This window comes from Tinamus guttatus, unplaced genomic scaffold (assembly GCF_059628265.1).
Source record: "Tinamus guttatus ecotype Peru unplaced genomic scaffold, ASM5962826v1 Tinamus_guttatus_pri_ptg000287l, whole genome shotgun sequence".
Taxonomy (NCBI): Eukaryota; Metazoa; Chordata; class Aves; order Tinamiformes; family Tinamidae; genus Tinamus; species Tinamus guttatus.
Window position 1 is genome coordinate 9225268 of NW_028288821.1, and position 142204 is coordinate 9367471.

The window sequence follows — 142204 nt, forward strand, 5'->3', positions numbered from 1 at the left end:
AACGAGCAGCAGTCACCACACTGAGATATCCCCATTAAAGCCTCCCTGTGCAATTTCGAGTAATGAGCAAATACGAAAAAAAACACAAAGTATGTTTGAACTCTGTTAATGAACAGAAAGTGGGCTAAATGTTTCAAATAAACTGTTTGCTGCAGATATGCAGAATACCTAAAATAGCTCTGGCTGCTCAAGCTCAGGTTTCTGAAAGTGCTTTAAGCCCTGGAAATCTCAGTGCTGGAATAACAGTAATAGCCCGGTCCTCTTGGCCCGGAGCTGCTGTTGGCAGCTATAATTTCTGGAGGTAGGTGACAGCTATGCAAAATTTGAGTGAATTTGTTGCATTTCCTCATGCATGAGCAGGACCATCCCTACAGTGGCGCGGGGGAATTCAGGAAATCCCTGCTGGAATGGCAGAGGGGAAAGGACCTTCCAACCCGGCATGTGTGGGCACCAGGTCATCCCCACCGTGCTCCTCCGCAGGGACCCGTGGTGGCCTTGGCTCCGCAGCACAGTCGGGTTTGACTGCTCTGCTGATTAGATTGCTAATTAAGCTAAATTATGATGATAGGGTTGGGGTGTATTTTAAATCTCTACCAGGGAGAGTGTCTTTTTATGTAGTGCTTCGCATCGCTCTGCCGCGTGGTCTACGCTGTAATTGCCGCTTCTCCCTTTGAACATAGTATTTGCCTTAACTTTAATGATTATTTATTGCTTGGCTGCAGGAGAACTCGCAGACCTGAATCGCAATCTGCAGGTCGATCATAGGGGCTGATGGTGGGAGCCCCAACGGCTGGGGCTGGAAGGGGATGCTCAGAAACACACGCTCCGCTGCAGCATGGGAGATGATCTTCCATGGATATTCCTGCATTCCCCATCCAGAAAAAACAGCGGAAAATGTGGAGCCTCATTCAGAAAAGCAGAAGGCAGTGTCTGGGAAATGAGGAGCTGGAGAAGCGTGCGGAGGCGGACAGCTCATATGATTCCCCATGAAACAGCATTTGCAGAGGGGAAAACCTATGGGAAACCACCAGAGAGCAGCCCCGTGAGCGATTGCCTTCACGTCTTATAAAACCGTTCTCCGTATTGCTGAGGCCGGGGCCGTGTCCCAGGAGATGTCCCGCTGCACGCGGAGCAGCGGCACCCGCAGTGCTGTGTGAGATGATACTGCTGGCGGCCTCGAGGAGGAGCATCGGAGGCACGGTGGCTTGGAGGGCGCTACCTGCAGTGTTTTCCCTACCTCTCCAAAAAACTCTGTTCCTGTCATATTCGTGCTCCTTGTTTCTGGTCATCGCTTGCCCCAGGGAAGGATTTGGCCCGCTGGCCGAGGAGGAAAGTTTGCAGCATTGGCAATAACACTGTGTGATTCAGGAGCGATCCTTTAAACAAGATTATTACTCATTTCACCAGGCACAGCTATCAATTATGGTTAATAAAGCGCTACATAAGTAATTCTCCGCCTGATCCAAACAATATATCTTGTGGCCCAGCTGGACTGGCTTTTACCCTCAGCTGCACATCGGACGTTGCGTTGGCATCAGCAGGCAGCGGGATGGCTGTAGCTCATCGCACGGATGGCCAAGATCACCCGCGTGTTTTGCAAGGGGACAAGCGACACGAGGAGCGGGATGGACTCGGGCACTGCTGCCACCTCCCCACTCGGACTCCTTTTCTGGGCCGCCTGCCTGGGGCTCTGCAAAGACTGAGTCTTCCCTCCTTTCTTCCCTACGGAGGAGCGAGCATCACTCAGCCCAAAGTGGCCCCTGCTCCTCCTGCGTGGTCCAGCCCATCCAGCCCCGCTCCGGCCCTGCTCCGGCCCCGCTCCAGCCCCATTCCTGCGCGGAATGGAGGAGCTCTGTCCATCTGGTGCCTTCCAGAGATGCTGTGTTCACTTTTTTTCCTGATGCCAAACTAAATCCAAGCAGACTATTAATCACGGGCTTGGAACACCATCCACCTCGGGTTCAGTTATCATGAGCTCTGCCAGCCCGTGCCCCCGCTCCGTGCCTGACATCATGTAGCCGTTTGAAGGGGCCATAATTACAGCAATTGCTAAGCATTTTTCTAGCCTTTTCTCTCTTCTCCTGTAGGTAATGTTATGTGACAAATCACTCTCCCGACATCCCCGTCTCTGTGCTCTGCCTCGACATGGACAATACCCGGGCTGTGCTGCTGCATGGGAGCATCAGGCTCGCTGAGACACCGCAGGAGGGGGCCATAACGTACGAATCTTGGTTTTGGGCCTGAAAATGATCCACACGGAGATACTGGGGGAGAGCCGGCTTTCTGACGTGCACGATTCGTGATTTTCATGCATCTGCAGTTGCAGGAGTAGCAGGAGCGCGAGGGGGAGAGGTAAATGTGCTGGGATTGGTGCCTGCTCCACTCACTGCTGATTCCAGCAACACGCAGGCAGTGTTTGAGACACCGAACCGCAGGGCGCTGCAAGGCAATAGCAGCGAGGGAGCCGAGCCAGATTCCCCCCAGCGGGGCACCGTGGCAGGATGGAGTCGGAGCCGCCGCGGTGACGGATGCTCGGCTGGTTTGACACGTCCCCTCTGGTTTCGGTGGAGCCGTGATAAATCGCTCCAGCTGAGGAGCGCTGCCCAAATCTCACTGCTGGCTCTGGGGGCAGCTGGAGGAGGATGCAGCTTCCCAGAACTGTTCTCCTGCCTCTTGGCATGCTAGGCCGGGCTTAAAAGTTTCAGGGCTGCCAGCTCTTTGGCAGTGCAAGGGGTCTGGTTTGTACCAGAAGAAGGTGGCACTGTGGGCCCTTTCCCCTCCAGCAGGGTCAATAGCAACTGCAAAGCATGCAGCAATAAGGAAGGGAGGGAGGAGGAAGGGGAAGAGCAAACAGGCGGGTTGTATCTGCAACCATTTGAAAAGCAGAGCTTGCTGCCCGCTGCCCGTGGAGATCCACCCCGGGCCGTTTCGCTGTGCAAAGGCTCATCCTCCCCAGGTTCCTCTGCCATCGGTGCGGCTGCAGCCCCTCTGCCCCTCCACCTTTGCAACCTTCTTCTGCAGACACGGAGAACGCAGCAGACATGCGGTTCGCAATGCGGGTAACCCGTGCTGCACGGTGGATCTCCTGCACCCAGGGGGTCACGTTCCTCTGGATTCATCCACGGCGCTGCTGTTCCGCCCTGGGGCCGCCTGTTCCTCGGCCCGTCCACCCTGCTTGCTCTCCCAGCCGCCCGCCTCGCTCCTCCTCGCTTTTAATCTTTGCTTAACTCGTTGTGCAGGCAATTGCATGGCATTTAGCGCGTGATGATGTGTGTTCGGGGCCTGGGCTGCAAATACAGCTCATTATGTGGAGTGGATAATATTAAGCACTTTTCTCTGTTGGCCATTTGATCACGGGGTTATCCCACTCGATGGTTTTATGCAGGGGAATTGATTGCATGGGAAATACTGAGACGGGGTTGCATTTACGCCTCTCCATACACAACAACGAGGACCGTCGCATACCCCTCAAATCCACGGAGCTGCTCATTGCTGAGCATGCTGCGCTGGCACCCACAAGGTGCAGGTGTCCCCTCCGAGCCCTGTAACTCAAATGCAGGGGCAAATTTGGCTCCCAGACAGGCTGCGTAAATTGGGAGCAATCCCAGTGTTTGTGGGCTGACGCAAGGGCAAGAACTGAGCATCGGCCCTGCACCTGCTGCTTCTTTGATACAGGCTTTAAATTTGATTATAACTGCCTGCCTGGCTCTGCATTACAGGCCTGGTGATTATTCAGCATTATGCAATCTTTGATAAAAGATGCTGCATCAGTGGAAATGAATTAAAGTATTGAGTGATAGGAGTTTATCGAATCCCGCAGCGCGACGCTGTCCTCTCTTTGGCGCTTTAACCTCTGTAGAGAGAGCGCGCCAGGCACGGCCTTGCTAACAGCCAGGAAACCCTGCTGACTTTGATGGAACTGCCGCAGCACAAATAAAGTTAGATTTCAGCTTAGAAAGACAGTTTTTTTTGTATAGTCTAAAGACTCGGTATTTTGCAGCTGTGGTCCCTTATCTGCATCGTGTGCAAGCGGTGCCTGGTGCAGCTGCAGGTCTGTGAAGTGCCCAGGGGTCTGGGAAAATGTTTTTGTGCCTAAATGCAAGCTGCATATTTTGTCAGATTGAAAATAAACAACAACAACAAAAAAACAAACCCCAAATATGAATGTTGTATTTTCCTCTTTTGTTTTTTTTTTTTAGGTCTTAACTTTTTTCCACACCCAGTTGATGCCTAGTGACATCAGCTGAATAATGCTAGGAGATTTTGCCCCCCAGTTTTACTCTCTCTCCATTTGTTTTCTTTTCCATGCTGCAGTTTCTCCGGTTTGATCTAATACTGGCAACATTGTGGAGGGAAAGGAAAGCACAAACCTCAGCTGCACCACTCAACACCCAGATGCTTTGAAAAGCTTTCAAGTTTTACAGAACCGGGTAAGCAAAAAAAGGGAAAAAAATAAAAAAGAAAAAAGTAAACCCACATTATTTATATTGCTCTGCTTAGGCACTAGAAGGAAAAGGTGCGAGGAAGGGGAAAAACAGCACTTCAGACAGGGGAGCCGCGGGCGAAGGAGCGGGAGCTGCGCCGAGCGCCCTGGAGAGCCGCAGCCGGGGCCGGAGGGAGGAGAGCGGGATGGCCGGGCCCTCTGCTCCCCGCTGCAGCCACGGCCCCGCCAGGATCCTCCGTATCCCTTCGTTGGGAAATCCCAGCCTCCGGTGCACCGACGCTAGAGCTTTAAATATACATGTTTGAGATCCTCAGATTTAGTTTTTGACAGGTACGAGAGAGACAGCTATAAACGACGGGCTGGGAAGGAAAGTGATTCCCAGCAGAGCTCAGACAAGAGGCTGCAGGCTGTACCACTTGCCTTTAATTAAAAGCTTTCATTATTTTACAGCGTGGGCAGAACCAGAACCAATAACTTTGTTATGCACTGCCTGCACCTGCTGAGCACCGGCCTGCGATGCTCCTCGTACCTGGGCTGGACGGAGGCAGAGCTGGGCTCCAGCTCTGCGCCCTGGGATGCAGGAGGATGCGGGAGGATGCAGGAGGATGCAGGAGGATGCCGGGAGGATGCCGGGAGGATGCGGGAGCCAGGTGAGCGCGGCACTGCAGCTCCCCCGGCTGCTCTCCTGCCAGCTGCAGCGCTGCGTTTCTCACATGTGCTGGGGCTTGTTGCTTTCCCATTTCGGATTTGCTGCCTTCGCAGTGCCGGCTCGCTGCGGGGCCGGTCCCTGCGAGGTTGCTAGGGAACGGGATGCGGAGCCGGAGCCACTTGGCATCAGCAGAGAGGCCGCGCCATGCCCAGCCTGTCCAGCTCTGGAGGCGGGAGCGCGTTGGGCGCATGGAGATGAGGGCGCCGGGCTGCGGACGGGCTAATTGTGTTGCAAGGAGCGGAGCGAAGCTCTCAGGTTTCGGAGCCGACGTGTGGCATCTTTATTAATGCGCCTACTTGAGCTCCCCGGGACGCGATGTTTTCTCCTCACCCCAGCCATCTATCTGGGCTGATAATAGCGCTATTAATCCATTTGCTTGACAGGACTCCCAGGCCGCCGGCGCGGCGGGAGCAGGGCAGGGGTGGGACGGGAATCGATCCTTGCTTTGCTCCGCCGCCGGGAGCCAGGCGCCGCCTCTGGCAAACTAAATACTGAGGGCGAAAGCAGCGCTATAGGTCAAGGTGACCAGGGCCGTGCAGCTGGCCAGATGTTGCTGCAATGCTTTGCTCACGGCAGCACTGGAGCGTCCCAGGGAGTTTTGCTGGAACAGGAACTGCTCTGCAAAGCAGAAACTGCAGGAGATCCTGGTCCAGGATGGGGCATGGGGCAGCGACTTGCCCAGGACTGGTGGGTCCGCTCCGAAACCTTGAGACAGACACTTAATGCACTCGTACCCTCTCCCTTCTGTAATGACATGGAGGTGGTGTCGCAGGGGTCCCTCTCTCAACTGTAAGGTCCCCAGCATGATGCGCTTCGCATGTCCATGACCTCCTCCATTGCAATAACAGAAACATCTACACGCAATAAACAAACGTTGCAGTCCTTCAACGTGTGATTTTGCAAGGAAATATTCCAGGTGAAAAAGAGCTGGTAAATTAGGTGGGTGCCTGTGTCGCTTCCACTCCTGCACTTCCCTCTCGCTGACTGATCCCAGGTGCCTTTCTGCTCTCACTGATCCCGTCTGGTTTTAAATATCTCCAGCCACAGAACTTTTTCCCTCCAGGGAACCACGCCACAGCTTCATAATTTTCACTGTCAGCAGAGGTTTTTTTTTCCCCAGTGACATTCAACCTAAATGTTCCATTTCTTCATTTCCTGTCATCCCTTCTGGTGATGCCCCTTGTACTGTATTAAATAATTCTTTCCCTCCTTCTCTATTTACACCAACCAGATCTGTAAGGCTCTTATTTTCTCTCCCCATGGATAGCTCTTAGCCAAGCAATATATGTATTTAAGCCTTTTAATCTTCCTTCAGAAATCGGTCTCTCCGAGTCTTTGATCACTTGTGCTGCTTCCCCCTGAACTGCCGCCAATTTGTCTATGCAAAGGGAGCCCGGCCGCACCTGAGCTGCCTGCGCTGCCTCCCGCAGCTCCAGCCGCTCTTCCCACCGAATCCCAAACTGTCCCTGTGTCCTTGCAGGGTCCCTTTGGCTCTGCAGGGGCTCTCGCCTTGCTCAGTGCTCTCACTTTCCTCCTTTGCTTCCCTCCCAGCCCTTGCATCCGCTACCCCAATGCAGGCCCTTGCTCTTGTCCAAGGCACGTTGCATTTTGCCATTTGGTGCCCATGTTTCTAATCTCACTAGGCCCCTCTGTGTTAATTTTCTATGCTTGCCAGAGCTCACAGCACCTCCCAATACAGCATCATCTGCCAAATTCATTAATGTGCAGTTTACTCCCTCTTTCCAGGTCATTAATGAGGATATTAAATGAGAGCAGACCTAACCCAGATCCCTGCAGCACCCCATAAACACCTCCCCGTTTCTAATTACCCTTTGTTTATGAGCCTTCCACCAGTTCCACAACCTGCACGGCACAGTTCAGGACATCAGAATTAATTTTCCCAGGGAAGACCTTGGGAGCAGAGGCAGCAGCTTACACACCCTCGCACTGTCCCCGCACTGTCCCCGCACTGTCCCCTCCTGTCCTGCTCCTGCGTCCAGTGACCCGCTGCGTGGCCTCCCAGGGCAGGGACGGAGCTTTCCCCTCCCGCTTGTGCTCTCCCACCCTTAAATATCCTGGTTTATTTGGCCCCAGGGGGGCCTTTGTGCAGTCTGGGAGGGCTGGAGCAGCCACTGGCTGGGATTTCCATGCTCTTGGGAAAGGGTGGTGTCCCGGCACGTGTCTGGGGATGGAGCTGTGTCCTAGGATGGGGCTGTGCTGGCACGGGGCGGTGTCGCAGCACGGAGGGCTGCCCTGGAAGGGCAGGAACGCGGGTGTCCAGGCACGGAGCGAGCCGGGCTGCCGCTCCCACGGCCGCGGTGCTGCGCCGCGCCGCGCCGCTAGATGGCGCCGTTGTGCCTGGGAAAGCGGCGGGGCCCGACGGCGCGGCCGGGGCCGGGGCCAGGACCGGGGCGAGACCGGAACCGGGGCCGGGGCCGGGGCGGGCGCGGGAGCCGCCTCCCCCGGCGCCGTCTCGCCGCCGTCGACCCGCGGCGCTGGCGGCAGCCCCGCTCCGCGGCCCGGCTGCCGGGGGCGGCTCCGCGCTCTCACCGCCGCAGCCCCCCGTGTCCCGCGCGCTCGGGCGGGAGCTGCCGCACGCGGGGGCAGCGCCGCGTGGGCAAGCAGGGCCCCTTGGTGCCCTCTTTAATTACACCTGAACGCAGCCGCGTGGGGCGAGCCAGGGAGGAGTAAAATGGAAGTTTTATTTTTAACAGACAGGCCGGTGCCGCGTTGCCTCTCCCAGCTGCAGAACTCTGCAGTTCCGAGCGGATTAACGCGTAATTAACGGTGAGCGCCAAACGCTGCCAATTCGCCGTTGCCAGGAGGATGTTTGCGTTTTGCGGCTCCTCCGCGGCGAGCCCTCGGCACCTCCCGCTGCTCGCCCGCGGTGCCCGGGGGATGGCAGGGCCCGGGGTACCGCAGCTCTGCCGAGCCCCGCAGCGCTGTCCCGCGCCCAGCCCGAGCCCCACGTTGGCTGCGGACACTCCGGGCTGCAGGGAAACACCCGGCGGGGCCGCCGCCGCGTCCCCTCGGCCCGCACCGGCCGCTGCTCCCGGTGCCGCTGGACGGGTCCCGCCCCCGCCGCCGACAGCACCGCCCATTGGCGGCGTCCCGTGGCGCAGGCCCCGCCCCCGCGCGCCCATTGGCCGTGTGGCGCCGCCGCCCGCCCCCGCGCCGCCCGGCGGCGCTCCGGACTGCGGGCAGTGGCGGGCCGGGCGCCGCAGCGGGCGCCGGCGGCAGCGCGGAGCGGCGCGGAGCGGCCACAGCACCCCGCACTCAGCCCGGCTCGGCTCGGCTCTGCGCGGCTCTGCGCGGCTCTGCGCTGCCGTGCTCGGCGGAGGCACCTCGCTCCGCGCTTCATGCTCGGCGCCCCCTCCGGAGCGGCTCGCAGCGCCTGAGCGGGCGGCGGCGAGAGGGGAGCCCCGCGGCGGGGCCGCCCGTGCCCGCCGCCCCCGGCAACTTCGGCGGGCGCTGCCCGGCATGAGCGCGGCGGCGCCCTGAGCCCGCGGCGGTCGCCCCCGTGGCGGCGGCGGCGGCGCGGCCGTCGGGGCGCGCGCGGCGCTTGGCGGGCGCGGCCATGGGGGCTCTCCCGGCGCTGCTGGGGGCCGCCCTGCTGTGGGCCGGCGCCGGGGCCCTCATCAACCTCAAGTACTCGGTGGAGGAGGAGCAGCGGGCCGGCACCGTGATCGCCAACGTCGCCAAGGACGCGCGGGACGCCGGCTTCGTGCTGGACTCGCGGCAGCCCACAGCCTTCCGGGTGGTCTCCAACTCGGCGCCCCACCTGGTGGACATCAGCCCCGGCTCGGGGCTGCTGGTGACCAAGCAGAAGATCGACCGGGACTTGCTGTGCCGGCAGAGCCCCAAGTGTGTCATCTCACTGGAGGTGATGTCCAGCTCCATGGAGATCTGCGTGATCAAGCTGGAGATCAAGGACCTCAATGACAACGCGCCCAGCTTCCCCACTGACCAGATCGAGCTGGAGATCTCGGAGACGGCCAGCCCCGGCACGCGAGTGCCTCTGGAGAGTGCCTATGACCCGGACTCGGGCAGCTTTGGTGTGCAGAGCTACGAGATCACGCCCAATGACCTCTTTGGGCTGGAGACCAAGACACGAGGGGATGGCTCCCGCTTTGCCGAGCTGGTGGTAGAGAAGAGTCTGGACCGCGAGACCCAGTCCCACTACAGCTACGTGATCACGGCGCTGGATGGTGGTGACCCACCCAACTTTGGTACGGTGGAGCTCAGCATCCGCGTCATCGATTCCAATGACAACAACCCGCTCTTTGAGGAGCCGGCCTACACTGTAAGCGTGCCTGAAAATTCCCCACTGGGAACGCCAGTTATCCGCCTCAATGCCACTGACCCGGATGAGGGCACCAATGGCCAGGTGCTCTACTCCTTCCACAGCTATGTCTCTGAGAGGGCCCGGGAACTTTTCCAGATTGACCCCCAGAGTGGCCTCATCACAGTCAGTGGTGCCATCGACTATGAGGAAGGTCACGTCTATGAGCTGGATGTGCAGGCCAAGGACTTGGGGCCTAACTCCATCCCTGCCCATTGCAAAGTGACCATCAGCGTCCAGGATGCCAATGACAACCCTCCGCTCATTAACCTCCTCTCTGTCAACAGCGAGCTGGTGGAGGTGAGTGAGAACGCCCCGCCAGGGTACGTCATTGCCCTGGTGCGGGTCTCCGACCGCGACTCTGGGGCGAATGGCCGGGTGCAGTGCAAGCTCCTGGGCAATGTGCCTTTCCGGCTCCAGGAATACGAGAGCTTCTCCACCATCCTGGTGGATGGGCGACTGGACCGGGAGCAGAGGGACCAGTACAACCTCACCATCCAGGCCAGGGACAATGGCATCCCCTCCCTTCAGGCCACCAAGTCCTTCACTGTGAAGATCACCGATGAGAATGACAACCATCCCCACTTCTCCAAGCCCTATTACCAGGTCATCGTGCAGGAGAACAACACCCCGGGGGCCTACCTCCTGTCTGTCTCAGCGAGGGACCCGGACCTGGGCCTCAACGGCAGTGTCTCCTATCAGATTGTGCCCTCCCAAGTCAGGGACATGCCCGTCTTCACCTACGTCTCCATCAACCCCAATTCTGGGGATATCTACGCTCTGAGGTCCTTCAATCATGAGCAGACAAAGGCCTTTGAGTTTAAGGTCTTGGCAAAGGATGGGGGTAACCCGTCGCTGCAGAGCAATGCCACCGTCAGGGTGATCGTCCTGGATGTGAATGACAACACCCCTGTGATCACGGCCCCTCCGCTGGTCAATGGCACTGCTGAAGTGTACATCCCCAGGAACGCCGGCGTTGGCTACTTAGTGACAGTGGTCAAAGCGGATGACTATGACGAGGGTGAAAATGGCAGACTTTCCTATGAAATGGTCGAAGGGGACAGAGGGTTTTTTGAGATAGACCAGGTCAATGGAGAGATAAGGACCACCAGAGCCTTTGGGGAGAATGCAAAGACAGCGTATGAGCTGATTGTGGTGGCTCATGACCATGGGAAAACATCTCTGTCAGCTTCTGCCTTGATTTTGATATACCTCTCTCCAGCCCTGGATGCCCAGGAGTCCATAGGATCTGTTAACTTGTCCCTGATTTTCATTATCGCCCTGGGCTCTATCGCGGCCATTCTTTTTGTAACCATGATCTTCGTGGCAGTAAAGTGCAAAAGGGATAACAAGGAAATCAGGACCTATAACTGCAGGTAAAAACACCCCTATTTGTCTGTACCCTGGCAGCGCGTGCTTTGATTTTTGCAACCCCAGATACTTTTCCATTTGCCGTCATGCACCTGGGGCTGGGGGAGGTGGTGGTGGTGAAGGGGGGCGTTAAATTTGCTTTAAGGAACAACAGCGAAGGTCACAGCCAGTTTCCTTAGGAGATTGAAAAATGGTTTTGGAGAAGAAAGGAAAAAGAATCCACCTTGAATAATAGTTCTGGGGGCTCTGTTCTGGGGCTCAGCAATCTGTTGCAGCATGCGTTATTTTTATGTGCTGGGCAGCAGGAGCCGCGCGAACGGTTCCTATTTATTTCTCTATGTGTGCCGGTGTTTATGTGTGCCGGTGTTTATGTGTGCCGGTGTTTATATTCGGTGGTTCCCTTTCCCCCTCACGGTTTCCGCGGGCGGCAGGTGAAGCCGCGGAGCGGGGCGCGCTCGCGCGTGGGCTCTGCCCCGGCGGGGGCGGCCGAGCCCCGCCGTGTCCCCCCCGCCTCGAAGCCCCTTGTGTCCCCTCTCAAAAGAGCCATTGTGCCCCGGCCACGCGGATGCGGCCCCGGCGACAAATGACTGGGGGCCCCGAAGAAAGAGGGGGGAAAACCCGCCCCCCCCCCCGCGCGTGCAGCGCTCCGCAAGCGGCGCTTTCCGCGGGTCTTGCTGCAGCGCGGCGGTGTCAGTATTTTATTATTTTCCTTTTTATTTTTTCCTTTTATAAATTCATTTTTTTCCTTTTTTATTTTATTTTTTTGCCCCCGGGAGCGCGCGGCCGGCGCGCGGGTCGGTGCGCGCTGCGGCGGAGGCCGGCGCGGCTCCTCCGGGCTCGTACGCGCCGCGGAGCCCTGAATATGTAACAGCGCGGCGATTATTGTCTCGCTTTTACTATTCTCTGTGTTACACAAGTTAGTAGACAAATGCTAACCACACATGAATATCAATCAGATGCCATAAAAGAGCAGCTGCAATGCCTCATAAATGGTTTAATCCTGTTACTGGTGAAATAGCCATGACTTCTCCGTTCCTCCAGCACTGAGGCATTTCGGAGGGGAGGGATGGAAATTAATTTCGCTTCTACCTTTGAAACGGCACCTCGCCTGTGGCCCCGCTCCAGTGCGGGAGGCTGCGCAGTCCCTAAAGTTTTATTTACATGGGAATAATAATGGGGAGCTCTGCTTTTCCACTCCCCCCCCTTTTTTTTTCAACATAAAGTGTGCTTATAAGCCCTTTTGCTTGATGGGGGAGAATCATCTGCAAATAAAGGCTGCTATGGGCGGTATTATGGGATGCCTAGCTTTAAGTGAGAGCTAATATGCTGGGTTTCTTGCCAGCTCGGCCCATTAAGCAAGACTCGGATCTGAATGTACAAAAAACCGAATCGTGGCGATGCCCCTAACAGCTTCGCGCATATGTATACGCTTTGGCTTTAGTGTGATGGCTTAGGGATTAATGGAGTGCAGTTTAATTAAATAATTGGTCAATAGAGAAAGGACAGCAAAATGAATGCCTGCAGGAAATAATTGGGATCTCGCATTGCCAAACTTAAACATTTAGGTAAACAAAACAATTAAAGCTTCATCAAGCATTGTTAGACCAGTCAGCAGCATAAAGATTGTTGGCACAACAGAAATCCCGGCGTTGCTCTGATTTATTTGCACACTCAGGGGAACCCACGCTCTGTTATCGGTGTGAATCTGATCAGCAGAAGTCAGCTGTGGAGCTAAAGAAGTAATAGATGGGCTGAGCGTTGGCTGGGGTCGCCAGGCAGCCCCGCCGCCGCCGTGTGTGTGTGCATTTAGACTTGCCATTTCGTTGTTTTAGAGGTTCTCAACAACATCTGCTGGAGAGTCTTCATAAAATGTGTTAATTTATGAGGCACATAAGGTTATATGAGAGAGCTGTTCGACTAGGTGGCATTTTCATGCTCAGGCAATTAGCTTTTTGGAACAAGAGTATTTGTCCAATATTTGTTTTTCTAGATAAACTGTATTATTTATTCATCCTATTATTTCTGTTGCAGTTATTGGATTTTTTCCTTTTTTTTTAATGCTGCTATCATAACAAGAAGAGGCACAGACGCACGACTTTCAAATGTGTATTTCTGACTGTGGTGCAATGTAATGTGTTGCCCTGGGAAGTACTGCGATGCCCAGCCCTGTGTATGCAGGTGTTCATCTGGGGGCCATTCCTCATGGTTGTGTTGGCCCCCACGGAAAAATGAGCCACAGTCACTTGGAGCAGAGCACAGAGGATTAATGCACGAGATGCAATCGTGTTTTCTATTATTTTCTGGGGTAGTGTTTTATGGTAACTTTCTTCCTCCGGTGTTTTGTAGAAGGCAAACAAGGCACTTAATCAGTTGATTCTTTTGGCAGGTGGGAACCAAAGAGGGAAAGAAAGGCAGAGAAAAATAAGCATGCAGTAAGAAAAAGGTCAAAAAGGATCATTTCTCTTTGCAAAACACAGTGGCTCTCTGGAAGGCGAAAGTGCTTCCCAGCAGAAGGGGGGGGATGTGGTGGGGGAGCAAAGAAGAGGAGATAGCTGGAGAAGAGGGTTGAAGTCATCAGGTATTATCAGGAGATAGTCAAAAGAGTAGCAATTGGGATAAAACATTAATAAACACGCAGCCTTTGGAGTGTGATGGAGCAGAGCTTGCCAGCTAGGACTGCTTCTGGGTTTGCTTTATTTACTGCTATAGAAAATGAACTGGGAAAAAATCCGCTGTTCATTTTGAATTTTCATTACGGAGACCAAATTAAATCACTTTTAAAATCCTTATTACGTATGGAAATGAATTCAGGTACCCTTTTCAGTTCATGGATTTTAACATCTCCATCTTTTTCTTCTGCAGGCTGGACTTTATTCCTAGTAGCTAAATATCAGCAATTAAAAACACTAGCAAAACACAGAGGCATTTTCCCTCGCCTCTCTTTTACGAGTTGGACCTGAGCACATTATACATGAAAATAAGCTAAAGGACCATATAGTGCTACAAGACCCAGTGCATGACGTAATGTGCATGACTAAGAAGCCTGCGTGGAGATGGGGCCAAACCCTCTGGGTCTCCCAATGTTTATCTAGCAAGGCAGAGTTTGGGATGCTCTTAGCTATTCCTTTTGCTTCTGTCCCCCAGAATCGCAGAGTACTCCTATGGGCATCAGAAGAAATCAAGCAAGAAGAAGAAAATCAGCAAGAACGATATCCGCCTGGTGCCGCGGGACGTGGAAGAGACGGATAAAATGAACGTTGTGAGCTGCTCCTCGCTCACGTCGTCCCTCAATTACTTTGACTATCACCAGCAGACCCTGCCGCTGGGCTGCCGTCGCTCGGAGAGCACCTTCCTCAACGTGGAGAGCCAGAACAGCAGGAACGCCGGCTCCAACCACATCTACCACCACACGTTCACGGGGCAGAGCGCGCAGCAGCCCGACCTCATCATCAACGGCATGCCGCTGCCGGAGGTGAGCGCGGCGCGCCGGGCCACGTGGCGCCCGCTCGCGCGGGGTGGCAGCAGCAGACGCCCTCGTGCTTGCGCTGCGTGCGTGCTTGGCGCTGCCTCCTTTCACCCGGGCTTTCAGCGTGCAGGAACAACTCGGTGCTGGTGCGAGCGGGGTGTTTGCGGCGCGGCCCGTGCTGCGAGGCTGGGCTGCCAGCCAGGCCGCAGGTGTGCCACGTCCAGCGCCGTGGGCTGAGGGAGGACACGGGCAGGGTGATGAGTCACTGCTCGCCCGTTCGGGGTGGCCCTGACACTTACTCGTGGGTGGCAGCTTTTCCTGCCAGATGCTACAGAGATCATCAGAAGTGGCCGGGCGAGCGCGGCCAGGCCGGGCTGTGTCCCTGCTCCTCGGAGACCGAGCTCTCTTGCTTGAGGAGTGGATTTGGAGCACGGTGGCTCTCCAGGGAAGAGCAACCTGGACCATCATTAAATTCACAGGAGTGTTTTTAAAGCGTTTCTAACTCTGGTGGCCACCGCTCTGGAGGCAGCAGGTCGCACTGCCACGCACCCAGCGCTCCCCTCGCCTTGCAGCGCCGGGTGCCGCTGACCAGCGCGGAGGGGATGAGCGGTGCCTGCAGGTGGCAAGGGAAGGCACAGAGCTGATCCCTGCTGTTCTCATCAACTTCTTCTAATTCATCATCTGTTTCCGTATATCACAGGCATCATTTAATGTTGCTTGTTTGTCTCTCTTTGAATTATTGTTTGGTATTAAGCAAAACAATCAAAGGTTTGTCATGTTTGCTGCTTTGAACAGAATAACAAAGCTGAAAAAGCACCTAAAATATTTATGGCGTGCTCTGTTTTGTGTTCAGTGTACTGGTGTAAATGCAAAACGATGCCATTGAAGACGGTGGGGCTGCTTCAGATTTATCCTTGTGCTGTGGAGAGCAGAGCCCGGCCTTCTGCGAATGTCTGCAGGGCTGTTGGAAGCAGCTGATGCTGGGCCTGATTCTGCAGTGTTTGTACAGGCAAAACGCTCGTTGAACTCTGATATTTTCAGCTCCACTGAGACTAGCAAGTCAGCTCCTGAGAGGTCACTTAATGGTGTCTGCACAGAGCTAGGAGCCTCCAGTTTTGTTTCTCCCAGGTAGAAAGTGTCGGTAGTTTAGAGAGGAGGTGCAGCGTTTAAATGCCAGATGATCAGGAGGTGGTTGCTGGATCTTCGTGACAGATCGTGGGTACTTTTCCTTCTTCTGCACAGGCTGCATCTCCAGGCTCTCCTGCCCTGACATTTCCAGGCTTGCTGTCTTACGGCTTTGTGTTTTCAAGGTTACTCACTTAGATGCCGTGTGGAGGTGACCTCTGCATCGGTGCACACGCACGGAGCCAACGCCAAGCGCAGCCGCCTCTGGCCCTGGGCGGGGAGGACCTGCATGCGTTTAGGAGGGCACCCCACGAGTAATGGAGCGCTGGCCCAGAGGATTAAAGCTCAATTTAACTTCTGGTGTTGGTAGAAAAGATGGGATAGAGTTTCTTAGCAGTAGCTGAGTGCAATGGACCTGAACGTAAGAATCTGCATATTCTAATTGAATGTATCCAGCCACAGGCCTTAGTAGGACCTCCCGGTCCCCATTAAGATGGAGAGAGGCAGGGACTCTGCGTCGGAGCCCGGACCTAGGCAGCTTGGATCAAGGTGTCTCACGTCAGCTATGGCAAGAGGCGTTTGGTCCTTGGCCCCAGGCGGCTGGAGAGGGAAACCCCATCCATCCTTCATTCCTGGGGGAATTCCCAGCAGGGCACTTTGCTGCGTGACCTCTGGGGCTTTGGCTGTCCTAGTGCTCAGCTCTCACTGCTCAAGGTTGTGTGCGAGTGAAAGCTTTGAGCTTGCTTGGGCTCTGGTCCAGGAATACTTTCTGCCGTTGCAGCCCAGGGAACCAAGCTGTTTGGAGAGGGCTCTCGGCAGCGGTGTTGGCTGCTGCCGTTTTGAGGACGCTGCCCTGCGTGGCGGGCTCCGCTCCATCCCCTCGCGCGGCACCGCGGAGCACCTCTGTCAGCCTGTGATTCAGTGCTACAGGCAAAACGCACTCGTAAAATCCATCACGCATTGGCATTAACTAGAAGCGTGTGCAGGCAGCTGGAGGTCTGCGGTTCTGGGGAAGAAGGAAAGATCATCGGAAACATCATAGCTCATCTGATAAAGTTAATAGGCAGTTGCAGGCAGAATGTGTTTCGGCGCGTGCTTCTCCCTGGCGCAGCGGTTGAGCCGGCGGGGTCTGGCTGGATGTCGTTCTCCAAATAAAACTCTGGTGCATCTTTTCATGCCGGGGGGCTGGGGCATGTGCCCCGTGCGTGTGGTTTGCCCCTTTCCCCACGGCCTGGTGGAGGGAACTTGCCTGTTGTAGCAAGTGCCGTGTTTTGCCTGCCCGGAGCATCAGCTCCAAACGCGCTCTCAGCAGCACGGCGAGCGCGCAGGAGGAGCAGCTAAAAGCTTCCCAGCTCTGCCGACAGGACCAGCAGCTCTCCAGATAGTGGGTGGTCTCACAGGGCCCCATCCAAAACCCATTAGATAACTGGGAGATTTTCCACTGACATCACTGGGTTTTGGAGCCGTTCCTGTGCGCACGGCAGGGCTCCAGCCCCGAGGATACCTCTCTGCCAGGGCCGTCTCTTTTGTTTGTTTGCTAATTTGTCCCCTCCAAGGAGATGCTTGCAGCTGCAGTGCTGGCAGTGCCACCGGCTCTGCACATTCAGGGATGAAGTTTGGAGCGAGGTGCGCGCAGCCAGCGGGGAGGCAGCGCCCGCTTCCAAACCCTCCCCGCCGTCCTTGCAGCAGCCGAGTCCCCTCCGTCCTGCGGCGGGGGCTGCAGGGACCCGTGCTGTGCCTTTGGCCTGGGGCAGGATGCGCCTCCAAGGCAGGGATGGAGCTCCAGGCGGGAGCTGCTGGCCGGGCGGTGGGATGCGAGGGCCTCGCCGTGCAGCGGGAGCATCCCGGCCTGCGGATATGGCCCCTGCGGCGCTGTGATGTTTGCTGTGCCATGTGGTGTACGTATGGTATGGTATACGTATGGTATGGAATGTGTATGGTATAGCAGTGTTGGTCTGCTTGGCCCTGAGGGGCTTTTTTGTGGAAAAGGGCAGTGTCAGGGCAAGGAAAAGAGAAATCCCAACTGGAAGTGGCTTGGGAACTTGTTTTAGGGAAGGGCTTTTTGTTGCTTTTTTGTTGTTGTTGTTTTGGCATTCCTTTTCGGAGCGTTAAAAGGGGAATTTTAAGGCTCAGGGTTCAGCCGTTTTCAGGAAAAACTTAAAAATCCAGGTGTCCTACACGGATGAGAGTGTCGTCCTGGTGCTCCAGGCAGCACTGGATGCCTTGGGATCCCTGTCCTGGCAAACGGGAGCACTGTCTGTGGGAAGCATGGAGGGGCCTTGCTCCTGTGCAGCCACCATCTCATGTCCTAGCTTGTGGCTCCGAGTCTCCGGCTGCTCCGGGCAGGCACCTGCTTGGGAACACGTGTCCTGCCCACGCTCTTGGGATCAGCCTGGGTCTTCTGGGCGCTTCTCATAAATCCCATTGCCCAAATCTTGGTGCTTCTGCAGGCTTCGTGGTAGTTTTGTTAGTTCACTGCAATTATCTGCTTATCGGGCAGGTTATCGATACACTTCCAGGTTAAGGTGATTTAATAGAAATAATTCCTACCCAACCACAGAGCCTTCTGAGTCTCCAGAAGGAGGGAAGAACGATTGCCTTCCCGCTCAGCCAGAAGTGCTCCCTGTGCTGCCTTCCCCAGGACTTCACCCGCGCCCTCTGGATGCATCTCAAGTGATGAGGCCTCCACCATTTCCCTTAGGAGACTTAAATCTAACCGATATCAGTGTCAGGGAGATAGTGCTAGCGCTGCTCCTCAAAGTGACTCTCCCTTATTGCCCTGATGGGAAGGCGAAGTCTCGGTGGATAAAATAGAGAGGTAAACACGCAGCTTTTGGTGTCACTTAACATATGATGCCTGTGCCCGCGAGTAAGCGATTGCCTCGGAAAACGAGCGCCGTCCTCGCAGGCGGGGACTTTGCATCCACTCCATCCCAGCCGGTCTTTAGTGTGAGTCTCGTTTGCTTCAGCAGCCAGGAGCCTTGAAATAAAGGTCCCCGAGGAGGAGTTGTTGTTTGTGGAGAGCGAGCGGCCGCAGGGCTCCGTGAACCCGCACGCGCACCCGCTCTCGGCGGCGTTCCCACTGCATTCGGAAGGCGCAAAGGCAAAAAGGGAAGCTGGAGGGACGATCCCAGGAAAGGTGTTTCTGGGCGGAGCAGGGCCATGAGGAGAGCATCTGGGGATGGTGAGCAGGGGTGATTTCGGACATTAAAAATCGGAACGAAGAGGAGCTCCTGAGCAGCCTTGCAGAAGGTGCCTGTGGCGTTGGGTGGGGTGGGAGGCCGCCTGTGCGGGAAGGCTGCGGGCCCGGGGGACACGGCCTGTGCGCTGACACGCCACCGCTGCCCGCCCGGCTCCTGAATCCGGGCTTTGACCAGGGGCCGACGTGTGCGCCGTGATGCTGAGGGATGTCCAGTGTTCAAACATGGAGCGAAAACTGCTCTTTGGGACAGGCTCTTGTTGCCTTGCTCCACATGGTCCGTGAGGGCAGAAGAAGGTAACAGACACGGCCGCGTTGCGGTTTGGTGGCAAATTGGGTGTTTTGGGGCTGCAGAGCAGGGGCGCCTTGCTTTGGTACTGGTTTAAGACGGGCTCCAGTGAGGGGGATGGATGCCGAGGGCTTCAGGACAGCATTTGGGACGAGGGCAGCAGTGTGGCCTCCCAAGGAGCTGGACACAGATCAGGGTGTCCCGAAAGCGCCCGCTTTTGGTGCCCCAAGATCACAGTGCAGGTGCACTTCGCTCGGGGTCTTGCCCCAAGCCAGGGGCCACTGGCAATGGGATTAGGAATTATGGTGTTTAGTGATAATCCAAGTCTAATCCTCCGTCCGTGATACACTCGCGAGTAATCCTTGCTCACACTGATTTCGTTGGGGCTTCTCATAGCGATGGGGATTACTGGTGTGAGCACAGTTGCCCCAGTGGCTCTCCATAGGCTTTTTCCCACCTGGGAAGCATCCTCCTTGCTGTGGCAGATGCCTTTCTCAGCACAGCAGAGCAATTTTCAGTTGGGTTGGCTCTCGCTGGGGCTATCTCGTGGGGTTAAACAGGCCCATTGCTGCAAGATGCTGCGATTTGGGGTTTGTGAGGAATCAAAGCAGCGTGGCTGCTCCTCTTCCTCTGTCATCCCTCCACTTGTCAAGCCTTTCTTTCCCTCCAGCTTATCCTCCTCTTCGTGGCTAGCCTTAGAAAGCCCCAAAGTGTCTGCTATAATCACATTTTGTGTGTTACAAGCAGAATGAATGTACTCGCTTTAATATGCTCGGTTTGAGGAAATCAGTTTCTGTCTGGTCGAACAGACAATTTGTTATAAACCGTGCCATTTATAAGCGAAGGGCCCCGCTTTAGCGTAGCGCTGCGGAAACGTCGTGATGTGTAATTGGAGGGGATTTGGCTTGCTCATGAGTAATACTGTGCACAGAACTAAAAAAGAAAAAAAAAAAAGAAAGAAAAAGATAATTCCCAGCCTGGAGAAAGTTTTGCAGCACGAAGCTGTGGCAGATTGTTGAAATAAGGCATATTTTAAGTGGAGATAATAATTAAAGCATTATCAGCAATGATGTGCAACTAGTCGGAAGACTGGCTTCACGGGAAGCGTTGCCAGTCTTGTTTTCTCCTTGGGAGGTCACTGTAACTCAGCATTTTTGGTGCGCTGCGCGCGGCGTGTGAGCGGGTCACGGCTCTAATTAGCGCGTTGCGTCGCGGCGCGCGCGAGGGCGCAGCCCGTCCCGCCGCTCCCGGCGGCCTTCCGGCTCCCGGAGCCCGAGCGGGCTTTTCCGGATTGGATAACGATGCTTTTTCCTTCCTCTCTTTCCTGTGGTTTTAAAAATAACAGCGGGATAACTGGATTTACTGGGAAATGAGGAAAGAAGCTCTGCCCTTTCCAAAAGCCTTGCAGCCGGCCGCTGGCGCGGGGCGATGGCCTGGGTGAGTTTTGGGAAGGGGACACCCTGCTCTCTGCTTGCTGGAACCAGCATGGAGACCCCAAAAGCGCTCAAGAACTCCTCATCTTCCCTCAAAACACCTGCCTATGCAACCCGGCACGTAATTGCAAGCCGTGGGGTCTGCCTTGGCTTGGCCGACCCCGAGCTGTTTTGTGTATTGCTGCTCTGGCTCCGACCTTTGCGAGCGGAGGAGGCCAATGTGATGGAAATAAGCAGCTTTTTATTCCGTACCGAGGTCAGCCCAGCTGAATTCTACACTCTACCGATGTAATTGCTCTGAGCTCTCCGTTGTGAAAAATTCATTTGAACACCTTGCGTCGGGGATAACGCCCTGCTCCCATTCGTGGTCAGTGATGTCTCCCCGAGCGCCGCGTTCCCCGCGCTGGATCCGGGCACGTTTTGGTTCCGTGCTGCCCAGCTGCTGTCGTGGTCATGCCAGGCTGCGATGCTGTCCTGGGGCATCTCTTCCCGGCACGAGGCTGCTCCAGGCAGGATCTCCTGTCCCAGGAAGGCTCAAAACAGAAATGATTATGGCACAATATATTATCCATCAGGTTATTTGCTTTCAAGTGTTTAGGTTATTTGTATAACATAGTATATGTCATATGTATATAGAATTATATAAATATATAATTCCTATATCACGTATAACCATATTTTAGTGTATCACTTCTCACTCTTGCAAGTTTTGTGTTTTAGGGTTCAGTTTTACTGAAAGCACATGGGCTTGCTTAGCTTTGCTTTGGGTAATTCTGAATTTCTGATGCTAAAGTGCCAACTCACTTAGTCTGTCATTTGCTACCCTAAGTGAATAAAGGGCAGATAAGAAGTTTCACTTAAATTAGGAAAGGTTTTGAATATATATATATATATTTAATATCATCCAAAGAATGGGTTTAAGCCCTTTGTATAGTAATTTCTGAGTTAGCTCTTGTTTTAGCTAGCAATCTGAACGCTGAGGTTTGTTTATGCGATTTCTTTTACATAACGTGCAAATTGCCCGCACAAGAATATTTAAGGCCAAGTGCACATCTCCTTTGGATAACCTTATGCACATCTGCTCGGGCTCTTGGAAGAGCAGCATTTTCTAGCTGCCATCTCCCACAGCCGTTCCTGAGGGCTTGAGTCAGAGAAAATCCTCAGCCAGGTGCCCTTCCAGGCTCCTCTCTCCTGGTTTGGGCCTGGCTTTGATGGGCTGAAAGGGTAATGCAAAGTGAGGCTCTTCTGCAAAGCTTTGCCCTCCCGGGCTTTTGTTTCCCTTTCTCTCCTGCTGCTGAGTCCGCTGAGGGCCGTAATGTGCGAAGTTGGCGGAGGGGGGATTTTGCACCCAAACGTGCATTTTTGGGCTTGTAGGAGCAGGGCTGCTGGCAGCTCCGGAGCTGGAACCTGTCCAAGGATGCTTCTCCTTCCCGGCCTCTCTTTGGGACCCCAGATCCGGCACTGCCGCCGCTCTGCTGCACCTCATGGGCTCCTGCCGTGAGCGGGGCAGCGCTGCGGCCTCCCTAAATTTCCCCCCTGCAAGGAGCAGCGCCGTCGCAGGACCTTCCTCCTCCCACCCACCTTCCTGCCTCCGCAGGGCTTTTCTTACCCTCCAGACTCAGCCTCCACGCATCTTCTGGAGACAATTTTAAGTCTCCCCAGCGATGAGGCCTCCACCTCTTCTAGGAAATTATTTCACAATTGCACAGTCAATGTTTTGCAGTGATTTTTGTCCTTCTGATATTTCTTGACGTTCAGCCTACATTTTTCCGGTTGGGAATTTGCTGCGCCACTCCTTAGATTGCCCTTTCAGGCTAACCTAGCTGAAACCTCCCAACTTCACTGGCAGGCAAACGATGAAGCCCCATTATTTTTATTGCTTCGTGATTCACTCTGCCCCTTACTCTGGTATAAAAGGTTGCAGCCCAGCTCATCCCTGAGCCCCCAAAGCTGCAGCTTGTTGGGGTCATTTGTGGGTTGAGGGCCTTGAATAAAAGAGGGCATGTGGGCTGCAGAAAGGCTTTTCCCTTCCCCTCTCCCTCCCTGTCCTCGGGTGTGAGCCCAGAGCCAGGTTGAAAACAGGGCCACATGTGGCCTCCGTTAAATAAATGATTAGATATTGTTCCCAGTAGAGGCTATAGTTGAGTTCCAACCATTTTTTTTGGTTAATTAAAATACAGGATGGTCTTATTTGTAGCATAAATAGTTGTAATCTGTGTACTTGTAAGTGTAATTATAATTTAAATTAGAGCATGCTCTGCATGGGTGATGAGTGGGGTGCGCTGCGGGAAGCTCTACCTCGGCAGGCCTGGCCGCGAGAGCAGCCTGTGAGCACAGCTTTGGCCTGGGGCACCTCGTAGCCCAAGCCCCGTTGCCCTCAGGAGTGACTTTCCAGACCCAGCAAGGAGCGATGGAGACTTCTGACAGCTCCAGAGGCATCTGGGGAGTAGTTTTGCTGCTCCTCTTTGGGTAAGGCCTCTCAGTGACTCTAGTTGGAAGATTTGCCAGAGGAAAAACTGCAGTATCGTTACTTGGGCATCTCCGTCCAGTTTCTAAAATTTGGAACAGTGGGACAAGTGATTATTGCTTAGCCTTGAAATAACTCCCTGTATAACACAGAATTATAGGTAGCTCTTGTCTCCTCGTTAGGTTAGCGAAGGCTGCGAGCGCAGCCACTGCTAATGCTGCAGTTGGAAAATGTGCATTGCACTTATTATCCTTCATATCCTTGATGGCTTTTCATATATCCTCTGATGGCAATGCTCAGTACGCTGCAAGTAGCCTCCCCTCCCAACAACTCTTCCTCATTAAATTCAATAAATACTGCATGGAAATGGTGGCTGGCTTCTGTATGCTGGAGTTGCACAGACGAGGTCTTTGTCTCCACGTCCTGATGGCCACAAGAGATCTGGACATGAATCTTCCGTCATTCTCACGGGGATCTTGAGCTTGTCGGATTATACCATCTTTTGTAATGGCAGGTGTATGCCACAGGGCAGGTTTTAAAATTCCTGTGTTGGTGGATTGCATTAACCCATACTAAGTCAGGTATGTAAAATTCCATTAAGCTAAAACCCTCTGGCGTTTTCTCACCAATGCTAGAGATCTGCAGGCTATGCTAATGCAGCCCGTTTGCTCATCTATTAGTAGGATGATGGTTTTAAAATAATAACATTTATCTTTGGTAGTGGATCTACAATAGTGCACGCTGAGTACAATTTTGTGAAAGGCTCTACAGATGTTGCCTCATTCAATCTGGGTCAAAAAGATTGCTTAGAATCATAAAGGTTAGAAAGAGATCAAATATTTCTGCGTTTTTATTGCTGAATAATGTACTCGGGGAAAATATCATTCACCATTATTAGACTAAATGAGTACAAAAACCACGGGACTCGCTAGTCATTTCTCAATATTGGCTGATTTTACTGTTTTTATAATGTAGCTAAATTCCCTGTTATTGATTCTGGCATTGATTATTGATCTGCAGATCTAAATGCATGTGCTGGTGTGAGCATACAGGAATTTAGCAATTACCCAGGGAGACTTTTGTATTTCCCTTCAGCACTTGCTGGCAGGCAGCCCACCAGTGGAGCGGGTTCAAGTTACCTTTGGGGATCTGACTCTGGTGGCACCAGGGTGCAGGAGGCCCCGTGCAGCCATACCTGGGTGGGACAGGCACCATGTGGACATCCTGATACGCTGGAAGATAACCATGTTGCTCTTTAAGAGTCCTATTTTCAACACCTACAGACACACATGAAAATCGCATTTCTGCCTGTCGTTTGACCCAGGCTGAGAGCAAATCCTGCACCCAGACCCGCTGGGATGTTCTAACCCTGATCTGGGTTTGATGCCTGTCCTCTGTAGCTCCAGTCACCTGCTACGTCCTGAACTTTTCATATTCAGATTCACATCTGGATGTTTTGGCATGGACCCAGCTTCAGTGACATTTAGTAATCAAATTTACATGACTGTTCATTTAAAAACAAAATCCAAGCCTGCCTGCTTAGGAAAATAACGTTCCAAAAAATTGCAATCGGTTCCTGGCTGTTCCTGTTTCTTCCTTACCCCCAACACTGTGGCTGTGTCCCATTCTTGTGGGGAACACTGTATTTAGGCAAGATCCTTCCCTATATATAGGCTTGTAGCAGGACGGAGGCTGAGGTTAATCAGAAAAACCAAGGCAAGTGGCAAAGGTTCCTTCCCTGCAACTCATCCACCAGGCTTCGTGGCGGAGGTCCTTGGGGTTAGGGGCTGCTCCAGGCCCCATGGAGACAGCCAGAGGCACCAAGCCCTGCACATTGCTCCTTGGACGCGGGAGCTACAGGCTCCTGCTTGTCTGGTGCTTGCTAAGCTGGAAGATGAATTCCTTTGTTAAAAAATAGACGAATTTTGGAGACTGTTCATCTCTTGTTCACCAGACTTAGTTGTTGTCAGCATTAATATGCCATTAACACATGCTCATTAGGAGAAGAGTGATTATACCCTTTAGAGTATATGGGGGAAACCTTCATTAGGCACTAACATATTGAACCAAGCTGCAAACTTCACATGGGAAAACTCCGGAAAGGTTCTGCTCGGCATTAGATTTCTGTAATTTCTCCTTGCTGGGCTGAGAAAAGCATTGGGCTGCTCTTGGCGGGGGCTGTGACTGATGAGCATCATGAGCCTGGGCCGCTCCTGGGGATGGCTCGCTCCGGGAGGAAGCTTTCTCCAATTTCAAACCGAAATCCTTTTTGGGATCCAAACCCAGGTCTGATTTGTTTCCCCAGAGCAAACACAGTCTGATCAACGCTTAGATTTGGCATGGTAAGAAGGCTTGAGCCCATCCTCTCCAGCTGCACTGGCTGGTTGGGGTGGATGCGACACAACCTGCGTTTGTCTGTACAGTCGGGAGACGTCTCCCAGAGCAGATGTGCTGAGAGAGGAGGCCTCGTTTCTGCATATTTGCACCGTAACGACGTTTTAAGCGCTCATCTGGCCTTGCTGCCTCCAGTCGGAAGCCGTAACCCGCCATGTGTGCCACGGCAGTTGCTCTCTGCGGCGGTGATTAGAGCCGTGCGAGCGCTGCTCCCCGCTTTGCTCGCCGGTGCAGCAGCTCGAGGCGGGAGCGCGGCGCTCCCAGAAAGTCAATCAATAAGAGTAATTACAAGTTCGGGTGTGGGGGGTGAGGGAGCAGAGTGCTGCGGCAGGCAAATATGGAAAGATTGAGATTCTGTTGACGTGCAGATGTCTCTCATGATAGGTAGCGAGGGATGGACGATAAAGCCCGTGAGTGGTGTTTAAGCAGAAGTTACTCTAAATGTGGCAGTTCCAGGGATTTCCATGAAGGTGACGGCTGTCCTCAGTGGTTTTGAAGGGGGCCTTGCAAACCGATTGCCTCCCTGGGCCCTGGGGAGAGAAACGGTGCTGGTGCGAACGGAGGGAATGTAGCGGTGTTCACCTACACACCTCAGCAAAGCAAAAAATGGCATTTGACAGGCCCGGGTTTGATGTTGGGAAGGTGAATGAAAGCAGAACCACATAAAACGGTTGGGAAAGCACGCAGGGAGGTGGCTTTTCTTCCGGAGCCGATACCCGCCTCAGAAGTGGGAATCCGGGATGAGCGAGGCTCTTCCCGGCCAGCACATCTCTGTGGAGCGGCTGGCCATGCGAGCGGCACCGCGCTCTCTTATCGTCCTCTCCTCCGGGTGTCTTTGTGGTCCCTTTCAGAGCCCTTTCCTACTTTTGTGTTCGGATGTTGCAAATTAACGAGGCTTTTGAAGTGTGTGTTCAGTTGGTGTCAGCTCGGAACATTCCCATGGTAACTCGTCGCTTTGTGGGTCTCCGTGGGCCACATCCAGCCTCTTCCGAGGCAGGCAGCGAGCAGCCCATGTGAGAGCTGCTCCGTGAGGAGGCAGCCACAGCTCGGGGACTTTCTGCTTTCCCAGGTGGCTTCCCTGGCTCCGGGACCCCGTGTCCCCCACTGGAAAGGGCACCCGGCTTTATGCAGGTTGGCAGTGGGGTGGCTGGATGGGTAGGAGCAGGCCTGAGCACCTGCTTTCAGCCACCACTGCTCAAAATCCCATGCCTCGAGGTATAAAATGGGGGTAATGACAGTTCTAGGTCCCCGACCTGCCTGTGGTGGCAGCTTGGCAGGGAGCTGGCGTGGGCCCTGGGCACGCACGGGACCCCAGTGCTGTGGGGTGGCTGCATCCTGCCGTGGGAGGTCAGAGCTAATGGAAGCCCCTGGCGTGGGTGGCCTTGATGGCTGTGGGAGATGTTAGGCCTGGCCACCCTTTTACGTTAATCCTGAAGCCTAATAATGGGGTATTCTCCAAAATTAGAGATGAACTGTTGTTATGTCTGTCACTGGCAGTGAGCGAAGCGTAAAAGAGTGGTGCGGTATCAACATATGGCTGATCAGTCCTGGAAATTTCTCTGCGTCTACCACTGTCTTCGTTGGAAATAGAATATAATCTTGGGGCTTACGTGTCTGTGGTAGGTTCCTAACATTGTTCCAACAACAGTGGCGTGTCCCACATGCTGGGAATTAGTCCTGGGAGCTGGGAAGTCACCCGCTCTCCTTGGGGCTGCTGTCCCTGGTGCCGGCAGCGGGTGCGATGCCAGCGGGAAGGCTGGACGGGGCCGCGGGGCGGCCGCCCTCGCTGGCAGGAGCAGACGGGGTGTGCGAGGGGCTAGCGGCCAGCGCCGCCTAACCTCACTGCGGGGCGAGGGACTTGTGTGTCGTGGGAGAGGATTGTACAGCCTTTTCCAGAGGATGCTTTATAGGCAGGTGCCCTGCGACACCGGATGCAGTTTCAGCTGAGCAGTGAAATATGGCTTGGAATTGCTTTGTGATCAGGCCGGCAGTTTCGCTTTTTTAACCATCTGCAACACTGCAAACCAGTGGCTTGCTCTCCTCTGTCTCTGGTTCCCTCTCGTGCTGGACAGGATCCCTTTTTAAGTCATGCCATGTAATTAAATGGTTTAGAGCTGTGGTCACTTGTCGTTCACCCAACTTTTAATTGGTCCACTTTATTTCTCATCCAATATTAATGCCTGCTTCCCTCGAACCCTGCTGCTCTCGGTGCCGGCGCAGGAACCATCGCTCCCTCTGGCTGGCTCCGATCTGCCCGCGTTAAAGGCGCGATCGTCTATGTTTGCTAGACGCTGGGTGACTCATATAATCACCATGCAAAACGCATCATTCATAAATTGTTTAGCGCGACCTTTTGTACAGTAGCACTAATTATTATTATCACAGAAGCCCAGTAAACTAGACTAGTAATTATCAGGGATTTATTTGAATGGACAGCTAAGCTATTCTTGGCAAGTTAGTCAAAGCAGTTGTCATGACAGCCACACAAATGTGTCTTATGAATTGGGTTAATTAGGGTAATTAATAACTGTTGTTTTGCCCTTTTTAACAAGGTATTGCCTAGACAGTATCAAAAAATAGAAATTGTACCTAGCAGATACGTTCTTTTTCTGACAGTAACCTTCAAATCACAAAATCAAAGCAGTAAATACCTGTTGGGTTGTCACTTCACAAATAAAACTGTCATACTTTGCCTCACACAAAAAACAGCGAGGAAAAGGGTATATTCTAATCTTGCCGCTGAGCTTTCACCGTGGTGCACTGCTACAGAGATTTGTCAGTGTCATTATTAATATTATTAATATTTATTTTAATGCTGTGCTGCTGGGAGCCTTAGCTGCAGAGCAGGTGTCCGTTGCGCCAGGCTCCGGTGGAGAAGGCAGTGCCAAGGTCCTCTGAGCTCGGTGGAAATCAGATGAGGCTTTGCCCAAATCAGAACTTAAAGCCAAATTTGAAGTCAGGACCATAAATTATTGTTGTTTTGCTTGTGCATCGTTTAAGCCTCATCAGGATGACTTGTGTGGTGCCAAATCTCCAAGTTCTTGCTCAGGCAAGAGCATCTGCTTCTTTCAAAGGAAGTGTTTTGCTGAATAAATGATTTTGGTTTTGTTGTCGTTGTTGCTAATATTGAGTAATGGCAGCAACTGACTCTGCTAATAATGAAGTGGCACCAAAGAGCCTCAAAAGCAAAGAAGGAAAAAGCTGTTTCCCACCTCAGTGCACGTCCAGTGAGTGAACTGGCCTCCTGACACCACCAGCTGCCTCCCGCAAGTTTTTCCAGCCTTTTTGACTCTAGGAGCGTGAGGCATTTTGGAAAAACCCTGCAATATTTGATGTCCCACCACTGGCTGCCAGCAGGGCTTGGGGGCAGAGGTATTGCAAAGGCACGAAGCGTTTAGCATTTAAGAAAGTGCTTTCTTGCCGTTGCACCAAGTCACACGGCTGTTCCTGCAGGGAAACCACGCTGCCCATCCGTACAGCCGAGAAAGTAGCTGCTGGGAACACCCGGACAAGGGGGTGACTTGACTGTCACCCGTGGCTCTTGTCTCCCACGTCCTCCCGTCCAACAGAGCTGGTCTCAACACCTCCTGCAGCGGTTGCACCAAGGGCTGGAGGGTCTGCTGGCAATTATTAGGAAAAGCCCAAGATTAGAGATGTGATTCAGGAATCTTACGTAAGTCTGGTGGAAAAATGACCTGAATACATGAGTGAAGCCTCCGACTGGCTCATCAGCTGCAAAAAGCCTTGTCTATTTATATCACTTCTGGGCTTTCGAAGCCCTCTTTTAACTAAAGCTTATTTGATAACACCCGTCTTTTAAAAAGAAAAGAATCAGAAAAATTAGAGGAGGGAAGAAAGAAGGGGAAAATACTCAATACCTCTGTGGAGAAGGTAGGGTTTTAATGAAGAAATATTTTACACCGTTCTCCTACAGCCTTAGGGCTAATAGCCTGGAACTGGTACTTTGGCTCCTTAAAAAGCCCAACAAGACAAGCCAATTATGGACTCTGAAACATTTTTATTTTTAGTTCCTTGTAATAGCAATTCATCCTCCGCTATGCTACATTAACTGGGAGCAACAAGGAGTAGTGAGGTTTGGGCATCTTTGCAGTGACCAACGGGCTGTATTTACTGGATTGCTGAGAGCGCCGGGTGCGTTTCCCCCCTCTCTTTTTGGGGGAAAAATAAAGGGGGGAAAGTAGGAGTAATAAATGTGGAAAACTGGTTTTGATAAATAAAATCCCCTTGGGTCCCGCCGAGGTGGTGGCTTCATCTCATGCCTTCATTATCTTCAACTCGGCTGCAATGAATTTTGGCTTTTCCTTTCTTTACCCTTCTTTTTTTCCTTTTCCTTTTCCTTTTCCTTTTCCTTTTCCTTTTCCTTTTCCTTTTCCCCTTTTCCTTTTCCTTTAACTTTTCCTTTTCTCTTTTCCTTTTTTTTTTCTTTTTCTTTTTCCTTTTTTTTTTCTTTGCAGCGACAAATCTGTGATTTCTTCTGTTCCCTACAAAACGTGTCGTTCTGACCTGCCACTCCAGCAAGTGAGTGACAAGGAGTTTTATTTAGCCCTAGCGATGGGAACATTTGAAAAAAAAAAAAACAGAAAAAAATAAAAAAGGTTTCTGTTATATTTGTTTCCATTCCTTATGGAAGGCAAGGAAAGAGGCAGGGAAAGGACAGTTCTGAAAGGTTTTTTAGCAAACCCATGTGTCGTGCCCCATTACCCTAGGCCTGCTGATTAGCTCCGGGGTGTTTCTTGCACTACTTAGAGAGTGGGACCGTCTCCACGTCCAGTGCTGCACTCATATATCCAATGCACATCTGAAAGTCCCAGGCACAGTGATGGCAAAACAGTGTTATTAGGTTTATTGGCTATTACACTCCTGCAGGGAATATTTTCCTTAGTGGTCACGTGCTCTCCCCTGCAGAAAATGCCCCCTTCCAGGGTCCATATTTTGGCTTTCCACTCTTGTTGGTGGCAGCTGGGGCTGCTGGCCGCCCTGGCAGCAGCTGCTGAAGGGATCCCACTGCGTCGCGGCCCGAAAAGAGCTTTTGGCTTAGAGGTGCCATAGGAACCTAAGCTAGTTTTCTTATTACTGCATTTTCTGCGCTTTGTAATGATACTGCCGATCTGTCGACAAATTCGACCGGGCGATTTTATTTGCGGCTTTGGGGAGTGCAATTATGGCTTCATTGTGTGTTGCCACTCTCAGAATTGAACCTGGGTTCCTAATCCCATACCCTTGCTCAAAATCACATCACAGCAGCTCCTTTCCTCCTGCCTCCGATCCATTTTCAGACAAAAGCATGAGGAAGCCCGTGTTTATTTGGGGAGGGGATGGGAGTTCGGAGCGGATTAGTGGCATGTCTGTGCCGTAATAGAATCGGTTTTGATGCCTTTCCTCATCCCGATGAGCGGTGCGATGTGAAAGGATGAACTCTCCCAGGGATTTTTCTGCAACGCTTTTTATTTTATCAAGAGAAAATGGAGGCTGGAGGCAGTTCCTTCAGTGCTTAATAGTGTCCATCAGAAGCAAATGCCCTTTATTTAAGCTGCAGTAATAATTAGAGGGTTGCTGGTGTTAAGCAGCCATGGAGTCTGGCTCTGAGGAATGTTCATTGTGCCTCATTAAATTTGGAATTAGTACTTAAAAGGTCAGAAATAAATATTCTGTTTATATTTCGGGGGTAGTAAATCTAAATGGATGCTGTGTTTGCACATCCTCGTCTCGGCTCGTTCCTGCTCAACGGGGTTAGGCAGCAATCAGAGCGGCTGCAAAAAAGCCCAGCCCCAAAACCAACCATGGTTTCATTGATCAAGGGCAGGAAAATGAGCTGCTGTATTACATCTAATTATAAAACATCGATATCGGACGCTAAATGCACTTACTGTTTCAGAGACACTGTATCGCTAGTTTACAGTTTGCAATCTCATGTATTACAGGGCTTTAGCAATAAGCTCGGATATGGGAGAACGGCCTCAATGGGAGACGCCAGAGGTCGGATCCTGTTAACCTTTATTGAACTTCTCCAGGTGGCTGGCTCTTAAACGCTCCTCAGCAATAACCGCGTTGCCTCGCGCTCCTCCTCAGCCGGGGTTGCTGGCACAACGCAAGTGCATGGCCCTTCCCTCTCTTTTCCCCGGGAAGGCAGCGGGTCTGCAGCCCAGGTGTTTCCCATGAGCGTCTGAGGGCAAAGTGGGGCAGGTACCCAGGTGAAAGCACTGAGAGTCATTTGGGCTGGGGTTTCACTGGGCCTTTAATCCTGCTGTGAGGCAGGTGCCTCTGTGGGTCTGTGTGAGGTTGGGGTATGGGGTGATGTGGCTCCTGCTGCACCTCCCTGGTGTGAGGCAGGCAGTGCCTCAGGAAGCTCAAGGCAGGGGTTGGAGTGTTGCAGCTCCTGAGCGTGCCCGGGAGGAGCAGCGGCTTCTGGGAAGTGGGTCAGCCCGTTGTTCATTCACATCCGAGCTCCGGCCTCTGGTCGTGGCCTTTGCCGGCTGCTCGGAGGCAAAGCCGTTCTCGTGAGGAGTACCCCGGCCAATTACGCGATGTCAGACTCCAAGGGGGAAAATCTCTCCTGACGTCCTTTGTGATCAGTTTACAGCCTGGGGCACAGCATTTGATTATCCCTATCGTGGTATGTAGAGAAACCAGTCGCGGTGCTGGTCGCAGACTCGGCCCCGGCTGTCCTCGCTGTTGCCCCGCGCATCCATCGGGGCCCCCTCTTGTTGCTGGTGGAGAGCCCGTCTCATACAGGGGGTGTTGGGGTCACCTGCTCAGCTCAGGCCGCCATCTCCTGTGGGCTCCAGCAGGCCGGCTGCGCTGGGAGTTGCCATCCCGCCTTATGGAGCGTTGCCATCTCGGTGTTGGAGGAAGGCTCCTTGCTTTGAAGATGCCTGTACTTGCTGGTGGTGCCTCTTGTTGAGATGTCGGGAGCTCTGTGATGGGCCCTGTCCTCAGCACAGGGAGCAGTTCTCCCTGGGGCCTGTGCTGGGCAGTGTGTTTGGGAGGCGGTTCTCCTCCAGGAACTTACCGGAGTCTGTCCCGGGGAAGCAGCGCCGCAGGGATCCAGCGCGACCCTTTGAAAGTTGGCCCAGGGTTTGCGAGCCAGATGGCGGCGGGAGCACTCCTGCCTCCTCTGGGCTCTGCCTGTTGTTATCTTCTGCCAAAAGCGTGTTTGGAGCGGAGAAAAGGCATGTCAGCCCTGTGCCCCGGCTGGGGCGGCTTGCTTGGAAAGAGCTCTCTTTCCTTCTCCCTTTTTCTCTTCAATTTTATTTCTCTCTTTTCCTGGGGGCATCGCAAGGACAGGCACAGGCACCTGGGCAGGGGGAGCAGGGTCCCGTCCATCCGTCTGTCTGTGCTCGTGTGGTGGCTGATGCTGTGACTGTGTCACCATGGCCTGTATGGAGCCCCCTCCTGTGGGGAGGGACTCTCAGGCCCCTGACCCATGCAGCTTGCTAAGTGATCGTGACTTGCAGTCAGGGTTGATGCAGACTTCATTTGACCCAGTCCCTGTTTTGAAATTATCCATGTTTCACAAGGGCAACTTGAGTATTTTTATTTAATTTACATTATTCTGTAGCCTGCATCATGTAGTTCAAACCATAAGATTAAAGCGTTGGCAAATTTTCCTAACGGGAAGCAACAGATTTATTTCAGATTCTGGAGTTTTTGATTGATTGCCCCATGAGAACAAGACCGAGGAGTAAATGAGAGTGGGAGAAGCAGTTTTACAAGCCCTGCTTTTCCCACTGGGGAGGCCGCGTGTGTTTTTGTGAATGATTTGACATTTCCATGGTCCCTGAACACGCCTGCAGCGCTGCTATAAGGTCAGGAGACCTGTTCTCCCGGTGAATACGTGCATCCTAATGCAGGGATGGAGGCGCTGGGCTGGAGGAGTCCTTGCATAATTTGGGAGGATTTTATTAAACCCAGAACAAGGGATGCACGTTGCAGCCTTGGAGAAAGGTCCACTTTGTTTTCTGGTAATAAAGGGTGACATGCAAGCTTTATTAACAAGGCATGTAGGGAAAAAAAGGCTCAAGGGATAACTCTGAAAAAGTGGTGCTAAATGTGTCATTTTTATGAAGCTGCTTTTGTGAAGGGTTCCTACATGCTTTGGCAGGAGGTTGCAGCAGGTTTACAATAATTTGTAGGAAGATAGAAGTGTTTTCACCCTGAAGTGAGAAGAAGAGCACAAAAAGCCCATGTTTGTGCTTGTGGATGTGCTTGGGATTTGCATTCGAGCCAGGGGTTTTCGAAGGGGAGGTTCCTGCCCCTTTGGGTGGTGGGGAGCCGGCTCCGGCTTTGAGCAGTGCTGGACCTTGCTGTGGGATTAGAAGGCAAGGGTAGGACCTTGGTGTTCCTACAGAGCCTGGGTCCAGGTCCAGATTTAATATTAGAAGATGGATTTTTAACCTCCACAAAGTCCAGTTTGGGGGATAAAAAAAAACCACCAAACACTAAAATTAGCCATAAGGAGGGAAAGTGAGAAAAGCCGTGCCGTGCTGGGGCTGTGGGGTGAGGATGCTGGGAGCCCATGCGGTCCCCTGTGCTCTGTGCACTCCCAGGTGTTTTCCATCATGCTCTTTTATCATTTCTGCACCACAAATAAACCCCAGCCCTGAATTAGAGGTGAAGTGTTAGCACAGCTTAACAGCTTCCTAATAAAGCAGCTCCCAGGGCTTAACCATTGCCTGGTGGGAGCTGTAGGCTCCTTGGGGCAGGGAATTTGCTCCTTTTCTGCCTCTGGAGCCTGCGACCTTTACACTGGCCCTGGTTTGCTTGCATTAAGCTTGCACGTTAAACAGCCTTTAGATCCTTTGCCTTTATTTCTGTTATTTTAAAGCTGAGCGTAAGCAGCACTGCGTTAGTATCTCATTTCTAATAGGTCATTGGGCAATAGGAAAGTCACCCTCCCCATGCCCCACTCAGGAAGAGTTTTATTGATGTTTATGCATTTTTTTCTTTTTTTTTTTTTAATTTAATAGAAATGATAGTTCTTGACATAAAGCAACCCCTGGAGAGAGAAAAAAAAAAAAAAAAAAAGGGAAAAGCTGTTTAAAATTTCCCTGCTGATTGCTTGCTTCTGAGTGTGTCCGTTATATTTATATTAGTGTTGCTAAGGCAGCAGTTAAAAGCACTTTTCAGATTAGATATTGGTAAGCGGTGTGCAGAGCCGGGCTCGCTCCGGGATGGAAGTGATGCCTGGGTGGGCAATGCAGTCCCAAAGTTGGGAGGAAGGAGGTCCAAAGCATTGGCAGACAGCACAGGAATTCAGGTGGGATGTTACTCGGTGCTTCCCAGTCTCCTCACGGATGCGTTTTATGGAGGAGCGCGCCGCGTTGCCAGCAGGAACGAGCTTTACCTTTTCCCTGTCTTGTGCTCTGCCTTTGTTCTGCGGGCACGTTAGGACGGGAAGCGTCTCCTTTCCCAGGCAGCGGGTTGCCTTGTTGGAGACATTCTCCTTCTCCATCGCTGTGTTTGCACAGGATCGCAGTGTGCAGGCTGAGCCAGAACTTAGATGAACTTAGATTGAATAATGCAAACTATGAAGCAGCCTTTCTCCATGAAAAAATCTCATTCCTCCTTATTTTCCTGTTTTGATCCTGGAGTCTCTATGGAGATGACCTTGACAGATAATCCGGCTGAGGAGCAGCCTCATGATGTGCTGGGCTGCCTTGCGAAGCACCTGGAGCCCTCCCGGGCTGGGAAGCGCTGGCAGCCCCTGCCGTGGGGAAGCAGATTCCCCCCTGCCGCGTGTTGTTGCTTGCCTTGCCGGAACGCTGGGAGTGATTTGCATCCGTGATGCTTTTCCCGGTGGCACGCTGTGGTTGGAGCCCAGGCAAGGATGCGGGGGGACCAGAGCAGGCAGCGAGTGCTCCTGCCAGAAGGGGCGTTATTCCAGTCAACTGGACTGAAACCTGGGGAATGGGCTCGTCGGCGATGATTCTTGTTGGTCCATGTTCCCTGCAGGAACATCCTGGGAAGGCCTGGATCTGCCTGAGCTGCTTCCACTTGTGCCCTGCTCAGGTGACTGAGGGGCTCCCCTCTGGCCAGTGGCTGCATTGAAAATATCTCTGATTCTCCCCATTGCCCAGCTGCCGTTGCAGCCTCTTTGCAAAGCGCTTCCCTCCTTCTGCCCGTGTCCGCTGCCCTGATCCGAGCCAGTGCGCTGGGAATCGCTCTGGGCACGGCGTTATCCCTGTCCTGGCGACGCTGGTCGTGGCTTGTGGGTAAGCGCCCGATTGGAAACTTTCTGCAGCCTTTAAATCTCTGGTGTTGTGTATTTTAGAGAATACCCGTGCGTTTCCTACGGAGACGCGGAGCGCTTGAGCAATCAAAGCAGGGCTGCAGGAACAAGGATGCAGGAGCTGCAGGGACTAGTAGTTTATGCAGTAAGTCTCCTGCGCGACTCCGCAGCAGTAATTACCATGTGCGAGTAATAACGGAGCGGTGCCGAGCGCCGGGCCGGCTCCCCCAGCTCGCGGAGCCGCGCGCGGCTCTCGGGGAGGCTCCTGTTTGGTAAATTAGATATCGGCTGTGCTGCAGAAAAGGTCACGCTTAACCAGCGCTGCCTCCGCTTTATTATCCTGGCGCGGTCGCGTAGCCTCCGCTGGGCTGCGAGGGGGTTTTGCATTCGGCTCGGCGGCAGCTGCCCCGCTCGGCATCCTGCCGCTGTGATTATGTTAGCAGCAGACTCTGCTCTCCTTTATTTATTGAGGCATTAAAGATGCATGCATTTATTTTTACCATGCTCATAATTGCCATAAAAACAGGCCCTAGCCTTCCAGAGCGGCTCCGGGGCAGAGGAGGAGCCGCAGCGAAGGCTCCTCCGCTGGGCTGCCCGTCGTGCGCTGGGACGGTGCTGAGGTCACATTGGTGTCTGAAAGGAGGGCATTTGGGCCCACGTCCCCTCCAAATGGGCTAGGAGCTCTTTAGACACCAAAGTGAAGTTGCTCGTGCTCTGCCCTGGCTGCTTCTTGGTGCTGCTGCCCATGGCATCCCATCCATGTGGTTCCCATTCCAGTCGTTTCCGCTGCATCCCAGGGCAGTCACTCCATGCTGGCAGTAGCCCTGTGCTCTCTTCCCCCATTTTCCAGCTGCTTCTCTGCCCCATGCTCCGTTCATCCCGTTCCTGCTGCTGGGATGAGCCAGGCTCGGTGATGGGAGGCTGCAGGAGGGTGTTGGGAACATGGACTTTGTTGGTGACTTCCCTTGCGAGTAACAAATTCGTTGTGTGTCCCCCATCTGTCCCACTCCATCTCTTAACCGTTGTCACCCGTTGCGTGCTCTGGTTTTAGTAACAGAGCCCAATGCCTCTGCAAATGGCATGATTTAAAACAAAGCGAGGTGCCCCCGTTGGGTTCTCCGGCAGGGATTACCTTGCTGGCATTTACATATCTATGCAATAAATATTTTAACATGTTAATTATACACTAATAAGAAAAATACCTTTTGAACTTTCAGTCAAATTGACGCACACAGAGCCGGGTCCATCAGGGAATTAAAAGCAATTAGTTCTGTAACGGAGCGTAGTCACATTGTTTCTTCTCTGCAAATTGGTCTGGGTCACCCCGAGCCGCCTTCTCGCCGAGTGCTTTTCCAAAGGCTGCTGGGGAGCCTTAGCCATAAGGTGCTCGCTCTGCAGCGGGGCCTTTCTGCCCCTTGGGCTCCAAAACCCCTTTGGTGAACGTGCACCGGGATGGGATGGGGTGCTGCCTGGTCCGGATTGCCCTGGGAAGAAGAGGAATGCTGGCCCAGGTGTGGGCTTTACTGGTTGCTTTGCCTTGCGTGTGCTGAACCCTGCACACACAGCTGTTTCTGTTCACAGATGAATCAGATTTGTAACTATCTCCCTTTTCTTTTTCTCCTTTCAGACCGAAAACTACTCCTTTGATTCCAACTATGTGAACAGCAGAGCTCATTTAATAAAAAGGTACGTAGGTTTGCTTGAAAGTGCTGTGGTTCTGCCTAGGCAAATGCTGATTATTTAATGTTCTTTCTTACTGCGTTATGTACTACTTGCCTTTTTTTAACATACAAAACGTTTCAGGAATAATCACCTGCTTTTAAAAACAGTATTTACTTCCTATTAAGTCCAATTGCTCTTGGTTCTCAGTAAAGGCTCTTTCTGTCTGGTTCTCTGGCGCTGGGAAGTTGCGGTGAGTTAGGGGGAGTGCTGCTACCCTGACAGTTTTAAAATTCATAGAGTTTATTCCGTCTGAAAGGATGAGAATGAAGTGATGGATTTGAGATCTCCATGCCACGTGAGGAGGAGGCAAAAACACCTTGTTTGGAGGCACAGGTGGAGACCTGCTCCCTGTTTCAGTTTGAATACCAAGGCAAAATAATGTTTTGCTTTTTCCCTCATTGGTGAAGTGCAAGTCATCAGTTCAGTTATGACCCAGCAATTACCCTTGGGCAAGTTTAACCCTCTGGGTAAAACTGGTCTCTTCTCTGTGTCCCCTGAATTGTCCAGGTGCAAAGAAGTGACTTTGGTAAGTTAAGGTCTTGGTTACTCCAGCTTAACCCCATTGACTCCACCTTGACTGCGTTAAAATAAATGAGTGCTGAATGTGGCCCTGCAGGGGAAGGTCTCGGATCCTTCCTCTCCCTCCCTTTCTATTTCCAAAGCTGTAAAAGACACGGCCACAGCAGGGTCGATACTAATCAGGCGGCCGCAGCGTACGGCTGCAGGCCTGTCTCCCCGCGGGCCTCGCTGAGCCCCTTGGCAGGATGAGGTTAGGCAGCCCACAGGAGGTGGCCAGCAGCTATTTCCACTGCCTCCCTTTGCCATTCCTCCTGCTCCATCGCACGCTGGGCAAAAAAAGAAAACATTGCAGAGCGAGAGCCGGCGGGCAATATCTTGTGCAGCGTTTTGTGTGGGAAAGGTCGACGTGGTGGCAGGGAGAGCAGAAGTGGACCCCGAACTGCTGAGATCTGATTTGAGCAGTAAAGAAAATCAATTATCTTGCTGGCTGAGGTCCCATGTGTTTGCATCCTAAAAACACAGGGACGAGGGTGCCGCGAGCGCAGGGGCTGCGCGGCTTCGCAGGAGCAGCCGAGTTCGCCGGTCTTGCGCGTGGTGCTTAACGGTGCTGCATCCCTCCTCCGGAGCGCAGGCCATCCTGGGGGAAAAAATAATAAAAAAGCCCCTCTCTTAAGCATCAGCCGTGGAAAGGGGTCACCTGCGTGTTGCAAGCCGTGCAGGACAGCATCCCCCCTCACCTTCCCCCGCTGTCTCAGATCTTGAGTGTGACAGATGCCAGGGACGCTGTGCAGACGCCTGAGAACAAAAATATTTGCTGTAGCACATGGGCATCGTTCTCATCCCTTGCCTGGATGGAGATGTTGTAGCGCTTCTATCTTTGGTGAGTGGATCTCCTCGAATGCAGCACTTTAATTAATCTATTTGTACTTTTCCTGTGTTGTCTGCCTGCCTCTCTGGCTTATGTGCGTGCACACAAATGAGTTGCAGAGTTATAGTGCTTTCTTAACTTCAAATTCTTTGATGTTGCCTGGAATCAAAGGCGGTGGCTTCAACAGGGACATCTTTATTTAAAAGGTAATGTTTGAAGGTTTACCAATTTATGTGTATTTCAGAGTTCCCCCCTCGTGTGCCTTTGCAAAGCATCAGATGGTAGGTGGTCTGCTTGGTTTCCGTGGAGACGTAAAAGGGCTCTGCAAAGTAAGGAAAATCTGCAGCTCTTTGGTGCTTTGAAGCACAGGCCAGTTCTTATCCTGAGCAATTTCCAGCGAATCAGCCAGTAAGGAAGTTTGGTGCAGTTGCTGCGTTGGGGCAGCCCGATGCCCAGCACGGGGCAGCCGAAGGGTTTGGATGAGCCCGTTCCACACAGGCATTTGCTCTCTGAGGCCTCCTTTCCCAAGGAGCTTCCTCCTCTCTGCAGGATGGCAAACACTTTCTGCTTTGCTCCTTGCAGTCCCAGCAGGAACCAGCTCCTTCCTATCGCCGTGGCCCTCGGGGTTGTCCTCGGAGCCTGGCACGCGCAGTGAGCACATCCCAAGATGTTCTTGTCTCGCTGTAGTCCCGTGCCTTCGGGCTTCCCCTCTGACAGCAGCTCCCAGGAGTGCCGAGGCGGCTGGGCTCGGAGCTGGCGGAGTGGGAATGCGGCCGCCCTGGGGCCAGGAAGGAGCACCTTTTGCCACGGCTGCTGCCAGGAGACTCAGTGAGATGGGTGCCTGTTTCCTCCAGGGGTAGGCTGAGATTCTGGAGAACACATGGACACCAGAAATTGTCCCTTGCTATCCCAGCTCTCGTTTTGACACTGCTCTCTGCCCACAGGAAAGCGCTTCTGGGTAGAGCTGGCTTCCCCTGGTGGCTCTTGGGAATCTGTGGCCGCCTGCAGACGTCAGGGTAGAAACAGTCTCATGGGCTTCCTGTTGGCTGGTTGCTGGTCCACAGCCTGAGCTGATGTTGCTCCCGACCCAGGATGCAGTTTTCCCTTCACGTTGCAGACAGGGAGCTCATGGGAAGGTGCTGCTGGGTTCCCCTTCCCACTGCATCCCAGGATGTGGGAGCCGATCCCGGCACCCCCTGCGCCCTTCCGCTGTTTTGGAGGATGTCCGGGGAGCTGGAGCGCACACCAGATCTCCATGAAAGTATGCAAACTTGGAGCCGGAATCACTGGGGTGTTTGTAAAATAGAGAGCAACGTCATTGTCATGAAAAGAAACTCTTGGAGGCGTTTTAGTCCTCAAACTTGAAGCCATCAGAGTTTGGTTTATAATCAGATAAATTAGGGTTTAGCTCCTTTTTAAGTTGCACATTAGGTACTATAGCTTGCGGGCACTTGGTTATATAAACAGCTCATTTAATTCCTTTTTTAATTTTGTTCTTACTCTGCTTTGCTCCTGGGTTCTAGCGTACCTGGCAGCAGCACGATCCTGCCTTCGTGCAGGGCAGCAGGTCTTGCTGTGGTACCTGCCAGGGCCAAGGGAAACGCTGTCTGCTCCGCGCTGCTAAATCACTGCTCTTTAACCCAGCAGCTCCACATTCAAGGACTTGGAGGGCAACAGCCTCAAGGACAGCGGCCATGAGGAGAGCGACCAGACAGACAGCGAGCACGACGTGCAGCGGGGCCTCTACTGTGACACGGCCGTCAACGATGTGCTCAACACCAGCGTCCCCTCCATGGGCTCCCAGGTGGCCGAGCCAGGTGAGCGGCGCTGTCCCGCGTAGTCGCCGCGTGCGCGTGGCTCGTGCTCCCCACCTAGGTGTGTGATAAGGGGCTTAGCGCTGCCTGGGGATAACGCTGTACATCTGCAGAGTGCCCTATAGATAGCAATTAATCTTCCCGCCATGCCTGTCAGGTAAGTAAGCGGTTAGGATTATCCTCTTCCGCAGGCGGCAAACCCGCGCCCGCCACGTCTCTGTGACAGCAAGTTGGTGGCGGAGTTGGGATTAGAGCAGGAATTACCAGCTTCGAGGCTGGGGCTCGTTGCTTCAGCCTTGGCAGTTCTCGTTGCTGGTTGCACCTCCTCCTCCTGGCGCGCTCTTCGCTTGCCTTGGCTTTGCCTCGCTCCCACTTGGAGCGCATTAGGGGCTCGCAGGACGGCGTTGGGCAAGCAGCTTCTCCAGCAGGTCGGCCGAGCTCCTACGTGGTTAGTCAGACTTCCCACTGGGGATGAGCTTGCTCTGGTGGGTGAAATATTGGTGTCTCCCGCCCTGCACGTGCCACACAGCTTCATCTCTTACACATCCCCACGTGCACAGTTGAATGAAGTCTTCAGGCCAAGATGAAGCCTTGGTTTAAAACCCGACTTGTCCTAGCTAGAGGAAAAGAGTCAGAGCTGTTCGGCTGAGCCCAAGCTGTCATTTGTACTTGGGCATGAATGTTGCTTCTAATGTCTTAGTGATGCAAACATCCTATGCAAACATCCTGTCTTTTTCAATTAAGAAGTATGAATGTGGCTTGGTGCTCCAGCATAGGGAAGCCTCAGGGCGCTTGGCTATATCTTGAGATAAGCTGTAGCTGAGGCTCAAATGGAAGCCCCACTGCTAAAAGACTTAAGGATATGAAAACAAAATGCTGTGATTATGAACTGGTCTTCAGCTGTTTAATTCAATTCATGGTAAACATCATTAAAAGCCTTTGTTTTGCTGTCATAAAAGAGTCAAATGGGGGAGAGAGTTCTTGCCATCTGCGCCACTGAATTTTTTTCTTCCTTCCAAAGAGAAGCTGATCACTGTATTAATTCTCGATAGAGCCTGGTAAATGGCCATAGTTAACCCTGTGAGACCCTGCACGTAGGGGACCGCGGAGGTCACCTACCCGTTGCTGCTGCCAGCTGCACTAATTGGAGAGGAATGGCATCCGCCGTGATAATGCATTTCCAGACAACCCTACTGTGGCCGAAGATGAAAAAATTAAACATTTATATAAGTGTACAGAGGCGGCTCAAGTCTCTGAGGACCAGCGCGGTGTCAGAGAACGCGGGCTGATAGCTATCATTTATTATTCTTCTATTACAAAGAACTGCTTTTTCATTTTGATCAGGAGAGGGTTTCCTAAGATGCTTCTTGCAGTAAGGGATGGGTGTGTATGAGCAAAAATATTCCTAATTGATTCCCATCCTGTTGAATGGTCTGAATAATGTTTGCTATTTTTTGTTACATTTCTTTAGCAGAAAAACAATCTCAATGGACTGCAGATAGGGTTTTACAGAGATTACATGTCTGTTAAGTCTGCACGCTGTCTCTGTTGGGCAGAAGATAACAGTGCAAATAAGTTGAGGGGAAGAAGTTGGAGATGGAGCTCCTGGGAGGAGTCATCCCAGAAACAGATGTGGTCCAGTGTGTCGTAGCCAGAACTCCTCAGTGCATGTAAAATACCTAAGGAAAAGCAGAAGTGGCTCTGAAGGGAACTTCCAAAGACAAGCTGTGTGTCTGGCTCCCAGGTTCTGAGATGCTTGCTGGGTTTAGTGCTCTCGTTTCTGGTATATTTTTTGAAGGAAATCACTAAACGGGGATCCACTGCTCATTGCTGCTGGTCACCCGTGCCACCCCGCTGCCTGTGCGGTGTGTTGTGCCCAGGCCCCAGTGCAGCTGGGCTGTAGTTCCTGGAGCGTGGTGGAAACGTGTCCCCCTGAGCTGAGCCGCTGCCTGCGGGGGCTCCTGGCCGGGCTGTCTGCAGCCCCGGAGCTTCGGCTCCGCATTGCCATCTAGCTGGATTTGGCTGAACACTTGCATGGCCTGGGATTTTTAGAGGTGAAGTATGAAAACCTGTTTTTTGGACTTGAAATTAGAGCGGAGGCAAACGTAGCTGTGCAGCCTAAACCGCGTGCATTTACATGGGAAAAGCTTGTGTCAAGTATTTGTCCCTAATGCTACGTGACAGAAGTTTCCTTATGCAACCTGCTCCTCCCAGGCTGCTCCCTGTGGGTGTCTGGGAGCTGCTTCCATGGATATTTTCAGTGGAGGTCCCTGCACGTGTGTGTAGACAGTGAACGTGGCAGGACACGTCCGGAGGAGCGGAGGTGCCTGCAGGGTGTCACCAGGAGCTGCTCGCACTGGCTCTGATCAGGATCCCTGGTCTCTGTCCGTGTGCTTGGCGAGGCTGCTTCCCACAAGCTGCTGCATTTGGGATCGTGCCGAGGATGTCGTCCGCTGGATGTACATGGACTTTGGGGCTCCTGGTCCCTCTCCTGCACACGTGGGACCTTGCACAGTGGTGGGGACCTTGCTGCAGCTCCCCAAAATCAGCAGAGGGGCCCCTTCCCCTCTGAACCTGCAGACAGATCTGGGCTGGAGCCCTAGGCAAAAAGCCAAGCCTTTTCCTCAAATTAGACCTGACCTGTTTCCCTCTTACAGGTTGCCACTCTGTGCAAGTAGTAGCCTTTAATCAGGTGGTAAAGAGGGCTCTAATGACCTGTTTGAGCTGTAAAGGAGAAATCAGATAGAGGGTGATTAGATATGGTGGGTGAGGCAACTCTGAGAGTCTCTGGCACTGGAGTCCCTGGTTGCCCCATGGAGGGGGAGGCTGCAAAGGCAGGATGCTGGATTGAAAGTCAGGTTTTCCTTGGAGGAATGGGGAGGAACTGACCTGCAAGGCCACGGGTGTGTTTATGGCATAATGAGGAGGAGGGCACGGGCTCAGAAGTTAGCAGTTATTGTCACAGCAGCTGAAAAAAAAGAGTTAGAGAGGCATATAATCCCAGCTGATTTGTCAAGCAGGTACAGTAGAAAGTAATCAGGAAAATCAAGATAGTTGAGTGCAGTGATACCAATAGTTCCCCCGTGATTAAACCTATGCTTTTGGCATTGCAATTCTTATCCAATTCCAGGTCAGATTTGCAGGGGGGAACAGAACAACACTGGGGGCGGAGGCGCTTCCCCGTCGAGCCAGCAGCCTTCCTGAGCGCGCGGCGTGACGCTGGCTTGGTGCTCCGTGTGGGGTTGGGGAGCCAATGTCCCTGCTCCTTCCTTTAGATCACCAGCCCTGTCCAAAGTGCATCTCCCCTAGCCCGGGCGAGATGCGTCATGATGGAGCCTCTGTGGAGCTGGCAGTCGTGGTTATGGTGTTCCCTGCAAGTGCCCCCGCCGCCCGGCTCCAGCCACCGGCTCTGCTCAGCCTGCACCTCCCCTTATAGCATTATAAAGTGATTCATGAATACCGAAATTTCAGATTTTTATCCAGATAATTTCAGAGTCTTTTTATCTGCTCTGTGGATAATCCTGGCTCTGCCGAGGCCAAGGCAGCACTTGGCACAAATCCGTGCAGCTCCATGATGTCTTGATCCAAAGCGTGTTAGTTGGGCACGGGCGATGGGATGATTCCCCCTCACTGGCTGGGGGATTAGCGTGGACCTGTCTGGCTGGCACTTAGCAAGGTGCTGCGTTTCCTGAGGTACAGATAGGCATGAGCGCATCCAGCCTTCCCGAAATAAACCTAGGCCTGTGGTTTTGCAGCCTGGGCTCCTTGGAGGGCCGCTGGCTGCTGCTCCAGCAGGGCAGGAGCCCTTCTTTCTTTGGGAATTACCTTGAGGAACTGGCCGTGTGAAGGGCGTCGCGGCAGCGGGCAGCGGCAGGTCACCAGCAGCGCTGCCTGGAGCGCAGCCACTTGGCCTATTTCGGGAGCAGGCCTCCTGCCCAGTCCCTCCTTACCTCGGGACCTTAATTATTGATTATAAATTCATCAGTGGAAAAGATGGCTTTAATTGTGCTAATATGTACCCAATTTGGAGTTCATTATCGCGCGGAATTGTTTTCCTTCCCCTGCTAATTGGTGCCGAATGGAAGGAGCAGGAATGTGGCTTCGCCTTCCGCGCCTGCCTTGCCATGCTGTAATTGCTTGTTTACCTCCAAAGGTGTTAAGCGCTGCTGCTCCCATCCTGCCTCGTCCTCAGCTGAACTTCCCAGCACACTGGTTGTTGGAGGTGACGTTTTGCGGCATCTCCACAACGCTGAGGGTTGGAGGACTGTGGAAAACGCTGGGATCCCCATCCCTACCTCGACCCAGGTTCCCATGTGCCCTGGAATTGCAGGGCTGCTCTGAAGGCAAGGTGGGAGGATGTGGGTGTCCTGGGGGGATTTGGAGAGCAGGGGGTATCGGAGCCGCAGGATGCGGAGTGGGAGACTCGGGATCAGCTTTGGAGCCACTGCTGCGTCTTCCTCCCAGCGAAGCCGGGAATTGGCAGCGTGAGGCTCTTCCCCAGCGCCGCGGAGCCCGCGCTGCTGCTCTCCGCCGTAAACGGTAGCACGGACCAGATGTTTTGCCGAGTAATTGAAAATTCCATTTTATCAGAAAGCATTTGCTGTCAAAAAGTTTTATCTTTACTTCAACAAAGAGGTTGATTAGATCCCTCAGGACCCGAATTAGCATCTTTGAGGCTAGATATTCTGTTTAGTGATTCAGGTAGTTATTCCTCCCTTGGTTTTCCTCATATTGTGACTATTCCTTTCCCTTAAAAATTTCTTTTTATACTTGCCTTCTTCCAAACATATAATCTGTGCAAGTTTGGCTTGTTTCCTTTGTGTGCAGGTATACAGACATGGAGACCTGTTTAAATCTTTTCTATTACCTTTTTCACCTTGCCTTGAGCCAGAACCACACTTGTACTCCATAAGTCATTGGAGCTCTTGCCTGTGTAGAAACCAGAAAAGCAACTATTCCAAATATATGTTTCTGATGCTATAAACAACAGATTTCAAACTTACCTCAATTCCCAACGGTGGCCAGTATTTTTAGCATCAGTTGTAGAAGGAAAATCGTTGGCCCAAAAGAAGCAGTGATTCATTGTTTAAGATAAAAATAGAATCAAAAGGCAAGTATGAAAATAATAAACACACACTCATCATAAAGAAGCTAGTGTTAGAAATAACCGCCACAGCCATAAAATAGTGCAAAGCTTTAAAATCCAAGTTTGCAGGGTTTTAAGCGGCGCTGTGCATCAGTAACGTGCCTCTTCAGAGAATTGCTTCTAAAAGCATCACTTTCATTTCTCTGGTGCCAGATCAGCAGTAAAGGTTGGTGGCAAATGTCATTTGTGAAGACCTGATCTTGCATACATTTACACATTTGAGGAATTTGGCTCTCATCGGTGGTTGATTTGTGTCTGAGACTCATAAACTCCACCAAGATGAAGGGTCTTGAATAGAAATAGGTTATGTCTAAATGTTCATTGTAAGTCTCCTTTATTAGTGTATCACAGTGCATAAATAGACTTGAATGTGAAGGAGGACTGGGCACATTATATTTACTGAAACTTTTTGTGTTAGTTGCATCCCAAATTGTTCAGATAAATCATCATTTACTGGCTGAGGACTTACGTAGCATATTCCCACTGGTTCTCGTGCCATGATCCTCGCCATTGAGTCTGGATATATTTAAGTCCTGAATTGAGAACATGACTAATCGTATTAACTGGAGGCAAACACAGCTATTATAAATTGTTGATTTTGAACTTAATTTCCAGCAGTCATTTTTTGCAGCTTCTTTTGTTTCTGTAGAAATGTAGAGTTGAATGCATATGGAGACCTAAGTGGTATGTTCTAGGGCTTTGAAAGTTAGGAATACACCTGCATTTCTCTGGAAGTCTATAAAAAATTAAGATACCTACTTTCTTACCTTCCTATATGCAGTATAGGACATAAAGTGTAACACTCGTAAGTGAGTGACAGCACATCCCTTAAGATGGATCAAAGTTGTAAGCTTTCTTTACAGGGCAATGTCAATTATAACAGCTCTTCTGATTTCTGCATTATTGGATAGATCTTGCAGTAAAGCAGCCTAAGGAAGCTCAGTGGTGCTCCTACAGTGGCCAGCATGGAGGGAGCATCAGCTTTCAGGATACTTTGATATCCCAGAGAAGGATTTGTATGACAAGCGGGTAAGCTGAGCTTTGGGATAAGGAGGGAGCATTAATTGTCTTCTTATTCCTGCACTTCTAAATAATTACCTATTGAGCATCTGAATTTGTCTGGGCAAAAGCCAGGCGAGGAGCAGGGACACCTCGTGCTGGGCTGATGGGATGGCTGCAGATCCCTCTGTGCGGCCTCCGTGTCCCCCCAAGCACCGTCTCTCTCTCACGTTGCCCCGGCAGGGCTCGCAGGCGGGTGTCCCATCTTCTCCTAGACGTGAAGAGAAGCTGAGCAGCTCCCTGCACTGCAGGGCTCTCATCGGGCCTGCCCTTGGGGTGCCAGGTGGGCGCTCGGATCCGTCTTTGCTGGGGAACACAGCACTGCGTTTCCATGTACCCCTTGCCACTAGAGCTGTTAGACCCTAGAGCATCTCGGAGACGGTTGGCCAACGCCAACGCGGATGGGCCCATCACGCTGCGTCTGCCTTGGGGTCGCGGGCTCTGCAGCACTTGAGTTTGTGCTTGGGCTTAGGAGAGGAATGGGTGGTGGGGCAGAGGCGATGCTGAAGTCATGGCTATGGAAATGAGTGAAAGCCAATCCCCTTTGTAATGCAGCGGAGCTAAATAACAAACAGATGTGCGGCCTCCCTTGTTTGCATGACAAACGGTATCGCGTATCCCACGTTCCTGGGATGTTCTCCTCCCTTTCAGGTTCATTCCCACGCGGATAATTCTTGCAGTGTCTCTGTCCCTGCAGGTACTCAGTGCCAGGGTCACTGCAGTTACAACCTCAGGTCCCACTCAGGTCTCTTTGTAAGTACAGAAAATACTCACCAGATGTGAGCATTTTGGCAGCACAGAGAGGAAAATTAAAATTTGGATCCAGGCCGTATTGTGTAGGCTTGTAATGGATGAATGATCAACCTCCAAAGTTGAAGAGGTTTTCTTGCTAGCCTTTTTTTAATTATTATTGTTTTTTATTTTTTAATTGTTTTAATTTTTAGTCATTTGTCAAATGCCAATGTTGCCTTGCCACTGTCTTGCTGTGTGACTGAAGAATGTATGGGAGAGACGAAGGAAGTGATGCTCCTAATCAGAGGGTTCAGGCTTTGTGCTGGGTTTTGCTAACAGCTCTTTAACTGGAGTCGCAGGCAGACAGTTTAAAGAGAAGTTTGTTAAAGTTCAGCTGAAGGACGAGGCAGTTTGACCATCTTCCCTGGCTCTCCCAAGGCATCCTTTTCCAAAAACACCACACAATACTTTGATTTTCAAATATTTCTAAGATAAATAAACAATTCTGTGAGGCTTGCAGCTTCCTTTTTCCTTATAAACAAGCCAAAAAAGGCACAAAGTTTATTTTTGCCAGCAACCTGGTAAGGAAGCCATTAACTCTTTCTATTTCACAGTGATTACGACTAGTAATGATCAAGGTAATAGCCCTCATATTTAGCTATAGGGAAGGTATATGAATAAAAACCAACCTTCTGCTAACACAGCAAGTGAGTGTTTCCTGATCTCCTGCTGTAATTAATCTACTTCATTAATGACTCTGAAAACAAGACTGAACTGCTGGGGCTGGCACCGGGAAACTTGCATTACAAACTAACTGTCTCTTATTAACCTTTTGGTGTTTCCTTCACAACACTTAATTAGAGCCAAATAAAACTACTGTTTGTGGAAACTCTTAAGTTAAAACACAATTTTCTGTGGAAATTTGGTAAACTCCAAAGCTGTGTTTGCTTGGCCTTTCTTTTTAATTATGATGGGGGATGGCTGTTACTTGTTTAACAGAGGCTTAGATGATTAATGCTGTAATGTTACTGTAATTAAAAGAGTGAAAAAAGATGTGATTGGAGCCTGTATAATTTACAGGCATCTTCACATGCTGCTGGTGAAGCAGCTCTAAGTGTTGCATAGAGGAATCGTAAAAATTTATTCTAATTAAAATTGCCAGATTGACTAAACAACAGGTGACTTACATAACTTGAGCGCCGTGCTCTCTGGGTGAGAAATCATCTGAAATCAGTGAATTATACAAAGCTGCCTATTATTCCGCTAAATAGGAACGTGTGTGCTTACCATGGCAACCTGCATCAGGTTTTCTGCCGCTGTAAAATCCAGGGCCCTTTATTAAAGGTGTAATCACAGCAAACAGCGACTGACCCTTGGCCTCCGCAGGGGTTTGGTACATGGCATCGCGTTAGCGTGAATAGTTAGAGAGCAGAGTGCTGGTCACAAGCAGTTGCCATCAAATTAAGTTGCTTTCTGGGTTATCATAACATGCAACCAAAGCAGTTTAGGGACCAAGGTGCTGGATGGGTGCCGGAGGGTGAGGGAGTTGGCGTGTGGCACCGGGGGAAAGCGAGGGCCTGGCGCAAGGCCTGGCCACAGAGACCCTCTGGGGAGGGTGGGATCCGTTCTGCTCAGCTTGTCTTTTCCAGGAGCAAACATGATAAAGAGGAATTACAGCCCAGGCCTCATCTGGGTGGCTCCAAATTACCTTTTTGTGGTGAAAAGGGGTTTGGGGAAGGCCTGTGTATCCCGCCTGGGTGGGGAGGAGGGAGCGCACGGCCTCCTGAAAGAAGGTAGCTGGGGGGAGCGCCTAAAACGCGGCCCGTTGCAGCAGATTCCTGCGGAAGGGAGACGTGTACCACAGGGGTGCTGTGGAGGTTGTTTTACTAAGTGATCTATGTAATAATATATAAGTCAAAACTCGGTAATAATTGACACCAAACAGCAAAGAGAACTTGCCGCTTTTATCCGTCTTAAGGGATGTGCTGCCACTCAAAACTGAGTGCTATATTTTATTTCTCATACAGCATATATGAATGTAAGAGAGTAGATATTTTTAAATAGGTCACAGAATTATTAAAAAGTTTTGCAGCTTTTCTCTGCTGTAGTCATGCAGGTTTGCGGCTGAGTGCTGGGCTGGGAACCTGGAGACACAGGGCCTTTCCTGACTCAAACTGATTATTTTTTTGTTGTTGCCTTTGTTCAGTAATTTCTCTTTTCTGTATCTCTGCATTTATCACTTTTTGTTTAGCATGCAAGGTCTTAATAGCGTATATATCATAGAAGTACGTACATCATAAGGTATGTAATTGTGGTGAGTATAATGTGGCCCCATTTTTGCAGAATACCTGTGCTAGTAATGATGATTTTTGCCCACTCTCAGCATGAGTTCTGTTGGTGTTTTTATTTTTAGGCACAAATCCTTTTTGTTTCGTTTTCCGTACCATATTTTTCTGAGCACGCAGAATGACTTTCTTTGTAACTAGCTTCATTAGCTACTTGCATGTTGTGTTTCATTACTGATATCCGCAGAAGGCTCCAAGTGACAGCGGGTGACTGCAGTCACCGCTGTGTCACTTCACGTTCGGGCAGTGACAGTTGTACTCGGGGCATGGAAACAGAGCGAGGTTGAGACAAATTGGGCCCTAGGTCTGGCTGCAGTATATAGAGCAAAATGTGAATATGTGCAGTGACTAGTTTTTGTGGAAGTGAGGCTTTACCCTGAAGAAATCCTAGGCTAAAGTGAGCTCCTGATGGGAAATGAGAAAATTGACCAAAAAAGACATTAAAAAAAAACCCCTCTCTTTGAATTGAAGCAATAGGAAATGAAAATTGCTGAGATACTGTCATGTGGGTAGTGGTGCTACCAACCTCGTGCTGCAGTAATTACCTCTGTGCATGCAATTTGTGCTCAGCTACGAGTGATTTCCCACATCATCCTGCGCCCAGGCTGTATCCAGTCAGTCCCAGCTGGAGAAAACTGATCCTGGGTAAATTTTGCGAGACTTTTCCCCAGATGCTGCTGTGCATCTCGGCCCTCGAGAAGCACGAGCTGCGCAGCTTCCCTGCCACCCGAGGTGAGCTGCACAGATAGTCATAGGAGACGTCCCTTCGGTAGCGCTCGAGCCTGCTGGAGAGAGAGGCCCGAAGCCTCAGGGCTGGGCTGCAGAGCACTGGGGAGGAGAGACGTGTAATCCTGCCAGGTGCTGAGTGTTTTCGGCTGGCAGGTGATGGGCAATAAGGTCAAGCTGCTTCTTGCCAGATCAGAGCTTTCCTAGGTGGAAGAGAGTTTTCTTTGCTGGCTAGAGGAGTTTCTGCAGTTGATTTTGCACTTCCTGATGTGCCAAACAAAAGGCATTGGAGAACATTGGTTGGAATTTTTCAGCGAAGCCTGAGGAAGGTGGATGTCCAAATCACTTGAAAGCTAACGTGGGTTGGGCACTTGATTTCCTCTGACTGCTTTGGAAATGTCAGCCTAATTAATGCCCAGACTTCTGAAAAGGTTTGTGAATCCTACTGCAAATGGTACCTGTTGACTGCAGTGCAGGGAAGGACTGTACTGCATATATTAAGGTGTCTACCAACTGATGCCTTAAAACTGCAGCCTTCTCCTCTAGTTTTAATGATCTGCTTGGGCTTGGCTGTGTTTAATTTGATACGAGGAAGGGCTGTGGATAGTGCAGGTACAGCAAAGGGTGCCTCCTCCTCTGCTTGGCCACTTTCTCCAATTAGCTGTTTTAATAAGCAGAGCAGTCCTGAGCCAGGCAAGGAGCCTTCTGATCTCCAGGGGAAGAGAAATGGCTTTTTCAAGTCAAATAATCTGATTCTGGATCATTTGCCACTGCTCAGCAAGCTATAAAAGGAGCATATCTTGTTTGGGAAGAGAAATTTGGCTAGAAATCTGAAGCCAAAGTCTTAAACAGTAGTAAATCAGAGAAGGTCAGGGAGCCAGAAGCCTCACTGAAAGCAGTGGGTAAATGATGGGAGTGTAAATAGCTTTTGGGACATGCGGTACATCCAGGTGGGCCTGCAGCATAAGGCACTGTATGAATTGGGCCTTCATTTGTTTTCTGTTCCTCCCAGTGTGAGTTTGCCTGCTGAGCTATTTGTGTCACTGACAGTCCCGCTCCCCAGCACCTTTCAACCGACTCAGCCTGCATCATCTTGACGCTTCCATCTGCCCATCCTTGATGGATTTCTAAAACCAAGTTCCTTGGGAGTCATCCCTAGGAAAGGCAGGACCGCAGTCTGCCTTGCAACGCTCCCCAGCTTGATTTTCATGTCGTGCATTTGATCTGACATGCGCTGCTTTGCAGGCTCTCTCTGATTAGTTTTGGTCCCTCAGTTGCATTGATTTACAGACCTTTAGTTTGCAATACAGCTTTTCTTGATGACAGTCCATGAAGCACATGATAACTCAGCAGCCTAAATTATTCAGGGGAATTGAATGTGTTTGGCTTGTTCCAAACTTTTGTTTCCTTTCAGTGCTGTCAGTAGAACAGGTAACTGTGATGCTTGTATCAAACTCATTCAAGTGCCAGGGAAACACAAACAGCTCAAGTATTACCCGTGTTTTACCTCATTCATCACTTATTTCCACCCTGAGCTGGTCTTTTTCTGGACACTTTCATGCCTTGTAAAAATGTTTATCTTGCATCTACAGTTGCTCTCCTCTGGTACGCTGCTGGGCTCTGGGAAATTGCTTCATTACGTGCTGGAAATGTCCTTGTAAAATCGGACAAAATTCTGCATCTCATTCACCTTCCAACCATGTTTCCTTCTGCGAAAATGTATTCACTCACGCAAATGTTTAGACCCAGTAGTCACCACTGCAGGATCTAGGAATCTCATACTAATGAAGACATATAATTAAAATGAACAATTCCACCTACAATTCCCTAATCAACTGACCTGTGCTTCTGCAGTCCTCCTCCTTTGTTATTTGATAGATACTTCCACTTATTTGTAGAAAATTCACATGAACTGGGTGTATTTGTGCCCTGGCTGGATGTACTTGCAGAGACAGCCAAGCTGTGGCTGTCAGTGGGAAGGGAGAGGCTGTCTGTGAGGGACCCTGCACAAAAATGTCCTGTTGCTTTTTAGAGACTGCTCAGGGTACAGGGCTGGCCACAGAACTTCTGGGTATAGTTCAAGGTGTTGCCTTTCACTATGCAAAGGGGAATTTGGTTCCGGCTTTGCCTGGAGTTTGAGGACCTGGCTTGAAGCCCTTTAAAGCCAGCAGGACGGATACTGCTGGCCTTGAATTCATGGCTCAAATATTATTACTGCCTCTGTCCTCTCCTTCATAGTCTCCCTGGTGATGCTCTCCTGGTTGTTCTGGCTCTCAGTCCTAGGTCTGAGGGGAGTCCAAGAGAGATGTCATCCTGGGAGGAGAGATGTCATCCTGGGAGGAGACGCTCTAGAACTTGCTGGGAACACTGGTCATCTCAGCCCCTGCTTGTGAGTGTGCCCGGGGAGAAGGTGTTTGCTGCTAAACAGCCCTCAAATTTAGGCGTAACTGCTGCTAGAGGATGGAGATTTGCCTCGGAAAATTTGAGCTGCAAATGAGACACATGATTTTAGGAATTAGAATAATTACCCTCTGGAACAGGTTCCCAAGGGATGTGATGTATTCTGTATCACTTAGAGTCTTTAAATTGCGTCTGCGAGTCTTCCCCGAGAGCAAGCCCCGGCGCTGCAGTGAAGGGCTGCAGCTGAGGGCGCCGGGAGGCTGAGCCCTGCGTCCTGCGCCCGTCCCGCGGGGATCGAGTTCTGTGGGTCCGCCACGGCGCGGGGTTTGGCACGGGGCAGAAGGGACCAGCTCCCTTCTTGGCCGGCCCCGCGTGCCGCGCGGGAATGTGGAGTTGAGCAAGTCCCGGCGCGGGGGATGATTCAGGAGTGACCTCCCAGCTGGGATCCGCTTGGCCTCTCCGAGCCCACGCAGTCGCCTTCCCGCTGCAGCGAGTGTTCCTGCGGCTGAGCAATCCCGCCTGCATCAGTGTTTCCAGGACCTTCCCTCCCAGCACGCCCTACGTGATGAGTGTGTTTGTAAAGACCTCATTTCCTGGACCGTCCCTTTTATCTCTCCCAACAGCAAGTAAATGAGCAGCCCTTTGGATTTTAGTTTCTGCCTCTGCACTCGGTGAGATCTCGCAGGCTGTTGACAACAGCTTTTCTCTTTGCCGTGCTGCTGCCTGCAGGATTTGGGGATATAATTCACTTGGAGCCGGTGCTTTGTCAACTTGCAGCAGGTCTAATTGCCTAACGATCAGTGCCGGTGCCTGTTAAACTCGGTCCTGCTGAACAGCCAGACTGCGGTTGTCTCGCCGGGTTGTACCCGCTGTGTCAACTGGGGTCGCCTTTGATTCTCCTGCTCCATCTCCGGCTTTGGCTGCTCCTTGTGATGCCGGGAAGGAGCGAATGGAGCAGCAGCCTGCACAGCCTTAGGGAGCTGGTCCTTAAAATACAAAAGAGGTTGGAAAGTACCCCCCGGGGGCAGGTGCTTTCCCAGGGTGAAGTTCTGGGAAGCTCCTTGCCTCTGGGTGGATGTCTGGGCGGTGAGAGGATGGTGAGAGGTTCAGCCCTGAGCCCGGTGGGGAAGGTGGCTGAGCTCCCTGGGGGAGGCTCCTCCACAGCTGTGACCTTGTCACCGTCCCGCAGGGGCTGTCGTGCCCCTGCCAGTCACTGTTCAATGAACTGAGGGCCTTTCTCTCCCTGCCGTCTTTCCCGTGCTTTTGTGTCCTTGCTGTTGTTCTTGCAGTTTAATTGGCTGCATTTCTTGGTAGCACCTTCTTACTTATGCATCTGAGGTGCCCAACTGGCTGGTGCCGTCTCCCGAAGCTCCCATCATCCATCCATGCCTCTTCCAAGGCTGTTTCTTACTTAATGGCACACAGTGAACATTAGTGCATTACCATCCCTTTTCCAAGAACAGTCTCCATCCACTCTTCTCTCATCCCCCCAGTGCCTCATCCAATTTAATTAATTATACTTAGGATATTACGCATCCTGTCAAAGTTTTTTCCTTTCCGAGGTTTAATGGTTTTTTAATTCTAATGCATGCTGCATGTGTAAGTGTTTTAGAAATGAGGAGACTACGCAGTGGCGAGGAGGCAGCGTTCCATCCGCGCGCCGCAGACAGTGAGGAAGTGCGAGGGTGGATCCCTATGGAGCATCTTGAGCGGAGCAGAACGGCTGCAGGGCTGGGCCTGCCTGCCGGGAGCAGCGTTCCCGGCCTTCCCGGTAAATCCAGGCTGGTTTCCAGCGCGGAGGAGCACACACAAATGGAAGGCAGCGGCTCGGCAGCACCGCGCTCCCCGGCGCGCTCTGCTCCCCGGCGTTTCTCACGGCCGCTCGAGCCCTGCCGTGACCTCGAACTTGACTCGCCGCCTCCCGCTTGCGCTGCCTGAAAGCACCGAGCTGTGCCAGTGACCTCAGCGCCGCGCGGAGCGTGCAGTGCTGAGCAGGCTGATCAGGTGGCCATGGCCACGGCCTGCGTCTGCCCCGCACCGCACCCTGGGGGCAGAGGGTTTGGGCAGGAGTGATTCAGTAGGAAGAACTTTGTGGGGTCTTGGTATTGCCTTTTTGGGTTTTTTTTTTTTGGCCTGTCAGTGCTGCAGACTGCTTGGGTTTTGAAAATCCATCTGGTCTGTCACGCCATCGCCGGGAATAACGATGCTGTAGTGGAATGTAGCTGACAGCCCTGTGAACCAGGGCCAAGAGCAAACCGAATCTGTCCTGGCCTCGTGGCAGCGTCACGGAAATGTGTCAGAGGAGGAAGAGCTCAAGAGACTGGAAACAGTTTGTGGCTGCATGGAGAGATTGAGCCAGAGGTTCACGGCGCTACCTGACATGGCTCTTGGTGTGGTCAGGAGCCCTCCTTGCAGCAAGGAGAGGTTTCCGTGCCGCGGGGTGCCATGCAGGGAGCGCAGCTCGGAGTCTCCTCTGCTGGATGGTGCCGCATGGCCCTGATATCCGGGGATGCCACTAGGTGAGTGCCAGGCAAGAGCCCTTGGGGAAACCGTCACCATCTGCATGGTGGGCAGCTACAGAACCCACCGTGGAGCCCTCTGTTTGCCTTGGAGTACTTGCACAAATTACAAAAATGTGATAACTTGCTGTTGCCTTTGTTCAGCCATTTCCCCATGGCTCCTCAGGTTACAGCACGAGACACATTAGCAGGACGGTTCAGCCCGCGCGGGCATGCGACCCATCAGCAGCTCCACCTGCAATATTGGAAGTTGAGCTTGTTCCATAACTCACAGGTAACATAATTGCCCTAGACATGTAATAAGGTTTTGGGTTTGACTGTTGCCCTTAGAGTAATTTTGTAGGTGTATTTATACACTATGATAGTGCTCTCTTGATTTATGAGGATAAGCTTAATTGCTGGAGCTAATTTCTGCTGAATTAAATGGGCTGGATTCCCAGGCTCTGGCAGTGCCTCGATCTCTTCCGGAGGCACCAGGCGGACCGAGGGCCAGTGCACGCGGCCAGCGTCGCCCAAGCCACGTGTTATCCCTCGCGCCTGTGGAGCTGGAGCTCCCTTGTTTGAGCCTCTGGTGGATCCGTGACCAGGGCAGAGAGGAACGGGAGCATCTTGTGTTGTAGTGATTCCGAGTGCTGGATCAGACCTCGGACACCTTCGGATCCTGAATAATTTAGAGCAACTTTTGCCGAACTGTCCCTGTGGCTATGTTATTCCTGTTCCCTTTTCTTGCCTTTGAGATTCTGTGATGTGCCTGTGGTTCCAGGCCAGCATCTTTTTATGGAGTGTCTGTGTGCTTCAGAAGAGGGATCCACCAGCATTAAAAAAAAAACAAAAAAACAAACAAACAAACAAACAAAAAACTATGTTAGGAGAAAAATCAAAGAGTTAAAGTCAAATAGCAGGGAGGGAATGAAACGGAGCGTGGGTGTGGAAGAGCGAGAGGTCAGTGTCATGATGAGAAATGGCCGGGGAACAACAATTTTGGTGAAGAATTCCCTAACTATCACTCAACTCTGGGGAACGCCCCACCGTGCTGGGAAGCTTTCCAACTCCCTCCACTCTTCAGAGCTCTGTACTTTTAGAAAGTACAAAGAGCTTCTCATAATGTTTTGCCTTGTGGGTACGTATATGATTAATTCCATGCAAGCATTACTGGTGCAGTAACAATACTGGAGGTCCTAAAGCTGTGAAAGGAAACACATTTGGCTCATACTTCATACACAATCACTTACACTCAAGCTATTGATAGTTGATTGGGATCTGTGGACTGCTGGGCTGGTGCCACTGGGTTTCTAAGCACTTTCCATGGCTGGAACAGACAGCAAGGCTGTAGGTTTTGGCAGGCTGTAGGTCTCATTAGTCAGGCTGACTGTATCTGACACGAGAGATTCCCATCCACCAAGATGAAGCTCACTTCCCTAGGCTTTGGCTGATGTCCCAACAATATTTACATGAAGGACAAGAGAGGATCAGCGTTAAGATTAAGGCTGTGAGTTTTCAGTAGGCAGACAGTTAAATATTCTATTGAATATTCTTGATTATTTAGATAATGGTGAAGTTTGTTCATGTCCTTGAGAAATCTGGGGAATGGCAGTTGTTTTATGCTAAGCATGCAAAGATGTGTTTAATCTTGATAATAGGAGTAAATTATGTATCAGCGCTTATAACCTCAGCTTCTTTATTTTTCACTCGTCTGTAGAAGCACCAGAAATTTCCAAAGAAAAGCAGAGGCTCTTGGAGCTGGCCGACCGGAGGAGGGGAAGGCCTGGCGCTCCCTTCGTGTCCCGAGGAGCTCCCAAAGCGAGACCCGTGGTTCCCCTCGGTGCCGCCTTTGTGCCAGTCTGCTGGTCTTCAGCATCCCTGCAGCTCTTAGATCCACGTGGTAAATCTGGTGCTTTCTTCCCAGAGCCTGGGAGCTCACAGGCCCTGGGGGCGCGCGGGGCTCTGCACGGCCGTGTTGGACGTGCCTAGCCCAGAACCTGAGCACTGCTGCGGGCAGCAACAGCCCCTTCGCTGTGGCCCCTGCACCTGGCCGCAGGGATTTGGGTTCATCAGCTCAGCCGGCGCTTCCTTAAGTTAGTGGCAGCTGCCTCGTCTTGGCCTCTTCCCTGCAAGGAGAACAGTAGGATGGGTTAGGTTGTTGCCTTCCGGGGCAGGCGGTAGATGCCAGATCAGGCTGGGATAAAATATCCCGTGTTAGCATCCCGACGGGTGCACGTCAGCACGGCCGCGCTGGAGTCACCGAGGCTGCTTCCATCGGCCCGGGAGCTGGCCCGCTCTGCTGTGTGGAATCGGCTTGGAATTGCTTCTTATCTCCTCCCAGCTGTAATTTCTATTCTGTTGGATTTTCTATTGGAATCGTTAAGCGGCTATTTTCTGAACGACACCTGATTTTGCATGGGACACGGTAATAATTTGATTCATTGTTGCCTTTCAAATTTGGATGCGTGGTTCATATTGCATTACCCCAAGACAGAATATTTGAATGTGACTGTTTCAGGTTTGACAATGCGAGTGAAAAGTAACCTTTGGATTAATTTGCTTTAGCAACTGAAGTCCCATTAAATGGAAGGCAGCTGGTGTCAAAGGCATAAATGGAGACAAAGTTTTGCTCCCAATTGTGGGAAATGTGTTTAAACAGACTAGAAATGTTTCCATCTCTGCAGGGTATAATATACTCAAATGGTTACATTAACATGAAAAAAATATAAGAAAGAATGTATTTAGGACAATCCCTCTGTATCCAGTGTTAATGAAATTGAATTCCAGTAATGAAGTCAAAGGGTTGTATTCTTCGCCCGGTGAATGCAGCGCAGTAACTTCCATTAGCATTAATGGGAGCGGTGCGTAGGAATTACAGAGCCGTAATGGCTGGAGATGGACGAGGTCTCTCAGATCCTGGCGTGCTTTCCTCTCCGAGGACCGAGCCCTGCGCTCGGTTCCTGCGAGCAGCCCCTGGGCTCAGGCAGGATGTTAATGAGCCCTGTGTCTAATGCCCGAGGGGTAACGTAAATGGCCGAGTTTCAGAGGTGAAACCCCTGCCACGCAGGGCCAGCACGAGCTCTATGGGCCGCTTTAGTCCCCAGAAGAGGATTAATTGACGTTTAGACGGTGAATTCTCTGGGCCCCCTGAACGGGAATTAATTTCAGCATGTGAACAGCAGGCAGGAATTGCCCTGGAGGAAGGGGCCAACCTTGCCCGTCAGCGAGGCCGCCGCTCGCAGGACCTCCCCCCGAGCCGCTGCTCCCGCTGTGCCTGAGCGCCCTCCTTCCTGCTTACCTAGGGTGCTGCGGAGTGCCCAAAAGCTGCTTATCCCGGGACAGTCCCTATCATCCAGTCTCTTCTCGGCTACCTGGCGCTCGGGTAGACGGATACCTGAGCTGCGTAGGCGTCAGTCTGCCTCCATGGTAGAGCTGCAGCTCTAAAGGGCGTCGTTAACGGTGACGCGGAGCAGGGGCAGCCCTGGAGCTCGTGTAGCTCCACGTGGCTCCCGTGACCTTCCTGGGGCCACTCGCTCCATCCAGGAGCGAGCCGCTCCGCTCACCACTGTGGAGATGCCTCCCTGGGCCGCGCTCAGCACTTGGCAATAAATGAATCCTGTTCATACTCCTTAGTCATTAAAATGATTCCTCACGGGCTTTTGAGTTGTCCGAGCACTGCTGACCTCTTGTATCAGGGCAGACAATCCGGGATTAAAGATGTAACTTTTCTGTCTTATTTTAGCTTGTATAAACCACAAACAAGGGGGAAGGATGGAAAAATAAAGGCCCCTTGTTGCAGTATGGAGCATTGTCCCTGGTTCGGGGTGTCCCCGGAGCAGAGCCTGGGGAAGCCACAGCAGGATTACATTTCTGCACACACTGGAGGGTTCCCGGCGGGAAAGGTTTGGAAGGCTCCATGAAAGCCTGTGGGTCAAACACACAATGCAGTATCCCCACCTCTCTTCCCCGGATTATGCTATCGAGGAAGATAAGGGAGAGGTGCAGAGCCTTAATTTACGAGCAGAAGCTGAGCCGTGGCTGGGGACTCCGTGTGCGGCTCCAGCTTAGTGTTTTAGCGGGAGCCCGGGGCAGCGGCTGGGATCGCCGTGGGCTCCCGGGAAGAGCAGCTCCCTCCTCCGGAGCCGCCCGGGCTGCGGGAACGGGAGCTGCGTGTGCGGAGCCGGCGTCTTCCAATGGAAATGGAGGTGCGGGATGGAAAAGCAACCCCAAAGTAGTTGTAAGGAAAGCGATAAATAATGCAGCATCGTCCGCGAGAGGTGGCTAACCATGAGCAAACATCAACGGCGATGTTTGATCCCCTCATGTTTACTATTTATTCACATTTATTATTCATAAATTCCATCACAAGTGTTAGGCCTGCACCTAGGCGAGACATTTGCATTTTATTTTAAGTTTGATTTTTTTTTTTCTTCCACCCCCCTCTCTAGTTTTGTGAACAGAGATTTAATGCTTTGCCTTTCCACATAGTTCCCTTGCTCGTTCTCCCTGGCTCCTCACTTCTTGTTTCAGGAAAAGATTTCTAACATGGAAAAGTGATATTTGAATAGATTCCCCTAAGGCAATCAATTTACTTTTAATTTGTCTGGAACTAAGCTTTTCTTTGTTGCAATGTGAAAGGATTGAAACTGCTGTAAAATTTATTAGCTTCCAGGAAGATTTTGAAATGAATTTTTTAATGATCGTGCTGTTTGCTGTACCCAGAAGCAGTGTCATCGTGATTACAGTATAATCATACGGTTGCTGAAGAAACACCAAAATATGGAGATAATGGCAGACTTTTCCTACGAGTGTGCTTGTAGCCAGGGCGGGAGATCCAGGTGTGCTGAGAAACGCTGCCCCTGCAGAGTCTCCTGGGCAGATCTCCTCAAAAACCCCAAGAATGGGGTTGGGGGGACATCAGCACCCCTCATCTTCCTGCAGGTTTCCAGTGCTGCAGCCCCTGCTTGTTTCTAGCTGCTGCTGCCGCCATTGAGAGCTGCTCTCGGCCCAAACCCACGTGTGTTCTGCTCTGCACGGGAGCCCGCGTGGTCGAGGAGGGACGAAAACCACTCGGCCGAGTCCGGTGCTTCATCAGGTGCCTCCTGCCTCGCGGAAGGCAAAGTGCAAGCACAGAGACTCTGCTGAGCGTCGCTTCCCCCTTCTTTCCTTCCTTCCTTATTTTTCATTTTCGAGCCACTTCTCTGCTCCTTTCCCTTGCTCCCCATGTAGCAGCACAAATGAGCTCTTCTTACTCGCCCCAGCAAACCTGCCCTGACGTGGATTGGATTGAGCTGAGTGTCTGTTTGAAAATGGGAACTCTGGGGACTATTGTCATTGCCCAAATTGCACCTTAGGCTGCGTAATGGCACTTGTCACCTGGCCATTCGTCAGGAATATTACATTCCCGGGCACTCGCACCTTGCTACGATTTAACTTTGTCTCTTTGGCCGGTGCTGAGGTTCCTCAGAAGATAATTCAATCTCCAGGTGGGCTCAACGGGCTGTTTTGCCAGCCGGGTTTGTGTTGCTGTCGCCTGAATTCAGGGGCAGAGGCTTTAACTAAGAGAGTAAAAGCATTTGTGCAACCCGCATGTTGCTTAACCCTTGTTTGTAACCGAAGATCCAGAGGGATCCGGTGGCTCCATTCCTGGTCTTGGTCGTTCTCTGGGGACCCCAAGCTCGGGTGCCATTTGCTTCTCCTTCCCCTTGCTGGTGACTCGTGCGTGGTGGTGGCTGAGTGATTTTACGGCAGGTTTCGTGGGCAAGGAGGGGCTCAGCGGGGTGGCCCTGGCTGCTGCGGTGCTGCGGGTGCCGCTCGTGCCCCGGCACCGCTTGTTCCCCGCACCGGTGCTGTGCCAGGCTCATCCCTTGGAGCTGGGTGACTAAAGAAGGTTGCAAGGGTGAAGCTCAGCATGGGTTTGCTCCACTTGTTGAGGAACACACTTATTCCAGAGATGACTTTTTGTTTCTTTCTTTATTTTTTAATTCTTATTTTCTGGTCTGAAGCCAGAATAGCTGCTCACCTGCCTGTGGCGAGGCTTCTGCTCCGGGCTCCTGGTGCGGCTCCTGCCAGGACATCGTTCCCAGGGATCCTGCTCCTTTCTGCCGTGCCGTAGGGAAGGCCGAGAGCTCTGCCCGTCGCGGCAGCGCTGCCGTACGCGGTGCCAGGATGCGGCAGTCGTCCCCGTCCCCGTTCCTCGAGCCTCGGCGCGTGTCCTGCTCACCGCCCGCTAGCCCGGTGCGCTGGAAGGGAACTCGGGCCTTGCAGAGGCTGCGGCTCAGGGTGTTTGCTGCATGCCGGGCACCTCACGTGCAGGAGGTGCCCTGAGCCCTTCCTGCTGCCCCTGCTCCTTCCTCCCTTTACCGTCCTGCTGCCTGGTAAGGACTTTGTGCCGCGCTGCGCAGCCCTGTGCCCCCCGAGGGTCCCGTGCGGGTGCGGGAAGCCGCCCGTTTTGGCTGCCTGCCACCCTCATGTCCTGCACGATGTGGCTGTTATTACCTGCGCTTTGCTCCTTGTGAACTGAGAACAGTTTTTTTTTTTTTTAGTGCAGATAGTAACAGTCGTATTGGCTAGGTCTGGAGCTGTAAAAGAATTTCCTGTCGCCTCATTTCCGATTGTTAAAAAAAGCATCCAAAGAGCGGTGCAATAAGGAACCCGTGAATGTGAACGGCTGCCCTGGGTGCCGTTCCGGTCGGCGAGTCGGACGCTGCAAAGGGCAGCGAGCGGCAGGGCCCGGGGAGAGCGGGGCCGCGTCCCGGGGAGCGGGACGCGTGAGGGGACAGCGTGCGGCTCCGCACGGCTGCGTCCCCTTTCGAAGGAAGCGGCTGCGTCGGTCGGAGGTAACGTCACACTCCATCTCCTCACCTGCATTTCCCCTGTGCTTTGTGGACCAGCATCGTGGTGCCCAAAGAGGTTCATCTCCTCAACGCCTGCCCCAGAGTGCTTCAAAGCAAGGATCCCTGTGGCTTTGAGGAAGGTCCCCGAGAACTGCAGTCATCACCGAAGTCCTTGGTCACTTTTTCTCGAGGAAACGTGCCCGGTGGAGGCACCGCAGCCGCGAGGCCCTGCCCAAGCGCCGCTGCCGTGGGCGCTCACAGCGGGGCCCGTGCACGGGGTATGTGGAGCTGGGCAGCGCTCACGGCATCGCCCGGGTCGGCGGGAGCAGCCGTCCCCCCGCGCGCTGCCCTGTTGCGCTGGGCCGTGCCGACATCCAGGGTTTTATGTTGGACACCAGGCTGAAGGGATGTGTGTGGCCACGAGGAGCCCAAGGTCGCCCGCGCAATAAATCAGTATCTCATCGGGGGTTAGAGCCCAGGGTGTTTCTGTACCCCCTCTGGCCATTACCAAGTCACAGTGAGACTGAGCAGCTTCTCATGCTTCGGGTGGCACCCTGTTGAAGATAAGCTGGGCATAAAGAGGCAGCCAGCAACACTTTCTGTGCATTTTTTATTTATTTATTTTATATTTTATTTTGTCCAGATGTTTGAAAGCAGCAGAACTGAAGTACGAGAGCAGTGGCCCTTGGATGTTGGCGCGGGTCGTCGTGCGCGTCAGGTTCAGTGCGTCGCTCTCCGGAGCTGAAACCCCGGCCTCCCGCGGGGCCCCCAGCCTCGCGCCGCACTCGGCCGCGTTGCTGCTCTGACGTAGAGAAATAGCTTACGTTTCACCCAGAGGTTTTCAATTAATTGGCAGCTTTTCCTTTAAAAAAATCTTTTTCTCTTTCTTTTTTTTTTCTTTTTCTGAGGTCTGCCTTTTACTCGTTTATTCTCTGTAACTGTTAAGCTGCTCATATTTTGGTGCATTGTGTTATGTGCCGAGAATTTTTATCAGCCGCCCTAGTGCTAGAATGTGGTGGAAATACCAATGTAGCTGCAGCACTCGGGTTATACACGCCGGGTACAAAGCATCAAAATGCACCGTTTTCAAATGGACAGGAAGCCGACCAAGGCTGAGTCTGCACCTTTGCGAGGTTCAATCTGTCAAACCGACAAGGACCAAATGCATTCCTTTATTGTTATTAGCATTAATTCTTAACACTGCTTTGCTACTTTGCGGGTGTATAAATTACCGTAGGAATGAGCTACATCTTTGCGTATGAAAAGCTTGTGCTTTATGAGGGTTTCCCGGCCTATCTGCAAATTACAAATTCTTATCGAATGGAGGAGAAGCTTGAAGGCGTAAGCGGGGATTGAGCAGGAGCCGGGGGGGCGGCTGGGTGGGAAGCCACGGGCTGGTGCTCCGCAGAGGCTGGGAAAGCGGAGCCGCCGGGATTTGCTTCCCAGCCTGGCTCTTGGTCGAGCATCCCTGCACCCCAGCGAGGCCGACCGTGCTGGGGGGTGATATTTCTGCCCAGGGCCGTATCTGGGACATCCCCGGGGATAGGGATGCACAGGGATGAGTGTGGGGGCCTGGAGCTGCTGGCAAAGGGCAGAGTGGAGCTGCGGCCCCTGTCCCCAAGAGCGGCGGCGGAGCAGGGATCTCCCGTGTGGATAGAGATCTGGAGCGGGGAGCAACACGTTCAGTCCTCAGGGGAACGGGACGTCGGGGAGTTGATAAAGCCGCTCTCGTGTGGAGGGCTGTGAGGGTGAAGCAGAAAGTAAAAACAGTGACGGGAGAGCGACGCCGCTGCCTTCCTGCCCTGCGAACACCCGGCCGAAATGTCGCGTCGGAGCGCGTTTACAGCAGGCTGCCTCTCGGCGCCACTTCCTTGGAATGGGCAGCACCGACTCCGAGCAGCCTGGCGCGCGGCGCAGACCTGCTCTGATTTATTTGTGATCATAACTTGCTTCCCCCAGCTTTCGGGTCTGTCAGCAGCAGCGAGAGCAGATGACACACAACCTGCTGGAGCCTGAGCTCCCGCTCCGGAGGAGCAGAGCAGGGGCAGCAGAGCCCCCTCTTCCCGGTGGTGCTTTGGACACGAGTGCTGTCGTGCTGCCAAACTGTGTTTTTTGGGCAGGGAGAGGGGCCGCTGCCCGGCTCCGCGCACGTGCCCATCTGGGGGGCGTCGGGGCCGCTCCGGCCGGGACCCGCCGTTTCACAAGCCCTTGTGTTCTCTTCCCGCAGATCAGAGCGAAGGATTTCACTGCCGGGAAGAGTGCCGCATCCTGGGCCACTCGGACCGCTGCTGGATGCCCCGCGCCTGCGTGCCCAGCCGCGCCAAGTCCCCCGAGCGCGGCGGCCGCAACGTCATCGCGCTCTCCATAGAGGCCACCACTGTGGACACAGAGCCTTACGAAGACTGTAGCACAAAGAGGACTTTTGCGACGTTCGGCAAGGAAGGCGGCGAGCCCCCGGCCGACGAGCGGGCCGGCAACGCCAAAGGCAAAAGAACAGTGGAGGCGCCCGCCGCGTGCAGCCCCAAGGCGAACGGCGCCGTGCGCGAGGCCGGCAACGGCTGCGAGGCCTCCAGCCCCGTCACGTCGCCCTTGCACCTCAAGAGCCCCCTGTCCAGCAAGGCGGCCTACGGCGGCGCCCACTGCGCCGCGGGCCGCGACCTGGAGCCCTTTGCGAACACTGGCCCGTCCCGGCCCACGGAGGCAGAGCCGCGGGGGGCGGACAGCGAGAGCGTCGTGCACGAGATCAACCCCCTTCTGCAGGAATGTAGGGAAAAGGACTCGCCGGCGGTGAAGAGACTAAAGGACATCATCCTCTGAGCAGCGCGCGGGCCGCCCGCGCGCCTCCTTTTTACGGCTTCCCACTGGGCTCACCGATCGCTGTATTTAAAAGCTTTCCCTAAATGTCTTGTTTATAAATGAAGCTCTCGTTAATGTGACAATCCCACTCGTTCGGACAGGCAGCAGGGGTGTTCAGCCGGAGCAAAGTAGCTTGTTTTTTTGCGTTCACCTGGACGGGAGGCAGGGGCGGCGGGGAGACCTGTTGGGTCATTGGAAGTGTTAGGTATGGCGGGTTTTGAATTTATATATTTTTATAGCGCAAAAGGGATATAAATTTCCATTCTTGTAAAGGAACGAATTGCAAATTCCTCATTCGGGCATCTTTAGTAAGCACCCTGGCCTTTTTGTAGTCTAGGCAAAATACTGGCCACTTCTTGTGTATGATGTTTAAAATTACAGGTCGGTGAGTTTTAATATTTGCCCAACACAAGGTTGTTTGTATTTTAAGATGTTGCTATTTTGCTATGGACATCCCTGCATTTATGAATCCTTTTGCTGTCACATGCTTATCTGTACTATTATTGTATTTGATATTGCAAATTACTGTATGTCTAGTGATGGCAAAAGGCTCTCAAGATTGTTATTATTTTTTTTAAAGTGAAAGAGCAAACAAAAAAAAAATCTAATTTAAACCTTGTGGAATCTGCAGTCTCCAGGTCCAGTGGAGCAAGTGCTTTTTCCAGCCCCTGCAGCCTTCACGTGCTCTTGCAGGGCAGTGCTAGGGCATTACAGGAAGTCATTTTGGGGGAAATTCTGTCGGAATTGTCATGTGCGCTGTGCTGAACTCTTCCAAGACCTGTTTCTATTGCCTAATTTTGAGGCCATGCATGAAAGTTGTTTTTTTTCCCCAGAAGTTTTTTTTTTTTAGCATCCCGATTTAGATATACCCCGTCTCTAGTCATTTCAAAGTCAAAGTGATGAAATTATTTAAGAGATCTAAATTACCTTCTCAATTAGACACACACTTCCAAGTCAGCATTTCTCAATCATGATTATGCTAAGTATGTGCGTGTATGTATGTTATCATGGCATGGATTTTAGTGATCTGATTTCTTTTTCTCCCTGCACCATAAATAAATATGGAACGAGCAATAGTGATGTTAATTTAGGGGCAGACAGGTGATATGTAACAACACTACTAATTCAATTAATGTGCCTTCTCAGTGGAGAAAAAATTAAAGCAATTCATTATGTTTTTTTTCTCTTAATTAAGGACTTTTTTGTGTGGGTACAAATTTACTCATATAAAATTGATTTTTAAAAAATGAGCTACTTTAATAGCCATTTGTAGAAGGAAGAGAGAAAGAAGGGGTCTGCGAGCTCTCTTCTCTCTTGTAGTGATAATCCCTCAGTGAGGTAAGAGTAAGGTAGGAGGATTTCAGCTAGTCTATTATTATTATCATCATTAACCCTTCACTTGACAGATTTTGTAGAATTTAAAACTCTGGAAGGGAAAATATATAGCTCTTGCCAATGTTTGCTGTACCAGCAAGTTGAAATTAGTGGTTTCTAGAGAAATAGTCTTCCTAAGTCTACATATCATGATGAAATATTTTTTATTTTGATTTATTTAAATTAAAAATGCCAACAAGATAACAAGCTCCAGTCATTGTTATCCTCCAAATCAAATAGTAAAGAATAAGTTCAAATAATTCGTTTTCCTAGGGCAGATTGACACTGTCTGAACTTGGAGCTGCTCTGAGACAGGTCCTCAGTCAGGGCATTACCAGGAGTTCGAAAAGACCCCGCAGGGAAAACTCTTCTCCTGACATTAGTGGTACTTCCCTCTCCGGTGTTGATTCCTACCTCGTTTGGATTGAATCCCATAAATTAACGTGGCATCATGCATCCCTCCCAGGAGCAAACCAGGGATTCTCCCTATCCTTGTGCATTTGTTGGGCATTTTTCATCCTTCCTGTCCTCGGGGTGTTTCCTGCCAGGGTGCTCCCTGGCTGCCAGACTTGCTTTTTCCCACCCTTTTTTTCCTCAAACAGATGCATTATCATAACGGGGATGGAAGAAAGAGGCTGCCTTGGTGTTCTCAAACGGACTGGATTTTCTGCAGCTGCTCATGCCGTTACTGCCTGTTTTTGTCTGCTGCGGGTGGCTTTATTCAGGAAAACTTCACAGATGCCTTTGCTGGCGGGAGGCGCTCGCTGGGCGCCCCGGCAGCTCCTCCCTGGGGACCCGGGGTGCCCTGACGCGAGGCCCAATGGGACGGGCGATGGGCACAGCCCCCTTGGCCCGAGCGCTGTCCTCTGCCGATGGCGCTGCCGCCACCAGCCATGGTGTTTGGGATGAAAAATAGATGCTAACTGAAAAGGAAAGGGAGAAAATAAATAAATAAATAAACATTTCTCTAATTTACCCAGAGGAAACGTGGCTTGCCACTCTGAATAAAAGCACAGCCGAGAACGAATGCGAAATAATCCCGTATTAAAAGGGGGCATCAGCGAGGTCAGTAAACCCTTATGCCTCCAAGAAAATCGTTTAAACAACAGCCTTGCCGGGCCTGACCCGCGCGGCACCGGCGAGGCCGCACGGACGGGGCCTCGTCCCCGAGCGCAGCCGGCCAGGGCCGCGGCTCCCGGCCCCGCTGCAGATCCTGCCGTTTCTGTCACTGTCCCTCGCTGTCATCTGAGATGAGTTCGGGGCTCCCGGGCAAATCGCGGTCTCTCTTTTTTTCTTTTTTTTTCTTTTTTTCTTTCCTCTTGATAGTTGCATCAAAACTGGCCATGCCAAAACGTAAAGGCTGCAGGACAGGCGCTTTTTTGTGGTTTAAGATATAATTAATGTAATCATTAATAATTCAGACCTGGCCGCGCATTCGGTTTAGGAAAATCACTTGTCTCCGTTGGTTTCCTTCAGGTGCGCTGGCTCCGCTGCCCCCCGTCGCACCGTGTGGGGCAAGTGCCGCTTTTTGGGAGCTCCCCAAGATGCTGCCCCGAGCGCCCATTCCTGCCCTGCTTCCTTGTGTTGGCGGCGATCCGCGTCCTTTCCCATCTGGGCTCTCCCTTTCCCGCCTGTCCAAACCCGTGTCCGCGGGGCCGGCGCAGGGAGGCAGTTGATCCCCTGGGGTTTGTGCTGATGAGATTGTTGCCGTTCCCTGTTGTTTCGTGAAGCTGGAGGTGGCCTGTGGATCACACGTTGTGCAGAAGTGACTTCCTTTTTGTTTTGTTTTGTTTTTTAAGGAAAGAAGATAGGAAACAAGTTGCGTTTGTAAAGAACACACTGTCTGATTGATATGTTGAAATTATTCTTGGGTGGGGGGAAAATAAAAATACTAATTATGAATGGAAACACATTTGTCTGTCATTGGGGAAAATGGATGACCTTGTTGCTCCGGCTGCTTTCGCAGCTGGAGATAATCCTTCCCGCGACCGCGAGTTGCGGTTCCCTCGCGGGGTAGAGCCCACCCACGTCCCCTGCGAGCGCCGCGGGACGGATTCGCTGCTGGCACCGGCTGATGTTCAGCTGGTCGAATCCGGGCTATCCCCCCCGCGCTCCACGAGCCGACCTGGTGCAACCGCTTTGCAGCAACAAGCGCCTCGGTGCGAAAGGTGTCGCTTGCGGCCGGGCGCCCGGGGTGGGACGAGTTGCCCGGTGGCCCCGTTGCTGGTGGCCTGTCCCAGCAGGGCCGGCGTTGGGCAGCACTGCGGTGCGGTACGTTTCATCATGGTGTCTCCGTTGCTGGTTATATGAAGAATAAATTGTTGTATATGCTGATATGTATGTTCTGTACATTTTCACAGTGATTGAATCATTGTAAACAACGAAATGGAAAAAAAAGAAAAAAAAAAGAATCACCATTCTGTCTATTTTATGAAGATGATAAAGCAGCTTTATTAAATTATTATGATTCTGTTTCAAAATGGTGTACCGGCCACGTCGGTTTTTTCTTTTTTTATTTTTTTTCATCTGATGAGAACTTTGTTTTCCACCTCAATGTGATTTTTCTTTTCTCTGCTTTGAGCATCTAATGCATTTTAGTATTAAAGGCAATTATTGAATAAAATGGAAAGTCAGTGTTTGGTTAAATACGGCTAAGTGGGTTTTGCTTGGAGGGGCTCGCGGTGCCGGCGCTGCCGAGCGCGGAGCCACCTGCGCTCATCCTGCGGCCGCTTCCCGCGAGCCCACGGGGCGGTCCTGGAGCCCCGGCCCCGAGCAGGGAATCCGCAGGGCTCCCGGGCACCCGCCAGCGAGGGCTTTCCAGCCACCGGAGCGGCTCCGGGAAGCCGGAGAGACGGAATACATTAATGCGCAAAGCAGCCGCCCGGCCAAGGTTCAGAGCCGGTTCAGAGACGCAGATCTCATTTCTGTTTCTTCTGGACATTACATTATATTTGATGTTAAACTGGAATATCTAAATACAGCCAAATTGGATTAACAAGCCATGAATTATCATATACTTTGACGACTAAGTCCACAAAGAGAGGAACAAATAAATTGGAGAGATCAAAGGCCTGAAAGCATAGTGAAAAAAAAATCCTATATATGTACATATCCCTTTGAAATATGGGTTTGCAAATGCAGAGTATTCCCAGAAGGGAAAGGAGGGGACAAGGGCCCCGATCCTGCGTTTCTGGTATCCCAGGTGCTGCTGGCTCTTGTGCCAGTGCTCCAGGGGGCTTCGCTAGCAAGGGACCAGGGCTGGCCCTGACCTCGTTACTGTTATGGGGGGATATTTTGGTTTTGGGGAGCTCTTTCCCTGTGACGGTGCAGCAGTGCGCGCTGCAGGACAGAGGCAGTGAGAGGTCCAAGGGCGCCAGGACGTCTCCCGGCTCCAGCCGCCCGCTGGACAGGAAGGCGGCATCGCGGCAGGCGCGGGATGGGGGATGCAGCCCCGGCTGCTCCTCCCTGCGTTGTCGCTCGCCCTGGGCTCACATGAGAGTCAAACTTTGCCAGCAGCCCCGGCGGGACTTCCACACGTTTAACTTGCATCTGGTTTTTGCTTTGTTTTTGTTGTCTGCCTTCTGCAAGTGATGCAACCCGGAGTCCCCAAGGAGTCATCAGGGAAGCAAACACAGCAAGTGCACAACTCCCTGGGGCCACCACAGCTCCCTGCCCTGCGCCCGCTGCCTCCCGCCGCGCTGGCCAGGATGGCCGAAGGAGCAAGGGGCCTCTTCAGGACGGATACTGGCTTTCAGGGACATCTCACGATGTTTGGTGGGGATCTGGAACGGCTTCACCAGGGCATTTGGTAGCTACTCTGCTGCAGCACAATCACTTGGTTCACCCTATTGATTTAATAAAAAAAAAACAATAACGTCCCATTGTCAAAAATCCTGCCATGGTACTTCCCATTAGTGCAACTAAAATACTGAGGCACTTGGCAAACAATATTAACCCCATCACGGATTAGGCTTAGAAGCTTGTCCCTGGGAAGAACATCTCAAGAGGACAGGTGAGAAGCGGCCACATGAGCCTCGTGATCAAAACAGCAGCTTCAGTGGGGTTGGTCGAAGGTGATGAATCATCTTCCAAGGCCAAATTAGAAGGAATTACCATAATGAAGCCCCTGAGAAAGCAGCGTGGCACTGGGGCTCCCAACTTCCAGGGCAGGAGAGATGGGGGTTGCCTGGCAACACCGCCGGCATCACCGGAGCCCGGTGCCACTGGCCACTGGCTGCGGGAAGCACGCAGGAAACACACGGGAATGTGCAGGAAACGTGCGGAAAACGTGCAGGAAGCGCATGGCCATCCCGCGGAGCAGCCTCCTGCCCCGCCGGAGCTGCCTGCCGCCACAACCATGGCGGCCACCACGGGAGGTGGCCCGGGAGCCTTCCCAGCTTCTCCCGGTCCTGCGCCGCTGGCTGCCCCGGGGCAGCGGCTCTGAGGAACCTTCGTCGGCTCTGCTCCCTTGGTGCCCGGGAGAGACCAGACAGAGGCGGAGTTGTTTTGACTGGAAAAGGGGAAAAATGAGCTAACTGCATTCTCCAGGTTCCTTTCTTGCCTTTTTTCTTTCTAGATAAGGGAAGAACCTTTTCCCCCTCCGCCTCTTTCGTGCACAGACTCAAAGGCTGCTCTTTATCTATTTGATTCTCTGTAAAATTGATCTTATTCTCTTTAGAGGAGTTAAGCTTAAATCATAGGATGAAATTCCGGCCCCGGTGAATCAATACCAAATCTCCTATCAACATCAGCCTGGGGTGGAGATTTTGACCATGGAGATTTGGTTCCCTGGTTCTTGAGGAAATGTCATCTGTTGATGGAGGACTTCTGCACTGCTGGCAAGGCTCCTTGGCGGTTCCCAAGGTCTCTGTTAAAGCACTTGGCATCTGCTGTCCTCCTGCACCAGTCCCACCTGTGTCTGTGTTAGTAAATAATACACGATCCCAAGTCTCCTGCTCTAAATTTCAGCTGAAAGACTCCAGTCCATCGTGAATTGCCTCCCCAAATCCAATCCCTGCCGCGAGCTGGCTCTGCTGTGCAGGCACTGCTCACAAACACGAGGATGCAGCACTCAGGTGTGCAGTGACCAGGACTAGTCCTGCTCGGTGCGAAGATGAGAGGACAACAGCGTCTACATCTGCGGCTTCTGTCTTCCATCTTTGGTCCTGTCCTTGAAGACCTGGCACCACTCCATTCTCTTGCTTCTCCAATCCACCCTACCTGGCCCCCGTGCTCTGAGATGTGCCTGTGCTTGCCGGGATCATTCCCCAAGGGAGGCGCATGCAGAGGCTGAGAGCCAGCGCTGCGGTGCCTGGCTAGAGCTGGCTAGTGCTCCCGCCTCCATCACGGTGCCACAAGGGTCCCACTTCACCTCAGGGCACCTTCTCCCCTGGTGCTGAGGACCCTCAGCTGGTGCCTCCCGTGGGGCTATGCTGCCTGGGCAGGATGTCCATGTGCAGCTCCGCTTCCCTCTGCGCTCACCTGCCGAACAAGGAAAAAGGGAAAGCAAGGGCCGGGCCGGAGAGGCGGCTGCTGCGCGGGTGCTTTCTCCTCACCAAGGAAATCAGCTCCTTGAACACACGGATGCAGCTGGACGGTTTCTAATCCGGGATCTCTGTCAGCTCCTACGCAGCCTCCTGTTCCCTGTGCTCCACCTCAGTGCCACTGAGGGAATTTCCTCTTCCCTTCAGCCTTCCCAGCTATAATAATGGCAATTAATAACACACAGTTGCTGACACCTGCTCTGGGGCTCTCTGCTTGAGCGGGCTCGGACAGCCTCTCGCGTCCGCAGTGTCACAGGGACCCGCCGCAGTTCAGCCCGTGCAAGGGAGGCTCCGGAGCCGCGCTCCCTGGAGCAGCCACGTCGGCTGGTTTTTTGGTTTCCCATCGCCATGGCAACCGCATGTGACCTCCTCCGTGGGCAGCGGGAAGCGGTGGATGGGGGCTCGGGGCTGGGGCCTTTCCCTGCCTGGCCATGGAGCGGCCTGGCCTGTGCCTGGGCCCTGCTCTGCCACCACCAAGGCCCTTGGAGCACCCTCTGCTTGGGGACACCCTGCTGGGCAGGGGGCCTTGTGGACATAGGGCACGTCCTCTCCCTCTTGCCAGTCACCTGCCTTGGCAAGACCATCTCTGGGACTGCTCCCATGGCAGGAGTGTGTCATGAAGGTTTCCCTAAGGCTGCATTGAGTATAAGGACTGCTGCAGAAGAATCACCTCTTCATCCTTGCAGCCATGTTGATGCTTCCTCCTGCCCCCAGGAGACTTCCACACCTTGTGCCTCCTGCTTCCTGCCCGGAGGGGCTGCGTGGAGTTCCCCCAGGGCAGAAGACACATCATAAGCTCTCTCTTTATTGAAGGATACCAGTAGCATTCAGCTGCTTTTGAGGTCTCCAAAGAGAGTTGAGATATTTCTTGATCTGCTCTTAAATAAGTCATTGCAACTACTGTTAACTTACATTAACCACTGAAAGACGTTTTGATGTGCAGGGAAACGGGTGCACAGATCTCGGCACATCAGCATGGGAACGTCTCCATGCAGGGGCACGTTACGGCAAGCAGGGAATTCTGCTTCTGGGTGTAGCCTCAGAAAGAGACTTTGGGGTATTAAATATTTGATGTGCAAAGTTTATTTTAGTCTGAGCCAGACGGGTATTGCTGTGCCTCCAGAATATAATTGGTTAGAAGAACAACTGAGGCTGTTTTTGCGAGGCAAAGCCATTGCTGTGCTAACCGAGCAACATTATAACCGTAGATCAAGGCGACAGGGGAAGCCACCAAAGGCAGTTTAAGATGCAGGCCAATCCGCATTTGCATAAAGGTAGCACAGGCCCAAACCTCTCTTCAAATATAACGGGCATCCTGCTAGGCAGCCCGACGGAACAAGCAGCTTGGGTTTTGCAGCAGCGATGTGTCACACACGCGGTGAAGTGACAACGCCGGAGCCTGAGCGTGGAGCGAGGGAAGGGCCGTTGCTTCCCACGCAGCGCGGCTCCTGCTGGCATCGCCCCCGCCGTGCCCGGGACAGGCGGGCAGAGGGAAGGGGCTGCCTTTTCACCTCCACCCGCTGCAGCCCCCTGGCTCTTCTGCTCCCACCCTGCAATGTTTGCCCTGCAGAGAGCCTGCAAGGACAGCGCTGGAGGGGAGGGGACGTGTGCGCTGTGCGTGGGTGTGCGGGTGCGTGGTGGGGTGTCTCCGCCCCGGCAAAGCTATTAAAAACGGCACTTCTTGCTATTTTGAGTTGAAAGCACAAACGTTTGCACCTGGGTACCTCCTCTTCCTTCCTTACAATGCAGAGAGGGAGAGAGGGGAGCAGAGTGAGAATGGGGGACATTTTGCTGAAGACTGAAACAGTACGTGGCATCCATGAGGTCTTCTATGTTCACAAAAGTTCTATGTTAACAGAGGTCAGACTGTTTTTTAAATGCTACCTTTTTTCTGCTTTTGCTTGTTCCCCTTGGACTGTCTTCCCACCAGCATCACCTGTAGCATTTATCTCATTCAAGTTCTCTACGCAAATCTTATCTTTACATTTATTGCATCTTTGGGAATAGTAATTTTCAAGCCAGCTTTCACATTACTCCATATTTGTTACTACTCTTCCGCCAGGGGAAAACCTGGCTTGTTATTAGTTCTTTGCCTGATACAAAACATTTAATTTGAACAGAAACCACCAAGAGAGAGATACATATTGCTTTTCATAACCAAAGTGTCAACATCTTGACCAGACTGTAGCTGAAGTAATCTTTACCATATGGCGGATTTTTATACTTTAACGTCACATCTGCATTCCTGCTGCCTCTCTTTTCACTCAGTCGATGCCGTGCTGGTGATAAAAGGCACTGTCTGCATGTCCTTCCTCAATAGAAGCACAAAAGGACCCCTCTGCAGATAAGGACCTAAACCAGAGATACAATAGCTATGGCTTCACACTGACTTTCTACTCAATAGTTTTCTGCTCTGCAGTAAAATAATAATAATAAAAAGAAGAATAGCAACGAGGGAGCTGGTGTTGGAAAAAATAAGCCCCTGTAAATTCCAGGGAGGGCAGGACTGCAGAACATGCTGGGGATGGGGATTCAAACAGAGCTGAAACAAGGAGAAAAACTGCTTTTTCAGCTTCCTGGTAAATGTGATGCTGAGAAGAGGTTGGTAGAAGTTTAGGAAACTTCAAAGCATCCAGACTTGTGTTCTAGCAGAATTTGAGTTAATTCAGTGTTGGTTTTTGTTGTCAAAAATGTATTCATCTTGGGTAAGCTCAGATGGACCGGGCTGTGCACAGTTTCTCATTTAAACGCTTGCTTGATCCCAGTTGGGAAGGGCTTGTACTTGCCATCTTGCAGCAGGCAAACACTTTACAGTGGCTGCCATGAGCTGCGGCACTGGCGGCACCCGAGACCGCTCAGAACAAGGTCTCTGTTTCCCGCTTACTTGGGCCGGATCGAGCTCCCTGCGGAGGCACTTCCTTGGGTGCTGGTCCCAAACCTGTTGTCCATTTATTTGCAACATTGGTTGATCTCCTGAGGTTCTCAGAAGCTTTGATCCCATGAGCATGCTTTGAGCTTCAGTTAATCCTCTTGGGAGCTGAATTTCTAGAAGTGCCCTCAAATCGCCTAGAAATGGCCATTTCCACTTTATTTGGATCGTGCTTCCACTCCCAGCTCTTTCCAGATACCGCCCTGCCCGGAGCGCACAAAGGCGGGCGGGAGAGGCCTCCTCTGCCTCTCAATGTTCCCGTTACAGGAACGCAAGACCCTGACATCAGCCAAGGAGCCAGCTGTGCTCGCCTTTGTGTCTAGGTGCTACAAAGGGACCGTCCATCTGCAATGAAGTTAACAGACAGGAGGGCCCAGCCCTACGACAAACAAAGGCGGATTATCCTCCTCTTTTCTGATGGAAAGTGCACGGGATAACTGGGGAGTGGCTTGGCCGGGATTGCAAACACAGCGGCGAGACCTGACGGAGACCTGACGCCTCCTTGACCGATGGTTTAACCTCCCTCCCTCCTAACCCCCCACAGCGCAGACGCTGCCTTGCATCGTGCTCTCCATCACCGCGGCCTGTCCATCACCAAGGGACACAGACACCCCAGGTACAGACACATCCCAGCCTTGGAGGTGCTGCCTGAGCCTCCCCGGCAGCCTCGCAAGGAAGAGCAGGGTCCGGCTCGGCGTTTGGCACGTGCCCTAAACTCCTGCCTCAGCATTTTGCATGCCTCATAGGATTTTATTATATTGCTTTAATGGGAAGTCATGCAGCTCTGAACCCCAAATACACAGCTTTGTAAAAGTAGTGGCTGGAAGAATCCGCAGATAATTCAGTCCTGCCTCTCTTAAGTGAAATAGGATGTTAATACAATACAGTGGAGAATCGCTAATACAATCCTATTTTTATACCAGCACTTTCATGTCATATTAGAAGAAGATTCGACTTTTAGATCTTTTTTAGCAATTTAGCGCAGTAAGGATTTCATTATACTGACAGAACTATTGACAAAAAGAAACACATTAGAATTGGGAGGATAATGGTCCTTGGTAAGAGGAAATTTTGCAGGGCTTTTCATTTAAAACTGGACTGGACAAAGTAACAGGCACTATGCTGTTGGGAATAATCCTGCATTAGCAAAGGGGTGGACTAGATGACCTTTTAAGTCTTGTCACAGACTAATAAAAGTTGGAGATGGAAGAGCCTTTTAGGTCACATCAAACGCTTCTTCCAATCCAGTGTAAGATTATTTCTTGATATATTTGATGGTGTTTTTTCCACATCTAAAAGTTCCAAGTCACGAAGCTTCCTCTCCAACGGAGACCATTTCACACAATTTCACCCAGTAAGTGTGTGCTTAACTTTGCGCGCTATCATTAATTCCCTGGAATTTAAGTCTCTGTGGGATTTAACAACTTTAATTGGATTACTCACAGCCTGCAAAGTTAAGCACCTGCATAAGGCTTTGCAAGGGGGAGGTTTAACAGATCTTAGCATTAAGTTGTTCTCACTTTTCCACCTTTATCTTTATTTTGCTTCACTTTACTGTCACCTTTCCCTCGCCTGGTTTCAACCTGGTCTCAATCAGTCCCCTCTCCCCCTTCCTTCTCCCGCCTCGTAGACAGTTATCACTTTTTTGCTGTCTGGCGTCTGTGGTGGAGACCACGCAAACCTCCTTGCAGCAGACGAGCCGCGATTCCACCGGCAGACAAGGAGCGATGGCAAACGGCACCGCCGCCAGCAGCGCGTCTTCTGGCACCGCATCTGAATTTGGGCTGCTCTTGCTGGTTAGAGCAATTAAGGCACTTTCCCCCCTGCCCTGCTCGCTTTGGAGTAAGCCGACAAGAAAGCGCAGGGATCCGAAGGGGGCTGACTGCACCCCCCAGCCGGCAATCTGGTAAGGTGGTGAACCCTGGGCTCCGCAGCTCCGCAACAAGGGAAGGAGAAACTTTCCCCCTCCATCTGCTACCAGCCTTCTCGATTAGGTACCCAGTTTCCACACTGAGAGCAGATGTTCCTGCTGGAAATAGGCTTCCCTTCTGAAGTCAGAGCCATCACTTTGCATTAGAGCCTGCAAGCCTGTTTTCTGCCTTATAGTGCTTTCCCCACTGACAGGGTGTGAAGCACAAAACATTTTAAATGAAGATCTTTACAATTGTGAACATACTGCAATAAATATTAATGCTAACTTGTTAAATGAAGAATCAGCAATTTATATAATGGCTGGGGATGCCTCTCCTTAAGTGACACACGGTTGCTGGCTGTTGCAGCGGCGCAGCTGCCTTGCAGGAGGGGATGTTGCAGATACTCCTGCAGCGCTGGTGTTGGAGGGGAAAGGGGACTTGGTCCCTGTCACCGCCACCACCTGCCTTCGCTGGGACCCCCATCTCGCCCCATGTCTCTGGTCTCTGTGTCTGAGCGCCCTTCTGCAAAGCCCATTTCTGCTGTGAGGCTCCTGGCGGACTCTGGATAATCTCTAGTGCAGTTTGTGGCTCATATTCCCTCTTCCACCATTTAATCATCTAGAAAGGAAGATGAGAGACCCTTACTTACCTCTTGTCTCATGGGGAGGTCTGTGAATGAGTTTTGGTAGAGTTGTCTTGGGATCATTGCATAAAAGGCACCTCAGAAGTGCAAAATATTACTATTAATTAACACATTACATTAATATGATGGAGTTTTGGATAGGCTGATCAAAGCAAACGCTCACTTTTTATTGTTTCCCACGAGACTCGGGGGTTGTAAACAGCGCTTGACCATACTGCAACTCATCCCTCCGGCTGCCTCTTGCCTCCCCATCAACGGTGTATTGCCCAGGCAGGAGGTGGGTTTCAGCAGAGACAAAGAAAGACAAGTTCCCTTTTTTTTCATATTTTAAGTTTGAGTTCATCCAGGGGAGACAATTTGCTTCTCTTTGTTGTTTCCAGCATCATTCATCCTTTCTGTTGTGCTCTATGGAGGCTGAGCCTTGGATATCATCTGAAAGAAGGTTCTCTTTCAGGATCTTTGATGTCAGGTTTGTTATATGTATATCTGAAAAGTGCTTCTGCACTGACAAAGCTTGATAACTACTTCCTGCTGGGCTGATGTGTGTGTGAACGGCCCCAGTGAGTGGCAGTGATTAATCCAGCAGCACCACGTGCTTTTCCTGCTCAACAACTTGCCATGTGGACAAAGGAGCAGCATGTTAGATTTAAATTTGTGGGAGGGGAAAAAAAGGGTTTTAACAGTTTTCCTTGCCCTCAGGTGTGGAAGAGTTTCCATGTGGGGCACTGGATCTCCTTGCAGTCTGGGTCAGGCTTTACTAGGTGGAGCGCAGAGGAGCCAGACCACTGGGGACAGGGTCTTGCCCTGCTTTACTGGGAGGGATGGAGTGCCAGGTTTCAGCCCTTGCTCCCCAGCAATTCCAGTCCAGCCAAGGCACACGGAGCCCAATGCCGTGAAGTTCATCCCTAAGGTCTGCCTCGGAGCCTCAAACAAGCACGGATGCTCTCTAGCCTGTGGGCTGAGACATGAAGATGGGCTAACTTGTTGCATATGATATTGATTTCAAAAAGAAAAAGCTCCAAGTCCTCTGAGGACAGCCACCCCCAACCAGGAGAGCTTGACCAATGCCTGGATCTAAAGCCCCGCTCACTCGGCTGTCTGCTGCCAGCTTGCTGCGATGCGCCTGCTCGAGTGCAGTTTGCTCTTGGGTTATTCCTAATGATCCCTGGCCGCAGTAAGGAGAGCTCGAGGAGTCGGGATCTCCACCCTGTCCCCAGCACTGGGCAGCAGCAGATGCTAAGGAAGAGCTTCACCGACACGGGATGCGCAGCATGAGCTTTCCCACGGCCGAGGCGCCCGGCTTCCAGCAGGGAGAGGCACCGGGGCTCCCTGAGCCGCAGGCCGCTGAGCTCCATGGCCGGGGATGGCTCTGCTGCCTTGTCCGTATTTCCAGCCTCTTTGGAAGCAGCTCGTGCTCTTGGCTACCACAACATCTGCTGCTAATAAACTGCACCATGTAATTGTATTCTGTGTGGGAGAAAGGTTCTCTTTCTGCAGCTGAAGTTTACGGCCTGATAATTTCACATGCCCAAGAAGCCCCAGTGGGCATGGCCGTGGCGCTGGTGGCAGCAGGGCGCTCTCAGCCCCTTCGCTGCCGCCGCGCGCGGGGCTGCGAAAGACCCGACACCTCCACAGGGATCAAACACCCGGAGCAGCCACGAGAGGAGCCCGGCGCATGGCCCTGCCAGCCTGTGCGCCCGCCCGAGATGCTGCCGAAATCTGCGCTTGTTTGCGAGATGTTACATAAATAAAATCCAGATCTGTCACATTCACTGCTAATTGGCTTGCAAGGGCTGTTTGTTTGAATCGTGGAGCTCTCGCAGAAGCGGGTGACCTTTGACAGTGCTAATGTTTCCCGTGAAATCCCCAAAGCTCCATACGTTCCCTTGCTTCTGCTGAGAAAACCTCGTGAGAGGAGTCGCTCCCCTTGTCTCCCATGCCTTCCCACCCTCCGCACACATCGCGTTTTCCATGACATGTCTCAGAAAAAGCTTCTCTATCAGAACGGGTTGATTAATGAGCAGCAGAAGTCCTGCACTCACAAATGGAAGTGTGAAGAAGGGGCAAGTGAAGCAAAGCTTCACGCCAGCTCACTCGGTAGCGCCTGTCCTGTGTTTCGGAGGCGGCGAGCAGTGCCTGGTCACATCCGTCCTTCTCCAGCCTTTCTGGAGGGATGGCCTCATCGGGAAGTCACTCCCTCCTCACCCTGGCACGGGAGGGTTGTCCCTCCTTTCCCTTTGCCACCAGCGCTTTTCCTGACGGTGGCACGTGGCTGTGTGCTCCACCATGTGAAGCCCATGCAAAAGGACCCGTGTTGGAGGAGCAGGTTGCAGGGAGCAAGGAGTGCTCAGGCTGCAGCAGCTGCAAGGGCTAGGTCCTCCCCTCAGCCCCCTGGTGCGTCCCCCTTGCTGGGGGCACCTCCACAGGTCTAAGGGGCATTTTTCCAGCTACTGACTTGGGCTGTGTTAAGGCCCCACACACTGACCATGCTTTGCCTTATTTCCAGTGACCAAGGGTCTGCTTCCTCACAGCCACGCTGACCCGTCCGGGAGCACATTCCTGGGAAAGGCTTCCCCCTTGTCTGTGTGCTGGCCCTCCTTGGGTGCTGGACCACGCTAGGAGCAATGTGTTTTGCAGGGTCAGTTTTGTTTGGCTCTGATTTTGCTCTGCCTCGCTCATCCTCCCGCAGTGCCGGCCGGGAGTTGGGGTGACGCACACTCAGCCCGTGCTATTTGTGCTCTCCCTTCCCCGGCTAACCATGGTGATTTACATGGCAACCTGATGAAGCCTGGCATTTCAGTGCCTCTATGCATTAAGCTGCATCAGCTCCCATGTAATTTAATTGTCTGTGTTTTAAACATAAATCAGGAAAGTGAGGCTGGAGCAGAGGCAAACGCCGACTCAGCCCTGGCTGCTCTGCCAGCAGGATGTGTGGGGTGGATGCACTGCAGAGGTAACTGGGGCAGGTGCTTCGTCCAGACCATCCTCCCCGTCAGGGTTCAGGATTTGGGTTGTTCCGGACAGGTTGGAGCTAGGATACCTGGGAGCAAGGAGTCTACTTCACATGGTGCCTCCAGGGCAGCTTTTCCACAGCTTTCCCTGGCATCCTGGGAATGCTCCTCCTCTGCCCATCCGCATGTCTTCACAAAAGCCCTAGGAATGTGGCACCTCAAGGACTCCCCTTGCGCAAATTTGGTCTGAAATTGGCTATAGGGTTCAAATTCGTTAGGCAGTGCGACTAGCGGTTGTGACTCGAGGCCCCTCATTTCCTGAGGAAACTGAGCTAAACCCCATGCGTGTCCTCTGCGGCACCGGCCCTTCCAGCTGGGCCTCCCGCACAGCTCGTGCTGAGAGCAGCCCCTCAGCCCTTGGAAATGCTTTGATGCCGAGCGCCCGGGCGGGTGGTGAAAGGGGTTTGGAGTTTTCCTCCCGCTTCTTTGTGCAGCAGCAACTTGGCTTGAATAGGGTTACAGGGCTAGCAAAGCCGAGCTGCTTAACGAGGCCCAGGATGTGGTGCAAAGGATAATATGGGAACAGTGTGGGAACAGGAAAAACAAGTACGTGCTAATCAGCCGGGGGGTTGGCCCAGAGAGAGGCCCTGTGGCTTCGGAGCCCTTAGCTCGGCCTCCCCCTCTTCATGTAGCCCTGCTGACACTGGGGAATTGCTGCAGTCAAATTCCCACCGCCACAGCTGTGTCCCTGCGAGCGGCGGTGGGAAACGCGGGCCAGAAGCCTTGAGGGCAGCTGGACTTGGTGTCCTTCCCACCGCAGCAGCTCGGTCCCGCTCCAGCTCTTCTCCCGGCTAAGACCACGGACAATCCACACCCCCGAGGGCCTGTAGGCCGCATGGGGCAGGCGGCAAGGCTTGTGGCGCTGGTGCTGGGCAAACAGGAGCCGCTGTCCCCATGGCTGAGGGATATATGCACTTTGGGGACCCAAACCCATCTTTACTCGGCTTTCTGCAAAGCAACTGCAAGGCTCTTTAGAGTGTACAAACCTCCCACTCTGGGTGAAGTGAGGAATAACTTAGGCCTGGAACTGGTAAATATGACACTTCTGTCAGGCTGGCACTGCAGCAATAATAGCTGTTTTTGACCAGCCTTTTGTATGCAAACACTTCCTAAGCAAGCAGCTTCCTAGCAATAGTTATGTCGCTCCCCCTCTAGCGACCTCCCAGTGCGGAGGGGCTGGAAGAGCCGTGCTGCAAAGGCGGCCGCAGAGCAGCGAGGAGAAGCGGCCGTGGCGCTTCCCGCTGCAGCCCGCGGCCCCGGCGCGGAGCCCGTCCCTGCAGCCGCAGGGCCCCACTGCCCGGGCTGCACTGGAGCTGATTAACATGGCTAATTCAGCTCCGTGGTTTACGCCTGAGGGGGCTGGCGTTCCTGGATGCATCAGGTGAGGCACAAGGCAGGAGCTCTGACCCGCAGGCATTCGCATAAACGAGTTACTGGGCTGGGGCCGCCAGGGCTCACGGTAGCTGGGAGCGATTTATTCCCTTAACTATATTCACACACTGTGGACTTGAAGGGATAGTTATTTATTTTAGGGGGTTGTTTTTATGTCCATGGAGAAACTTGTCTGATGTCCAAAGTGCAGGAATATCTGGCTTGTGCTGAGAGGAAGTGTTGGGTGACCCTGAATCCACTCAGGATTTGGGGCTTGTCCCTTGCGTGCCACCAGCCTCAGCTTCCCCATGGTGGAGCGAGACCAATTCCCTCCCCGCATAGGGAGAGGAGAGGAGGAGGAGGAGGCCAGGAGCCATATGGCATGTGCAGAGCTGCTGCTCATGGGCCCACGAGGGTGCTGCTGGGGCACATGGACACAGGACACTCTCTGCAGCTGAAGGGTTATCCCTGCTGGCAGTGGGGCTGGACGCTCCGGAGCCCTGTGGAGCCTCTTCCCAGCAGAAAGAGCTAGCACTGAATTTTGCACGGACCCAAACGGCTGCAAAAGATGCAAAAGTAACACCAGACACATGCTATTAATCACACGCTTGTACACGAGAGGCTGCTGCTGAGGGCTCCTGTGAATTTACTCCGAGACCTGAGATGAAACGTGGTGTCTCAGCACCCTTGCAGGTGAGAGGCATCTCCCAGCTGCTGCCCCGATCGCGCTCAGCTGGTGGCCTCCGGCTCCTGGAAGGTGTGTTGGGAAGCCAGCTCGCTTCCTGCATCCCGCTGCCTCCCTGCGCCCGGGATTCGCGGCCCCTCGCAGCAGTGCCGTGAGTAGCAGTGGTGGGGGAAGATGCACCAGCCAGGCGCGCTGCCGCTCTAATCAAGGAGCTCCTGTATAATTTACCGGGGAGCCTCTGCTGTCGGGCCTTTCCGTAACACGCAGCCAACTCGTTTCCCTGCTTCCTTCTGCTGTTTTTGCCTTATTTCACTTTGTTTTATCAAGAGACGTAGACTGTTTGTCTTCCCTCGAGTTTGCCAGAAACGTGACCTGCAGGAGGCCTTTTCCCTCCTGCCCCTGAGCTGCTGTGCTCCTCTTTTCTGGGCAGCCCAAATTCTTCCCTCTTTATTGACACATTTCTAAGGTATGAGCAGGGCTCCAGGCTGCCTGGGCAGCACGGGACAAGAAGAACAACAAAGGAAACCAAAGAATTCCTCTTCAAAAGGCCGGAGAGGAAGGCAGGGAGGAAGGCAGGTGGCCAGTGAGCGTTTGGGCTGAATACAAAGAGCTGGAGAACAATAAGAGCCCCTCAGAGCACAAATACTCTCCTCCCTCATTATCCACCCATAAGCCCCGATGAATCATAAGCAGGAATTGAACTGTGGATCTCCGGAGTCAAAACAGGGGTCCTAATTACAGGCACTAAATAACTCAGTCTCTTTGGCACTCAGAGCACACAACCTCAGAGTGACTATCAGCTGGGACCAGGGGACAAAGTTCCTCTTGGCCACAGCGTTGACACGTTGACATTAGCTGCGGCCCAGCTTTTGGTGGCCAGCAAGCCCCAAGGGTGCAGAGCCACCTCGAATGGCAGTTGAAGAAAGCTATGGGCTCTAGGGAAAGAGCTAACTCAGCTCTTGTCCGGGAGCTCAACAGTGAAGCCAAGGGCTAGGACGAGTGCTCTGCTGGCAGATGTTCACCAGAGGAGAGGTTCTGTCCCGGGAGGGCTCACATCTGCTGTTTGTGGAGCATGCAGGTTGGGTAGGCAGGTTGCCTCATGAGAGAAGTCAAGGGGCGCTTCAGGAGTGTTACTTGGAAATCTTTCTGAGCGTCTCACATCCTCAGCGGGACCATGCTGAGCTTCTCCTAGGACAGAGGAATGTGTGCATTTAAAAGATGGCACCATCAGGAATAAAGCAGAGGAAAATAAACCTCTTAGCCAGATGAATTCAGCAGGTCAGGCATTGGCAGCCAGCAAATACAGAGCTAATGACTAGATTCTTGTCATGTACTAGGCATAACTATTTCCAAGGACCTGCTGTTAAGTGGATGGAGGGCAGGGGCAAATTTTATCCTAGCACACTCATTCAAAGGTGCTGCTCTCTGATTATGTCATATTCTCCAGCTTTTTCCATTCATCTGCCCCTCTGTGATGAGCATCTGTTTGTGTCAGAACAAGGGGTTGTTGACTGCTCTCAAGCTGAGCAGCCCTGACCTGCACTCCACAATGCACAAAGGCTTCTCTTGACGATGATTAGCTCTGTGGTGCTATATTAAGGTTCTTTCCTCCTCCTTATGTGTCTTTCACTGGGTTTGCTGGGTGGCGAGTGGCAAAGGGACTGCTGGAGGGTCCTGCCTCTGCCTCACATCTGCTGCCGCCCCTGCTCCTCCCAGGGCAGGAAGCTATCCAATATTTGTAACTCCATAAAAGATGAGCAGTGGGAGAAGAGGCACAGGGGAGGATTATTGCATGAACCTAGATGCCACATAATGCGCGATGCTGCTCTTGATGAGATGAGACATTTATATGGGCAGCCCTGATTTAGAGAAGCGAGTAAGCAAGAGTTCAGGAGGAGACGTGAAGGTGCTGTCTGGAGGCAAGGAGGATGCCAGGACTTTCCTTTCTCCTAGTTCCACTCCTGGCAGCTGCTCTCCTTGCTGCAAATCAGCAGCGATCAGCCCATCTCAGAGCCGAAGTGCTGAATTAGCAGGTCTGAGTTAGCTGGGGAAGAAACCCAGAAGCGTCCAGATTTGAAGGTAAACACTTCGCTGGTTGAAGGCCTTATAGAGCTATTTCATGGACTCTCCCATAGATGGAGATAGTATTTTTCCTACATGTAAAAAAACAAAACAACAAAAAAACCCAACTGACTTCACTTTGTTTTAGGCTTTGTTTGTGTCCAGCTTTCCAGAAATGTCCAGGAAGTGTCTTATACAGTCTCAAACATCTCTGGGCTTTCTCTTTCCCAGCTTAGCTCCAAAGGCCACGGGGACCATAGCGCAGCAGCTGGCCGAGGACCGAGGTCCCATGGGGCCAAATAACTTACTTAAACTGGCTGTCTCACTTCACCAGAGCTCTCGGACATGTGGAGCACATGAAGCAGATTTGCAGGCACAGTGACCTCTCGGGGACCACTCTTCCTCCACTTAGACATACTCAGAGAATGAATCTTTTTTTGCTGCAGATTCTTTTCGGTGGGATCTGAGAAAAAGTGCTTTCCGCCCTCCCTTTTCTTTGGTAATTAAATAAATAAATAGAACCCCTGAGCAAATGAAATGTCATTTCACATTCAGGCAAATACATTTGGGTTAGAAATCTAGGTCAGAATGTAAATTATCTCTCTGCTTTCTTGAAGGTGAAGTCCCTGAAATGCTCTTGATTTAACTGAAATTGGGGGCTTCCTGGTTTTTGCAAGCACTTTATTTTCCTTCTAATGAATACGGGGAAAAAAAGTTTCCTGAAACTGCCAGGGGATACAATCTATCTTGAATGGCTGTAATGTTGTATAATAAAATAAATCTTAACAATAAATGCCTTGTGCTCCGTAAGCCTGTATTTTCAACAGGACATGTAGGCTGTTAAATTTGGTGGAAAATCTGACCGTAAGTGTCTCAAGGAAAGCTACGGGGTGAACATCCCTTTTGAAAACCAATTGCAATTTGTCATGCTTCCTGCCCGCCTTCGCTTTGGTGCCGCGGAGCAGAGGGAGGCGCGAGGCGAGGGCTGAGGGCACCCCCTGCACCTGCGCCGCGCGCCTGCAAAGGTGGAACGAGACCCACCTTTCCCCCTCGGGCCGCTTCAGTGGCCGGCCGGGGAGGTCCGTGCTGGTCTTCCCTTGCTCTGTGCACGTGGTTGCCGCCTGGCCGGCTCAGCTGGACAGGAGCCACCCGTGGAAATTGCAGCAGAGCCAGTGACGCCCTGCACAGGAGAGAAGACATGAATTCAGCCTTGTATTCGATAGGAAACGGAATTTTTCCAATATTACACTGGGGCTACAACCATTTGTACAGCAAAAACTACATTAGCACTGTAAATTATTGTAGGAAACTACAAGCAGGAACACTAGCTGAGCAGTTCTCTTGATGCAATGGAAGGAACTCTCTGCTTTCTCTACCCTCTCCCTTCTTTTATTTAGAGAATTAAATCCTTGAGTGTTTCTATTTACCACACAGTCAGTGTTTGTTTGTCTCAGCATTAACATTTCTTTTCTTTTTTGTCTTTAATCAGCAGCAATTATTCAGTTATATTCATGGGTAGCACTAAAACAAAAATAGGTGCATTATGAATATTAAATTCCTGCAAACAAAGCCCTGAATTAGATGATTTGTGCGCTCTGTGTACATAGATTTTTCTGCTTGGAGTATACAGTGAGCAATATATATTTTCCCCTTTTCTTCTCTTTCATTTTCTATGTGCTCAGAATAAAAGCAGGAGAAACAACGTGAGTCCTAGAGGGAATGGCCAAGGAGAAGGGAGAGGGCAGAACGCAGGGTGCAGTCTCTGAGTTACTGTGAAGTCTCACTAATGGCAGAGTCTGCGAGGGGGAGTCTGCAGAGAAGGTGAACTTTAAATTGCAACACGTCGGGATTGCAGTCGAAAGGAAAGCGCAGGTGGTGGGGAAGCACTTCTGCCACGCTTTTGGCTGTTCTTAGAGGAAATAATGTTTCCGTTTGCATCTGCTCCCAGCTGGTGCTGAAGCTGTGGTCTCTTAGCCCCACTGAAACCTGGGCAGAGGGAGGCAGTGCCTCGTGATTCTCTCTGCACCTTTTTTGGCATGTCTAATTCTGAGGGTCTTCTCAAAGCTATGTTCTTTGGTGAGGTCTCTCGTGAGGAATTTGCGGCACCCGCTGCTTTGGGCAGTCCTGGAGCATGGATTTACAGAGCTGGGCTTGAAAACTCACCCACAGCAAAGCCAGGCAATGCAAATGCCAGGGAGCAAAGAAGGAAAACTGTTTTAAGGACTAAACCACCCTGAGCTTGGTCCGAACCTGTGCAGCAATTTTTAGCTGAGGCCGGGCCCCAGGGAGTCTGCCCTGTGACCCACATGCAGCACCTCCCTGCAACAGCAGAGCAGGGTCACCCAGCAGCAAGGGCTGGGGAAACTGAGGAAAAGAGGCTGAGGTTTTATTTGCTCAAAATCGCTGGAAAACAAACCACTGTCCCACCTGAGCCTAGGCTTTCGGTAGCGTGCAGCGTCTCATCATCAGTGACACATGAAATGCCAGCTGTATCCCGCCGTGTCCCTCTCGCTGGCCAGACCGGGCATGTTCCAGCCGGCTGTTGTTACCTCCTGCTCGGGCTGCTTGGCTTCTGTGGAGCTTTTGTGGGCTAAGCCAGGATTACACAATAGCGTCGTTTTTTTCTTCTTCTGCATCAGACTCCTTAGGCTTTATTGAAGGGAAGCTGGGAACTGGTGCCACAGCCCGGCAAACCTGCCATTGCTCATATCCTGCATCTTTTCTGGATGACTGGTTCTTTACATTTTTAATGGTATTTTGTATTGCTTTTCTTGTAGTGCTCCTGGATATTTTGCAATACGCATCTTTGTGGATGGATGCAATGAATCAATAGCGAATAATAATCTAAGTCTAGAGGGAACAGAGTTTGCAAAACGACACACCGTTCACACTTGCTGGAAGTGCAGTGAGAAATCACCAGGGTAAGGTTGAGCGCAGAGAAAATGGCCTGGGAGAAGGGCAAGGAGGAAATCCGATCTCTGAAAATGAAAATAGATTTTTTTTTAAGTGCTGGGTAAAATTATACATTTAATTCTTTTTCTTTTAACATCGAACCTTACAATAGATTATGTTATAGTGGCTTCCTTACCGCTCCTGCTGATCGACTGTCTGGAGATCGGGTGTCTTGGCTACCTCTTTTTCCTGGTACTGCTACAGTTGTCTATCCTGTTGCTGAAGCGATAGAATTTGAAAACCAGGACTCTGCTTTTAAATTGCACCAGTCAGCTGGGGCAGCCAGTGACATTATGGTTTAAGTAAGTCCTGTACGTTGTCCACAGGGACATGCTGCCTTCTTTAGCCTCTTTCTTCCACAGCTGTCCGAGCAAACTCACGCTCCTTAGGGCTTCCTTCAGCTCAGGATGGACTGTTCCTCTCAGACTGGGTTTTCTGTGATGAATGTAGCCCGTGTAAATAAAATCCATTAAAGGGTCTTGAACCAATGTCCACGTTCATCCCTGCTTTCTCCTGCTGCCCACTCCACAGCTGGTATGAATTGTCTCAATCTATCACAATTACAGGGACGCTTGAGCTAAATAACTTCGTAAAGATCCAGTGGGAAAATTCATTGGTTTGAGACCTTAGAAATGGATTTTATTTACACTATCCAGAGAATCACAGAAAAGGGGCCGGTTAGGCCATTCCCCAGCCCCACCTGTGTGCATCGACCTCTCTCTGCCGATCATGTGGAGCTGGTGGGAAGCAGGAACGGCAGCGGCTTGGCATCCGAGAAACCTGAAGGAATATTGTCATCTACCAGTGCAGGTGGCAACGTAGAGGGATGTTCAACCTACCTGAATAATTAGAAACAATTTTGTATCTCAGGGGATTTTGTTGTTCGTGTGCCTATCCCAGCTGTGGGTAAAGTTTCCAGAAACCCTTTCGTGTCTCGCCTGTCCATGTCCCATTTTCCAAAGCAATGTTGGCGTCTAAGGGCTTGACAGAGATAGGATCAAGTTACAGCAGCATAACAAATTACCTCCTGTCAGCTGAACCGTGATAGCCGCATATGTATGTGCTCGTACGCTGTGATCTTTCACTGACATTTAAACTAAGCTGTTTTAAGGATTTAAGAGCAGTTGCATGGGTCATTCCAAAGGTCCATGGAGGCCGATCTGCGGTCCTGGGGAGGGCCCATGGCAGGAGCCTTGGGAAGCGGAGGAAGAGGGCAGGCGCGCACTGGGCCGCAGCTCGCGAGGGCCCGTGAGGGCCTTTGCTGCCGCTCGCCTCCTCTCTTTGCCTGGGAGCTTCAGCATGTTTCTAGCATCTGCAAAATGCCGTGGCAAGAGATTTCAAAGTTTAACCCCATGTCGGGCTTGGCAATGTTTTCTGGATTTTTTTTTCCCTTCTGGTCTAATTTTTAAGTGCTGCCCACAGTTTGGGATGGTTCCCATGCCTGGGACAGCTCCTCTGCTCGACCACAAATGTCCCACCTTGGCTCTCAGCAGAGGAAGGCTCCAAAATCCTGCATGTTTAGTTGCACATGGGTTTCACAGGCACCAACCACTGGCAACCTGGACATTGAATTTACTACCTTTTGTGTCCCTTGGGGAACAGCAAACATCTAGCGCATGTGGTGAGATACCCGTTCTCCTCCTGGCTGCCCGTTCGGACATCCCAGGCGGTGCAGAAAGCAGCGGAGAGGCTGCTGAGGCGCTGTCGGTGCTGCTAAGCATTCAGGCAGAGTGGCACACAGAGGGAATAATCGTTTGTAAAACTGTGTGAGTGCTAGTAGATGAATAAATCACGCTTATTTAGTATTGTCTTAGGAGATGTAGCCGGCATGCCTGTGACTCACTGTTCTCTGGAAGGCAGTCGTGTACGCTCGGTCGGGGATAGCATTTGTTCCAAGGACTAAATGCCAGCTTGGCTCCCTTTGTTCGCTCCATTTTTACCACTATTAACTGTCTCTCGACCGAGCGTCTGTGACCCGGCGCTGGCCGGGTCCTGTTTCTGCGCTAGAAAGGCCGGTCCTGCTGGGGAGCGTGACACGGAGCGGGGCTCCGTCGCCGCTAACATTTATGCAGACCAGTGCTTGGCCGTGCCTGAAAGGTCTCCCTTCCCTGATTTAAATACCATAATCTTTGTTTAGCTACTGCAATGCAAATCTGCAAATATCACCATTCTGATCGCCTCTCCAGCAGTTTGAAGAATTAGATCTGGGTTATTTTTAGCCCGGATAATTTCCTTGATCTGGGTGGCAGAGCGTGCCCCCCAGCAGCGTGTGCAGGTGCATGGCAGGGAGCAGCACGGTCTGAGAGCGACCCTGGCATCCCCCTGGGAAGGGCTGGAAGTGCCCAGGCAGGGCTACACTCGGCATTTCCATCTCACGTGGATGGAAATGGGGGTTTTGGGGGGCTACCCTTTTCCTAGGGATTTTTCCAGGTGTCTTTTCCTCCCTCTGAGAGATCAAGCTGGACACTCTTCTGCAGCAGTACCTGCCTGCCCAGCACCTCCACCAGCCGGTACAACCTCCCGTTTTCCTTCTGCTTCCTCCTCCCTCCCAGCCTGAGGACCAGCATCATCTCCCGTGCTTCAAAGGAAGAATAAGCAGCACCAAAAGCGCCCTTGCTCCTTTCCCCTGGGGATTTAGCTAATGCACTCTCCAATCCATTTTGCTTCCCTGAAGCTTAGTGTGGGTTTTCATCCCCATCTCCTCAGTCCACTTGGTGTTTGCTGCCCTTTGCCAGCCTGGACACATTTCAACCCTGCCTGCCCCTGGGAGCTTGTGCCTGTCTTGGATGGCCACGTCAAGCCCTTTGTAAAGCCAGGTGACCTTACACTCCACTGGCAAGATGCCCATGGAGATTTTTCCCCCCTAAATGGAATGGGAAGGGTGATGTGAAGCTCTGCGCCTCAGCCACGCACCCAGTCCTTGCACATCAGGCCTTGGCTTTTTTCTCTAAAGCTCTGGGCCAACTCGAGAAGGCCACACGTGTCCCACAGGGTGCAGGTTAAAACAGGAGGCCACTGTAACCACATTGATCCATGGGTGCCTATAGAAATGGAGGCCACGTGTTGTGTGAGGAGCCCTGCGTGCCCGTCCCTCCCTCGTGCCTGTGCGTCCTGCAGGGCCCCGCGAGGAGCGCGCGGAGGCCGGGCAGCGCCGCGGCACCAGCTGCGGCCCCGCTCCCAACAGCGGCTCGCAGCCCGGCGAGGCTTCCCGGGCGTTGAGGCACGGGGTCGGCATTCATCAGTCATGTCACATTACATTATGTGCTGCAGCGCAACATGGCATGACTGATGTAACCCAACATTAAATGTCATAGAGCAATGGATCAGCTCAAGGCTACGGTAATTTTATGTGCCCATTTAATCTGGTATTTAAAAACAAACACTCATAGCAATCAGCATCACACGCTACATTTTGCAAAATTGAGCAGCAAATCTGCACCAAGCAAATTATATAATTCTGGCATCTCTCAGCCTCATGCACATGTGTGTAAGATCTGTCGTCAGGTTTAAAATTGGTGCTCTGGCTCTCACCCCAGTTAGAACCACGATGCCCGTCAGCGAGCAGGCGACCGGCTGATGGGGACTCAGCGTTTGAGCAGCGCGGAGGGCAGGTGTGGTGGAAGATCTCCCACCCCGCACAGGCAGCCGGGCTCTGCTGGAGGTTCCTGCTCTTGCCATCTGCAGCCGGCGCCGTTCTTGCCACACTTTGCTTCAGGTACCTCAGCTGGGCTGGCTGCAGCTCGCGGTTTAAACTCTTTAGCCCAACATGCAGAATTTTGCCCGCAGCCACCTTTGGGCACGCTCACGTGAGCGGCTCTGCCAGCAGAACCGCGCGAGTGGCAGGAGCCCCGCGAGGAGCGGCCGGGGCGCCGCGCTCGGCTGCGGCACAGCTGGATCCAGTGCCAACATCTGTCCGCAGCCGAGCAGATACTCGGCACGCTCCCGTCTCCCTCGTGGCCTCCTAATGCACCTGCCAGCGTGCTGGCCCCGCTGCGTGGCGAGCTCCGCGATGAACAGCCTCGCGGCAGCTTTCAAAGCACCTTCATGTCTTGAATGGGGAAAAGAAACGCATCTTAATCAAAGGAAGAACTGAAGGCAGAAGCTGGCACGGCCGCGGCGCCGTTCGCGGCGCGCGGGTCGTGTTGCGGCAGCGGCCCGGCGGCGCGCGGGCTGTCAGCATCCATCCGTGCCAGGCTCCGCTCCGGGCGCCGGGGGCGGGATGGCTCCAGATGGAGCCGCGCGGCTCCCTGCCCGCTCCTCCCGCGCGTGCCCCAGCGCCGCTCGCTGCGCTTTGCGGAGCCGGGGCCGCGCTCCCGCGTGGAGCTATCCGCTCCGGCCGGCTTTCCAGGTCTCTGTGAGCATTTGCTGTGCTCTGCAGGGCCTGCTTGGCTGCTCCTTATTTGTTTATTTATTTATTTTGGCAAAAACTGCTTCAGAAACCTCCCCTATCAGGCTGAAAAAACCCTAATAAGGTCTGACCAGGAAGGAGGCCCAGGACTGCATGAACTCTAATATGATGAGTCTTCACAAATCACTGCAGCTTGGTCCAAAAAGCCCATTGCAACACGGAAAAGAAAACAGCTGAGATCTGTAGCCGGGCCCTTTGTGTCCAGCTGCCGTTCTGTGTGCTGGCTGCGTTCCTGTGCACGGTGTTCGGAGTGGGTCTGGGCTTTGCAGCATTTACTAATATTGATGGCTCCTGCCAGGATTTTATTCCCAGTACTTTCTAGAGTTAACAGGCACTGTGCATGCAGGTTTGGGTCTGGAGCCGTTTCGGAGAGGCTTTGCAGCACCCAGCAGTGCAGTTGGCTGATGGAGCTGTCTGCAAGGTGTGTGCTCAGCAAACCCATCTCCAGGGCTGCGGAGGTGGGTGAAAACAGGTATGTGCTCGTAGCCTCGGAAGTCTGTTTTTACATCTCACATCAGGAACATGCAATGAAAAATTCATATTTCAGTTCAGATCTTATTTTTGGCTCAAGATCAGAAAAAAAAAGCAACATTAGGTGGGGAATCTAATGTGCATTTATATTTGTGTAACTCGATAGCAGTGGAACTGCTTTGTGTCTTATATAGCTCATGCCAAAGTGAAGGATTTGCGCTTTCATTTTCAGCCTGGGGTGAAATTTTACAGTTGAGATTATAGGATGCTGAAAATAATTGTTGCCCCAACCTTAACTCTTACATTATAAATGAGGATGCATCATACTCAGCATGACTGGGAATTACAGAAATTAAGGATGAAAAAGACCTCCTTTTCCACCCAGTGTAGGATTATTTTGTACAGTATATTTGATTTTTTTAACGTATTCTTTCCAACGTAGATGATGGCCATTTTCCTTCCAGAGCAGCTCGGCTAATGAATGGCTCTGTTTCAAGCTAGACAATACAACCACGTCTTCATGCTGATGTTCTCCAGGGAAGAAAAATGCTGTTTCTTTCTCCCACCCTGGCTTTCTTCTGACCCAGGGAGACCTAAGATATTTATGATGGAGGCTTGGGTTTATATTTCATGGAGCAGCTTGATGCAAGGAGCACGATGTAGCAGGCGAGAAGCAGGTCTAGCAGCCACCAAGGAGACTTCGGACCCTCCCGAAGGTTCTTGCACCTTCTCCCTCTGCTTTCTCCCATGCCTGGGCCTCGGGGCAGTCTGTTCCCGCAGGGATGGACAGATCTAGCTCTGGCTCTCGGCCTTCGCTGGGTCCTGCTGGGAGGACAGTGCTCACGGGGAGGTCTGATGCAGCGTCACAGCTGTGTGGATTTTGTTTTTCCCTCTGAAGCTCAAACCAGATTTCCGCAGCAGGACGAATAATTGAAAGCTGTAAAAAGGGAAGTTTTCTTTCTGTGCTTTCTGTTTCTTCCCCTTTGCCCATCCAGGCTGGCTTCCTTCCACCTTCTTTCCACTTCTCTTTGTTGTCACTAAAAAGATTAAACTTGTTTGACCAGGTTCTGAGTCAGCACAGTTGTAAGGGGAAGATGAATGAGGCTCTTTAACCCTGCTTATTCCTCCAAATGCCCTCCTCGTGGTAAGAAACACACACATGTGTGCTCTTGGAAACACTGGTTTTAATGTGCCTTTTATTTTTAAGTCATTCTTTCCCCCAGTCTTATTCCTACTTCTGTCAGATAATGGTGCTGCTCTCGCTCCTGCTGCTCTCTGTTCTGATCCTTTCTGCTGATTTTCCATACTAAAAGGGCTCTCCCTTTCTTCTGGGTCTTCTGCAGTAAGCCCGAACAGGATGCCTGATCCTGAAAGTGCAAAGAAGCTCTGTTCTCTTTTGTCCCCAAAACCTTTCCCCTCTCAGCCTGACTTTCACATCTTGATCCTTTTTTCCTCACTCCTAGGAGGAGGAGGCGTTCAAAATCCTTTTATCCCCATAGTAAAAATCGGAAGCGTGAAGAGAAACCTGAAGGAAAAAAAAAAGATGCCAAAGATGGGGCTCCTCCGAGGAGGAGAGGCAGGAGACGAAGTGAAAAGCTGCCACGCACGGCGGAAGGACAGACGGACGTGGACGCAGCTTTCCGCCTGCTCGGCGAAGTGACGGCCAGGCCAGGAGAAACTCAGGGGACATGGGATGATCTCTGGAAGCTGTGGATGCTCCTTCACATCCCCCTGCCCGCCTAGCCTTTTCCTTGTGCGGCACCCGGCTCAAAAAATTTCTCAAGATAAGGTCTTCTGAGAGACAAATATTTAGTAGTTCTCCAATTGGGGGGTTGAGCAGAGATAAATGGTGCCTCTGTGACAAGTGATTCTGCTTTGCAAATGCCTTTTGGTGGTACCACAGGTGTAGCTGACTTTTACAAGGAAAATTCCGCTCTAAGCCTGGCCTTTCCTCATCAGGATCGTAAGAGGCTGTGGGTGAATCGCTGCTCCTCACAGCGGACTCCAGGGCACGGGAACGTGGCCGCCACGAGGGATCCTGCGAAGTCGCCCGTCGGAAGTGGCGTTTCCATCTGCTGCTCCGTCGCGGGGAGGGAGGACGGGACGTGACAGGGCCTCGCTCCCCGTGCCCGCCCAGGGACCGCGGTCGCTGCGTCGGGGCTGCTCCCAGCCCTGCAATGAGTCCTGGCAGCCGCTGCCCGCGGCGGCGCCTGCGCGGGGAGGCTGCGGGTCCCAGCGCTGCCGCTCCGGGCGTTCATGTTAATGCACGATGAGGTAGCCCCCCCCATGGCTTATCATTTCCATCAAGTCTTGGTTTTATGGTTGAAAGGAATTACTTTCAAAAGACCATTACCACCTCCCTGTTTCTCGCAGCCTTATGCCTACCTGCTGTTAAGCTTTTATAAAGGCATAATTTTTTCCCTTTTTTTTTTTGTGTAAAGCTCATAAAAGCTGCGACTCAAGTTCCCCACTCAAGTCCACCTACTCACTGCCTTGGACTCTGACTCCAGCAGAAAAGACCCTATTGGAATATAATGGCAATGGCCAGTGAATGTTAAGGTTAGAGGCGCGCTTTGGATTAAACATTTATGCAGCCTTAAACTCCAGCCCCAGGCCATTGGCAGCGGATAGCGCCGAGCTCGGCGTCGGCATCACCCGGAGCTGCAGTCGGCACCACGGGCTGAGCACCCCAGGGTGAAGCTCCTCCGTCCCCTCGGTGACATGCAGGTGCATCGAGGCAGCGAAGGGGAAGACCACAGAGTGGGCAGCTCTGGGATGGGTGGAAAGCTCCCATATTTGTGTTTCTTCATATTAAATATGCTAGTGGCCACTGTATCTGCTGATTATTTAATTTGCCTCAGAATAAGAGGTATTTGTATTCATTTCCAGAGATGATGTACAGGCCTGATCTTAAACTGATTTAGACAGTATTGTACATCAAGAAAAATGAGAATGGAAAAAAATCTAATGTATAGCATTTTTTTAAATAGGGCACTTTAGAAACCTGTGCAGAATTACAAGTGATAGGCAAATTCTGTCACAAAAGTCTCTCCTAAATGACAAAAGGACATGAAGAATTGCACTGCTCAGCAGCACAATACAAGCTCCAATAATATGATCACATGCTTCCTCTCAAGTAGTTTGTAATACGAGGGCTTTGACAGATGTCCTCTGTCACATCTCTGCGTGGTAGCTGAAGATACTCCCGGGGCCTCGGGCAGCAGCCTCCAGCTCCTGACAGGGTCTGTGGTGTCCTTGCTGAACTGGCCGAGTGCAGATGCTTTGTGGTCCCCAAATTGCAACCTGTGTGACCAAGTGACCCCCTAAGTGACTACCACGGTGTTTATGGGGGATGTAACTCAAGAGACCAAATTTCTGCGGGGATGCCCATGTTAGAAATAGCCCAGGTGGAGGTGGATGAGCAGGAGTGGTAAGTAGACGGCAGTCAGAGGTGTGTGATAAATGCTGCTTTGCACGTGATTAGGCAGCATGTTCCCCTTTGCGTGTATAGATATATGGAGATATAGGTGCTCTTTGGTGCTCTCGGCCCTCCGAGCAGAATGTGTGTGGTGCCTGGGTGGGCTGCAAGGCATGGGCTGTGGAAAGGGACACAGGCAGCTCCATAACACCTGGATCAGACACGGCAATTCCTTCAGTGGTTTAGAAGGTACCGTGATCTCTACATCGGCCAGGCTTTACCCAGCCGTTAAAGCTGACGTGATAAAGGAGGAGAGGCTGGAGCCCCGGCTGAGCCAGAGGACCCGCACGCACCGTGTGCTGGGGTTCACGTGCATCCCTTCTGCTGTTCCTCCCCACACTGTTGTGCTGCGGTGGTATCAGAGGTGGTCTGTGCCCACGGGAAGAAGAGTGAACTTATCTTTTCTGGGAATCTCTTAGGATCAGTGCGAATCTTCCCATGGAAGTAAGTATGCGTTGGATGAGGGCCATATTTTGACCTTGGTTGCATGTGAGATTTTAATTATCAGAGTTGGCTGAGTAACACAAAACATTTTGCCATAAGCAATGTGTTTTTCTAGGAATTTGTTTTAGCAGCGCTTACTCCTTTTGGGGTTTGTGGTTACAAACATATAAATAAACCAGCTCCAAAGCAGGTATTTTCACCTAAACAGTGTGCTGAAGGAGCTGTGATTTTTGTTTACACACTCTTTATGTTGCCTCTTTACTCCGAGTATAAATTTACTCACACATTACAAAATCCGCTCTCTCTTTCCAAAAAAACTGTGAGATTCCAGGGCAAAGGATGCTCCAACCTGTGGAAAATACCAAAGGGTATTTTGGGGGTCAGCTTTGGCTTCCCAGCCCTCTGATGCCCGTGGAGAACACACATGCAGGCACAACCTCTCCCACCCCACCCCAGGCAAGTGCCTTTGAAGGGTCCCATTGCACCTGTGAAGCTTCCCAGAGCCCAGGCTAGGGTGTTTCCTCCAGAAAACCAGGAGAGGTTTGAGAGGTGTATAACCCGGAGCCTTAAGAGGTGCCTGTTGCTATTTAAATATATAATAATCACGTAAAAAAATGGTCTTTTGTCTACTCAAGGGAGCGTTCTATCTTCAGAGTGGCATGAAGTGATTTAGCCATTAAGCTTAATACGCGTCTTCTCGCTGTCGGTAGAAACTCTGGGGTAGGCAATGCAAATAGCTTAGCCAGTACTTTTAAAGGTCATTGTGCATGAAAAAAAATAAAGATCATACACGGCTCATGGAAATGTCCTTAGTAATCACTGCCTGCTTAAGGGAGGAGGGGAAGAGGGACTCCTGGAACATTTATCTCATCCTGCTGATAGTTTGGTGACAGGCTTTGAATTTGTGGTAGCTTTAGCTGTGAGTCTGCATCCTCTTTCTGTCTACAGCTCCCTGTACTATTTTTTTTCTGTGTTATGATGACGCTGCCCAGCCTTTGAACTGTGGTTACTGCTCACCTTCCATATGTGGGCCTCTCCCGACCCTCCTCCTCCTCTCCCATCTGCACTATTTGGCAGGTTGGCTTTGTTGCAGCAGCACAGCAGGAGAAGACCTGTTCTCCAAAACTCTTGGCTGTTGTATTCTGTGTAGAGACAGTGGCCATGGCCAGCAGTGCTCAGAGTTCATGGACATACTAAATATTGGTGACACCTTTTCCAGCGAACCCTCTGCCACAAGGACACGTAGTCTGGGGAAGGTCATGCAGGGCATCTTATGGTAAGAGCAATGTTTGCATCTGCTCCTGTCTCTTTATGGGATTTCCTGTGGGATTCCTTCAGATTCAGATCTTCCCTCCTTTCCCTTCCCTCCAGGACATCTTGTTCCTAATTTAACTAGGAGGTAATTTTATCCTTTTCTCCTCAGACACCTGGCTACCCCTGTGCATATTTAATTTATTAACACACTAACCTACTTTAAGGCAATAATCACTTGAGGGTCACAGCAGGCTTGGGGCAACTGATCTCAGCATTGCCTTCTGACACACATTTCCAGAGAACCTACATTCTTTAGTGCTGGGATGCACCGGACCAAATCCCAGTCACCACAACCCATGGCTCTTCCCCTTTACCTGCTGTCTAGCAGGTCCCTTCTGCAGCTGTGTCATTAAATCAGCTGCACCTCTGGATTTGCTTAGCTTTTTATTCCTCCACTTCACCCCATGTGTCACAGAAGACCTGACCATTTCTGGAGATGAACTGCTTGCTCTTGGACCCCGTCATGTTCCCTGTAGAATGGGGTTTTCTTACACAAAGTGGACCGGCTCCCATTTGGGATGGGGGGAGTTAAACCTTCCAGCTGTGTCCCCTAATAGGGTTTTTCCTCTTTGTCTCTCCTGCGCAGAGCTGCTGGATTGCGACTTCTTGGAGGAGGAGAGGATGGACCCGTTGCCTTGTGGCATCTCTCATCTAGGTGTTTAGCAACAGCTCTAATAGCCTGTTCTTTTGGAGATGTGAACTGTATCCTCAGCTCATTATTGCAGCCCTTCAGAGGAAGAGGAGAGAAGAAGAAAAGATTCTATTCAATCTCAGGCTTTCCAAACAATACAAAAGGGAAGAGGACTCCTGTGTTTGTAGCGAGTTTATATGAGAAATAAGCAACAAATGAGGAAATCCTAGTGACCTGCAGTGTACCCTGAGCCTTAATGTTTCTGATGCTTGACTGTCCATGTACAGAGCTGTGTAGTGAAGTGAAAGAAGCTTTTAAAGTCTCTGTTCTTCTCTTTTTACTGTGAAATTCCCGGCTCTTTTTGTTGAGTATGATCTTTGTTGGTGTTTTCTTTGTGCCTGGAGTAATTTCTGTGTTGAGAGTCTGTTGTGCCTCTTTTCAGTGCTGCTGTAGAGTCGTTGCTGCTCCCTGACACCGACCCTTCATCTAACACTGAGTGCTCTGTGACTGGCTCCGCTTTGGAAAAGCTGCTCTGGGGGAAGGCTCCGCAGAGGAGACGGCGGCCGTGCAGGCTGCTGGTGCAGGTGAAAGTCCAAAAAGCTCAAAATCCTCCTTTGAATAAGCACCCGCAAATCTGAATGTTCATCGGAGGCTCCTTATGCAGCCAAATGGAGTCATAAATCTTACAAAGACAGAGGCCGTCTGGGGAGATTTCTAGGCCGTGCAGCTTCAGGTCAAGGTGGAAGTCTGGCAGGAAGATTATGCAGCTTAGTATGTGGCATTTCTTGTGCCAGCCAGGGCTGGGGAGAGGAGCAGTTTTTGAAAATATGCTGTGAAAAGCAATCCTGCCTTGCGAGAGGGAGCTAAGGTCCTCCTTCATTTGCTGTGATTCCTTTCTATGACATATGGAAAAGATATTAATGGGTATTAATGAATATAGATACTAATTATCTCAACCTGCTTAAAGCTCCTGAAAAATACATGTCCGGGGCTCTGTAAGATATGAGCTGATCTTAATTTTGCTTGCACTCTGAAGGCAGCCGAGCATGTGTGCTGAAAGCCTCGCAAGGTGCTGATTTCTGCACAGTATTTGTAGTTCAGAGGAACATCAGAAATTACCCTCTGTATGAAAATTCACCCTGTGTCATACATGTGCACAAGAGCAGGCCTTACACATTGCATTTTATATTTTTCTCCCTTCTTATCTGTAAACTTCACAGTCAGGGTAACAGATGGGGAAAGCTTGGATGTTGCAGCTACAGTTTGATGTATATGGGCCTGAGCCAACATCCCATTGAAGCTGAGGGTTGTATCCAGGTTTCGGATCACTGTGAATGAATTAATGCAGGCTCTAGGGTCATCATAAATAGTTCCTCATGCACAGAGTTATGGTATTTGGTATGTGGCTAGAATACTGTGCTTTGCAAGGAAAGCTTGTCCAAAGCTGCACCGTGCTGTTTCATCCCTGATGCGATGCTTGCTCTTGCTGGGAATTTTGCAGCCCGGATGCAGTAAAGCCAGGATATAAATGCAGTAAAACAACTAAGTGGTTGAGCTGAGAGGGAGAATTCCTGAAGATGTCTGCACAGCTGCCGTCTGATCGGAGTCAAGGCCTGGGCTGTGGCGCTTTGCTGAGTCAGCTCCGCGCAGAGCAGGGTTTATCGGAGCAGCCGAGGTTATTCGGCGCACACGGAGAGTGTTTGAGAGGGCTGCCCCTCCGCAGGCAGCGCGGGGAGGTGGGAATGACCCTCCTGAGAGGTCCCTGTGGACCTTGTGGAGATCCAGCCACGCTGCAGCCTTGCAGGGTGATACATTAGCCTGCCTGGGCATCCTAGGCCTGCTCTGCACCATCAAAGATGTGGGCTATTCCTTCATTCTTCTACTTGCCCACGCCCTTTAACGTCCTGGTTAAAATCCAAAGCATTGCGGTCTGCGAAGGCTGCCTGGTTTACTATTTTTGCCTCTCCATGAGGGGAGGTCTCCCTGGTGCTCGCAGAGGCAGCTCTGAGCTTGCACGCAGCCCAGCTGGAAGTGACTGTGCTGGGAAACGCTTCCCCCGGATCATGTCACCGTGGTTGTCCCCAGCTCCACTGACATTGGTCCTGCCACCATGATCGGCCCTTGGTGCTGGCTTGGAGCTGCCACTGGAGCGTTGTCATGGTTTTAGGGACACCTGGGCTCAGGCCGAGGACAGCAAACACTCAGCCTGGTGTTTCAGCACCGCAAAACTCTGGCTCTTCGGGCAATGAGGGATTCAGCTCTCCCTTTCTCTCTTCCCTTGCTGTCATGTTTCCTTGGAGAAGGCTGCTTTAAACTTCTTCCATGTCTTGTCCTGCTGAGGCAGAGCTCAGCGAGTTGCATCTGCCTGTCATGTCATGTTAGTGTTTGCAGCGAGCCACGCCGTGACATGCCAAGCAGGCTGGCGTGGCATGGAAATGAAGTTGCTCTATGTGAAAATGGAAAAGTTGTCTCTTTCCAAAAAAAAAAAAAAAATCTGGAGAACATCAGCTGCAAATGGGAATGGAAAAAAAAAAACCTTGTCTGAATGGATGAAGGGATAGCTTTTAAAAGGCAGACCCTGCTTCCACTGATGTCAATGGAAAGCCTTACACGGACGTTAATGGCTATGGAGTCATGCCCTAAAGCATTATATTTTGGGGGATGATGTCGAATCGTAGTATCTCAAACGAAGCTTTGGTGTTACTATAATAAGGCCTTTTTTTTTGATTCAGCTACTTAGGTTAGCTCTTTAGTGAAGTCACTTCACCTTGCTCTGCCCCTGGAAAACAGCTCTCATGAAACCTTGTGAAACTTTGTCAAGTGCTTTGAAATCTATAGATGGAACTGGACTATAGGGATTGCATTGTTACCACTCTCAGTAGAAAATGATTTGAGGAAGGAAAAATATTTGTGATTTGTTGGGCAGATCTGCAGAGGGCGGGAGACTTGTGTAATTTGTTCCCTTAAAACACTGTGAAATGCTCTGACTCGGGAAGCATTTCCCCTGTGCTTTTCAAAACCCCCTGAGTTCAAAGCATCCACCCCCTGATGCTCCTGCCTAAACTGTATCTTGTAATCGCCTCCATACCCTTTGGGAAATTTCCCCAAGGCTTTGTGTACACAAGAGAAACTCTTTGGAAGAAATTTTATTAAAAAAGACTTTTTTCTTTCTTTCTCTCTCTCTCTCTCTTTTTTTTGACATGATTTAAATAGTAAGTTACATTTTCTCTGTCAGCAGTTCTCTTCCTTCGTGCATACAGCATCTTATTCTTGCAGAGATACCCATCTCTTATCTGGCACGACTGCATCCCTCCTAATAAGGGCAAGTAGTCGGCTGAAGCAGTAGAAGATAATCCTGCTGCTGCTGCTTCCCATCTACTTGGTGCATGTCTGGAGCCCTCGTCTGGTGCCGCGTTTGCTCTTGAACCGGCTCTCGGAGCAGTTCGAGACTTTGCACTGAGGCAGAAGAGCCCCTAAAATTGCTGCATGATTGGAGAGGTTGTACCAGCACCTGGGGAACAGGAACCTCGCAGGTGTTCACCGTTCTTGCTGTTGGCAAAGCGAGCATGTGTCTCTGTCTTTAATCCCATTTCGGTTCAGGGAAATGTTTTAAAGCTTGCTCATAGTTAAATATATGTTTTTATTGTTTATTTTGTTCTTTACAGGCAGTCCTTACAGGGGACAAACTGAAACCTGTGTGAGTGCTTTCCTGAGCTGCCATCATAATCTTAACAAAGACGTGGCAACATCTAGCTGAATATTATGGTTTGTTTTTTTTATGCTGCTCTGATAAATATTGTTTACAGAGCACATTGCAACAAATGATACAAGTCCCAAATCAGGCACTTTCAGAGACAGTACACAACCTGATAATCTCATTATTTGCTACTCCTACACAATATAAGAGCTACATCAGATCAGCCTTAGGTGTTACTGCAATAGAAATAATTAATAAAAATCAATCTGCCAGCTATAATGTCTTTAGAAAGCAATAGAGAGTGTTCACAAGCTGCTCCAGACAACCCTGCTTCCCAGAACTGGAGTTGGGAAAACATCTTCTATAAGTCTTCACTTGAAAAAGGACAGAAATATTTTGCTTGCATTCAGATCCATTTTGAATGTTGTGAATATTTTATAATAGCTTACTGGCAGAAAATGGTGAATTTTGAGGGCTTATTTGTAAAACATGACTTCCGAGCATTTAGGAAAACCTGTTTACATGAGGTACTCATTCTCGAGGTAACGGATAGCTGGAAAGGGCCGGAGTTGGTACTGGCCAGACTAAATATTGCAAAGCTTGAACCACAAATGATCACAACCATCTTCCTACAATTCCTAGGCAATTTCCAAGCCACAAATTTTAACTTAGGTTAGCAACTGCAGTCTAACCAAAAATCTAATGGAAAGTGAATTTGTTCTGAATTATTCACTTGTTTTTACCAAGTGTGGAGGAATCTGCTTGATGCAACGTGCGAGGCAGATGACAGAGGATTCTTAGAAAAAGCTGCCCAGAAGTGTTTCTCAAGGTCCTAGTCTGGATCTGGGCCAGAGTTTTTGACTAACCTAATTCCAATAGGCATGTTCCCATCACAGCTTTCCCAGTAATACATCCACGCTTCATCTTGTTTGTCCTGCCCATATCCGAGCACATCCACACTTAAACCTCACTTTCGCTACCAGACTCTTGCCTGGGCTCCAAGTGCCCAAGAAGCGAGCAGGAGACTCTGGCTGTGACTGTACCCTGAGGGCTTAGCATTACTAAGCAGTGTTTAAAAGCAGTAGTAGCAGCAGGAGCTCTGTATTCATAATGAAAAATTCTTCAGCAAGCAAAGCAGCGCAAGGAGATGCAGGGGAGCCTGCCCAGTTGGGAGTCATTTGCAGATGGTTCTGGTTCATTTGTTGGCTGCTTTTCGCCTGTCTTCATCAACCACCACTTCCCTTGGCTTAGCAGCACACTAAGCACATTCTTAACTTTAAGCACCTGAGAAGTCCCATTGACTTCAATGGGGCGACTAATGTGCTTGATTAAAGGTAAGTACCTGCTTCAGTGCTTTGCTAAATCTGAGGCCTGGGAATAGAAACAAACGGAAGGATCCTGCCTGCAGAGGGTGGAAGTACCGAGGAAAAACTTTCTCTGGAGGCAGAAGGAACAGGTCCTGGGGAATATCTCCCATCCATATCCTGCCTGGTATCTTTGTTGATGTTTCTTTGGGAATTTATCCACGCTGGACGTGTGGCTCCCGATTGAGCTTGGGCCATTTACTGTGAGGGATGCAGGATGAGAGAATTTATTTCACTGCTGTGACCTGGTATGTAAATGAAAGAAAACCATGAAAGTGAGTAACTGCCCTCCTGGGGGAAGATGAAGAAGGCACTATCCACCCTTTTAATCTTATATTAGTACTAATTTGGAGCTAGGAAATAGGAGCTCTGCAGAAAAGCTGAGTTACGTTCCTGGTTTGCTGACTGACCTTGGACAAGCCCCATCCTATCTCTCTCCTGTGTGTCCTGCAGGCCTCACTTCCCCCATCTGTAAGACATAGATGATGATAAGTCTCACCAGTAAAGTGCTTTGAGACCTGCTGACAGAAAATCTCTATTTATAGTGGTAAGTGTTGCTGTTATTACGGGTCATAGTTTCATTTTGGGGAATAAAAGAAAGCAGCTGCATCTTAAGTTCCCCCTAACCTGGAGCCAGAGGTGTAAATGTTCATTTATGTCTGGGGAGGATCAGGGCGCTTTGTATGGGAGAAGAAAGCAGGGCTTGCAGCTGAGAAAAGCGAAGTCCGACCTGCACTGAGGCACGTCCAGGGCCAGGTTTTCTGCTGGTGCAAACTGATGCAGCCCCTGGCTCATGCTGTGGGAGTCACAGCTCAAAACACCTCGCAGGAGCGCTGCTAATATGCGAAACAGATGCTGAACTTAATGGACTCCCTGTCTGATGCGGTTTGGTAATCCTTTGTCTCTAATAGTTATGCCTGCTAATTATTAGTATTAATTATGTACAGAGCAGTATTTTATAGGCAAGCAGAAGACCAGCTCCCTGTCCCCTGTGATTTCTGGCATGAAGTTGATGATAAGAGAATTGAAACAGACCTAAAATGTTCGAGAGGGAGAAGTGGGGAGGAAGAGGAAGGTGAGGAAATCCCTCTTGCCTCTCGGAGCTCAAGGAATGCAGTAGAAAGACCCAGCTCAGCCCCGAACCAGGACGGCAGAGATGACACCAGAACCTCTCCCATCTCCTTGCTCGTGGCGTCCCCAGCCCCGGGGTCAGCGCTGGTGGGGATGCCAGGTGGGCCCCACGCCGGTTCCTGCTGCTCTGCCCAGAGGTGAGAGCTGCGCTGTGAGAGCACTAAGTGCCACGAGGACCCGGGACAGAACTAATGGGCTACTAGCCTCGGGGGACTAATGGGCTGGCTAATAAGGACATGGATTTTGACAGAGCAGAGCAAATAAGAATTGGCAGGCATTAACCTCAGACATGCCTGCTACCTAGAGGAATCCAAGCCCCTCTCTCACTCTTCGTTCTGTTTAGCATATTAATGTTTAATTCCATTAGCATCAGCAGCGGTGGCTGCTGTTCAGCCCAGGAGCGGCATGGAAGAGCCTCGGGAGGTGACGCTCTTGGAAGGAGGACCCCGTGGCTGGCCAGGAGCCAGGAGCAGCCCCGTCCCCAGTGTGTAAATTGGGAGCAGTTGCTAGCTGCTTGCATTCCCCTGCTAGTGCAGCCTGGTGCCCACTCATGAGCTCTCTCCTACCCAAAGCCTAGCTTGTGTGGTTGCATTCCTATTCACTAGCATGGCGGGGCAGGGGGGTGTGGATATTTCCTCGATCCTCTATTTTCACCCCTCTCCTTTTTCTTTTTCTGGCACAGTTCTTTGCATAGCCCTATTCTGCGCCTTCCAGAAGCGACAAGGCTGCAGGAGCTGCTTCCAGGAAGGAAGCAAGATGGAGAAGCAGCTCCTCGCAAAGATACAAGGCATGGCAATTTGTCTTCCCCAGCCTCCCTGCTCTCTTCTCCTTGCTAAGTGGCAGTGGCAGCAGCAGCATGGTGTTTAGTGGTGCATTTCCATGTGTTCGACCCAACAGCCCTGCACCTCTGCAGAGAGAATTGATTGTAGGAGGATAGGAAAGGAGCCGACCTGATGTCTGGTGCAATTCCTGACTGAACTTTGAAATTAAATCAGCATGGCGGTGGTTTATTTTTTTCCTCTCCTTTCTTCCCTTCTCCCCCTTAATGGCTCCCCTTAAACGAGATATTAAAAATAGGAATATTAATTTGGCAGATGGTGCAATTGGGCTTTTGGCAGGAGCTTGCACACTGCGCTGCGGAGTCGCAGACCTCCGTCTCCGCGCTGGAGCGCTGAGCGATGCTCTGGCTGCTCTCCAGGCAGCGCCTTCCTCCAGCTCCTGCTCCCTCTTCCAGCTATCAGCGTGGGGAGCAGCGGCTGGGGTGGAGGGGCCTCGTGTGGGTCTTTCTTCCAGCTGCAGCCAAGTAGCTTTGATTTCTGTCAGCTCAGGGCCATCACCAAAGGGTGGAGAGCTCGTTTCCGCTTTAATTGTAGTGAGGTCTGATTGTAGTGGGAGCTGCACATCTGTAAGCATAAAATTACTTCTGCAGGGAAAGTGTTGCTTGGGGGGAGAGGGGGCTTGAAGATTTGCATTTCAGACTGGAGTTTAGTGATGACTCCCAGGTGCCTGGGGATGTTTATGGAGCAGCGAGGGTCCCCAGAGCCGGCTGCGATGGGGATTGCTTCGGGGGCAGCACGGAGTTGGGCTGTGCATCTTCAGCCAAAGTAATTTTACAGACCTCTCTAGGCACCACAGCCTTTTTTGTCTTCTCCTCTTTGCTTATGTCACGGTAGGTGTCAGCCCCATCTGAGGTGGGGGCTCTGCTCTTTTATTGCTTTGCACTGCCTGGGTTGCTGAGAGCTGCTGCAGCAGACTTCCCTGCTGCAGCTTTGGCCCTCTGCTACAATTTTAACAAGGGCAAAATGAGCACTAACTGATCCCTGCATCTCTTATTTATTTATTTATTTATTATTGTACATCTATAGCCAATTAATTAGTGCATCTCTCCTCACACTCTATTTTTGTATCCAGCCCAGTGGGCTTCCTCAGACTAACCTCAGTTTCACGGTGCTGCAACTCCTTTGGCTTCAGCAGAGTCCTCCAAGTGTTACCAAATGAACGTGGAGTCAGGTCTTGCTCTTGCATTTCATTTTTAATGTGTATACAGAGGTTTCATTTTTTTTCCAAAGCTTTTGGCATTTTTGTTGCTGTCTGAGCTCCCTCCAGCTTGTACATCTCTGTTATAGTGTGATGCCCAGGCCTGGGTGTGCTGCTCCAAGCAGCAGCCTGGCTAATGCTGTGAAGTGTGGAATAATTACCTTGCTGGGCTGCAGCAGCCTTATGTTATTGACCTCCATTCAATCGATCATCCCACCCCAGACCATTCTCAGTTGTATTGCCATTTGGCCCAATACCTCCAGACTGTCTCTGTCCCTTTGTTTATTCCTTCCTACATGTAAATCTTTTGCATTTGTCCTGCTGAATCTCTTTTTTTATTGATTGCAGACCACTTCTTTAATTTATCAAGCTCATATTGTATTTTATTTCTGTCCTGCAAGTTATTTGCTACCCTCCCACCTTGGTGAAATGTTCAGATTTGATTAGCACACACCCGGTCTGGTCTCCAAGTTGTTAATAAAACTATTCAATTGTATTGACCTTACAGTGTCCCCGGTGGGCCCCCACTTAACATTTCTGTCCACTGGACTCTGGGCTGTTGATACACGTGTACATGTATTTTTAATCAGCTGCACATCTTTGTTCTTGTATTTCATTTTCCTTACACTGTGTAAAGAGCCGCATGATGTTTAGATTAATAAAAGTGATGATCTGTGTAGCTTCAGCCACTTGCCTGAGGATCCTCCTAGTGATAGATATAGTATCTGACATGATGGTCTCCGAGCCCTTGTCTGCAGATCAGTTGCCGATACTGGTGAGGAAGATTGCGCGAAAGACTGAAGTTAAGATATTGTATTGGGCAGTCAAAACAGACAAAACCCTCTGGGTCTCGATTTGATACCAAGAACCCTGCACCTCCCAAAGTTTTAGCAGCCGCGGCCCTGTGCAGGGTGGGGACAAAGCTGTGGTTATGTTCAGCACCCGTTCCGTCCCGCTGCGGGGAGGCAACCCGCAAGCATCCCCGTCCTGGTGCCCGATGAACCAGGCGCATAGGCTGGGCAGATGCTCTCACGCTTCCCTTGCAATGGGAAAAACAAGGAGCCGGATGTTTCTCATGCTCAGGGCCACCGAGCACTGGGATTTCATGGGGTGCTTTTGTGTGGGGAGAAGTCTGTGGAGGTAGTGGCCACAGGAGGTGCAGGTTTGGTGAAAGGGCTGTGTTCTGGAGACCCGTGATCCTGCTAAAGTGGGTTAATTTCCTGGCACTGGAGTGGGTGGGAGCATCTCACACCTCCCTTGGCTGTTCTGACACCTCTGTGATCTCATCCTCCAATCTGACACTTTGCCCCACAAAACAAAACAAACAAACAAAAAGTTTTGCATTTTTTTTTCTCACTCTGTTTGGGTTGAAAGCTGCCTCTAGGAAAAAGGAGAGGTTTTGGAGGAAAAAATAACCTCCCTAATACAGTTAAATGCTTCTAATGGGCAGAATCAGTCTGCGTGTTTTGTGCTGTTGCTTTGGGTGGTTTTGGTGTGCCAGCGCCAGCACTGCTGGACTTACTGTTGCTAGTCTCTAGCGTCAGCATTTTCCCAGAAGATCCCTTCATTTTTGGTCCTGACACTGCAGTCTCCTGGATAATGAACGTCAGCCAGTTCCTTGACTATGGATGGAAAATACGTTCCTGGTACATAAGAAAATCAAGTTGTAAACAATGAAAATGAACCTCATGGCACTGAGGAAATTTTGGAAAATTTGGAGCTAAGTTGCTATGGCAAAATTTGTCCTGGATGGGATTTGCTTGAGTTTCAATGTATCATCTTATTTTTCTTCTGTGAGCACATTTCCCCCATGTTTTATGAATTGCCCTTTCATTTTATCATGCATTGAAAGTAAATGTAAACTAATCTGGCTTTTTTTGTGTTCCCTGTTGCCTTTCTGAGGAGGAGAAGATTTGCCTTTTGTGCTCGCCCTGCTGGAGGTCCCAGGGATGATCCCTGGCTCCTCTCTCGTGGTCTCTCTGCCCCTCGAGTGTGTGGCTGTTCTGCTCGTCCGCTGGGTTATCTCAGTGCCCGTGCTCCTTCCTCAGCCTATGACAGCTCCTCTTCCTGCAAACCGTTATTGAATTACACATCCTCTTAATTGTCTTCTTTTCCTTGAACACTAAATCAAAGCAACTCTTTAGTTTATTAGTCTTCTCGTTGTCTGTCAGAGCTGACTTTTTTTGACAGTGCCTGTCGGGTGATGCTCCTCATTGGCTCTCTGGGTGACTCTGGGGGTGATCTACCCTGTCTCCAGTGCCATTTTAATGTCTTAAGGTGCTGTTTTGGCAGTCCCTGCGGGCCCACCAAGGGTCCCGCTGTGAACAATGTAGCAAAGGCCTCTGGCCTACAAGGCAGGAATAACTCTTCCCAGTATCTTGGCTTCTAGACAGACTTTGTCCTTTGCTTTAAGGGCTGAGATTGGTTCAGCTTTCCCCCAGTTACAGAGTGCAGGGGGTCTCCTGGCCCTCTTAACTTCTTGTGGAGATAGTGATGTGCATCTCCAAGCTGGCTGCAATAAGACCAGCTTCTGCAGGGCAGTTAAACCCCAGAGAAAGAGCAGCTTCTCTCAGCAAAAAGAATGAAAAGCCTCATAGCCCAAGGGATAAACTTGTTAAGTGATCTCTTAAGGCATATGCCCCCTGGAAGAGGATCCCCTTTATTAGCATCATTAGCATCAGCCTCTGCCATCTCCTTTCTCCCCAGCTCAGGTAGTTTGTGCCATCTGTGCACTCAACAGCTCTGAAGCCGCAGGGCTCTCCATAGAAAATTTGCTCTATAGCATTAATTTGCTGTGCTATAGCAGAAGTCTAGTCCTGGTGCAGCTGCACAGATGTGAACTTATCTCCTCTCTTCCACGACAATGGATTATCCATCTGTGATGCAGAACCTAAATCGTAGGCTTCCCCTACCCAATTTGGCCAGATCTGTTCAAAATGAGTCAGTGTTACTTGGGTGATCCCACCGAAATCCATGGCACTAGTCTTGTGAGTAAGTGCAGCTGCACTTGAGTAAGAGGGGCAGAATCCAGCCTACGGACACTGACATATGGTAAGGCAATATATGTTTCCTATCATGTGGATCCAAGAATTATTCCTACAAGGTGCAGAGTTACATGGGTTGTATTACTGGATTACCAAATGATTAAAGCCATTAACAATCCACTCTTGAGCAATCAACGTAACAATGTTTAGTTGCCTTGCAGTAACAATTAAAAGATGAAGCAATTTGCAATAATTAGGTACTATCTGGAAAAAAAGTAGTCCTCATTAAGAGAAGTTAAAAAGACTTTTTCTTATGGTTGAGATGAACCTAGCAGGCCAATTTCCCTCCTGCTCGCCCTCTCTCCTCCCCTCCCCTCGTTTAAGGAAAACAATCTGTTCTTTTTTTTAGTCTTTCATTTTGGAAAAGATCAAAGGGGACCTAATGACTGCATGGCTCGCTCGGGCTCTCAGGGGGCCATGCGGATCTCGAGACTGACGTGTAGATCTTGGGCATCCCTTTTCAGAGAGGCCATCTGGAGTCAGTGCTGAGTTGTTGGGCTGTTTTGCTATCCAGTGGGATTTCAGACCAAAGTGCTGAAGTCTCAGCAGTTCCCTGATAGGGGAGTTTCTCAGGAGCAAGCGCTTGCTCAGGCGTGTTTGAGATGATGGTAGTTAGCCCAGCTCCATGTCCACGGCATCAGAGTGCCCCTTTGGATCAAACAAATTTCTGCTCACCACTGGCCTCTCCTAGGCTGATTGCCTCCTCAGACCTTGCTGCCCCTTGTCCAACAAGCTTGGAAGGCCCCTGTTTTGATGGCTCTGACGAACCCTTTCCCAAACAACATGCCAGGCAGGTTGGTGGTGACTCTTGTTAATGCTTTCCAGGCTTGCACTGCCCTGGCTGCCTGTGCAGCTTCCACTGCAGCTCCAGCAGCAGAGCATGAGGCCACTGGGTCCATCCATTTTCACTCTGAGTTTATAATAAGACTGCTGTGCTTAGAAGGTGACAAACCAAGTGGAAAATAGCACAAGTTAAGATAACCAGCTTGGGGAAGACTACACGCAAATACGGTTGTCCCACTGACCTGCAACTCTTTAGAACAGCAACAGAGCAGGCGGAGTGGTCTCCAGTACACTGCGATGCTTGTCTGGGAATAAGCAGAGAACTCGGGATACGCGATCCCAGCACCATGTGCAGGCTTAAGAGAGAACGTGGTGGGGGGGAAGGGCCTGGATTGCCACTGGTGATGCAGCACCAGTATGTCCTCCTCGGCTGTGTCCATATGGAGTACCATCTGGTGGCAGGATGCAGGCTGCGCGTTCGCGCTTCCCCGGAACATGCAGCTGCTAGGATGCACATTGCCATTCAAGGCACAAAAATTAGAAATTATATCAGATACTGTAAAGTTGTCATGAGCGATATGAGCTGATAGGAGCCAATGTTCTCTAGCAAACTACTTGCTGTCACAAATGGAAAATGAGAATGGATTGAGCTACATTAAGACTGTGAGAATAAATCATAGTTACTTCCTGGAATATTTAGAAATATAAGGATACCATGAAAGTATCTCCTGTTGATGAGAAGATTGGAGTGAAAATAGCATTTAGCAATGGTTGAACAGGAAAGATGTGATCACTATGATTATTGATATAGTCCTCAGAACAGCATTGAAGTAAATGATCACCAGCACATCCAACACAAGGACTTAGGTTCCTTGATCCCAAGCAACACTTTTATATGTATTGCCTAAAGCTTTTTTGACCTTCAGTATCAAGGCTGGAACAGGACTGATGCAGGCAAGACAGAAAGACTGAGATCATTCCACGCTCATCCACCATCAAGTGCAATAGATGCAGATCGGACAGGTTTGTTTTCATGGTCAAAGAAACATGAATGGGGACTGCAGAGTAGATGCATCAATGAGGACCCAGCTCTCTGCTTCATAGTCGTTGCGTGGGTTTAGTGCGAGCCATGGTGTAGCGTAAAAGCAAAATGATTGAATGATGGTTTGACACTTCTCTTGTCTATTATTCAGTGAGTTTTAAAGAATCTTTCCAGCCACATCAGTAGATGAAAAAAATCCCTTTTCTGTCTCCATCTTCCTTCTTTCCTCTCCTACATATATTTTTTTCTTCAAAAATGCCAATGCGCCCCCTTTTCTCCACAGAGGTTCCTACTTCAACCCTGCCTTTTTGGGACTCAGCTCTACAACCTTTCCTTGTGTTAAGCGCAGGCAAAGAGGTTTTGGTGGGTCCAGGTGTGCAGCAAGGGTGCCTGTGCTGAGGTCCTTTGGACGCTGGCAGGACTTGGCACGTAGTCACAACTGTCTTGGTGGTGACCGGGTTGAAACCCCGGTATGGGGCAGTTCCTGAGCACGGCGGCAGAGCCAGACCTTTCATGCTGGACCCAGGGCTCGCCGATGGCAGTGGATGGGCTCAGCAGATGTAACCTGGGAGTCTAGGACAAGTGCAGCAAAAGCTGCTCTGGAAAAGTGCTGGTCTCACTCTGTATTTATGTCACAGGCTCGGTGTTCAGACTGCTTCCTAGAGTAATGGGCTCTGCTGAAATAATTTATTCTTAATTCCAGTAGCGTGTATGTGTCTTTCTGCCTTTTATTCACAAATAAATTTTATGTGGAATGCTCTCTTACAAGGACAGAAATGTATTTAGGGATTCAGACAATGTTATAAACCATGAAAATGAAGCTCATGTTGTCAGTCAGTGGTGTGCTGAGACATAATCATACCTTTGGTCTTTATTTCCTCATTTTAAAATACCTGGTTCTGGGTTGAAGTTGCACAGGAAAGAACACTTAAAGAAGAAATGTAACACAAACATTTTAAAAAATACTGTGTGTATGCATATATGTGTGTGTATAAACTATATTTTATTGTAATCTATTTATCTATCTAATAAATTTTAAACCAAGCGCATTCTCAGTGCAAGATAGCACCTAATACTTTGCTGAATCTGTTATGATTTTTCCAAGTCTGGACATGTCAAGCAAGTCCTGCATTAGCAGCACTTATTAGTCCTGAGGTTTTTATTATAGTGTCTTCTAGATGTCCTGTTGTACTGGGCAAGGTACAAAATAATTTTTGTATGAAAGGGAAAGGCTTTCCCTGCCAGCAGCAGCTCACAGGGCTGCCCCAGGTTAGTAGGAATAGGCTCTGCCATTTTGGACAGGACCATCCAGGGAACTTGCAAAAAAATGATAATAATTAACCCCTGTCACTAAGTCCCTTCCAAGGACTGTAGGTACAAGCCTATCTCATCTCTTGCCTCTATCAAAGCTTTCCAGATGTTTTTAAGTCCTGGACTCAGTTCAGCACAGTTTTATCCTACTTTCACGCTGACTGTGAAGGTGGCAATTATATCATTGCTCACAACAGGAGAAACATCAGAACAGGGTTCAGCCGCTTTGCTTGGGCTCTGCCTCGCTCCTCTCTCAAGCCAGGACTCGCTCCGTGTGCGGGGCAGCACTTGTGAGGGTCTCACCCTGCTTGTCCCTTCCCTGGAAGAAGCCAAATGCAGCCCTGCTTTCTAAGCAAAGCCAAAATGTGGGTCTCTGCCACAAGACCTGCAGACCAGCCCAGGTGAGGTTCCCGGGCTGCAGACTAGCAATAAATCCTCATTAGGACTCGTGTCGTCCACGTTATATGGGCCTGAGGGTGGGAGGGGAAGGCGATAGATGAATCGGCTTCTGACTGCTCGGTCGTGCTCGCTCTTGAGTTAATTTCTGGTTACAGCGGTGACTGCTCAGTGGCATGTATAGAGGACAGTACGTGGGGAATTAATTAGCTGTGTACTTCTCAGAGGGAGTTATTCTGCTAATGCCCCAGGCACCGCGGTGATGATGTGCCTTCTCGTAGCATCAGGGTCAGCCTTGCCTTTCTGCTGCCGTAGCAGCTCCGGCTCTGCTGGGTTTTGCCTCCGCTTTTGCTTTTCCCAGGACTGAGGGAACAGAGGGACCTCCTGGACCATTCCCCCCGTGTCTGTTGTGCGCCGGGCCCCGCAGCAGCTCCCAGCTCCGGCGTGCCTGCTGTGCAGCCGCCTGAGGAGAGTTATATGCATGTGAATCAGGAGGGTTTTTTTTTTTTTTTCTTTCCTTTTCCCCACTTGATCTTGTATTTTCACCTTGGGCTGCCTTGCAAATAAGCTGGGACCTGGGCTGCGTGGTGCATTCAGACCAGAAACTGGCCAGAGGCCTTTTGCATATGCAGCTGTTTGATGTCTGCTCCGCCGTCCTCATCTATATATAGCCGGGAACTTTCTGCACATTTAAAATTTGTTTTATGAAAACTTATTAAAACTTTCTTTAAATGCTTTCTCATCCCTCCAGCTCTTGTGGGAAGGTCACGCTGTTCTCATCAATGTATTGATTATGCGTTTCTCCTTCTATCGATCCCGTTTAAAGACTGCCGTGATAGGTACTGTGGATACTAATCCCTAGGTGCAGGTTTTGAGGTTGCAGGAAAAGAGGAAGAATCTCCTAAAATGGGCTTGAGATTTGCTGGCTTTCTTCACTTCAACCAGCAATTTACCCCTGTACAATAGCCCTGAAAGCTTGGGGAAATGATAATGCCTCTGATTTCAAAGTTTTTGATGTTAGGTATTTAAGGGTACAGCAAAGCTTTAGTGCCTGTGTGCAGCTTGAAAGCTTCATATTGCAGCTTTGTAGAAGAGTATCTCTTTTGTCCCAAGACAGAGAAGCAAAAATATAATCCCAGATGAGCCTTTAGACCTGTCCACATGTAATTTCGTGGAAGCCTTTCAAGTGCAGCCTCAATGGCTCCTTGCAGCCAGGAGGAGCTGTATTTCTTGCTAGCCGTGTGAGGCTACGGTGTTTCACTGAATCTTCATTTATTTTACTATGGGGCAGAGGACCACTGTGGCAGACCTATTTGGCTGAATTATGTCCTGTGGTGTCTTCATCACTCGGCTGAAAGTCAAATTTCACTTTCTTAGGTGGTGTTTAGTCCTATTCCCCGGGCCTCATTGTGAATTCCTCTCCAGCTGCAGGATGTAACGGAGTAATTAGCATAGTTCCCTGCACAGGCATGGGAAAAGAGGCACCAGGGGACTGAGCTGTAACACCTTTGGTAGTGCTTTCTGCAAAGCAGAGGGCAGGAGCAGAGGAGAAGGAGCAGGCCTGAACCAAAGGTCTGCAATGCTCTAAAGCTTGGTAGGGCAGAGGTGCAAGAATGAAAGTCCCTGGGCTGTGAAGATGGGCCTGGAGGAGTAATCATTCCTGGGAGGTTGATGGAGCAGTTCATCTTTCCTGTAAGAAGTGGGTAATTCAGCGTGAGCCCACAGCTGATGGTGTTCGAGCGCAGCAGGATAGTTCCCAACAGTTAACTTGGCTGTGCCCTGTAGAGAAGGGGCTGGTACCGTAGGGTTTTGCAGGAGGGCCTTGGCTGCTCTGTATGTAAGAGCTCCTGGGGATGAGAAAGAGAAGTGGGGTGGACACGGCCAGGCTGGACCGCAACATGTAGCGGTTCAGATGAGGAGAGCAAGCATGAGTGGTGATCTTAGCTCGTCAAGGTGAGCAAGAATTGGTGCCAAACACCTGTAGACCCAAGTCAGACACCATTACAGGAATTGTGTACGAACATCTGGCTGTAGTTAATAGGTTGCCAGGAAGAGCATAATTGGAACAGTCTTTGCTTTTACTAGTAGAAGAATTTAATGTACCATCAATGACATCTGAGACAGTAAAGGTTACAAGCAGAATTAACAAAACAAGCTTCGAGAAGAAGCTGTCAATAACTGGTTAAATCAAATAAGTTCCAGTCCCAGTGTCAGTCTGGCAGGGCTCCTTGCTGCCACTGAATGGTGTTTGCTCAGCCATGTTTCAAGACAGAGCAGTTTTGCAAAGACAACATTGATCTGAAATTTTAATCTGATGTAATAACTTAAGCATTTTGAAATGCCTCTGAATCAATGAAAATGATTGAAGGCAGAATCTGGATGGCCACATAGCTGTATCGCATAATACCAGCCAAAGGCCACCTCTTTCTGAGCAAGAGTATCCTTTAATGCAGACTTAGTCTTCAAAGAATTTTAAATGCTGCAAAATACTCATCCTAGGAATAGTGTTTAATACCAAGCTTTTTTCTTCCCCCCCTTAGTAATCATCAGTCCTGTCACCGGGATTGTGATTTAATCCTTTATGGATATTTTTCTGCTTCATGCTTCCTGATGTTCTGGAAGTGAGTCATGTGCTTTGGTGGTCTCAGACACCAGGAGCAGATCTGATTGAAAAATGTGCAGAGATTGGCTCAGAATACGCTCACAGCCTCCCAGTATCTTCTTATCAGAAGACCAATATAGCAACTCTGCTTGAATCAGAGGGAAGGTACTGAATGTTTTGGATATTTCAGATTTGTTCTCAGAGCATAATCTTACTGATACGTTGATGCTGTGGCGCGGTGCAGACTGGGGCAGGCTGACCTGAAGCCTGCTGGATAATCTGGTGAAAGTCATTGCCTCTAAACATAGATAGGGACTTTGAGAGACAAGGGGCAATCTTTTCCAGACAGTGTCTCCTGTTTCTTGTACTTCGGGAAACAATAAGTAATTGTTCTGTTTATTTCTACTATAGGACATTCATGGTTTCATAGCCTGGAGGTATCTCTTTTCCAGGGCTAAGGGATCCCAGCATAGGTAAAGGCTCCTCAGATGGGAGCCCTTTCACAGCCTCGGTCACACTCATCCCAATTCTGGCATGTCTTTTAGAAACACGTAGACCAAAATAGCACTTGGTTTCCAAATGTGGGCATTCTAGTGGTTTCTGGGTAATGTTGTTCTCCACTTCATTTCCCTATTTTTCTGATCATTCCCAGCATTTGATTTGCATTTTCGGTTGTTGATGAGCACTGTAGATATTTTCAGAAAACTAGAGTGACTTCAGCATATCTTTCCTGAGCAGTAATAGCTCATTCATACCCCACTGTTGTGAGGGTTGTACTCCCCATGGCATTTGTCAGCACTGAATGTCACCTGCCATTTTGCCTTTCCACCATGATCTCACCATGAGATCATCCTGCAATGCTTCACAGTCTGGTCTTATATCATTAACCAAACTTGCTACGTAGCCTTCTTTCCCATTTCAACTACAAATACCTGGAGCAGCACTGAGCAAGGCAGGAATGTGTAGGTAACCTCCCCCACTGCAAGTGCTGAGCATTTATTCTCTTCTGTTAGTTTTGTTTCTCTTAAACAGTTGTTTTTTTTTCAGGAGAAATTCTTTTCTTTTGCACCATGACTGCTTAATCCCTTCAAAGCCCTTTGGGGAGCACCATGGCCAAAAGCAATTTGAGGACTCGCATACACTATATACTGGCATACACTATATCAGCTGGCTTCCCTTTGCTGCCATGTTACACATGGGTGGCGTGAATACTTGTGCCTTATTTCTGTGCCTCCCTTCCTAAATTTTCGGGCTTTGGTGGGTTGTACAGGCATAATAATACAACTGTGAGGGACTCAGAAACTCCAGCGATGAAGATTACACACGCACAAATATGTACATAAAGATTATTTCTATCTTTAGATGGGAATAAAAATTCCACATGAGCCATTTGGGACTATCCAATCTATAGCTATTATGGAGCCAGAATCCTGTCTTTTGAAAAATTCCTATTGTAAGGTTTTGATTGCGTCTCAGAAGCTGCTAGAGGAAATGTGGTTTATTTTCCTCGCATAGCTCCCAGCAGGCACACGCCCACATGAGGCTATTCTAAATGATAGTGTTGTTACATTTGAACCCTTAGTAACAAGGTGTTTTTCAGCAATTGAATTCATATGTTTAATTTTGATTTTTTTTTGTTTTTTGCTTTTTTTTATACAAATTAAAGTGTCTACTGATACAAACACTGCTTTCTAGAAAGCCTGGAGGTGTAAAGCAAATGTTGAAATGGGAATTAGAGCTGCGCAAACCTTTTTTTTTTTTTTTTTTAATTGAGTTTGGTACAGCCAGAAAACTCACTCCAGAAGTTTCGTGAAACCCAAAGTACAGCTGGGTTCCTGGTCCAAGGGTGACTGGGCTGAGTGCTTGTGATGCCTGAGAATAGCACACAGATATAGCAGAGGACAGCGAGCATGGCCCATAGGCTTTCAGGTGCTGTGCAGTCAGCCAGAGCTGTGCAGGAGGGACTTCTCTTGAGATGCCATCCCTGTACCACATGAAGGTGGCACCTGGAGGTGGTAGAAGCCATTTCACTTTTAAAATTATAATGTTATTCAGAGATTCTTGATGAGGACCAAGAACCTAGTGTGTTTGTTGCTGTAAAAAAAGATTTTTCCATGTTTTGCCTAAGAGAAGAGGTAGCCACCAAAGCAGATGATGAGATGGGAAAATAAAAGAAGATAATGACCAGTTGTCTGGACATGCTAGTTGTCTTTTGAGATGCTGTTTGCAACATATTGGCAATCTCATCAATCTCCTTTTTGATAGCACTAACTAGACTTTTAAGGATGAGTTTGTGGAGAGCAACAAAGTGGAGTGTTTGTAAAGACTGTCTTTAATCATGAAGAGATACAGTAAGAAAATACTTCCTGTGAAATAGGAAACCTGAACAGCAAAGGCTTTATAGCACTGGGCTAAAAAGGGGAGAATGAGCTTGGGCTGAGGATGGTCATGGTGTGGAGAAGAGGGCTCAGAGCTGCACAGGTTGTGCTTGAGGAACAGGGCATTGTGGAGGGCTGTGTGATGTGGCCAGGCTGAGACAGCGATCTGCACAGCAGTGTTCTTCTGGTGTGCTCATTTCTCAAGGTCAGGGGAGACGATGTTATGTTAATTGAGGCCTGAGATAATGAGAGCGCAGACAATAGTTCTGGTTGTGTAGCTGAATACAAAATGCCAGGAGATGTTATAAGGAATTTGTAAAAATCGGATATGTTCTGCATAAGAGGCTGTAAAAGCTCCGAGTGGAAGGTGCCGTAGTGGCGGGAGGTGCCGTAGTGACCGATGTTGGAGCTGCTGGAACACAGTGCTGGTGCAAGAGGGACATCCCAGGAGAAGGGCATGGGCGGGTGACTGCAATGGGTTGGTTGCTGTAGGTGTGTGGCAGCAGCTGCCCTCTGCCACCCATCCACATGTTCCTGCTAGCGCATCACCTCAAGCACAGCCATGAGCTCTTGCTTTTCAGAGCTAATGACTAGTGCGGGTATTTGACTTTCCTCCTTTCAAAGTTTTCATATGCACCATGGCACATAGTATCTGTTTTTTTGAGTGTGTCCTAAGATGTCTTTCCCTGTTTTGGCACTGACTCTGGCTTGAGCAGTTCCTGATGTCTAGCCAGTGTGTCAACATGATCAAATGTCTACCTGTTTCTGGGGCAGGGTTTGTAACATATGGTTGATCTGGGACCTGGTGGGGAAGGTACCAATATAGTCATCACACACAACAGGAGAGTTGCACAGGCCTGTCCCGGACTGCTGGTTTGACAGATGTCACTGTGTTAGGGGAGAAACAGGAACCAAAGGATCCTGAGAACCCCCAGGAGTGAGGGAGCTGAGCAAACCTATGGCTTCAAGGAGAGAAACAGATGCACTGGGCATGGGGAAAATGAGGGCAGCAGGCAGGCGAGAAAACAAGTTGTCTAGATGCATGCAAGGCATTCTCTTAGTACAAGAAAGATTCACCTGAGTCAAGAGGAGAAATTGCTTTATCTCCATTTACCTGCTCCTCTCAGGCATCCTCCTGAATGCTTCTCAACTTGATACTTTCCCAGGCACAGCAGGGCTGAACCAAAAACTGCAGTCCACAGGCCCAACATCTGCTGTCCTTTCCAAAACCTCAGGAACATCTGAACGGAGAAATATTGCAAGGTTACAGTTTATTGGTGGATGCTGTGTACAGGTGTGTAGTGCAGACTCACAGCTGCTTAGACAACCTGTGCTCACCTCCAGCTGGGCAAACATCTGCTTAGATGTTTGGAAATGTTTGTGTTGGTCATTTAGGTTTTCCTTTAGCCCAAGATAGAGACATAGGGAAAGGGGATGGAATCCTAAACCCTTAATTTGGAACAGCAAAATCACAGCACTGAATTTTTATTCAACATGCACATCCTCAGTTTGGCACACAAAAGTCCATGCTGATCACTAAAGCCCACTTGCCAATGTCCATGTTTGTATAGCAGTCTCGCAATGACTGTTAAGAATGCTTTTCAGCAATGCACTTTTTTGGGCTCAGAAATAGTTAATTTCTCATGTATTGCTCTGCATTTTTCCCACGTGGCTTTACCTTATGCAGCGTAATTCATCACGGAGCGAGAGGCGCTTAGCACGGCCGCTCCGTGGTCACCCAGCATTGCCATCCGGGGAGCACCATAATGCTGTGATCGGAGGTATTGGCATTACCCAGCCATCCACTCCTCATCTTCTGGGCTGTTCTGGGGAAAAAAAAGCATTTCAATCTGTCCCGGAAGCACCATTAAGGGGGAAAACAAGTTGGCAGGTGTCAGTTTTGAGCTTTTCTTATCTGATTTATTGTGAAAGTCACCTCATTTGATTTAAGCTGCTCTGATATGGAATGAGAAAACATGTGTTTCTAAAACAACAGCAATGAAAACATTTCTTGTCAGGGGACTCTAGTTTATTGTCTTAGAGCTTGAAAGGTAAAATATCCAGCAGGGAAGACACTGTGTCATCATAAAGCGAAGGCGGATTATACAATAAGACACTAAGTTCTGGGTAATGCTCAGTGCCATTTCTGAGCACGAGTTATACTGAGTTGTTTGTAGCTAGGCAGTGGTGCTGAACCTCCTTAATCACTCAGTGATTTTTCAGACCTGGGGTTCCTCGACCTGAAAATTCAGCAGCGATGGCTGCGGCTCCTATTCTTCATTTCGTATTAGCTCTTGGCCCGGGGCTTTTCTCAAGGGAGGAGAGCAGCGTGGTTTTGTTCAACAACCTGCTTGCTTTCCTGCGTTAGGTGTCCCAGATCCACCGAGACCTGCCTCAGGATACCAAAGCAGAAAAGCCTGTTCAGCGCCGTTGTTTGTGTTTATGTTCAATTTACTGCCCAGGACAGAGCATAACTTTGGTTTCACTTGTTAAGAGGAGCTTTCGGGTCCTGAGTAAGTGTTTGATAGCACATCGTGTTGCCCTTAAGCCCCTTTTGTTCTGCTCTTCTGGATCCTCTCCCTGATTCGGGTTGACAGTGTTTTCTTTCTTGATCTGGCAAACCAGCTCACCTCTGAACCTTTTCACATTTAAATGTTTAACTGTGCTCAGACCTTAATTAAGAGTAGTAGCAGCAGCAGTAACTGCGGCTGTTGCAGTAATTTCTACTATCTTAAATTTTAATGGCTTTTGTACAAGTCTCTGCAGAAAGAGTGATTAATGGGATCCAGAGAGGCTGAGGTAAATGTTTCTCCATGCTGATTTTTGTCCTTTCTATTCATGACCCCCTTTCTTGATTTACGGAAAAACTAAAAAGGCCATTTAGAAATAATTCTGTGATTACATATTTTTTTCCTGGGGTTCAGTAGGTGCTTAATACAGCACTTAATACACATGTTTCAATAAGAGCCGACCTCTTAAAGTCCCAACTCTTGGTGGTCTCCATGCCAACTCAGCTTTGCTTTGAGCAGTAATTACTAATATTGTTGGTAGTCTCGAAGGATTCAGTGGTTTTGGAGACTAAGCTCCCCTAGGCTAACCTTTATTTTTTCATCTTTTATACTGGTCTGAAAGGAGTAGATGGACTTTTCATTTGATAGAAATATCAGTGCCTGAAGTTTTATTATTTTAGGTTTGTGGAATGGGTCCTTGAATCATAAGATGTGAAATATCTGTTTGCATTTGCAGTGAGACAGCTAACGGACATCTAGCAATAAAAAAAAAAAAGGAGAAAAAAACACACAAAAACATGTGAAAACTCTAAGGTCAAGTGGCACTGCCATGATTATTCTCTGATACAGCAAATATTTACTGCAACTTGTAACCATGTCCACCAGGTGGTTAATTAGCAATGTGTAGATATTGTCACAGTGGAGGCAAATGCAATCAGAGAAAATCTTCCAAGATAAGCAGCAGACATAGAGGTGATTAAGCTGTCAATGAGGATGAAACACACACAAACTAAACGCATGCCACCACGCAGAGCAGCAGTTTATACTGCTGATATTTGTACTCCTGAGATGCCTCGGAGCCATGGACCAGGTTCCTGCATTGGTAGGCGCTGTGCTGGTCCAGAGCAAAAAAATATCTCTGCATTACTGATTCTATGATTTTAACGTTAGTAAATGGACTGTAGATGGGCATGAAAAGACAGACAGGAGTGTACGTGGCACCAGCGTGTACCGATCAGTGCGCGAGCCGGCTGGCTCAGCACAGCCGCAGCCTAACTGCTGTCATCTCCTTATCTTGTAAGCAGCATGGCAAAAGCATTGGCATTTTGACAGTGCATATACCGTGCAGAAATCTTCCCAAATGTTAATTAAGCATCATAGACCCACAGCAGTATTATTACAATCCTCATTTTACAATCGGAAATCGGAGACAGCTTTGCAAGGCTGAGCTGGGTAGCCCAAGGCTGCTTGGCTGCGCAGTGGCAGAGTTAGATGAACCCCTCCGTCCTCACTGGCATTCCACAGCTCCCAACAGCCTATGCAGAGAGATAATTCTAAGAGTGTTTGCTTGTATTTCAAAGAACATGAACAAAGGCAGTAAAAAAAAAGCAAAACTAGATGACAGTGCGAGGAAAAATTGTATTTATTTTTTATTTTTTTTAGAATTACAGTATTGTCATCCTGTGCTGGAAAGAGCTCAGATCTCAGCTCCCAGTTTTCTGAGTGCTGTAGGAGAGTTTCTGCTTCCTCTCAGCTTGGTGAAGTCCAAGATTAGCAGGTGAGTGCCTCTGGCTTCCTGCGACTGGCCGTGCACATTCCCTCTCTCCAGATCACTGGAGCACCAGGTTTAGGTTTCAGCAGGTGGGCTACCTGGAATTTCCATCTGTGGCTAGGCCAGCAAATAACAATAAATGACAAGGCCTGAATTAAAAAAGTAATGGTGTGTAGACACAGCACAGCAGCAGCCCTTGGCAGGTCCATGTGGCTGCAGGATATAGTGCAGAGGTGCTGGGGAAAGACCAGCCAAAAAGAGTGAGCTGGTGGGGATGTTCCATTAGAAGAATTATCACCTGCACCAGCTGGCTGAGAAAACTCCATAAACCCGGCAGAGGCTGCTGGGGGATCTTTCTGGGGTGGTATATGTGAGAGACTCTCCAGGTGGTTGCTTAAGTGTGTAAGGATATGCAAGGTATGGAAATCATGTTCCTGTGAACTTGGTCCCCTCTGCACGGGAAGTCAATCCCACCGGTGCTGTAGGGCTCACTGAGACTTGTTGGAGTTTTGGTGAAAAACTCCAGTTTTCCAACTTGTTGAAAAAACAGAGGAAAGCATACAGCAAAAGCTGTGTTTTAAGTGTGTTCAAGTGCTACCTGTAAGAGCGTTTAGCTGCTGGTGCTTGGGCAGTGAAAAACCTCATGCAATTCAACAAGGCCAAGTGCAAGGTTCTGCACCTGGGGAGGAATAACCTCCGACACCAGTACAGGCTGGGGACCGACCTTGTGGAGAGCAGCTCTGCAGAGAGGGACCTGGGTGTCATGGTGGACGACAAGTTGACCATGAGGCAGCAGTGTGCCCTCGTGGCCAATGGGATCCTGGGGTGCGTTAAGAAGAGCGTCTCCAGCAGGTCGAGGGAGGTGATCCTGCCCCTCTACTCAGCCCTGGTGAGGCCACATCTGGAGTATTGTGTCCAGTTCTGGGCTCCACAGCACAAGAGGGATGTGGAGCTGCTGGAGAGAGTCCAGCGCAGGGCTACGAGGATCATCAGGGGCCTGGAACATCTGCCCTGTGAGGAGAGGCTGAGGGAGCTGGGCCTGTTCAGCCTGGAGAAGAGAAGGCCGAGAGGGGACCTGAGCAGTGTCTAGAAGTACCTCAAGGGAGGGAGTGAGGGGGATGGTGCTGGCCTCTTTTCCCTGATGGCCACTGACAGAACTAGAGGAAATAGCCGGAAACTGAAGCACCAAAAGTTCCACAGGAACTTAAGGAAAAATTTCTTGACAGTGAGGGTGCCAGAGCACTGGAACAGGCTGCCCAGAGAGGTTGTGGAGTCTCCTCTAGAGATCTTCAAAACTTGCTTGGACGCAGTCCTGTGCCACGTGCTCTAGGTGACCCTGCGTGTGCAGGCGAGTTGCACTAGATGATCTCTAGAGGTCCCTTCCAACCTTAAGCATTCTATGATTTTATGATTCTACGATAGCCACAGAGCGATGTTTGTGGAATTTTCTGGAGGACCCAGGCAATACTAGGTGCTAAGTACTGCTAAATTCTGTTTATTGGCAGAGGGGTTGAGGAATGCCACCTGATCTTTGTACCCAGTAGTCCATCTTTAGTCCATCCTCTCTAAACATTTCAAACATTTGGCATTACTTCTTCATTTGGACTATAAAATCTTTGAATTGGAAACTGTTTTTTACAACGTGCTTTTATGGCATCTAGGGCAATGGTGCTGTAATCTTGCTTGGTGTCCCTGTTAACTACCAGAACACAAAAGCAAAGATAATAATTCCCATGCAGCTGTTCCTCCCATAGCTTTGAGGTTTACATGGAGATGCTGGTGGGAGACAGGTTGTTACAATTTATTAGACCATTCTTGCAGGGAGGGCTAGAAGCTCTGCAGAACTAGCACTCTGTGTCATTATATTTCCCTCCCTATAACGGATACGTGGTGTTAAAGCTAAAATATTTTTAAGCAGATGTTTTAGGGTGTATCTAGGAAAAAGAGAAAGCTTTTATGATTTTTATTTTGTCTTTCTGGAAACCTAATTGTGTTTCCTATGGCTTATGACCACAATTCATTTCTAAGTGATTTTCCCTTGGCCAATTTCCATTTATCATTTAAATAATCTAGCAACAAAGAGGATGAGGTATTCTGCAAGAAGGTATATGACTCAGTAATCATTCTACCTTCATATCCCCTTTGGGGGGAATTATTAGAGATGAAATGACCTTCCTGGCTATCAGGCATTACCATTGTAATACGGATGGATAATATGACACCCTTGACACAGAGCCAAAGGCAGGTTGACTTGAGTGTGCTGTACCCAACCTGAAAATGACAGATATATGATTAAAATGAATGTGAGAAAGGAGACCAACAGTGATGGGAGTCCTCCGCTAGTTTGGGGGAAAGTAGGAAATCTGACTATGGTGCATCTCATTTATTGTCCTTCTAATTTTGAGGGAAATTTTGCATCTTTACTGTCCTCCAAGGGATCTTGTTCTGTTCTCTTCATGACCTCTAGAAGGAAACCTGTGCAAATCATCTAGCAGATAAAGTCCTGCTAGTGACATCCTGGATAACTCTGTGTTTTACAAATGCAAAACTCAGTTTCCCCATTTGTCTGATGATTAATGTTATAATTACTTTTTTTTTTTTTAAATAAGCCACTGAGAGCCTTCAGTCATGAACTTTAAGCACGCTCCATTGTACGAAGCTACATGAACAAGTTTATTTTTTTGTTGTAGTTGTTGTTTATTTATTTATTTATTGCTCCACAGAATCCTAGAGTAGTCAATAGGTTATTTCAACACTTATTCACTCAAATTTTGCATAGGGAAACTTGAGTAGGTTTTTTGCTTTTTATGTCCGCAAAGAAGCCCATCACATTTCCTGGGTAGGTAGCCATCTGTGGAGTGTAATGCTCTGGAACAGCATTTAAGAGAGTTGAAATTACAGGAGAAATTCAGGAAAAGACATGTTGATCTTCAGGCTTGAATTTGGCCCAAACAAATCTAGCTTGCTAATAGGATCAAAACTGTTGCCTTTAGGCAATGTATGATGAAATATCAGAGGTGGCATCAGGGTGTTAATGGCCTCTTAGAAGATACATTGTCCCATCCTGAGCTTTGGAGCAGACTAATTTGTTGTAAAGAGAAAAATGGATGGTGCTGTGGGGCCCTACCTGACAAGCTATGGTGAAGCCTTTGGCTTTACTTAGCACTGGCATGACTCTACAGTTATTTTATATTCTTTAAAAAATCGTCTTCTATTTATTTCAAACGAGGTTTGTGGAGGGAATAGTGAGTAAGCAGCTGTTTTCTTCAAGTACCATCTTCCTTTAAACCAGAAACATCAATCTTGATCTTCCAGGAAGGAGAATAAACAAAATGGATGATCAAGAACTAATTTCCTCTGATGTAAGAAAGCAAGGCCAAAGGCACAACTCTTGATATGAGCCAGGCAATCCCGTGAATCCAAGAATCTGAAGAAAGATGGGTGGTTCCTCCTTATAATGTGTTTGAGCTATTAGGACACACTTACTGCTAGGTATCCTACCGATAAAGCAGAGAGATCCTGAAGCCCTCTTAACTTCATTTCCTGCTTCATCCTTGGGAATAGTTGTGCAAAAAGAATGATTTATCATTACTTTTATGGTGATCTACCTTGATTTAGTGGTGAAATTACAATGATGGATCATACTTAATTATGATCATTAAAAGACATCAAAAATGTAATCGGCTGTTCATCATATACCTTATAAAGGAAAAAAAAAACCTCAGGTTTTAAAGACCAGGATTCTAGGTGTTGATAAAATTAGAATATGTTTTATTCATGCTGTGACACAGCGCCCTTTCTTCACTGATCTCCTTCTGGTCTAGTAGTTTTGCTTTAGAGGCACTGGGGAAGGATTTGAGTTAGACTTTAATGACGCATGAACTATCATGGGTCCCAGTTTATCCATGAAGTTCATGAGGTGTAGGTCAAGACCCTTGCACAGCATGTTTAGAACATCCATGGGGCTCCATCCTTGGTAACAGGCTAAGAAAAAACACAAGGTACTGACCTGCACCCTGTGAAAAAGCAGTTTGGATTCTGGAAAGGCAAATTTGCCCCCGTTTGACCTTGATTAAAGTCTAGCACAGTTTAATGAGGCAACATAAAATGCAAGTCAAATGCTCAGTAGGGACAATCTTGTCAGACATAAGGAACAATTGGGATCAAGTCGGTCAGGGTTTCTTTGGGGTTTTAATGACCAGTTAGATTCAGTTTTACTGTAGAATTTTATGAAAAAAATAAGTGATAATGACTGAAGGGAGAATCATTAGTATTGGAGTGAAATGGCTAATGGCTCCAGATTGCTCACAGGTGTCAGAGAAGAAAAGTTTCTCCCTAGGTGGTGAGCTCTGTGATCACCACGAGCATTATTATTTGCACGGCAGGAGTGCCCATCAAGGTTAATGGAGACTCGGCCCCCTTTCAGCTGGGGAGCTATTTGGCTCTGCACACAGAGGAGAGGAAGGAGGAACAGTGAGCTCAGCGCTGGCGTCCCTGCCTTGGTGCACAACCCACAGAATGGAGACTGGCCAGTGTCAGGGAGGAACCATATGGTTGAAAGTGGGGACTGAAAAATTTGATAAATATCACTGTTATAATGTGTTGTTCGTATAACGCAGTGTCCCAAAGGGAAGACTAAGGGCTGATTCGATCATGGTTTGTAAGTGTCTGAAGAACAAGCCTCTTTTTTTTTCCTGGACTCTTCCCTTTAGCAGGCAAAGTCTGAGCCTCTGATGGTGGGTGTTATCCATCTGTGATGGCAATTAATATTGGCACCATTTACCACGTTTCTTTAGGATTCTCAGAGTATGAGAAAATCAAAGCAGGATATATTCTCTAAGAGGTTTGTTTTCACTCAAAAGCGAATTCAGGGGAGTCCAGTGGCCTGTATTATAGGGCATCCAGCTCATATGATTGCCTATTCTTTTTTTTGGCTTTAAACATATAACACATTATTATGCCCCAGTTAACAGATGGCAAAGTGAGGCCCAGAGAGGATATATCCAAGGTCCTACAAGGTCGGGAGACCCATAGGACATGGAAAATATCTGGTAAGCCCATGTTGTAATGAAGAAACACAGAGTGTTCTTGACTATGGTCACCAGGAGAGCTGGCGAAGGTCCTTGGAAGGTCCTCATGTTCACTGAGGTGCATACTTCTCCAAGATACAGCCTTACAATATGTGCAAGCATTTAAGGAAGGATACAAACCAGACAGTGGAACAGGCCTGACTCACTTTTTTTCCCTCTTCAGCAGGAGGTTTTGGGTCTCCTTATATGTCGTATGGACAATGAGGACATGCTCTGCTTTGAATCCAGGCTCTCTTGTACTGCTCACTTGCAAAACCAACCACTTGTCTTTCAGCTGAGACAAGAATAAGTGGCTGGCTAAGAGGGCTGGGATGGGTTGTTCATGGGGAAGCTGGCATGAAGGACAGACTATTGCACTCTGGTGATTTCCTCTTCTGGGAGTTCAGAATATTTCAAACCTGGGCTCACAGCCATGCCACGTTTTGTGCAAAAATTCAGGTCCTAGTGAGTCTCTGTACAGTAAGATTTTGACCTTTTTGTTTTAAATAGTTTCTTTTCTTGCCATAAGGGCAAATACTTACAAGCGAGTTTCCTTCCCTCCTGTGGGCCTGGCATGCACTTAATGCACTTTTCATCTTAAGAGCAGAGTGGTTTTGTAGAGACAATTGAAAGAAATTAAGAATGGCACATCATGATCATTTATATCATGTGTATCTCAGAAAGTTCATCAATTCATATTACATTAGGGAATATGTAAACTAAATGTGCACTCATTTGGCATAGTCCTCAGAGCAATTATTCTTCAGTTGATTTAGTACACTTGATAAAAATAAAGGTTAAGGAGGATGTTAATTTGGGATTTTTTTTTCCTCGTTTTTATAAAGTGTTAGAATGCAGATTAATTCCAGACTTCATAACACTCAGTTCACTATCATATAAAAATAACTTGCATAAATCAGAGGTGTGGGCCTGATTCTTTCACTCTAATATTCACAGGAAATTTTGACGTTACCTTCTACAGAGCAAGACCAATGTCAAAACCTAGTTATAACATGAATTTGTGCCAGGCACGTTACAGCTCTGCTAGGAACATCCTCATTGGAGCATAATAATTTGTGTGAGAGAGAGAGACGCACTAGGAGCACTCCTGGGGTTGGAGGCCGTGGGCAAAATGTTGGTGGTAGATCTGACTCTAGTCTGAGAAACGAGAAAATCAGTGTCCTGAAACGTTGTTGGTTCCAGATCTCTGCCCAAGAGATTATTGAAGACCTACATCTCCTGTCCAATTTTGGAGGTGGGAGAATGTTGGCAGGACATCCTTAGGATATAGCAAAAAGAATAAAACCATCGCAGCTTTTTCCCAAGTTCAAGAGAGAAGAATGGAGAACTCGCTGGTGCTGCCCTAAAATTGCTAATGAAAGAGAGTGAGAGAGGCATGTGCTCCAATATGCTCAGCCAAAATAGGATTTTCAAAAGAGACTGGATAAAGACATCAGACACAAAGAAATCAGTACCTAATAAAAGAACTTACCTGAGTCAATCCTGCTGATTGGCTTCAATAGCAGACATGTGGGTGTTGAAGCAGAATTCACTGCAGACTTTTTTTTTCTTTAACAAAAAAAAAAAAAAAGAATGAAAAGAGAAAAGCGACATGTAAGTAGTAGGGAATAATGACATGAGTAGGAGAGGGTCCTTCTTCTCAGGGTTAAGGACTGCTTCGCAGCAACTGGGAGGAGCTGTAGCAGTCTTCTTCTCTTAGGAATAAATCACATCTATATCCTGAAGTGAATCTGAGGACAGATGGAGTGAAGGAATCTCTCCAGAAGGAAAATGGGATATAAATATGAAAAAAGAATAGGAAATTATATGGGAGTTACATATGGGAAATTTCACTGCAGAAAAATGGGGTTACAGATATGAACCCATGGCTTTGTTCAGAAAACTCTTTTTCATGGCTTTCTGGATGAGGAATCACATGTTGTTGTTGGTTGGTATTTTGGGTTAGCCCATCCGTTGTAAGCCCAGGTGGGCCCGGCATCTCAGACGTGAATGAATAAACAGGGAAGATTTTATTTTATTCATTTCAAACTAAATTTATTTGGATCTGTGTATGTAGGAGACTGCTGGATTCATAAACCATGCCAAATTTTAGACTTCCTGGTCCAAATCCTATTGAACCATGTGTATCCAATTCTCCTCCCTCCCCCATATGTATAAGAGGAGGAAGTGCTAGAAAACCTATCACTGGTGTTATTGCAGAAAACATTCTTGCCTTGGCTTAGGAAATAATTAGACACAGATCTTCTGTCCTAAACACACTAATCTACAGATTTATGTGTACCATTTGAGCATCCTTGGGTGTTGATTGATAGTGCACTCTATGTGTAGGCCTCAGGGTTTATAATGTGGATGGTTCATAACTTGGGTCTGCTATGGGAGCTTTTCTTCATGTTGTCAGAAAGTACAGGAAGCTGTGATCTGGTGTTGATTGACTGGGTATAATGAGCTAAGCCCAGAAAAGGTAAAAGAATGTAAGTCACATATATCTGTTTGGTCTCAGACTTGCTGTCAGATGGCCTGTGGACCTGACATCCTGCCCATCGATGGGGCCAAGGACAACCTGAATCATCTTGGCACAACTCAAGAGTATTGAGGACAGTCTTGGGAAAAATATTCTGGGCGGATATAAGATCCAGGGAAGGGTGAGAATGGTCATTGTACCGTACATCCAAGAATGGTCACTGTACTGAGCATCTACGTTTAACTATAAAGCTCTGATGTGAGAGCTCTATTTTCACTTCTTTACTATACTTTTCAGCTTTGTTATACTTGTGTTGCCCAGTGTCTGTGATATGTGTAGAACTGCTTAGTTCTCATTAATTATTACACTTGACACATGATAATAAGAGATCAGGAGGATCTGAAGCCCGGAATGTGCAAAAATCCTGGACACCTCTCTGGTGGCGTATCACAGCCTCATGGCATGCTCTTGTCCTCACCTTTCTTGGATACTCCTTCTTTAAAGAATTTTTCAAGAATAAGCATTCCTAATCAAACATTTCAAGCACGTGTCCTGGTTGAAAAGCTGGGATGCAGGCAACCAGGACCTCAGTAATGTAAATGTTATTCTCATCCTGCAAAGTGCTGGATCTTGCTAATTTTGCTGGACAGCATTTCAGCTCTGGAAAATATTAATAAAAATATTATTTAATATTTACTTTTCCCAGTTTACCCCTGCCAGTAAATTCAGTTGTTAGAACAGAAGTACCAATTAGACTGGAGGAAATTTCGATGAAAATTATGTCTAGATCGTGCTTCCACCCACTTTCCCTAGCTCTTATAATACCGGTATCAGGTTGGTCACCAGTATCTCTCTTTGTGCCATGTTGATTTCAGGTTTCTACAACCTGAATGCTGTGTACATTCTGGCTCTGTTATTAACTTTAAGCTAGGTCAAATTCATACATATTAGATAATAAGCATTTTTAGTCCCCAAATGTGTGTGTTAATTAATTTTATTTCAGTCAGTGTAATTGTCCTTATAGCTCTGTGCTCATTAGAAGAAGAGGTTGGAATCCTCATTTGTGCTCAGCTTAATTTGGGAAGAAATCACAGACACTGCATTACAACTCCTCTGTCAATGCAGATCAGCTCTGACTTGCAAGTAATCCCCCTCTGCCACACACACTATTACTGACCCGGGAGTCATTTCCAATTCCTCGGCGTAGGCACACTCTGGGGAAACAGAAATTACAAAACAGTGCAAGGACTTTCAAAGGAGTGGAAGTAGCCAGGAAGAACGGGTTTCATCCATTCTCCTTTTGAAAGATGTCAGCACATTGCGTTGAACGGAAATGCATGCAGCGAAGCAGGTGTTGGATTTCCACCTGTTCAAGCAGCCCCATCATCCAATTAATTTGTCCAGAGTCTAAATACTGGCAAGTGACAGTCCTCACGGGTTGGCATTGATTTGGAGTGTCTTTTCTGCACATGTGCCTGATAGATTATGGCTTATACGCATGTCATTGATGGCCAAGCAGGTCTTATTGTAGTCAGTAAGGATTCTGCAACTATTTATATATTGTATTATCTCTGGTGTTTAGTAACAGAGCTTGTGTGCTCCAGACTTGTCTCTTCCCTCCCACAGTGTCAATCACTCATGTCTTGAGAGCATTGTACGTGCATCAATGCTATAGTTATTGTTCATTAAAGCATCTATTTGTCATTTAACAGGAATTTATAAATGAATCCTGAAGAGGCTAGTCTCTCAATACATCCTTCAACACAGTTGGTGCTGGACATCTTTAAGTCCTCTTGTGTGTTTGTGATTTATTTTTGCTATGAGAGAAGGGCTCTTCAGGGCTTTTGACTTTTAGCCAGTGTTTGAGATGTTGTATTTATATGGGAAGGGCCGAGCGCTCTCAGTTCCCGTGGATCACAGCAAAAGATGAAGACAACCAGCACCTGCTTGGTTTGTGAATGTCCCCCAGTGGAAGGCTAAACACAGCTTCTGTCTCCTGTCCCCTTGTTTTTACTAGCAGTTGACATCTTTCCTGACTAGACACATTATACTGAATAACACATTTTGACTTTGAGTTAGCTACTTTGAGGTGTCCTAAAAAATGTAGGAAGCATCACTCTGGGTCCTGGCTTCTTGGTGAACCTCTGAAGATGTGATCAGTTAGGAAACGTCAGAGGAAAATTTGTCCCAAAGGGAACATGCACCTCCTGGAAGATGATCCTTAGGGAATGTACTAGCTCTGTCTCTCAGCAAATAGCGATTTCTGTTCCGCTCCTCATCTAGACAGCAGTGGCTTTGCAATGTGCTCAGGTGAGTGCTGGATGTGCACAGTTTCCTGACCAAAGGGAAAAAGCTGGTCTGAAACCAGGTGGGTTTGCAAAGGTCCTCTTCCAGCGAATGGGTTTTCATGAAAAGACCTCCTTCTCATCACAGCGCTGCTGGCGCTGCACATGGGAGTCCGGCTTTTTATTTCCCTCTTGATTTTTTTTTTCAGTGCTGATCTTCTGAGCTAATGCCTTGAATTCCTCTGCCTGGTAATGCAGTGTGGTCCTTGGAGACCCCTGGGCCTATTTAATTTCATGCATGTGTAAGATACCTTTTCCCTTTTGGCACTGTGATACCGGCTGCAGTCACTTTAAACACTGCCAGTCAATCCTAGTTATCAGAATCTGTACAGAGGACAGGAGGAGGGAGAAGATAATGGATTTGCCTTGAGAGCTCATCTAGAAATCCAGCCCTACACAGCAGACAGTCTATGTAATGTATTACTTTTTAATAATGTAAATATATTAACATTAGAGCAGTCTTCTCAATCTTCAGTACCTAAACATTACATCACTATCAGGAGCAAATGTAATTAGATATCATAAATATGAAAAATATTGGGGCATTAACATAGAGAACACCAATAAGTTGCTTTGCTTGTCAAATAACTGAAAAGCATTAAGGGTGCACTCTGCTGTTCTTTCGCACGGTGAGCAGGGATCAAGCCTAATACGAAGGGACAGCTCCTGTATGCAGAGAGTCTCACCCGAAATAACTTTACAGGGACACTGCCAAGGGTTTTTTAGGTCTGAAAGTTAACATTTCTGTAAAGTTGATTAATGTTTGCAAATGTTCCTCAGTCATTCTCTGTGCTATTTTCTAATCAGCAGCGTTCTTTCTCTTGGTTATTTAATGGTATTAGCAGCAGCAAAAGTGGAACCATTTGTTTCAGGCCAAGCAAGCATAATCCTGCTCACTCTGGATGCTGGTATTTAAATGTGCGTGGGATGCTGTTTTCATCCTACGCTCCTGTTCCATAAGATTTTTTGCTTTGCAAAGTTTTCCAGTCTCTTGGTCTCCTGCTTAGCAGCCTCCAGGTGAACCTAGAAATGAAGTTTCCAACCATTTTAAGTAAGGCATAACACCAACATGACATACGAAGATTTTAAACTTCCAGAGCAAAGAGGCATTATTTGGCATGGCTCTCCTGGGAGTAGAGCTTATGCTGAGAAAAAAGGGATGCTCTGAAGGACTTTCTGGCAGTGAAATCTGTGGAGTAGACCGAGAGGGATGTGTCAAGTCCCTATTCCTGGGGTAGATTAGATGTACTCCAGAGGATATCTGCTGGCTAGAAAATGGGGTAGCAGTGCTTTCCCAGCTGGTCATGCAAATGGCCTTGCAACCTGGTGACCTCCTCATCACAGCAGCCCTGTCACATCACAGCCATCCCTCCTTTCCCCTATTTGGATGCTTTGGGCTGGCGTCAGGGGAGCTCTTGGGGGACCAGCTCCGTTCACGGCCCTCCGCTCTGCACCGATGGGGAAGTATTGACGAGGTGACAGAGCCTTAAAAACGTGAAGTATCGGCAGGAATACTGCTGCTCCTGAGGGGAAACATATGGGGCATTAGGAACACTTTCCCCAGCCTGCACATTTATACTTGAAAGTTAGCAGTAAAAGCAAACAAACACGGCAGCTTCCAAGCAAACAAGCCGCAGGGGCCTGCGGGCTGCAGCAGATGCTGGCGCAAGCGCAGGCGTGCGCTGGGATGGGGACGCCCACGGGCTTGGCGTGGGGACAAGGGGCTGCCCGCTGTTCTGCAGGGTGGGAGAACATGTGGGGATGTCACCCTGCCATGTGGGGATGTCCCCATGCCCAGGCTGGGGTGTCCGCAGGCCCATTGCAAGGTGCAGGAGAGGGCCTGCCAGGCCGAGCCTGCCCTGCCCAGGGACAGCAACAATGACTCAGGCCCTAAAACCTGATTTTCTGAGCTCTGAAAATCAAGCAGGGAAGGAGCGGAGAGAGGAAAGAGCAAGAGCAGCCTCTGTGCATCGCGATGGAGCTGAACACAGAGCCTGAAAGCTTGCTCGCCCCTTCCCCTGCAAATGTCCTTCAGGTTAATTTTGGTTTGGTTTTCATCTGAAAGCTCTTTAAAAAATTGGAGGGAGCTTCTGAATTGAATGAAGCTTTGATCTGAAAAGACCTGGGTGTCTTGTATTCAAGACCTTGATTTTTGGTTTTGTTCCTATAAACAAACATCGGAAATGCACAGATATGTTTTGATATTTAAGCTCCATTTATTTTTGCTGGAAACGTTGTTTGGCTGTTTGGTTTTGTTTGCGCTGGCTTCATATTGGATAGGAAACATCCTGGATGCGAATGTGTGATCCAGGAGGGAACCGGCAAGCCTGCCACCAAATACATCCTTTCAGTACAAAATGTCTCCAACACCAGAATATCGGGTTAATTTGCCATTCTTCCAGAGCTGCATACAAACTGTTGAGTTGATTAGAGATGTACAAACACACCCACTACTGCACACTCTGATGCTCAGAACTGATAAATAACAGCAAACCTGAGGCTGCTGCTGCTGTTTTATTCTCCCCAGTCTTTTCCAACCTTCCCCAGAGCAAAGGCTTGGGGTAAAAATCCGCCTCCCTTCCCCAGGACCAGGTCTGGTTGCGAGGCTCAGCGGTGGGACCCACGGCCTCCTTCGCTGGGATGTTCCCGGTGGGCACCATGAGGAGGGGGCTGTATTGGCTGGGCTGGCAGCGCAGTGGGCACTGGGTTTTGGGTCCCTGGGGTGAGTGGCCGCTTTGATGAGCTCCTGGTTGCTGGAGCAGCTCTGAGCACCCAGCTCCTAGCGGCTCCCTCATTAAAGCCCTCCCAGATTCATAAGGCGCCGTTGCAAGCAAACGTACATGGAGCATCTCCCCACCTGCTGCCCAGACCCTGGTGTGCCTTAAACACGCAGAGCTCGGGAAAACAAAACCCCACATCTCTGCCCATATCTCCATCAAAAAAAAAAAAAAAAAGAATGCTTGAAAGCAAGCTCATCTTTTTCAAAACTTCCCTTTGTCCTTGAAGAAAGTCTCTTGGTTTCTGCTGTCTGGTCCCTTAGAATGAAATCCCTAGCAGAGACACCTCGCTGGCACTTTTTCTGAGGCTTGAATACAATGTTTCACATGAAATTCCTTTTTTAGTCCCATCTACTTCATCTGCAAGAAGATGGGTGAAAAATCTATTTTCTTTTTTCTTTTAAAAGTTTTTTTTTTTCTCTGAGTGGCCTTATGGCTCCTTTTAAGAAATTATATCACAAATTGGAAATCTGGAATGGAGCTGGTAGTATGATTTCTTTAAGACTCTCCCTTCTGCCACTAAGACAAAGAAAGGCAGAGGAACAGCCAGTGCGCTTTTTAAACCAAAAAAAAAAAAAGAAGAAAAATCAAAGTTACCATTTGGCTTTTGAACAAGGTGCAAATTAGTGAGTATTTGTTAAAATTTGAGACAGCAATTGTCTAAGAAAAATATTTTCAAAGAAGAGAAGTTTTTTTTCCCTTCTTAAATAAAAAGCCCCCAAACCTTCCTTTGTTTTGACTTCAAAAGCGAGCCAGACTGCAGAGGAAGGGAGAAAAAGCTTAAATCTTGTCTGAAGGGAAGCAACTAACTTAGTCACAGTAGTCTTATTTGGGAGGAAATCTTACATATTTATTTCTTTATTTTTTTTTGGAGTCATGATCAAGTAACTTGCAGAGTTTTAATGGAGCTGCTTCAACCCCTGCAAGAACCCAAGTGTCTGCAGGCAGACACGGTTCCTCTCCAGCTGCAGTCCCATGCACGAGGCCAACCCCTCGGGTACTCAGGTGCTGCCCATGTGAAGCCAAGGGATTTTTCTCTCTGGGCTCTGTGTTTTGGCTTGCTGTTTTCAACAGGGCAAGGTTGCATGAAAATGCTCCCGGCTCCCTACTGTGGCATTTTGCACTTGCTTTTGCATTGATGTGGCTAGCGGCAGTGCAACACATCCTTAAAGTCAGGCATGCATCCAAATCTTGGTGGAAGATAAGTGGGGGCTGTCCGTCTGCCCGGGGCCTCTAGCAGCTACTGTGTTTGCAAATAAATAGTAATAATAAGGAGGGATTTTCAGATGTGACCCATAGGTATTGCATGTTTATGCAAGTGATAATCTTCGGAAAAAAAGATGCCTGTTAAGGGATGCTCTCCCAATTTATCTATGAAAGTTAGAATTGAGTTGGTCCAGAGTAAGTAATATTAACCCTTGTTTTTGTGTTTGTGTATGCAGCATCTGCTGAGCCTTTGGCAAGGCTTATATATTTGACATTGAGCTCCTCATTTCAGTCCAAGCTTTAATAACATCAGAGTTGCCACAATGGAGCAAAGCGACGATTCCTGCCGTAGCCCGGCCTGCCAGTGGCCAGTGCCAGATGCTTCCGAGGAGATTGTAGAGCATCGTGATACAGCTAATTGGTGGGAATGCGGCTTCCCAGTGCCAGCTGGAGCTCATCAGCTCCATCTCCTGCAGCACGAAGGCCCCGTGGATATGGCCACGCTCAGCACCCCTTGCCCACCTTCAATTAGAGGAGCATGAACACTTTGTACGCAGCGCGCGGGGCTGTTGCTCTTGGGGATGGAGAGATGGGCACTGTGATAGAGGTTCATGGTTGCAATCCAGGGATGGAGAGATGGGCACCGTGATGGAGGTTCATGGTTGCAATCCACAGTGAAAAACACATTGGTCCTTCACAAGTATCAAGTAATATGGCCTGGCTGGCCCCTATCTTCAGACCAGCATCTCTCGAGCAGCAGTTCTCCCTGCCTTGGGGAGCAGCAGCATCTACTCTTGGAGCTGTCTAGTCCCTTTTGAATGTTTTTTTTTTTTTTCCCACATAGTCTACAGCAGAGAGTCCTACAGGCTAATTATATGTTTCATCCTAAATCCGTTATTTTTTTTGTAGTTCAAATGGATAACTATGTTTTTCTCCCACATCTTTGATTCAGATGGATGATTTGCTTCATTAATTGATATGTGGAGGAGGGGGTCTGGAAATGAACTATATTTATGCTTCAGAAAAAAGCTTTTCCCAAATGTTTTTTCTTTTTCTTTCTTTTTTTTTCTTCTTCTTCTTTGAATCCTCGTATTTACTTCAAAATTATCCTGAAGTGAATGTCATCAACCTTTGCCCAGGAATCTTTTGCTAGATTAATTAGTCTATAATGAGTCTGCACCAGATCCTAGCTGATATGCAACTGTCACCTTGGCCCCGTATCAGCCTGTAACTAGAAATCTGCCTCCTGGCTCCTACCCTGGGCTGCATGTGCAGCCCTGGGCCTCGGGGGACAGGACAAGGATCCCTGCACCGACCAGGTCTGGATTCACCTGCCTGCAGGGGAATTGCTGTGTAACTTTGTCACTTAGCAGTAATCATCTCAGCTCTTCTCTTGCTGGCCAGATGGTGGAACGCGTGGAGGTCCAAGCTCTACAAGCGAGACATCAAAGCAGATCAAACTAACACGCTGTTGTGGCACCAGGCAGGCCCACATTTCCCTGTGGATTTTTCCAGCACTGCTTTCTCCCTTTTTATTTTATTTTTATTCTCCTTTTTTTTTTCTTTTTCTTTTTTTTTTTTTTTACTTTCAACATGCTTTGGTGAAAAACGGGTGTGAATCTTTTTTTAAAAAAATTCTTTTTCCATGAGCAGCTTCCATTGCACAAAGTGCTTTTTTTAGGCACGCAGCATCTTTTTCAGCAAAATGCCAGAAATCTCACAGGCTGAAGCTGAAATGTGCTGGTTGCAACATTAGGTGCTAACAGTTGGCAAAGCTTGAGTCCCAGTGGCTAAAATACTAGGGAAAATGGCAGACATTTCCTTGGCTTTTAAATCCAGGATGTCTCGCTTGCATGACAGGAGGAGAGAGGGTAGAGCTCTGCTCTGGCTGATGGGCTGATGATTGACACGTTTCACAGGCAGCTTTTTGTGGTGCTCCGCGTGGTGATGTTCTGACTGCCTCAAAAAAGCTAATGAATATATCCTGCAATGTGCCTGCGAGGTAGAGAAATATTATTATCTCTAATTTCCAGATGAGCCTGATCCATGTGGGTCCATTTGCCTGCAATTCGCTGGCCTGCGTGGTGGTGACGGTGCCTCACTGCGCTGCTGTTGCCAGCCGCGGCTCCCGGTCCCCGCGGCTGCATCCGCTCCATGGCCCTTGCAAAACGCTCACAAAATCACGGAAGAACCATGGAGCCCACCTCCATCGGCTTGGAAACGCTGCGGCAAAATCCCATATTCACAGCTGGGTTTGTCTCGAAGTCTTCCAATCAAACAGATCTGTGGGGTTTAAAGAGAACCATCAGTGTTCTCCTTTAGATTGCTTCTCCCCTGAGATTTTTTTCATAGAAATGCTGTTGAAAAAAAAAAAAGGTGCCTAACATTCTAATAATGTTCTCGAGAAAGTTGGGAATGGTGAAATTAAAAAGAGAGAAAAAAAACGAAGCGCTCATTTTCTGAGTGAAGAGATATTTGATATTGATGTGGAGAAATGTCTTCAAAAACAAGCACACGCAATATCTTTTTTTGATCTGTTATTCCAGGTCAACACTGGGACCATCCTACAGTCTGCATCTGCTGGCTGCATCCCTTGGGATCCCGTACCTGAATTTCAGTCCACCTCACATCCAACATCCCATTTGTTTGCCCCGTGAGGAGCTACAATCTCACGGTAGAGGGGAACGGTCTGCAAACACCTCCCTGCCAGGACTTGTAGGTCAGCGCCTTGATGTGGGTCCTGGGTGCCCACAGCTGTGGCGAAAGACCAGAACCTCCCCTCTGGTTTCCTTTGCCCGGAGCTGAGCAGCACACTCAGCTTGTCCTCTGGGTGGAGAGGTGGCACATATGGATTTTGATCACTTTATTCTGTTTAGAGGTCATTTTCCTCTTTAAATATTCATGTTCTAAGGGACATTAAATAAATAATGCTGAACTTGTTAGAGCGGATGGACTGCAACTTTTGCGTTTTATGTCTTGTTTCCAATTGAAAACTGATGAGCGGTTGCTAAATATAAAGCACTTTTTAATTATGGAAGGTTTTGTTTGGCAAACCCCGTTATCTGCTGGTCAGGTTTGCAAAGTTGTGCTCAGGAATGATTTCCATACGGGTCTTCAAGACAGGTGTCTCCAATACCGACTGCCTGTTTGCCACTTTTTGAGGGGAAAAAACCTCAAAGTGCTGCAGCTCAGCATCTCTGTGGCTTTGTTTGGATGGGCTGCAGCAGCCCTGGGCACGAGGCTGTGGGAGGACAGCAGCCCCCGTGGCTGCGAGATGCTGCCTGAGTTCTTATTATGCGACTGCCCATACATTGCCAAGAGAATCTGCATTAAACGGCAATTTTGAAGAAATCCCTGTGGCATGAGATTGAAAATAAAATGGCCAGGGCCTCTTATTTGTTTTTATTTTTTTTCCCTCTATTTGGTTGGTACTGGAATAGCCCATGGTGTCTTGGGACTTGCAGTTCAATTCAGATACCGGAATTTGCAAAAGATGGTTAATGAATATGAGGTTTCAAGGTAGGAGCCTTTCAGTGACATGAGATTTATGTAGAGACAGTTATTATAGTTCTTTTTCCCTCCTGTCTGCTTCAGAAAGAATATGAATCACTAGATGAAGGCCTCCTGCATTTGTAAATCAGCTGAAACATAACAGTGATGTTTGGAAGTTGTACTCAGTTAACTGAGCTACTTCTCAATCTCAGAGCTTTACATAACCCTTTCTTAGCGCACTGTTATTTCCTTCATAGATAGACTCATAAATTACTCCTGGTACACAGAATGCGTGGGAGGTTGCCTGTTTGCACAGCATGGAACCAGGACCTGCACATTCAAATATCAGTAGACAGCTGGAATGCAATCTGTGAAAAGGCACTCAGAGCCTCCAGGTCTATTAAATACAAACTTAGAACATCTATTGAGGATTTTATATCTTGCGTTACACCAGTAATGCTGAAAAAGAAGAGGTGCAACACTCCAGGGATTGTGTCAATAAATGTAGCTGCAGAGTATCCCCCAAATCTTTCTAATGCAGGTAGGCAGACAGACACGGACAGCTGGTCTGCAGCTAGATACATATAGCTGTGCTTGAGTGTATATTGCAGCATAGGTGTTTGCAAGAGGCGATCAGCATGTGATAGCTAAATTTAATTTATTATCCCATGTTATGCTGGATTCTACCCACATCAAGAGAAACATTTTGCTTTGAGTTCTGCAGTCATTGCTGCATTCCTGTAGAACTGCCCATACAGAAACTGAATTGTTCTTTTATGAAGTTATTTCATTTCTAATTTTGGAAAAAAACACCTCATTATTGACAAAGTTACCTTCCTAGCTTACAAATGCACGTCTAGTTTACATCCACGGTTTTTAGCAGACAGGTGAGGCAGGGAGATAGACTAGTAGGACTGATGAAAACCAAGGGGTGGCAGGTCAAGATTAAAAAGTAACTGTAAAAGTTCTTTGGTTAATCTTCCATGTTATCAGTCCTGTGTGTATGCTGAAGCCTTTTCTTTCTTACTAGCTGAATTCTTTAAAAACTAAACTCAATACCTGATTCTGAAATGTAATCCACGAGCTGATTCTTATCCAAAGCCCTCCAGTTGACTGTGACAGTATTTATGCTGTTTTTACCTAGCATAACTGTACAGACTTTACTAATGTTTTCCAGTTTTCTCTTATCCACTGCTAGCAACCAGAATTTGGAAAAAATACTTTATTCGGTCTTAAATACAAAGGCCACCTCTTGATTAAGCTGTTTGTGAATACCAGTCAGATATGTTTCCACCTGCAAATAAGGCCTAGGTATTCAGGCTAGTCATAGGTTGCATTTGATTAAAAGTATAATCCATTGGGCATGGAAATGATTCACTAATATTTCAAAGCATTCCTGGATGCTAATGGGTTGTAGTTGTCTACCATGCAAGAGCTGCCTGGATATGTCTGATTTTGGAGAGGGAATTAGGTCATGAAAGGAATAACATGTGCTGTAGTGCTGCCTTGGTATGAGCTGGGCTGGTGTGATCTGCGTTGCACACTGGAGATGTGTCTTATTTTGAGTACTCAGGGATTGCAAAAGCAGGTAGCACTAGTCAGGGGCTGCGTGATGACAATGTTTACAAGCGGTCTCACTGCTTGGAGCTGGGAGAAATGTGCTTGCCCAGCTGATGGGACCGGTGATTGAGACGCATGAAGCGCCCATCCAAATCCGAGGCGGCGTTCAGGCTGGGTAAAGGGGCAGAGAGAGCACTCCTGCGCCGCATCGTTTTCTTGAGAGCCCAAGGGGCAGCTCCACAATTTGCTGTGCCAGTGTGAAATCAGATCTGACGCTGCACTCCTGTTATAACCAGGTATGGCAGGAATACGCAATCGCTCTGTACAGCAGAGAGGATGGAAAAAGCTGTGTTTGTGTCACAGTCCTAGAGATCTGAAATACAAACAGCTAAGAAGCAAATCAAATTCTCTGCATCTCTCTCAAGAAATTGGTGGTTTCCAAAATATTTTTGTTTCTTGCAAGTATAAGGTGTGGTCTGGAGGGATGTAAAGAGATGTAAAAAGAAACAATAATTCTCTCTGCATGGCTCTACTTCAAAGCAAAAAAACGTTTTGTAGGTTAGATTGATGCCGGAAAGACTATAGGCTAGACTGGTGCTCTTGCCAAGGCTGCTGCTTGCTCCTATATGACATTATTTAAGTTGCACCAGTTTTTGTTACTTCAATATATCCCTCAGTCTGATGAGGATAAAACTCTTTCCTATGAGACCTACTTGATGCATGGAAAGCACTTAGGGATTTTTGAACAAGAAATGGATAAAAGCACGTACCAACTATTGCTCAGTGTAGCACTGCTATCCAGCTTTAATAAAATTTGGTTTAAAAGGCAGGGATTAGATACGCTACGGTGTAAAAACATCAATTAGTAGAAGTAGAAGAAGCAGTCACACCTTTTGTGTTTGTTCTGCTGCTCCTGCTACAACAGTAAGTTTTCAGGGGTGAAAGCAGTCATGAGACTTGTAACTCT

General features: G+C 49.7%; 1 protein-coding gene across 1 annotated transcript; it reads left to right on the forward strand.

The window, feature by feature from the left end:
- The first annotated feature begins 8730 nt into the window (after nucleotides 1-8730).
- On the forward strand, nucleotides 8731-64973 carry PCDH19 (protocadherin 19). Its single transcript, XM_010219951.2, has 5 exons — nucleotides 8731-10871; nucleotides 14011-14338; nucleotides 37116-37174; nucleotides 40245-40414; nucleotides 64384-64973. The coding sequence occupies exons 1-5, from the start codon at nucleotides 8731-8733 to the stop codon at nucleotides 64971-64973; spliced, it is 3288 nt and encodes a 1095-aa protein (XP_010218253.2).
- Nucleotides 64974-142204: the final 77231 nt, after the last annotated feature.

Excerpts from the sequence above, each read along its gene's own strand:
- PCDH19 (XM_010219951.2), top strand. The coding sequence starts at position 8,731 with ATGGGGGCTCTCCCGGCGCTGCTGGGGGCCGCCCTGCTGTGGGCCGGC. Across the intron at positions 10,872-14,010 it reads ATCAGGACCTATAACTGCAG|AATCGCAGAGTACTCCTATG; the intron begins GTAAAAACACCC and ends TCTGTCCCCCAG. Across the intron at positions 37,175-40,244 it reads AGAGCTCATTTAATAAAAAG|CTCCACATTCAAGGACTTGG; the intron begins GTACGTAGGTTT and ends TTAACCCAGCAG.